At 41.2% G+C, this 143,307-nt stretch overlaps 7 protein-coding genes across 17 annotated transcripts in view; 2 read left to right on the plus strand and 5 right to left on the minus strand.

The window, feature by feature from the left end:
* Window positions 1–2,377, minus strand: part of LOC127600289 (microtubule-actin cross-linking factor 1, isoforms 6/7-like) — an 8,657-nt gene extending 6,280 nt beyond the window's left edge. For 3 of the 4 annotated variants that reach the window (XM_052064756.1, XM_052064758.1, XM_052064759.1), the window contains exon 1: window positions 2,080–2,376. In XM_052064756.1, the coding sequence (XP_051920716.1) occupies window positions 2,080–2,326 (247 nt within the window). In that variant the 5' untranslated portion in view covers window positions 2,327–2,376. Of the gene's footprint in view, window positions 1–2,079 lie in introns of all 4 variants that reach the window. The other variant, XM_052064757.1, reaches the window with a different exon arrangement.
* A 759-nt stretch (window positions 2,378–3,136) lies between these two features.
* LOC127600348 (lysosomal-associated transmembrane protein 4B-like) lies at window positions 3,137–10,570 on the minus strand. Its single transcript, XM_052064859.1, has 7 exons — window positions 10,324–10,570; window positions 9,225–9,336; window positions 7,570–7,643; window positions 7,156–7,278; window positions 6,962–7,060; window positions 5,892–5,987; window positions 3,137–4,141 (listed from the first exon to the last, which is right to left on the minus strand). The coding sequence occupies exons 1-7, from the start codon at window positions 10,420–10,422 to the stop codon at window positions 4,058–4,060; spliced, it is 687 nt and encodes a 228-aa protein (XP_051920819.1). The 5' UTR covers window positions 10,423–10,570; the 3' UTR covers window positions 3,137–4,057.
* A 1,860-nt stretch (window positions 10,571–12,430) lies between these two features.
* Window positions 12,431–24,815, minus strand: LOC127600283 (protein LYRIC-like). 3 transcript variants are annotated; one of them, XM_052064744.1, is made up of 13 exons: window positions 24,087–24,814; window positions 23,790–23,912; window positions 22,265–22,340; window positions 20,861–21,061; window positions 20,131–20,181; window positions 19,846–19,995; window positions 17,567–17,638; window positions 17,421–17,489; window positions 17,160–17,302; window positions 15,192–15,308; window positions 14,260–14,379; window positions 13,969–14,092; window positions 12,431–13,192 (listed from the first exon to the last, which is right to left on the minus strand). In XM_052064744.1, the coding sequence occupies exons 1-13, from the start codon at window positions 24,414–24,416 to the stop codon at window positions 13,128–13,130; spliced, it is 1,641 nt and encodes a 546-aa protein (XP_051920704.1). In that variant the 5' UTR covers window positions 24,417–24,814; the 3' UTR covers window positions 12,431–13,127. The 3 variants fall into 3 exon arrangements, with proteins under 3 accessions (XP_051920704.1, XP_051920705.1, XP_051920706.1); XM_052064745.1 differs by having other exon boundaries at window positions 14,266–14,379; window positions 24,087–24,813; XM_052064746.1 differs by lacking the exon at window positions 17,421–17,489 and having other exon boundaries at window positions 24,087–24,815.
* A 4,366-nt stretch (window positions 24,816–29,181) lies between these two features.
* Window positions 29,182–95,275, minus strand: ubr5 (ubiquitin protein ligase E3 component n-recognin 5). Its single transcript, XM_052064577.1, has 58 exons — window positions 95,023–95,275; window positions 85,223–85,267; window positions 85,046–85,127; window positions 84,255–84,331; window positions 81,641–81,760; window positions 80,906–81,188; window positions 72,798–72,957; window positions 71,916–72,068; window positions 70,650–70,861; window positions 69,221–69,337; window positions 67,876–67,986; window positions 67,595–67,749; window positions 67,019–67,136; window positions 65,085–65,269; window positions 64,868–64,977; window positions 64,084–64,196; window positions 62,640–62,786; window positions 62,418–62,529; window positions 62,153–62,307; window positions 61,868–62,065; window positions 61,561–61,771; window positions 59,646–59,772; window positions 56,904–57,055; window positions 54,187–54,282; window positions 53,048–53,171; window positions 52,810–52,907; window positions 51,758–51,915; window positions 51,565–51,656; window positions 51,300–51,446; window positions 51,094–51,212; window positions 50,885–51,011; window positions 48,037–48,166; window positions 47,549–47,709; window positions 46,524–46,763; window positions 46,248–46,371; window positions 45,011–45,122; window positions 44,782–44,913; window positions 42,263–42,520; window positions 41,886–42,154; window positions 41,092–41,303; window positions 40,756–40,986; window positions 40,302–40,375; window positions 40,063–40,226; window positions 39,151–39,336; window positions 35,482–35,699; window positions 35,122–35,242; window positions 34,598–34,970; window positions 34,391–34,478; window positions 34,158–34,302; window positions 33,797–33,927; window positions 33,528–33,588; window positions 33,183–33,364; window positions 32,435–32,519; window positions 32,195–32,350; window positions 30,521–30,634; window positions 30,217–30,361; window positions 30,023–30,108; window positions 29,182–29,903 (listed from the first exon to the last, which is right to left on the minus strand). Exons 1-58 carry the CDS (start codon window positions 95,082–95,084, stop codon window positions 29,691–29,693), a joined length of 8,577 nt encoding a protein of 2,858 aa, XP_051920537.1. The 5' UTR covers window positions 95,085–95,275; the 3' UTR covers window positions 29,182–29,690.
* A 2,825-nt stretch (window positions 95,276–98,100) lies between these two features.
* LOC127600295 (antizyme inhibitor 1-like) lies at window positions 98,101–108,437 on the minus strand. 3 transcript variants are annotated; one of them, XM_052064768.1, is made up of 12 exons: window positions 108,216–108,437; window positions 106,338–106,456; window positions 105,662–105,879; window positions 105,340–105,513; window positions 104,774–104,946; window positions 103,330–103,464; window positions 103,092–103,173; window positions 102,811–102,885; window positions 102,479–102,644; window positions 102,253–102,368; window positions 98,999–99,213; window positions 98,101–98,933 (listed from the first exon to the last, which is right to left on the minus strand). In XM_052064768.1, the coding sequence occupies exons 3-12, from the start codon at window positions 105,761–105,763 to the stop codon at window positions 98,819–98,821; spliced, it is 1,353 nt and encodes a 450-aa protein (XP_051920728.1). In that variant the 5' UTR covers window positions 105,764–105,879; window positions 106,338–106,456; window positions 108,216–108,437; the 3' UTR covers window positions 98,101–98,818. The 3 variants fall into 3 exon arrangements, with proteins under 3 accessions (XP_051920728.1, XP_051920727.1, XP_051920731.1); XM_052064767.1 differs by lacking the exon at window positions 108,216–108,437 and adding an exon at window positions 107,089–107,315; XM_052064771.1 differs by lacking the exon at window positions 108,216–108,437 and adding an exon at window positions 106,525–106,654.
* A 3,787-nt stretch (window positions 108,438–112,224) lies between these two features.
* Window positions 112,225–118,739, plus strand: LOC127600312 (V-type proton ATPase subunit C 1-A-like). Its single transcript, XM_052064801.1, has 13 exons — window positions 112,225–112,388; window positions 112,689–112,841; window positions 114,024–114,091; window positions 115,286–115,371; window positions 115,538–115,632; window positions 115,853–115,944; window positions 116,424–116,522; window positions 116,598–116,666; window positions 116,833–116,925; window positions 117,138–117,231; window positions 117,513–117,610; window positions 117,745–117,871; window positions 118,190–118,739. Exons 2-13 carry the CDS (start codon window positions 112,710–112,712, stop codon window positions 118,286–118,288), a joined length of 1,152 nt encoding a protein of 383 aa, XP_051920761.1. The 5' UTR covers window positions 112,225–112,388; window positions 112,689–112,709; the 3' UTR covers window positions 118,289–118,739.
* A 2,020-nt stretch (window positions 118,740–120,759) lies between these two features.
* Window positions 120,760–143,307, plus strand: part of spire1b (spire-type actin nucleation factor 1b) — a 29,250-nt gene continuing 6,702 nt past the window's right edge. Inside the window, exons 1-13 of one of the 4 annotated variants that reach the window (XM_052064695.1) lie at window positions 120,760–121,336; window positions 123,122–123,150; window positions 127,613–127,849; window positions 127,944–128,069; window positions 134,363–134,434; window positions 134,677–134,841; window positions 135,905–135,991; window positions 136,386–136,515; window positions 137,254–137,295; window positions 141,001–141,051; window positions 141,982–142,145; window positions 142,266–142,359; window positions 142,510–142,652. In XM_052064695.1, coding sequence (XP_051920655.1) covers window positions 121,009–121,336; window positions 123,122–123,150; window positions 127,613–127,849; window positions 127,944–128,069; window positions 134,363–134,434; window positions 134,677–134,841; window positions 135,905–135,991; window positions 136,386–136,515; window positions 137,254–137,295; window positions 141,001–141,051; window positions 141,982–142,145; window positions 142,266–142,359; window positions 142,510–142,652 — 1,668 coding nt within the window. In that variant the 5' untranslated portion in view covers window positions 120,760–121,008. The remainder of the gene's footprint in view (window positions 121,337–123,121; window positions 123,151–127,612; window positions 127,850–127,943; window positions 128,070–134,362; window positions 134,435–134,676; window positions 134,842–135,904; window positions 135,992–136,385; window positions 136,516–137,253; window positions 137,296–141,000; window positions 141,052–141,981; window positions 142,146–142,265; window positions 142,360–142,509; window positions 142,653–143,307) is intronic. The other 3 variants (XM_052064693.1, XM_052064692.1, XM_052064694.1) reach the window with 3 other exon arrangements.

The raw sequence follows: 143,307 nt of genomic DNA on the forward strand, positions 1-143,307 counted from the left end.
CATCTTTTCCACAACTTTTATTTTTTTTCTACAGTATACGCTTTGTTTTAGGATGGTTTTATCAAGCTTTGCCAGGTGATTTCTCTCTCTCTCTCTCTTTCTGTATGTATGTATGTATGTGTGTATGTGTGTGTATAATATATATACTGTATATATACTGTATACATTTACAATCTTAATGTACATTACTGGGTACCATGAGAGGCTGAAAGTCTGAACAGAACACATGCACACATGGATGACTCACGTGTCAACATGATTTGTCTGCCAGTGATGACTGAGGTGGTATTCAAAACAGTGACATGGTTGGGAGGGGGCAGACTGGGATTCCTGACATTGGATGGGACCACTGGTGACTGAGATAGCACTCAAAGTGTTTGCACAAGTCACACAAAACAAGCTCAACTGGGGAAAAGAGTCTGCCTACTGCTTTCATTTGAATTGTCCGAGCCTACGAAGAAGCAAGCTACAGGTTAAAAAAAAGGATGAATAAATCACACCAACATCACAAACTGACCCTTCAGTTATTCTTTGTGACATCTGTGCCTGTTTAGTTGATCACCAATCTACTTTCTATTCCGTTGTACGAATTGCATTCTACGGAAGCGCACTGCCTGCTGGCGGGTATATACAAATAAAGATGTATTTCATATTAATAAAGGATCATTTTCAGACAAACCGAGTAAAGTTCAATATTTCTAGCAGCACCCCCGGATATCTTTCACTCAACACTTCTGGTTGGGAGTCACGACACTACAGTCCTGACAAAAAGTTGGGGATAATCGCATTTTGAGTGAAACTTCACGATGAACCTAAAAATGATCGTAAGCATATCAGGAAAACCTGTTCTGACCTTCTCTATACTTGGTTGCACTTGTCCAATTGTTAAGCGTTTCCATAATGTTTTCACAATTTGCTGCTCTCTAACAAGGATTCGTATGGAAAAAAATACACAGCAGGTGTTTCATTAATGAATGGACTGATATAGTTTGAATTTACGTACATTACATTTAAGTATTGAAATAGTCCTCTGCATTAATCGTTTCACATGTTGACATCAGGAAAACACAATGCTACCAAACAATTGATCAACAGTCCCATACCACTGTGAGGATTGAAACAGAATGCTTGCTGAGGGAAGTTACCACTGAGCTGAGAATCTCGATAGTAGGTTGAAAAAGAGACATAGAGAGACTGGAAGAGTCACAGCAAGGCATAGAAATTGATTACATTTTTTGGGTCACACACCTGTTGCATAGCATAGGATTAGCACATGATCCTTTTTTTTAAGGATGGGTCACTTAAATCTACAGACGTATAAATCCAGCTTTTGCACAGTGCTTAATTGACTTCTGTGTTATAAACAAAGAGGGAACATTGACTAACAATAGCTGCGACTGTCATGCATGTATGTGTGAATGTTTTGTGAGTGCAAAGCTGTGCCTAGCATGACATAGCTACGCGTCTGAAGGCTTGACACATGAATGGATAATTGTAGTTTGTGTCGAGCCCCATGATGGGCACGTGCACAGCCCTGCACATGTGGGGAAATAAAACCTGAGGCAGTGAGAGCACGATTCCAGTAAAGCACATACTGTATCTAAATATTAAGATACAACATTGAAAGTTATTCCAATCCAAGGAAGTGCACTTTGATCAGGTATACTGTACCATCATTGCTTTCCAGAAGTCAAACAGAAACTCATCTCTTTTTTTTCTTGTTGCATTGCTATTGTAAACCATAAGATTTTGTTGAATTAATGTATACTACATTGATGGATTGTGAATATTTTGGTCAACAAAGGCTCAGTTTCTGTTACCGGTAGTACCAGTACAAACAATAACATAGTGGTTGAAATTTCACGAGAATGCCATTTATGAGCCACAAAGTTACCTAGAATTTGTTTACTGCACCACTGAGTCAAGCAAGCAAGCAAGCACACGGCGTACCAGAGCAGCGGGGAGCAGACACACCCCCTTCAGCAAAGCTTCACTGAATGAAAGTCACTTTCTAACACATTAGATAGGCTTGCCATACATTACTGTTGATGTGAAATTGAAAAGTAACAGACAACTTACCCAATGGGCCTCCATTGCTCTCTTCGGGCTTCGTACCTGGTTTCTTTTCTTGATCTACATTCTGCGCACTGGATGATGAGCAACCCATGATGCGGGGAGAGGGGGGGGAACTTTTAACTAAAAGTACTGTAGTAAATACCAATTCCACTTGACAAAGATTGAAGCTGTGATTACATGCGCAGCTCGGCTCCTTGTGTGCTTGTGTGATCATGCGTGGCCTGATGTCCCCCAAACATCTGTTATTCATTCTTCCCTGTCTACCTCATGCGCACCCTCGCATTGTTCGCACAGGAGGAGGAGGAGGAAGAGGAGGCCAGGAGGCAAACATGTATGAAATGTGTCTCCTCTCCTTCCTCACCTCAAGGGCGTTTCCTCCCCTTCCGACAGAACGGAACCACCTTGTGGTAATATGTATGGTAGCATGTGAGCAAAGAATGTCGCTATAAAAAGACTTTTAAATATTACACGCGTTTTTAGCAATTACAGCAGTATATATATCGCCATTAAATATGTGGAGAGTTTATTGTCACTTAACTGTACAAAGACTTATTTTTCTATTAAACAACAACAAGCTCTATTTAAAATATACATGCAATATTTTCAATAGTTTTGCCTTTAAATGCTGTTTGTGTTTATTCATGCGGCGCACTGAGTTACCTTGTGTATGAAATGCACTATATTGATAAAGCTGCTGTGCCTTTCTGTTCCACAGACGCTGTACTTGTATATGGAACTGTTGATTTATGTGGTCCGAAAGACCAAAGAGAAAAGTCAGTGAACATTATGAACACTATTTTGGAGGAATATTCTATCCCCAGTTGAATAATAGTTGATGGAAAAATGAGGTCATCATCATAGTTCCAAACACTCTGATGATTAACAATTAGCCCTTTGGGGAAATTTTCATATCTTACAAACTGTTTCTAAGGGAACTTGTCATTTAAGAATACAGAGAAAGTCCCATCAACAATAACAACTAAACATCCAAATGATGTGACAAATAAATGTTAGTATAGTGTGATTCTTATCGTGCACAAAACTATGAAACACAAGCATGTGAAATCTCAAATTGAGTTTAATGCATGAGAAAACATCTTTTTTTTTAACTTTGATTGGCCTTCTGGAAAACATTGATCCCAAAAGCACTTCTGCGTTTTTTTTTTCACATAACAGAACCCTTTCTTCTTTGAAAAAACACAAATGGATTAATTTAGCCCACGTAACATACAAGTCCGATGACGTCGTCACATTATTCCCAAATGTAACTTTATAATAAGACTCTGTGAACCAATTTCCACTCACTCAACGCTACAATTTATACAATTTATAAACTACAATAAACTACAATTAAACAATTTAGACAAAGATCGTATTTGTTTTCTTTCTCATCAGCAAAAAGACAAAACAAAACACACGGCATTATATTAGGACACTCTCAAAACACCTTTTTGTCAATGTTCTATTCTGAGGTGGAGTCCATCGAAGAGAACACCAGTGCAGTATAAATACAGTCAAAGCATTCCAGCCTGGTCATGAGCAGAGATGCAACGGACAGGAATCATGTCAACTCGTCACTCATCCGCTCTGGGCATTGATTGCTTGAGCATGAAAGTCACACTTACATGTACACAAAGAGAAAGCACAGCATTAATAAAAATATATATAATCTCTCATCTATCAAACCATTTGTTCATTCTTAATGGTATTACCACCAAACTTGAATGCATACAATATTCCAGGAATTCCTCAAATGGACGGAATTAGAGTGTGTATGGGACTAATGCGATACATAAGTAAGGGTTAGGTCACGCCGGTGTTATGGTGTGTGCATTTTACAGTATGCGTGTGTGATTACTTTGTTCATAAAAAAATGTGTGCAGAAAACAGCAGGAGTTTGAGGGACATCGGAGAGGCAGTGTGGTGCACATATGGATTGAATTTACATCAGGCCCCACTCAGAGGGATCCGGGCGATGTTCTCATGCTGTCATTGTGGACAAGGACAGATGGGCACCCTGTTTACTAGGAACACTGACGCAGTCATCATATGGAGGAAGCAGGACCTGTAAAAAAAAGGGGTAAGAACACACACTATTCAAAATGAGGATTTACCATATCTTCCACACTAGAGTGCGCAGCTAAAAGCATTCAATTTTCTCAAAAGCTGACAATGCGCCTTATAATCCGATGCACCTCCTAGATGGATCAATATTCTGATTACCTGGACGCAGTATTTTAAATGTTTTGTAAAGAGCTTTATTACAGCTACAGCGGTTGTGAAAGCTCTATAAAAATAAAGCTGTATTGTTTTGTTGTATTCCCTTGGCGTAGCTCCATCGAGTGGATGCATAACAAACCGCAGCCACGACTGTAGTTTCTATTCTATCCGCCTTACAATGCGGTGCATCCTATATATGAAAATAGGCCATTCACTGAAGGTGCGCCTTATACTGCGGAAAATACGGTACTCTAGCGCTTCCGCTACATTCCCACTCTCATGTAACTACACTCGCAACATCAACCAACTCAAAATGAGCCAACAAATGATGCAAGATATATCGTCAAGGTTGTTCCATGCCACGTGACTCTGTGGGTGTGACCAAGCAGATTTTCATTTTAAGGAAACTCTGTGAACTTGTTAATAGTAATGGCACAGCACTAAATCTCTTCATGAAATGAGACATTCTGGCCCTTTTTAGATATTGACGCAATTCCCATGTGGTATTGTGCTGGCTATGGGATCATCATAATACAGTGCATCTTCTGGACAAGAAGCGAATAGAAGCTTCTCTTCTTTGTGACTCAACATGCATTTAAAGCTCAACCTTGGAAGGCAACAGCAGCATTATGTCTGACCTGCAGATGCCACATTTTAAACAATGAGTCACTCAGGTTTCACTCGGGGCAGTCTTATATTGCCAAGCTAAACCGTTCTAATCTCATAAGGAATAAACACACGTTCAATAATCAATATCAATAATATATAGCCTGTAACTGTGCTTAGTTCTGCCTTAAACAATCAACGTCTGGCTCAGCTTTATTCCCAATTGGCTGACTTGACAAACGGACAAATCCACAGAAACGCCAAACTGTCGAGAGCACACCATTTCAAAGACTGGTGCCTCCTGGAAAATGAAGACCCACCTCACACAAAGAATTTGTGAAAATGTGGTCTTTTACAGATCACTCACAGACAAATGAAACACCTGACTGTACATGTGTGATGGTAGTATGTCTGGAAGCGACATCAAATCTGTGCAAACTGTATGAGGCCATCACATATGAGCAATAGAAATAAAGATTCACACAGGTGGCCTGACCAGCATATTCGTTTGACTTTTTTTTCCATGTGTTTTAAAGTGAAATAGTAAAACAGAGAATAAGATGAGCCCATAAATTCTTTGTTTTAACTGTTTTCATACACTGTATTCCGTAAAGATATTTTTTCCGATGCTCATGGATGGAATAAATCGCCCATTGGCCTCAACTCCATGTCACTGGCACAATCTGATGAGAATCAGGATAAGAGCTGTGTCGATTCTGGAAAACTGTGATGATCAGTTTCAATTCGTAGGCATTCGTTTGACAATCTGTTTATTATTGCGCTTGTACTTTGAAGTGATGTAAAACTATACTGCATCATTCATTCATTCATCTTCCTAACCGCTTGATCCTCACTAGGGTCGCGGGGGGTGGTGGAGCCTATCCCAGCTGTCTCCGGGCAGTAGTCGGGGGACACCCTGAATCGGTTGCCAGCCAATCGCAGGGCTTTACTGCATCATCCTGAGAACTATTTGCCATTCTGTGACTTACCGTCGTGTCATTGGTTGTGACATAAAGCAGGATTTCAGCAGTGCCGCGGCTGCACACGTATCTGTAGCAGTTCCACACGCAGGCGATCAAGTAAGCCTGGTGGAAGACAAAAAGAAAGTATGACAACAGTGAAACATATAAAACCAATACTTTGGAGTTTATTCATGATACAGGAGTGAATGATGTCAATTCCATTCCATACACAGAGTATAATCATAGCACGGAGAATGTACGTGATCTACTTTTCCACGAAATGTCAATTCTAGTGTTCCAAAATATAATTAGGTCATGATGTGATGCAGCTTTGTGCAACAATGGGCACATCAAAATGACCTCGTGCACTGCACAGCATAAAGTGGTGGTGAATGAACATGATCGAGGTCCTATGGAAATCCATTTATTTGATATGCTACTCGGGCGTTGAATTGTCCAAGTACATTACTAGAAAACTCTTTGTCCCCTCTCGGAAGACAATTCAAATTCAGCACATTACGAGGTCTCTAACGAGCAAAGGTTTTCCCACTTCTGTAGAACATGTCCAGAAAAAACTCATAGAATGACTAAGGCACACTGCTAGAATAGCTCCTAGTAACTGTTGTACGTGTTACGAGAGCAGCACTACTGTGCATGAGTTTACATTTGTCCACTAAATTCTACTGATCACTTGGTTAGTAGGACACGTACCCATTCCCTTACTTCATGGATTTAAATTGCCGTTCTAGAGCTGCCAACCTACGACACTTCCATAGCAATTGTCCGAATTTCCATATTTTTTACTGTTTGTCAAAAAGAACAGTACCGCGCAACATCTATTGCAGCGTAGTATGCAAAAGGATAAAAAGAATGATGCAATTGTTACTCTAAAACCTTAGCTGTTTAAATATTCTGGCTTCGGTATTTATTGTAATGTACATATTGCGATAACAGTGGAATGGTGCAGACAGGTGGAGTCTGAGTCATAATGACATTTCAGTGTTCTATAATCAAAAGTATGTGGATGAATTAGCTTTTATCGATTCCGTTTTCAACTGTGGCGAAAAAAAGAATGCACTTCAATGAGTGGAACGTACCTTAAAGCCCAGGATGCAGCTCATGAATATCAGCACAATGAGAACCAAGCACACATTACTCAGTGCAGCAATCTCCTCTTTGTAAGGGAAATTGTCAGGCTAAAGAGGAAAGAGCAAAGTGTGTATCTCAGGAGCATATACAGATGACATGCTTTCATGTTGTCACTGAGCCTACTATAGATGAGGATTCTTACCAGTTGCTGCAGGTAATCCTGTATCGTGTTTGGATAAACCACAATGCTCACAGCAACTAAGGTGTTGAGTGCAAAGTCAAAGATCTGGTAGCAAAAAAATGGGATGATCCAGGCAGCACGCAACTGAAAAAGAGATTTGGTTGGAGACTGAAGATGAGTTTGCATGAGCACGAATTAACCTCTGTTCCAGGGAGAATATAAATATGTGTACAATAATTTAGATTTCTTCTTTAGAGGCTACGATGTGGGTACCATCTCAAATAAACCCAACTACTGCGAATTGTCTCTTGGGACAGAACAAAGCATTGCGAGGATGCATACTCCTATAGCACTGTCACATACGGGGCTTTAACCAAGGATCGAGATGTCGAGGGAAATAAATGGAAACATATCAAATCAAATGTAAAATTTTACCTTGAATGCACCATATGTTGCCATCCCGCATATGAGTATCATCAGCAGTGAGATGGCCGAGGCAATGCACATGTCTGAAGCAGAAAGACAAGGCAAACATTTGGTGTCTACGAGACAATATACAAAGACGCAAAAGGTGCACTGGTAAAAGGGCATGTTTTTATTTACACTATCATTCATCGAAAATTGACTCTGCTTTTGTAGCACCATCACACAAATTACCGGTAAGTGCCCATGCAGTCACCAAGATCCCCCACAGGTACAATGCCACTGCGATCATATCAAAGTCAAAAAGTAAGCAGAGCTGCACCGAGTTTGTTAGACCCACAGGTTAGCATTAGCACATTAGTTCTTGAAAAGCATACACGTGATTTCTTGATGAGGTTGTCGGCAGGGTCTATTAATGTTTTGTGTTGTGTCCAGTGTTGCCTTAGTGATGAGTATGAAGTGCTGTTGTCACCAGTTCAAATGCTTTTATCGTCTTTCGGGGTTCTCACTTTTTGGACAGTTGCTCTCGCAAGTCAAATACCTGCTCAATTGTTCTATTTTTCACCTGTTCTTCATCGTTGTTATTGTTATAACAAAATCTTTCTCTCCATTGGCCCAGAGGCAAATGGCAGCGGGATGCCCAGTTATTCACTTGCATGACATAAGGCCACCCTTTCAAATGCACTCATTTCAACGAGACAAGACACATGGTGCGTAATAACCTTTAAACATTGGAGTATTTCAAAGATGGCATGTCACAGTTATAGCCTGGAAACCGATGTGAACAATGCATCATATGTTTCATTTAATAGTAATAATTACGAATTCTAGCACCACGGGGCGGGAAAGGGGCAGTGATCGGGACCTAACACTGCTGCAAATAGCAAAAACTGTGACTAATTAATCCAATGGCGGCCTATAATTGCCACATGATGCTCTCTGGAATCGGCAAGCCTCCTCGCTGCCCATCTTTAAAGCCCTCCTCAAAACTCACTTGTATTCTTTGGCGTTCGACTCAGCATGATTTTACTGCTTGGTGCTTTATACCGCCTTTATTACCATTTCGTCTTACCGTTTATTGTGTATGTTAAATGTTGACTTTTTCTATCTTGCCTGTAACATTCAAGCGGACCTGCAATGGCATAGCATCTTTGGACAGAAGAAGGACCTTCATTTCTTTTGCCCTACTTCATCAAACATTTACAGTTCCTGCCATGATCATAGAAGGGTCAGGTTGTACAATTTATAATAGATGCCCCTGTTCATTCCTTCAAGGGTTTCATTCTAATTTATCGCAGCATCAAATTGTGCTGTCCTGATTGAAGCGAAACGGTCCCAAAGCACTCACATGGCAGAAAAGTATCAGCAGGCAGCTTAATCCCTCAAAAGTAGGACACTGGAGTCCAAAGGCTAACGGTGGCTCTCACAGCGTCCCGCCCATCAAGTTGTTGAGTGCACACCTGTGCCAACAGTTAAGGAGGCTTTTCCAGTGATTGGAACCTTGGACATTAAACTTGTATGCCGTGCACTGTGCTTGGTATTTAAAAAACAACAACAACAACAATAACAACAAAAAACTTGCTCTGTACATCTGTTGACATGTACACACATTTGGACTCTCTGTGACACTCATGGGATAAAGGAACAAAGTTCTCTGAGCAACTTACTGGCATCATCCATGACATCCAAGTCATTAGCCAACTCAGCGCTGGTCAGGTGGTACTGCTCAGGATCACTGAGCGCGGTGAGCAGGATGAGTAACACCACAGCGTTGATGAGCTTAGGGACACACAACATATGGGCAGATAAGACCGACAATGTGGACAAGGTTGGTTAGATGACGAAAACCCAAACTTACCCTCTCAAGAAATCAGAGTGCAGCATTGAATATAGAAATTAGGCAGGAACTGACCTTCTGGAAAAGTATTTCCCTCTGTGCTCAATGAATCTGAGAGTTTTACTTCTTGAACTGAACTACGGAAGCAAATATCAACTAATCTCCAAAACGTCAGAACAGTAATAAAGATACTGTACTGGATAACCAGTCCAGATTGTTTTTCCCGCCTCTTACCCAAAGTCAGTTAGGGTGGTGGTTGAGCTGTAGCCTAACAAGGACAAGTGATCAAGAAAACGGATTGATGGATGGATGATTAACTAACGCTAATAGTCAATTCCGAATTTGAAAGAGCTCCTTTACAGCAAGTCAATGTGCAGGTGCATCTCATGAGATGTCCAATGCGTGCATAATATTGATGTAAAGGTATTTAAATGAAGTGAATAAGGTTGATGGTTTTGCTCTGGCCAAGCACAGCTTTCCAGCAAATGACTCATGCACGGAAAATTCAATAGGCAGCCTGTAACAAATGCAGGCCGCTAACTGAGGAGGCCCACAGTTAATTTATTTATTGGCAGAGTCACATTTTTCCACGTGTACTACTGTTTCCCCTCTCCTTTACAATCACACCATGTAAAGTTATCTAAATAAGAAACAGCACATAATCACTACTTGTAATTTAGTTCAAAGACAAAACATTCTCATGTCTTAATTCTCACATTTGATCTGCCTTGAACACCAGCAATATCCAGCATATTATACATAGGCATTTACATTATGTATTCAACATGAAATGTAACATCGAGCACGTTTATGCAGAGGCATTTACATCATCTATTCAAAATGAAATACACGGCTAAAATGAAATACATGTGCTCTCGTCGATTGTAGATACTACAGCTACTGGATGATTGCTGATAAACGGTGCTCACCATGTACCAAACCCCCAGGATGATGGTTCCTGTGCGGACATGACAGCATAGACAGCAGTTTGCGGAGTACCACCGGTCCCACGGGGAAGTCGTCATCATGTCAAGCTTTTCAAACAATGTCGTCGCTCCCTCGCAGCGTGCCTCCACAACAAGCAACGACAAAACACCCCTGGCCCCTGCTTCTTATTTATCTCAGTGAGCAGATTAACGGTGCAGAGCGCCACCGTCAAAATTCCGGAACATATTAACACAACTTCCGGCCTTCAAAATAAAAAAAATATTTCGCTCAAACTTGATAAATTATTTGAACTCCTACGCCATCCTAAAGGGCCACATTTGATTTTTTTAACCCTAGAAAACCCAATAACCTTTTTCTTCTTTGGAAAATGATGAATTTTACATTAAATGACTGCTATATGTTCACTGAACACCAAAATATATGTTGTTTCAAATATTTAATGCTTTAATCCTAATTTAGGATTAGAGCCAAAATCTGACCCTTTAGGAATTAAGGGCAGCATTTGAGTAGAATTTATAGGGGCCAAATTTTACCCCGTGGGTTCTCCGGGGTTAAACCGGAGAAAATGGGGCCAGGTCCGCAGAGAGAGAGAGAGAAAGAGAGAGAGAGAGAGAGAGAGAGAGAGAGAGAGAGAGAGACAGAGAGAGAGAGAGAGAGAGAGAGAGAGACAGAGAGACAGAGAGACAGAGAGAGAGAGAGAGAGAGAGAGAGAGAGAGAGAGAGAGAGAGAGACAGAGAGAGAGAGAGAGAGAGAGAGAGAGACAGAGAGAGAGAGAGAGAGCTATCTTGGTAATGATTGACGGACCACATTAATGAAAGCACTGAACCATGTGTACATTCATTAACCTATACTCCTGATGTACCGTCATCCCTCGTTTATCGAGGGGACGATATTCCAAAAAGAAAATCGTGGTAAGTGAAATCATCTTTATTTTTTACAATTATTACGTCTACAATAATGAATGACACCAAAGATTAACCTTTTTTTCAGGCCCAAGCATAAAAAGAAAAAGTGTTTTTAGAAATACTGTACAGAATGTTTCGTCCATGTGGGTTTTGTTCAGGAGAAAATTTGGCTAGCTGAAAAGTGATGAAATTGTTGACATTAGTCTACAGCAGGGGTGCCCATTAGGTAGATCCTGATCTACCGGTAGATCTAAGACAGGTCCCAAGTAGATCCGAGGAGTGTCGAGAAGAAAAAAACAACCATTTGTGTGTCTTTGTACATGTAATATATTTTTTGTGTTAATATACACTGCACACTAATCAGTCTCATTTTCACAAAAAAAAATATTTAAAAAATAAAATAAAGCAGGTAAATCTTTAATTTGTGTGTGTGTGTATGCGTGCGCGCGCCGGTAAAGGTAGATCCCGTGAGGTTAGTTGATCAAAAAGTAGATCTTCGATCCAAAAGGTTTGGGCACCCCTGGTCTACAGGCTCTTAGCCAGTCAGGATGCAGAACAATACACTGGGAAAAATGCACACATTTTTTTTAAACTTGTGTAACTTATAATTAAAATAAATAACTTGTTTTCAAGTGAAAATGCAGGATTGAAATGAGTGGTCCGAAATCACAATGATCAAAGACTCCAATTGATTTGATTTGATTTTTATTTTGTCTCCCATAGGAGAAACTTGTCTCGGAGGACAATTGATTTCCATTACTGTCGCACAACCAGTTATGCGCTTCGAGAGCAATTGCTCTTTCACATAGGACCGGTTAGGTTTGAATCTTTTACTTTTAATAAAATTGTTTAGAAACTGTATTTTGTATTACTTGACTTGTCTTTACATATTACAGTGTGTATTCGAATAGTCCCCAACATATGATATCTTTAAAAAAAAATAATAAAGTGTCCAACATCACAACGTCTGGCCTGCTATATACAGTACAACCTGTTACAGATTAAGTGTGTCTAAGATGTCAGCCCAGAATGTAATTAGGAGCTATAGTACCTTTAAAAGTGTCAACAGCACGGATTTGTCTGACTCCAAGTTATAGCCCTAAAATGGCAGTCGCAGGTACTAAAGTTTCCCTCGTAAAGCCAGCTGAACAATAAATTGGTGGGGGGAACAGTTCACAGTAATTATGGTCTTTAACATATGGCTTCAGCTTTACTTTTATTACAAACATTTTCATTTTTTTTACAAAAGAATATTTAGACTTGATAATCAACTAAAGCTGGAAAATCAAGGAGCCGAAGAGGGTCCAACGTGACTCCGGCAACAGATCGTATACAGTAGGTTGTAAAAATCGGAAGGGATCGGAAGCCTCAGTACAACAGCTAAGTTAATAAACAGGATGGACAGAGTCTGCTGAAATCTGACAGACCATGAAAAATACACTCGACATATTCAAGCACTGCTGAGTCAAAATGTCCAAATTAACACCTGACCTTTATCACTTGATGCTCACTGTACAGCTGACAAAACGAAAGGCCAGTTCAGCAAAATGTTGACATGCTGAGAAACCTCATAGTCACCACAACATTTTCTTTACATCTATATTTCTAATGACTAGCTCCTTCACTTAGGTTAATCAATGGAATTACAAGACAGTATCAAAAGCATGTTTAAAAATTAATTCACAAAGCATGACATTAGATTAAGCTGCTTGGAGGGGTCACGTTTCCATGACCTCTGTGTAAAATGTTCTCGTTTTTTGTTTTTTCTTCAGTCAGGATTTAAGGTAAGTCAATTCGCTTGACGGTAGGTCCGTGTTCTTTGAAAGTAGTTGCATAATCAGGATGACAAGTCTTGCATATGGTTGAATGCAAAGCGGACTCATGTCTCCCTTCTTGCCTTCTTCTTCTTTGACAGTTTGACGACCTGGATTTCCTCAGGTTTTTCTATTTAAAAAAAAAAGGGTTATGGGATTCAGTCTTTCTCCATTCATTTTAGCTCATCTTAAAGAGGCCCTCCATCATGTTTTATGCATATGTCAAACTGAGTCCGTGACGTGATGCAAGTCTGACATCTACAGTGCATCTGGAAAGTATTCGCAGCGCTATTCTCCATAAAATGTGCCGAACAATGCAGTTCTGGCGCACAAAATGCCAACAGTCAACACAATGCTGTGTTGCCTGTTGTGTTTGCTGCTGTGAATCTGGAATTTCTCCATTGCGAGACTAATAAAGGTTTTCTTCTTCTTTTCTTCTTCAATAAAGAGACTGTGACTACAAAATGCCCACATATTGGGAAATAACCAATCAGACAAAAACTGTTAGCCATAATAAATTAAGGAGAAACAAAGACCTAATCGGAGAAAAGCTTACTTACATATTTAATATTTTTGAATGACAAAATGGACTCTTCAAAATTAGTTATTTCTGACCAACAGAAATAGCTTGAAAAAATGGCGTTTAGCTAATTTTAAACCCAATTTATCTTGCAAATGAGCTCAAACGAAATCAAAGACATATAAAAATAAAAAGGGCACCTTGTTATTGTTACCATCGTTTTCCCCTCAATCATCATAAATTTAAGTTAATCTATTTAAAAAAATATAATAATAATAAAAACAACCTCCATAGCACTCTACCATGCAGTTAAATCTGATGAAGATTAAAAACTCAACAATGACAATGTTAGTTAGTAACAACGTCATTGTTGAGTCAGTACTCACGATGTTGTGTTGGAGCCGGAAGATTAATGTGAGCAGTGCTATGTCCCTCGGGTTGCTTCAGTGGCACTTGAGCGGCGAGAGGTTTCTGAGATGTGCTGTCTTTCACTGGGCGCTCCAACTGCACCTACAGCCCAAGTGAGACTAAATATCAGCTTGGAAAAGCACACCGTAATTACAAAGTTGAGTTTTAAAGATGAATAAGGACTGTTTATTCTTTAACTCGGCAAAACATGGAAGTTGTGTGTACACTACACATCAAGTGGCACAATCTAATATCTCAGTACCACCAACCTCGACAGGAGCAGCAGGGTGCTCCTGAGCAGATGGCTGCTGCTTGGGTTTTTTCTTCTTCTTTTCCTTCTCATCCTTTAATAGGGATGCAGGTTCTAACTTCTTCTCTGGCACTTCAACCTAAGCAGGATATTGTGCCGGCAGAGTTAGAATGAAGATGTTTTGTGATCTGGTGATGAAAATGTGATCAACTGAAATCTATCCCTGAAAATGACAAAGTTCAAAGTCGAACGTTCCCACAATTAAAAATGACAAACGAAAGCATCAAACTGCCACGTTCTTGAAAACCTTCAAAGCTACAGGCAATATTCTACAACTAACATTTTAACACAGCACATCAATAAATGAAAAATAAAGCAAACAGGCTTAAGATGTCAATCATATAGCATGTAGCGTAAACATTGTTCAACAAATGACCCATTCCTTGATTTATTCCAGTGAGAGACAAAACTACGAAAGGAAAACTGCACAATTTAAGATGGATTTTGAAGCAATTGATGGAATTAAAATGTGTAGTTGAGTATACAATACATACAAAGATCTTCTTGCTAAGAATGTGTGCATATATTTATGTGATCGTTGAATTGCTCAAAATGCATAAAGAAGCAAATCAATTTCCTAAAAAAAAAAAAAAAAGAAGAAGCAGCAAAATACATTTGTGAAGGTAATCTGAAAATGTGTTGACAGTTTGCCAAGTTTTGCTTGACATTTAACCGATATTATTCCAGAATATTTTGGTTCAACTGCTCATTGTAGCTCGTGTGAAAATTGGATTGGAGAAAAGTTTGTCAAATGTACTGTATGTGTAACATGTAACATGCAGCACAGATTAAATTTCTTCCCTCTCAACATAAAACAGTTGCCATTGATATCCACTCACATCGATCAATTTTCATATGCATAAGGGTGGAGACATTTTTACTGGCGGTTACCTGGCCTGTTTCTTCCTCCTGAGCCACCTTTTTCTTTTTCTTCCTCTTCTTTTTATTTTTGGCCCCTCCATCAGCAGCGGTCTCTCCATTGTCCTTTTCATCTTCATCATCTTCCTCCTGACAAAAACATGCACATATGAAGTGGTTTAAATTCTAACCATCAGACATGCAAATCTACCCATGTGTACATTGACTACACTAAAAAGAAACTGGAGGTAGTATGCCTTGCTTTGGAGGATTTTTTTGTTATGACGCTATGGTAGTAAACATGATTATCATAAGTGGTCTAACCTTGTCCATTCGGCTGTTGACTGACATACACTAAAGAAAAGCAAGGACAGATTGTCACTTGATATATAAACTATTTAAAAAGTTATCAACGAAGTAATATATTTGCAAACTTTTCTGAGAAGTCTCAGAATTGAACTGCAGAAAAAGAAAACTCCCTCAAGCATAACGTGATGATGACGTTACCCCAGAGGAGCAAAAACTGCGCAATGGGTCCAAAAGAGCACAAAAAAAAAGATTGTGCCATCTGCTGGTGGTCAAGTTAAAGACAACGTTAGCAAGTAAGAATTGCAATGACACCAATTTATAAATACATTCAGGTAATCAATTTGTAAGGTCAAGGGTTATGCCACCAAATATCAAATGTTCTTCAATTGAAATTAATTTAACGTGTGTTCCAATAATTTTGCTCACTTGAAAAGTGGGTGGTTTTAAACAAAACGTGCTCCGACATGAGTTGAACACGTATACATATAAATATCATGAAATAAATTTGGACTACTGAAGTTTTGTCTTATATTCATCTTTTGATCATAAACCGAAATGTCTTTAGTACACAACAAAAATAGAAGGATTGACCTTGCGTTTCAATACTTTTGGAGGTGACTCTCTCTTAAGCCTCATCTGCATTTTAGAGCCAGCATCCACTAAAATTGGGGTTTACATGGTTCCCACTCTTGAAATAATTTTATGGGACCATCTGCTATAGTAAGAGACAAGTTATCACAAGAGACTAATAAAATCCACCCCCAAGCTTTCGAGAAGTGTTATGTTCTATAATTGTCTGTTAAATTGTGTACATGTTTGAAGGCTATATGCAATTTGCTTGGTTGGTAGCGTCACACAGGGCGCTGTACTGGCAAGAAGCTGGAAGCTACAGCTCAATATTGCCCATTGAAAAGAGCTGAAAACAAACACCGTAAATGTCCGTTTAAACCATTTGCATTCACCCACAAGGCAGAAAGAAGCAGAGGGAGGAACATTTTTCAACTCAAGTTTTACAGGAGATTTGACTTTTTTTTCTCATTTTGACTGGAAAATTGAACATTTTCCTGGACATGGGGAAACCTTGCGAACATGTTAACTTTTGATTGACAGAGACTATGGTTACATTATCATGGTTGTAGGTTAAAGTGGTGTTACACCCAACTGCATTTATACTACAGTAAGAAAGGTGCATCACGTGCAGGCATGTCCAGCCCCAGGCCGGGAGGGCCGCCGTCCTGCCTATTTTCCATCTCTCCCGTCTGCAACACACCTGATTCAAATGATCAGATCATCAGCCAGCTCTGAAGCAGCATTAGAACAATCCAGATTATTTGGATCAGGTGCGTTGCTCCTGGGAGAACTGGAAAACAGGCAGGACAGCAGCCCTTGAGGACCGACTTTGGACACCCCTGATCTAGTGTTTTGCACATCCAATGTAGTTGTAGTGTGACTAAAATTTCGTCATGTGAAAGCCTTGTTAAATTCATACCTGTCGGCAACAATCAAAAGCATGCGTTATCTTTAAACAGGCTGACATTTTGATTGAGTCCTTAAATTTGATTATTTGTATTATGTATTGAGACATTAGGCGCTTTCAGCCAGAAAAGGAGGGCAGCTACCAGGAGTCCAAAGCCCTCAGAGCCATCTATCATTGTTTTAAATGGTAACAGGGCTCTCATAGGTCTTACTTACAGGAGCTCCACTCAGATTTTGTCTAGCAGGCTCTCTTCGAGGCTGCTCGTGAACAGGAGTGGGGCAGGGTGTGGGTTCCTCATAGTTGCCCCAAAGTTCAGAAGGGGCATTCCAATCAGAGCTGGGATCTGCTGAACCACCATCTGAATTGGAGTGAAAAAACAATTGGGGTAAATATGAGACAGAGAGAGTACATTATTGTTAGTACGTGTGCATGTGTGCGTGCATTGGGGGGGGTAATGTTTGGAAGAAAATTCTTACTGAATCCGGACCACTCATCATCTACTTTTGGCTGACTGAGCCATGATGCGTTATCCACCAGCTGCGGATCTAAACACAACACACCATGAATCCTATGCTACCCCCCTCAAATGGTGAGGGAAATAATACTAATGTATTGCACTTACCAGCTGTGCCAACACCCATTTTCGTAAAGGGAACTAGATCAGATGGAATCCTATCAATCACAGTCCATGAATCTAGGGTGGAGAAAAACATGTACTTTTCACATGAATGCTATTATCCAAATAAAAAAGAGTGCAGATGAGGATTCCCTTATTTGTATTGCTTCCACTAATATGAGACTGACTTTATTTTAAACCATGGAAAGGACCATATGATTATTTTATGTCTAGATATATCGAGCTGTATGAGAACAATACCGTGCTTTTCACAAGTGGGCAAACTGTGCATTTTATGCTGAAGTTCAACACCAATTTTACCGAATGGAGCGAGCATTTAAGCCCAATTCTGGATGTTCACCGCTTTAATGACAGATGACAAGTGAGCAACAAGTTGCCATTTCAGTCAGTGAAATGCCAGCAAGCTCTCAGCCGGCGAGGGCTCAGCTCACTTGTGAAGTGCAACAGAAACCCCCTGCGACAATAGCTGAACTGCAGTCCCAGTATTAGGTCTCTGCTGTGTATTCACATTTTTTAATATGATACAGTGAGGCTTTTATCATGGTTTGCCTCTAATAAGCATCATTCACACCTGTGGCAGTTACTTGTGACATAAGCTAAGTTTGTACTGCAGACAAATGCGACCCCAATTGGATTTTTTTTTTGCCCTTTTGTGACCTGAATGTGATTTTTTTACGGCAATCTGAACAGTTCAATTTCGATTTTTGTTGTTGTGTGTATCCGAATTTATGTAGTTGAAAAGTAACAGATGTCACCATTCTCTGTGGCAGGCACAAAAAAGAAAGAAAAAAAGTCATGGGGGATGGAGAGTGCAAAGGAAGCACGGTTTTCCCACCTTACTACCATTGAGCAGAAGGTGGTGGTTAATGCAACAAGGTATTTAACAACCACCAAAAGGAAGAAGAGGAAGAAGGGTTATAATATTCATCTTCCAAGCCGCTTGATCCTCACTAGGGTCGCGGGGGGTGCCTGAGCCTATCCCAGCTGTCTTCGGGCAGTAGGCGGGGGACACCCTGAATCGGTTGCCAGCCAATCGCAGGGCACGCAGAAACGAACAACCATCCGCACTCACACTCACACCTAGGGACAATTTAGAGCGCCCAATCAGCCTGCCATGCATGTTTTTGGAATGTGGGAGGAAACCGGAGCACCCGGAGAAAACCCACGCTGGCCCAGGGAGAACATGCAAACTCCACACAGGGAGGCCGGAGCTGGAATCGAACCCGGTACCTCTGCACTGTGAAGCCGACGTGCTCACCACTGGACTACCGGGCCGCCCTTGGGGTTATAATAGTGGAGTATTAGTCATGCATTACCGTGGGTGGCCACTTTTATTGCATGCTTAAGAAGGTGGCGGTCATGCAAATGTATTTGCCAATCACCAAACAAAAGCAGAAGTGAAAATGGAAGCAGAAAAAGCAGTAGTTAGAGCAATGGATGTGTGACATATTGCTATTTTAGCATGAGTTTTTTTTAAACACCGCAACAAGGATTTACAGCACCAAAAGACACAACAGACCGTGATTCTATTGTCGATCACAACACGGGATTCTGGTTTAGGAAAGCCATTTTAAACGAAGAAGAAAAACTTCTCTATCATTAGAAACAGAAGTTGCGTCCTCGTTTGTACCCGCGAGTATGAGTTGCATTTGGAAGTTCACTCTGGGCTCCAGCACTCTGAATAACCCAATGGCGCATTTGAGCAATGATGCCGAGTTTGCCAATGCTCGAAGTGAAGCAGGAATGTCAGCAGTCACCCAGAAAGGATACATTTTTCAACTTTGGCATTGGCACAAATATGTCCACAGTACAATCGATCCTTACAATTTGTCTGCTATCTGGGGAACCCTTTGTTCAATGAGCTGACATAATTCAGCTAAAAATATCCACAAATCAGGTCAAAAAAAGGCCCAAATTCCACGGTGTTCTAAAAGTGGAATACCTAAGATTACCGTGAAGTTTCAAACGGTGTCAATTGTCAGACGCCTCCCCTCCATCCCCCGCAAAAAACAAAAAACTCTCAACTTAGAAAAGCACAAATTGAACATTATTCATTTGGGCAAGTCATGTATTGAGTCATTTTTTTCATTAATGGATTTGTTATGGAGGATTTTAGAAGCGTTTGAAGCACTCATGCCATTAAAAAATTACAGAAAGATGGTCTTTTGTCACGCTAATTGCACCAGGGGTGGATTGATACAATTCTATTTCCTTTAGTAAACAAACAAACAAATAAATAAATACATCTTGTTTCTCCATTTTACCATCAATGTCAGTCTTCCACAATGGCGCTGGTTCTCTTGTGGGAGTCCACAGCCCTTGAGTCTTTGGAACAGCAGTGTGAGGTATCTTAACCTTGACCGCTTGAATATCAGCCACACCTGCTGCTCCTAATGGTGCCTCACTGGTGTTAACTGATACCAACAAAGAAGTATGATAGTCAGCCAGAATAAACACGCCATGTTCATGATGTAACACAGAGAATAGCTGATAAAAGCTTGAACCTTGAATAAGATACCAGTGTTAAGTTGCATTCCACTGATCATTACCATGAGATACAGAAGCATTCATCTTGTCTGCTGTCACTTTTGATGAGTCTCCTGGGAGGAAAGAATTGAGGGTGGTCAAAAGAAATGTAAGAAACACTTCCATAAAGGTATGTCTGTTAAAAGGGAACTTGCAGGCAAATGTGTCAACCCTACATTATGGAGAAACTGCAATATATTTCCCAATGCAAAGATTTATGGTGCATTCTAGAAACTGTTAGAAAAAATGAGACAAGGGTTGGAAATTGAGTCGCAAGAATCGATTAAAATCAGGAGGCAAGTTCTGATTTTTTTTTGGACTCATCATTCTCAAATTCCAGTTTTGGTGTTTGGTCAGCTGCTGATCCAAAGAAGAGCTTCATGGCGAAGAAGAATTGGTGACGATTGAAAGTGCCATTGAACTTAAATTAACAACTCAACTCAGCGCAACACTCACAATACGCGCAAAGGAGGTCATACGATATATAGAACGGAAACCAAATAGTTGTTGTGTTTCTGTTGTTGCGTATAGGCTACACCAGATTAAAATAATTGAAATAAGGGTCTGGGATGGGAACTGAATCGTTCAGATTCAAACAATACTCACCCCAAAGGGGGGCAGACATTTCCAAATGCCATAGATATAACAAAAAGACTAGCAAGGTATGGAAGGTTTGCCCGTTGACCAACGTCACGTTCAAACCGAAGACTATGAACTTTGTGAGAGAAGCGCAGCTTTAATGACAATCCAAACCTTTTTTCTTCTTCTGGTTGGCAGGTGAAGCTGATGCCTTACGCTGCTCTGGAGTAGCACTCATAGGAGTGCCGCCGCCACCGCCCCCGCCCCCGCCCCCGCCAGCACCACCACCAGGACTGGCAGAGCCATCACTGGAACTCTTGTCCTTCTTGCGTTGTTCACGTTTTTCTTTGTTGCTGACCTTAGTCTCCCATGTACCTGAATGTAGAATCAAATGCAAAATAATAAATGAATGTACAATAGAGTTGCACGTAAACATCCATTACACCATGAGTATGAAAAAGGTGAGTGCCAAACAGGTTAACCAAACGACATATGATCATGTATGCAGTCAATATTTCTTTTATGAATTGACTTTGAAAAGCAACGCCATATAGTACCCTTCTTCCAAACAATTCTGCCTTCACAAAGTATTTGGTTGTGCATCTCTACATCAAACAAAAATCATAATAACAAATACAATGGTAACTTGACTGATGAGTGGTCCAACTTCTGAGGTTTTTCAGAGCCACAAATTGTCTAAAGGCCATATCTCACTGAGCGGCGAAAGGTTTGCAAGTGTGTGTGCACTGAGTGAAAGTTTTTTAGTCAGGGTTCCTTCAAGGTTGCAAACAGTCACAAAGACAATCGCCAACAATTTTAATGGCACCAAACAGTTATTCTTGTCGCAAAGACATTCTTAACATGTTCAAAATTTGATGGCGACAAGAAAATGTTTGTGGATGTCTGGCGCACATCTTTGCTACACTGAACAACTTTGGGAGAAAAAAATAAACAAAACAAACAACAAAAGTGATACCTGTGTTTGCACCTTTGTCCCCTAGTGAGATATGGGTTTAAGGAGCAAGCTTGAGATATGGTGCTGCTTGAGCAAAGTGGGGGGAGCCTCACAGCCATTTTCAGCCATTTATTGAATGGTACATAGTAGAAGTGTCATAAGTAATTGATTAATTGAGTATGTGTATATATCAAGATAAATCTATTTTATAAAATATATAAATATGAGGCGGCCCGGTAGTCCAGTGGTAAGCACATCGGCTTCACAGTGCAGAGGTACCGGGTTCGACTCCAGCTCCGGCCTCCCTGTGTGGAGTTTGCATGTTCTCCCCGGGCCTGCGTGGGTTTTCTCCGGGTGCTCCGGTTTCCTCCCACATTCCAAAAACATGCGTAGCAGGCTGATTGAACACTCTAAATTGTCCCTAGGTGTGAGTGTGGGCGTGGATGGTTGTTCGTCTCTGTGTGCCCTGCGATTGGCTGGCAACCGATTCAGGGTGTCCCCCGCCTACTGCCCGGAGACAGCTGGGATCGGCTCCAGCACCCCCCGCGACCCTAGTGAGGATCAAGCGGTTTGGAAGATGAATGAATGAATGAATGAATGAATATAAATATGACATATTTTACCTTCCTCTGGCTCCTTTCCGACAGCTGTCACGGTTTCCTTCACTACCTGTGTGGCTTTCTTCTTTGACTTTTTTGTCTAGAAGATGTTAAATAAAGTAATTATTAAAAGAAAGTAGAGCAATTTTGTAGGAAAGTGATCCACAACACTTTGTTGGCCACCTCGCTATTGATGAAGTTAAAAAGGGAGTGGTGTGGTAAATATTTCCATTGGCAAGCAACCAAATTGTCGGTCAAAATTGCACTCTATTTCACTCTTTCGGTTCTCATGTAAGTTTGGCAGGGTGTTGCTAAAATAGAGACGAGCTGATGCAACCACGGAATCGCATGACTCGCCATTCCCAACTACACAAGTGCCCTCATTTTATATGTGGCGATGCGGCGCAAGAGTCACTTCCTTACTGATAATAACTTGAACCATTTCTACTACAACTTGCAGTTAGCCATCAAGCTGTGCTCACAACTCGAAAAAAATACAGATTCCTTAAGTGTTGTCTTCTTCGGGCTACGTCATCTCTGCCGTGTGCAATGAGCGCTGTACATAACGGCGAAACAGGGAGCACTAGCGCCACATAAACACAAGATGTCGTGGCTAACTACACTCAAATATGAAAGAAGATATTTATCTTGTTTAGCCACATTGGCTAAAAGATTTCATGACCCAGTGCCAACGGTGATCGGGCAGCAAGCACAAAGGATTTCATCAGCTAGCAGTCAATCAAATAAGAATACTCAAGTTAAGGTACCGGTAATTTATGAGCTAAACTAAATATACAGGAAATCTTCAATTTTAAGAATTCTCAAAATGTAAATCTATCCACACCATCTGCATAGCGACATGCAATTCTTACCACCTACAGTATTTGACAGTTTGTTATGTCACTGTTCTGGAGGTAGTACGGAATGAACTACTTTGACTTTAGACGGACGTCACTCCCCTATGGTTTTGCTGCATCTGCAGGTTAAAGTTAACATTGTAACTCAACACGGGCAGCTGCTATGGCTACGTCAGTGAAGGGTGACACTGACAGATTAGTCACCCGAAATGCTTTTGCTTTCACAGAATAAATAAAATGCTCTCAACTGCCACATACAGGTATATGCACAATCTGAAGACATTGAATACGCTAGCTCAAACAAACACTTTTGTTTTACAGCTCTGATAATTATCAATTGTGATGCTTATGTGACTGATCTGCGATTGGTTTGACTTTGAGTGGAACAACTTCTAGAACACTAATTTAAGCAATAGTTAGAAAGGTTGTGGAACGCTGGAACCTATGAGATGCAGTTTGATGATACATAGAGAAAAATAAGTGTAATTTTACCCTTCTCATGTAATAATGAAAATAGTAGAAAAGCTTCTCAGTATGGTAATTAGTATGAAAATGTAGATATCGACTGTATCGCTCTCACAGTGTCTATTTTAGATTCTGATTTTTGAGTGTGATGTGGATCACAACTACATTGAAATAGGGATCAAACTAGCAGATTTAGGCAATTTATAATGCTTGGATCCGTATATTACCTCAACCGGTTTTTCACTCTTAGATTGTGGAGGCGGTTGTTGATGTGGCACTCTGTCCTCATTAACTATGGCGTCTTCTTCCAGTATCTCCTCAGTGACAGCTCTCCCGTTTGGCTGGGATTTCTGAATGTATAATAAAGAACGACACAATACGTTTCGCCAAATGTATAATAAAATGAAAACAGTGTGTTGGGTGGGTCCGGTCGAATTCTAGTCAGGAGCTTTAGCTTAGCACCTAATTTGGATGAGGGTACAACAATTGTGATTTAAATGGGAAGAGTGGTTCTATTTACGTGCCTTTTCCGCCCGTTTCTTCCTCTTCTTTGGCTCTTCTGATTTGACGGGTTTACCGGCACTTCGTTTCATCTCGACGGTGTCCTCCACAACGTTAGTCGCAGGCCGTTTCTTAAAGAGAGCCTGGCACATCGAGGCCCATATTACGAGCACCAGAACTAAGCCGGTGCATGCCGCAACTAGGATCACCCATGGCGGAATGAGCTCGGGCTTGATCGCCAGATCCACGCCGAAGTGGGCTCGCAAAAACTCCTGGCTTTTGTACAACAATTCATTCACACGAGATGCAAGCAGCTCGGCCTGCTGAGACGCCGCGTCCTTCCACTGTTCCATTGGGTATTGCTAATAGAGCTTCCCAACGATTCACAATTAAAGCCGTTTCTATTAGCCGACCTAGCCCAGAGTGCTAGCTAAAAATAGCGGGGGGACGACATGATGGAAAACCATAAATGCCTCACCTCCTTTCACTAACTACATCGGCCTCAGTAGACAGGTAGCAAAACTCGCTAGCTAACTAGCTAGCCTAGCTGAATCGAGAGATATTTTCAAAACCTAAATAAACTTCGTAAGCCGTAAAAAATCGGATAGCATTGTATTGCTCTGGTCTCAGTATGTCTAGTTCTAATATGACCACATTCACCTCAGACGACTTGAGCTGGAGGGGGAGGAACGATGCCCTCGCAAAATTTTTGCAGCGTTCAAGTGTCACCGGAAGTTACACAATCCTAACGTCGTACATATTACACGATAAACGTCATACCGCACGACACGTTTCCAAGGTGTGACGTAAACGGAAAAAATGCGATGAAAACAGAGGCTTTCTTACAGAGAGAATGTTAATTAACTGTAATTAAATGTGAAATGGTTTACGTTCAAAATCTTTTGCACGATTTTGTTGCAAATTCGGTGTACAGTATTTGAGGAAAATATAGGGCCCATCTTTATACATTTTTTTCAGAAAACGTGACTTTACCAAGTTAAATCACACGTGACCTTGTGACTTGTATCAATCATTCTTTATAAATTTTATGTTTGTATCTGATATTTTGTAATGAAGCTCTGCAACTTACTTTGTACGTCCTGGAGATCAAAGAGTTGTAACAGCTTCATTCTACAGACATACTTTAAAGTTTAAAGTATTGATCCGATTTGTATCAAACTTCCTCAGTGGCATCTGTGACAGGGGTGCCCAAACTTTTTTGACAGAAGATCTACTTTTCGATCAACCAACTTCTCGGGATTGACCCGTTACCGCGCACGCGCGTATAAGCACTAGTACACACGCATGCCACGAGCAACAGCCTGACTCCGAGGTATACAACACACTTTTGCAGCCTGTTAACGATTGTAGCTCACGCGTACCGTTTTAAAATGCTTTTCTCGCCCCTCCAGATTCCCATTCTTTGCCCGTACCCTCGGTGAATTGTACAAAACAAACTCTGTATGACAATAATGATAACGATAAAAGATTAGCGCAACAACTCTGAGCACAAGCTGCACTTGCAGACTGCTGAGCGCTAACAACTTCCGGTGACGCAACACATGCCACCGTCGGTTAAAAATGACCCGCTTTATTTTAGTTTATTTTTGTGAAAGTGAGACTGATAGAATGATTAGGTTGCAGTGTGCATTAACACAAAAAATATTACGAACATGCACAGAGACACAAGTTGTTTTTTCCCCTCTAGACACCTCAAATCATTTGGGACCAGTCCGTGATCTACTGGTCGATCACGATCGACGTAACGGGCACCCCTGGTCAAGGAACAGTCAGGAGTGAGTCAAGTCACATTTATTTATATAGCCCTTAATTACAAATGGGCTTCACATGCCCACGGTTGACAAATATTAATGACATTCCCTGACCTTAACCCTCAGGAGGGCAAGGAAAAACAAAAACAAAACAAAAAATCTTTAAGAAAAAAAAACACCTGAGGAAAACTGAGAAACCTGGAGAAGTCATAAGACCATAAATTACAAGATGCGTCCTCTGAGCGGTAAGAACTAAAACAGGAAAGAGCTAAGCCTGACATAACGCACATTCTGTGGCGTTCTATTAGTATGGTATGATAGACAGTTTCAAAGGCAGCGCTAAGATCGTGTAATAATATTGATGAGGCGTCGGAGTCCATAGTTAGGAAAAGATCATTAGTCACTTTGGCAAGGGCCGTTTCAGCAGAATGGTGGGCCTTAAACCCTGACTAAAACGGTTCAAATCGGTTGTCAGCGGCCATGGACACATTAAGCTGTTGTGCGACGACTTTCTCAATATTTGCAATAAATGGCCTATGCTTACAGAAACCCTCGACCTAGAGAAGGCTGCCTTCTGAGATGGATAAAAACAGGATGATTTTTTTGCGTCATTCATATTGCACAAATGCAGTATTAATCAGAATGCCTTGTTCAGACTAGACGGGGTGCATTGAAGATATTATTGTTGGGATTTTTTAAAAGTTGATTTACCCTTTAATAGGAAGCTGGTATGTACAGGGAATATAAAATGTCCACAAACAGTTGCTCAATGGCTAGTTCTTTGTTGTTGTTTTTTTTACATGAATATGGCCTACAAGCTGTATAACTCAGTTGGGATGCTGGGGTGGGGGCTTAGTTATACAGTAAATGTGATAGCACTTGTGTAAACACATTATCTTAGGTGATCATTTTTACTTCAATTATTAAATTCCTCTCCACCTCCAATTGAGTAATTGAAGTTAGAGGTAACAGGGTGGAAGAAGTGAAGTGGAAGTTTCATGAGGGTCTGACTGGAGGCATGCACCGTCAGACACTACCGTTGTGATAGATTTGAAAAATAAAATAGAATGTCAGGCGGATAGTGTGTAGGGGGGGGCGTTTGAAAATTAAAGCAAATGCACTCTCAGACCAAATTGTAATATTTTATCGACATCTGGACATTGTGCAACTGCACATCAACGGCACTTTTTCCCTCCGTGACCATGAGGCAGCATAACCTCATTTCACCTTGTGTATTCTGTAAAACAGTGAGTTGAACAGGAGATTAATATGATTGTTTAAAATCATACCCTTCCACATCTCACCGTCATTACCCACATGAGCAATTTTAGTTCCCCAGCAGAACAATGCGGTCCTATTCAGGGCCTCGCGTTGTAGTACGGTAATTTCATCAGTAGATGGTGCTGTCGAACTGTGCTACTTCTGCTTTTGTTTTTGAGACTGTACGATTGTGTAGTAAGGGTGTGGAAAATAATCGATATTAATCGATACATCGATGCGCGCGTGCGCGATGCGAGTGCAACGGCTCATTCACTGGGTACGACGCGATTCACGGGTGAAATCAAGATTCACACGATGCATTGGTGGGTATCGGTAAAATCCGATTCAAGCGCCGTTTTATTCATGTTAAACGTCACCTAGCTGCCCTTTCCTAGGCGCAATGAATGCACCATCATTGTTTTGCGTTGTGTGTTGAATACGGACGGTAGCCGCGCGTCACATACAGTCCAGTACACAACTAGCGAAACACTATGGAAGTTCGCGCAAGCAGCAGCGAGGAAACTACTGTATTTAATGCTTCCGCAACATTCAGATCTTATGTTTGGAAATACTAAGGCTTCGAAAAGAAAGATGGAAAGATTGATAAAAGCTCCGTAATTTGCAAAGAATGTCGCACGACGAAGCCATACAACGGCAGCACCACAAATATGCAGACCACTTAAAACGATGGCACCACATCTCCGACAAGTTTCCCGCCCCCTCCCCGCCTCCCCGTCCAGTTCCTCGTTGGACACCGGAGAAACTCTTGGCAAACCAGGTCAGGATCAGAAAAAAAACGCCTCTTATTTTGGGGGTCCCCTTGCAGCTCATTGTGACCACGCAAGGAAAAACTATATATGGATGACTCTTTTGGACATTTCATTTTGACACTCAGTGAGAGTGGTCTGTGTACGCTACAATACACACAGCAGCTTTGAGGCTGTGACTGCCACATTGTTTCAATTGTATTTTTTTCTGTCCTATGGAGATGGATATTTCATATAAGACACTCAGTGAGTAGTCCGTTTGTGTTTACACTACAGCAATAGCTGTGAGTCTCAGATGCCAAATTGTTTACATTTTCTTTGTACAAAACCCAATTGTGAAAGGGCTTAAATAAGTTGTTTTACACGTTCTACTGTTTATAAGGAATAAAGTGGTCTACTCTTTGCAATACCATACTGAATTCCATATTTTTTAACTTTTTTTCTTTGTGTATTTGCATCATGTTTAATTGCACAATATCACAACAAATTGCACTGTATCGTATCGCAGATTTGAACTAAATGTGTATTGCGTCGTATCACATCGTGAAGACGGTGAAACGTATCGCATCATGTCGCCAGAAAATTCCATGTATCGTTTAAGTATCGCATCGCTGGTAGTGCATCGAGATGTGTATCGAATCGTCCTCAGTGCTGAGATTCACATCCCTATTGTGTAGGCTGCTTGCTCTTTGCGCACTTCTCTCCATGTATTTGAGCAGGAAATTAGCACGCTCAGCAATTTTAATAATAAAATCATGGACTTTGGATTGTAATTGAAATTCAATATCAAACGCAGACCAGGCGGCCCGGTAGCGCAGTGGTTAGCACGTCGGCTTCACAGTGCAGAGGTACCGGGTTCGATTCCAGCTCCGGCCTCCCTGTGTGGAGTTTGCATGTTCTGCCGGGCCAGCGTGGGTTTTCTCCCGGGTGCTCCGGTTTCCTCCCACATTCCAAAAACATGCGTGGCAGGCTGATTGAACACTCTAAATTGTCCCTAGGTGTGAGTGTGAGTGCGAATGGTTGTTTGTTTCTGTGTGCCCTGCGATTGGCTGGCAACCGATTCAGGGTGTCCCCCGCCTACTGCCCGGAGACGGCTGGGATGGGCTCCAGCACCCCCCGCGACCCTAGTGAGGATCAAGCGGTACGGAAGATGAATGAATGAAACCCAGACCAGATAACTCGAATGAAAAATAATTTTACGTCTGCTGCATTGTCATTTTATGATTAGTGTTCTGTAAAACGCTTTGGTACAGCACATGCAGGTGAGGCTCAGCTACCCGAGTTATCGAAATTGCTTGGTATGGAGAGAAAGAATGTACAACTTTTTGCATCCAAGTTTATTTTGAAACTCCCTACTCCCTCTGTACAAGAAAAACAAAAAATATTTTTCCAGAAAGGCAGCAGTGAACTATCAGCGATAGTACTTTTCTTGTGAAGGAAACCTATAATCACAGTGTCTTCTTTTAAATGCCTCTACTGCCGTCATCTTTGGCTGGGCTTCGGCAGACAGATTTCTGTCAGACCAAATTCCTGGGAAACAAACCTTTCAAGCTGAATGGGGTAGAACTGCGGGCTTAACATTTTACAGTGCCAATGCAGGAATGTTCTGGACTGTATACATCTTTTTCATTTAATTTCAACACAACGAAAACAAAAATTGAAATAAAAATAAGTTTGTGTTCACAACACAAACATTGTCTGGGGAGATAGCGACAGTATGTCGAATTTTAATAAAATTGTATAGACAAAAAAATAAATCTACAAAATGGAGCTAAGTAAATATTACACAACAAGTAAGCATGTTTTTTTTAACTTTTCTGTTGAACCTCTACACAAAACCAAAGTTCTTGGTCTTAATAGCTAACAGGAGCTTCTGTTTGAGTATCTGTTTTGAAGAATAGAGTGGCACATAGAGGCGCGAGATGCACGTATTGGCTGTGGGGAGGTGCTGGTCGTCTGGAGGCCGGATAGTAATGGAGGGCATTGGCTGAAAGCCCTCTTCGCTGGCTGGCAGGGATGGACTGGAAGTCCAGAAATATACCTGTTGATGAGAAAATGAATTAGTCTAACTATTCAGAAAAAAACTAATACCCGTCCATTAAGCATGAATTATTCCAAATGATCAGGTCATGCGCGCAGAATTAATAGATCAGACCTTACCAGATCTTGCCTCTCAGTCATGCTCATCTTCTCGACTATCGACCAAAACCAGCGCTTAAACTGCAGTAGTTTGTCTGCATTCTCTCCTGTTGAACAAATAAGTCTGTTTGGTATCATCAGTGTACACATGCAAGAATTGTGTTATAAGTTAGCAAAGATAACTGACAGATGCTAGATCCACAGAGCAGACATACCAGACTCGTCATTGAAGGAGGTGAAGCTAATGAGCATCTGCACGTTGACCTCTCCGCAACCATTGACAAGCAACCGAAAATCCTCAGCAGTCAGATCTTCCAGGGCGTTCTTTGGAAGTACATCCAGCAAACCCTTCCTCATCGCCTTGAATGGACATACATTTTGTGTAAATATGCAACAATTAACATAATAGCCTTTCCAATAGTCTTTCTATAATCACAATGAAACTTGCTTCATTCTTTGACAGCGAGTTTGATAAACTTAGTGATATTAGCACATTAACAACCAAGGAGAAGGACTCACATGGAGTGGTTGTTCAGCCACGACTAGCATTCTGTGCTCTGCGTACTTCCGCACATACTCGTACACATTGAGGGGAGTTACTGGCATGTTGACACCACCAGAGAGAAGCTCCACCTACACCAGAAGGAACATAGTCAATTTTAATAAGGTCTAATTAATATTAAGATTTAGTGTGCGTCTGCTATCCACACAGCTAGCTGGAATCATTTGTGGAGTTCTATTAACGTGTGCTGGCTGTGTAATGGTGTTAATTCCAAGTATATAGCAATCTCAGCATATTGCAACACAACCGTAAGAGATGTCATGCAGCTGAAGGAGTCTTATGTCTTTTTGGCCTGTAGGACTCCTTAGGGAGCTGATAGGCATGGGCTGTTGAAGCGAAACGTAGGTTTCGCGGTCGATGAGACAAAAACTCGGGCATGGGAGGAGTTTAATGAGGCCATGGAAAACTATTTTCAGATGGCTTCCAGGAAATTCTGGTTCACCATCGGGCATTTCAAGAGGGAAACACAGTGCACCATTAACACTGTTTATGAGAAGGGGCGCTGCTGACTTTGACTCAGGACTTTTTGAGTTGGTGCAGAATACTTTGAAAACCTCTTCAATTCCACAGACAGAACTTCCTGAGGACTTTGGGGGTGAGCTCTCCTATCTTTAAAGTCACCGAGGTGGTTCAAAAGGTCCTCGGTAGCAAGACCCCAGGAGTGGATGAGATCTGCCCTGAGTTCTAGAGCAGGCATGTCCAAAGTCCGGCCCGCGGTCGAATTTCATCCGGCCCTCGGCCCCTGTCATAAAATCAGTGCCGTCTGGCCCGCAGGTTGGGCGCAATGGAACAATGTGTTGCACTGACTGAGGTCTCGTAGACTGGTGAGTGATGTTTCATAGAGTACTGCTTCCCTCTAGTGGCTAAATGAGTAATAGCATTCACTAAATGAGTAATAGCATTTAGACACTAGAGGGCATCACTCACGAGTTAACAAGACATCACTCCGTGTTTATATTGACTGATTTGTCATATTTCAAATGATCCTTGCAGTTGTGGATATGTGTATTGCTTGTTCATTTCCCTGTTGTTCGAGTCAAAGGTTTTGTGACTATTGAAAAGTCATGGTGATACATTTTATGTTTCAAATCAATCAATTTGCACTCAGGAGACTTCTGTTTAAGAAAAAGTCAAGTGAATAAGCAGTTGCATGTGATATACCTGTTTCAAATGAACCAAAAGAAATTCTTAAGATTGTTGAAATTAAAATAAAAACGGAAATGTGAAACAGACTGGCTTACTAAAATTTGTTGTAATAATATTGTTGTTCAATGTAAAGAATGTCAGCCAAGGTCGGCCCCCCGACATTTTACCACATAAAATCTGGCCCCCTTGGCAAAAAGTTTGGACACCCCTGTTCTAGAGGCTCTGGATGTTGTGAGGCTATCTTGGTTGATAAACAGCCTGGCGGGATTGTCAGACCAGGGTGGTGTTACCCATTTTAAGAAGAGGGACCGGAGGACATGTTCCAACTGCAGGTTGATCACACACCCACTCCTCAGCCTCCCTAGTAAGGTCTATTCAGGAATGCTTCAGAGGGTTTGTCAGGAAGTTGAACCTCAGATATAAAACTCAAACACATGGAACCCTGTTCTTTGTGCCTTGGTGAGAGAATACTTATGACATTTTACCTGTCCTGCCCCTTCCTCTTTGCAAAGGTCAATGGCGAAGGCCAAATCCATTGCAGCAAATACAGCTTCCGCTTCACCGGCCAGTGAATGGCGAATAAGCTGTCTCAAACTCTCGTACATGACCGGGTCAAAGAATGCAAAATCATGCCAGTTGACCTGCAGTGGATGACAGAATAGCCATTTAAGTACAAATTAACTTCATGTCACAAATCGTATTTGAAAAGAAGGAGTTTTGCCTACCTTTCTTCCGAGCAAGACCTTGATCACATGTCTATTCATCGTTATTGGACAGAGTTCATTCTGAAGGAGACACAACCCCAATATCCTATAATGTAAACAACATGTTAAAAGTCAACCGAGAGGATTTTACTCAAGTAAGGGAAAAAGACAAACATCTTTGATTAACAGGAATTCAGAAAAGAGCAAACACGGTCACAATGAGTACATTAATAGTTTAAACCATAAATATACCACAACTTATGATTCATGCCTGTGCTTTTTGTTGTTGATAAGTATGGCGCAGTATGGCAACAATTTTGATCAAGAATCACAATAGGGGTGCAGTCCAGTGCCAAACAACTTTTGACTGCACAGCAAATTGCACAAGTTACTAAGATGGAGCCCATGCTGGTGAGAAACGGTGCTGCTTCATAGGCTGAGGTTGCGTAAAAGGTTTACTAGAACTGTGTACGAATCAGCGGTGATTCGAATTAGGATATGAGTGGGCGTGTTTTCTTACGCTTTCTACCTTCTGCCACAAAAGTTTGGTTGAGCGGACACCAAGTTTGATATTGTTTTGGGGCAACAGTAACCCTTTATGGTCTCAGTTAAAAAGCCACAACACGACAATGAATATGCACAAAGTAAACTGTATGTTGCCACAAAATAAATAAATAAAATTCCTCGCGGAAAATGGAGGACAGACAACACCTCAAAATATGCAAATAGACGAATTCACAAATGCCAAACCACGACTCTCGTTCATTACCTGCCGATGTTACGGAAACAGTTGAGTCTGGCCTCTGTGTTCTTTCCAGGCCGAGGTGAGTAGAAGCCTCGTTTGCCAGGCTGGTAAAAGAGCGGCGCATTGTCATCCCCATCATCTGGGTCATCAAGTTCCATGTCCACCACACTACGTGTTGAACCATGGCGCTTTCGGTTCTCCTGTTGCTATGCAATAACCAACAAAAGAACAAGTTAATGGCACAGCCCTGCCTGCATTTAAGGAAACAAAATAGGGTCATTTTAAGTCCAAAGCACAAAAACAACAGAATAAGGGTATTGCTGTTTGATTAATATTAAGTCATGGAACAGAAAGGATAAGACATTTTACTTGAGCTTTTTCTGGAGCCTCCAAAAGACCCAGGTCCAGTATACTGTCAGCACCATTTTCCCTGGGTAAGACAGTTTATAGTGAGTCCCACTGTATAGTGTTTTGTTCTAAGATTGCGGTTCAGTTGAACCTGAAAATGAGTCGTTATGGGATATTGATGTTTTTTTGGGGGGGTGCGGGGTGGGGGGATATGGCCCACTAGAGTAAAAACAGCCTTGGTTGCTAGGTTCATCATAAATGTGTACTGGAAGAGTTGAATTTATGCTAACCTTCCATGTGCAATAAGCAGCTCCATAGCCTCTTCTACTCTGGCTCTGAGAGAATCCTCACTCGCCAGCAGCAGCAGAAGTTGCGCAGGGGATAATTCCAGCAACATGCCTGTGATTTTACTGGCAAACGCCTGCAGATAATCAAACAAGTCTTAGGGTGTACTCGAAAGAATGGTGTACAAGATAAAAGCATGTACAAACCCGATTCCAATGAAAGACGGACATTAAACAAATGCAAACAAAAAATGATTTACAAATCCCATGTTAAACTGAATACACTACAAAGACAATATTTTTAATGTTTAAACTCTGGAAAAAAAATTCTGTTAACTGTTAATGGACAAGGTTGCTTGTTACCTACCGGTTGCATTGCATGAACACGTGGGTAAAGTCTTTCCCCTAAAGCTTGTCGGTGGGCAGGTAAGGGGTCAGGCTCATCATTGGGGTTGCCCTCCGATGACGGCCTAAATGGCCTGGTGTCTATGGATAGTTGTCTCCTAGAGTCTCTGTAAAATCATACACAGATATGCAACATGTCTTTCACAACACAGCTGTGGCCTGTTCTAAAAAGAGGCATGTGTAGCGAGAGTTCACCTGTCCCGGTCTCTCCTGGATCCCGCTCGTAGACCTCCACTTCTCCTCTCTCTTTCCCGATCTCTGTTTCTCAAACGCTGCATTAGATCTGAACAAACAAGAAACAAAGTTCACCTTAAATTCATTTTAAATCTCAAGTTAATTTCTCTGTATGCAAGAATGAACGCAAGTTCCAAAATACAGTATAGTTTCTTTGTAATTTCATACTTGAATTGTAATCGTGATGACACGTACTGCTGGCCTGCATGCCCTTGCTGACATTTTGGACACAGTCCAAATTGGGCAGTTTGTCATTGGAGAGGAGTGCCAGTGCAATAGCTGTGTAGAAGCTTCGGGCTACACCACTGCCTTCGCCCGGCTCATCTTTGAAGGTGACCTTTACTCGGTGTACAGCCATTGGTGTGGTTGTGCACCTCCTGCCAAAGTGAGTGTTCAGCTGACGCATGGTCTGCTGTATTAGCTGGTCTCTATCCCGATCAACTTCTAGGGCCAAGTCCCGGGATTGTAGGTTCCTTAGCTTCTCCATTTCTCTGCGGAACTTTGACTCCTTTACCTCAAAGCCACCAAGCTCAGTGAGAATCTTGAAATGAAATGAAAAGTCAAACTTTGATTAAACTTTTACATAAATTATAAACACCCTTTCTTTCTTTAAAAAATTATTTTAAGGCATCACAAAAAGTTGACAGGTCATAAAATTTGACAATTGCAGTTAATAAAATGAAAAGAAGTACCGATCCAGGCTCAGCCCCAACATCCTCCATGAAGACACGACCAAAGAGTTCCAGTGACAGACGCCAGCGTCCAAGCAGCATGTCATGTGAAATCATCATCCCCATGAAGCTACAATGAGGTCTGCCCAAAATAAGGCACCAAGGAATGTCAATGCATAGTCTGTTACCTTATTCTGACTGGGTGACATGATACCAAATTGAAGAGGTGCAGCTATGTTCATCAACAGGGTTGGCAGTTATGAGAGAATTAGTTTTTTTGTTTTGTTTTTAACTGTGGCATGTCATGGATTGGTACAAGTGCAAATTTGGGTATTCTGCATCTACTGGATTAAATCAGCATGAAAATGTGCTGAATTTTACCTGAAAGATGGAAGAGGAGGTCCATCACTTTCGGTGAGGCCAATCTCAGCAAGCAGACTGCTCTTCAGCTGAGCAGCAAGGTCGTGGGGTGAAGGGCCAGCTTTGGAGGCTTCCAGCTCCTGGTCTGGCACGGACTGGTTCTCAGAGGTCCGCTGGGCAGTCTCCATACTCATCACATTCTTCAGGTTGGCTGAGTAAGACATCTTAGTGGGCAGGATCTGTGGGTTAGCGGAATTCAAAGAAGTCTTGTGTGGTGAGATGTCAGTGTGGTGGTGAAAAAATGGTAATATGAACTTGACAAAACATAAATACAGTACATAAGAAAGCAAAAGCTCGTGTTCTAATATCAATTTGAATGACTGAGTAACAAAACAAGATAGGCATTACAGGGTTTTGCCTGGCTCAAATTGAGGCAGAGATAATAATAATAATACAAGATGGTACCATCCTGATCAGCATTTTTTTCTCCATGGACGCCGGTTTCCTTCCACATTCCAAAAACATGCATGGCAGGTTGATTGAACACTCTAAATTGTCCCTAGGTGTGAGTGTGAGCGTGTATGGTTGTTCGTCTCTGTGTGCCCTGCGACTGGCTGGCAACCGGTTCAGGGTGTGTCCCCCGCCTACAACCCAAACACAGCTGGGATAGTCTCCAGCACCCCTGTGAAACTTGTGAGGATAAAGCGCATCGGAAAATGGATGGATGAATATTTGCCCAATTTATGGTTAATATTAAAGCCATATACACTATGGCGGATGGGTTGACATATCGCTTTGACCCGGTTCAACAATTCTCTGCTACAGAAATCACAAGAAAAAGGAAAGAATGCTCCTCATTTTGGATTTCCAAAAGGTTCGTGGTTAACATGATGAATCTTGTACAAACGGGTCGAATGGCTCTTTAGTTGCCGACTCAAGTGTTCCTCCTTACTTGGCGTACAATGACGCACCATGACAGTATAAAACCATATTGTACGAATCGAAATGTCGCCTAATGTGTGAAAACTGCAATCAATGGTCACCCAAATGTATGATGACATCTTTACTTATGGTCACATCAACCTCTGAAGATTAGAGAATGATCGCCCAAGTCTGAGGGATTATAGGGTTTTTTTTCCTCATCGTCGAGGCACTCATTACAAAGCTTATGTCACTTCACGAGAAAAACGCGTCATCCATTAAATCCAAAATACATGACGTCTTGCCACGTTACACAATGCCACACATTGAGAAATGTGCAGAACTGTCACATTCAAACATTGATATATTTATGGCGTATAATATACGCCATAAATATATGAGGCCTCATGAGGCGTGTCGACACAATGACACACTGTGTTGATACTGTACTGATACTGTGTCGCTGACCACTGCCACCTGCTGGACCTTCAAAATCCCTGCAGCCAACCCACTTGACAGACTGAACAAACTGATTTGATGATGACGTGTATACAATGCACTACCTCACTCTACCCAATGACTGGTACTGAATGAGTTAAAAGCTCAGTGTAGCCACAAGCGCCATTGTTTATGTTGTTGTTTATGCTGTTTATATTGTCTATACTGTTCAGATTACATGTCTTTTTTTATACAGTGTAGCTGCTATCCTTTCTTAGCTGTGTGTGTGTAATGCACAACATGTTTGCATGCATGTATGCACTGAGGATTGAGAGGAAGAAATTTCATCTATGCTGCATGTCATACAAAGCATATTTGACAATAAAGATGACATTGACCCGTGACAATGTCATTCACATCCATGCATTCATATTGTATCATTCAATGTGTTTCAATAATGTGAAAATCATGTGAATGAGGATGCTTGTGGGCTTTGTCTTCACAAATGTTTATTTAGAAAAATAAGATGCTCCAGTGTTTTAAATTTCAGTCTGTTGCATTTAATGCATGCTATTTCCACTGTGGAGAAGACACACACATAATGGAATAAGACCCTAACCCTTACCCTAAGACAAAAATCCAAGCGGCACTTGGTGAGACAATGAGATTTTAATGAATACCTTATTCTACAAAAGGAGATCAAAATGGCTCTACGCGGCGGACAATTTGTATTTGTCCGGAAGCTGCTCCGTAATATGCACGTACTGTAGCAACGTCACTCGAGTGAAGCGCGTCTCAGCAGTCGATAGTCTGCTGCTCTCAGCTGTGCGCGCAAGCACGTACTTGCGGCGCCGACCCAACCCACGCCACATATTAAGCTTTGAACTACGACAACAGCTAAACTAGCCTAGCCGATGTAATGATGGTCAGCAGACAAGGTTTACGTTTTATGTGACTTTTAATAGCAACGTGGCAGAGTCAAACATGCGGTGTGCTCACTCGCAGTCACTTTCTGGAACTCCCCCTTATAGGTGGGACCTCTCAATCAACTGGAGTATGACGTACAATACAAACGTTCATAAAGCACTTCTCATATAATTATAGACTATTATATGACAGCCGACATGACGCTATAAGTCAGACAGACACATTTTTTCTGATAATCAGTGTGTTTTCCGTATTGCCCAAACGTATATTTTTATTCGAGCGAGGGTGAGGTCTAGCTTGTTTCGGCAATCGGCATCGAGTCGCCAGACGCACTTCCTTAGGATACACTGTGCGGGCTTTTGCTGCGTCGACGCCCCCTGGACTAAGTGGCGCAGCTTGGACTGTGCCAAGCAGCCGATGCAGTCTAAACTGCATCGGTGCAGTTCACGTGTCAATTAGCAGCCTGGACTGTGTCAACGCAGCCGATGTGTCAATTAGCAGCCTGGACTGTGTCAACCCAGCCGAAACAGTCTAAACTGCACCGGTGCAGTTCATGTGTCAATCACGTGACGTAATGAAGCGGCACATGCACCGACACGTGGTTTGCTCTGTGAGCCCGGCGCTTGCATCAACGCATCGGTGTCGCTGGACCCATCACTAGCGTATACACCTGCGTAACGAAGGTGCTGTTGCAGGAAAGACTGGCCATCAATCAAACAAAAATTAAGTGCATGTTTCTTAGTGATGAGCAACTCAACATTAGTATTTCACAGCACAAAAATGGCTACGATGATAAAATAAAAACAAGTTCACTTTTAGAAATGTGTGCCTCAAATGGCATCTTGGTGGGCGGGCACGCCCCTCTATGACCCGCCTTCGGAGACGGGTCCGACATATGGGGTGGGATGGGACCGAGAGGCACACAACAAACACAGCCACCTTTCTTAACCGGCTGGATTGAATTGTTTACAGCTGATCAAGTATTCACCAAGATAGCATTTAGCTGCCAACACCACCACCATGAAGCACCAGACTGATGATGTGAATACTTTTTTGGATGGAGGATGAGTGCTCCGCCTCTTGTCCATTTGAAGCAAAGCAAAGTCACTCCCTCCCGCATACTAACACAGTGAACACGCACGAGACATGTGGCAGTTCGTGATATTTCACATTCGGCCGAGCGATATCAATTGATCTGGCTGAGGGCGAAAAACTTCGCTGGAGGCGGCCGCCACACAAATTTGAACTCATGAAAAACCCTGCATTAGACTGAGCCACTGGACATTACTTCAAATGCGTAAGCAGTGGTATATAAGGAATCAAAATAGCCTTTTCCGAACTCGACATACTAATGTACGGTAACCAAGAATCACAATCTTTAGATATTAGAACACAGCTGCCCACCTGTTTTTCATGTGAAGAGGGGTGGTATACCTGAGAAGGGGAGGGTAGAGAAGGGCCCAAATTTAACTCCAGGCAGTTTCTGTCCACACTTGCCTCAGCCAGGCCTTTGGTTGCCATGGAAGAGGAGTATAAGCCTTGTGAGGGTCGCCCAAACAGATCCTCCTTCCTTGCATTTGGCTGAAAAGGGTTGTCGAATGATTAATCTTGCTACAAATTAAAAAACACCAGATATGGTACTTGGCACTGTCACCCAAATCCACCAATACACATACATTATATGCAGCAGTACAGTGATTATGATGCCGCATGCTAAACTAGTGCTGTGTTACACGTTAGTTGCCATGACTACTACTGCTTCTTATTCCATTTCTTCTCTCTCTTGACGGTTGGGAAATACTTGTGCATTATCGCCACCTTCTATAGCATGCAGCATTTACCAGAACAAAGATGTACTATTTACAGCACCAAAAGGCACCCAAAGGATCCAAAAAGCAACGTGTGATTTTAGTTAAGCCATTTTAAACAACAACAAATATGTTTCCATAGTTAGAAGCGGATCTAATCCAGCCAGAACTTGTTCAGTGCTGTCAACTTGATTACGCAATGGGATTTTAGGTGAGTCCGAGCTCTACTCTTCTCGTGGTTTTTTTTTTTGGTAAAATAAATGTCTCCCCCAAAATGACAGTTATATTCAGCAGCGACATGATTTTTATTTTCTTCATGATGCAGTTTTTGCCTAGTGTGACATACTGAGGAGCGACTTATAATCCGAAAAATACGGTAATACAAAACATTTAAATTGTTCAGATGTACATCACCTACTTAAAAAGGGGAATGATCATTTTGAATGGAGACGGGTTTATAAACGTCTGCCCTGCAGATTGACCAAGCAACAATTCTTGCCTGCAAGAGGTGAGGCTGATCTGCCAATGGGATGGCCTCAGCCAAGGGAACATCAAATGGATTTGGTGGGATACATCCCAAGAAGGTCATTGAATCCGAGCGACGGAAGAAAGGATGATTCTGACCCGTTTCGGCAGAAACAGCATCTTCTTCCTTGTCCTGTAAATTTGAACCTAGAGTAAGATAGTCATTGTTATGCCACAAATACCTCCAGGTTTTTTGAAAATGTGAGCATTTATTTGTCTTACTTTGATTGGTGTCTTCATCATTCTCGTGTTCAGAGTCCTCATTGTCCAAACCCAATTCCAAAATCTCTCGATTCCTACATCAAGACATGTATATAAACAGCAAACGTGTTAAACTGTGAAAGCATTTTAAAAGACAAGAGGCAAAACACTAGACCTGTATGGTGCCAATTGTTCTTTCAGATTAATTTGTATTTTTTGTTGCAGAAGGTTTAAAGAAATAGATTGCCCCCCCACTCCCCTTTTTGGTCAGGTGCACATTTTGCCCCATGTGCTCCCAAAGCTTCCGCCGCCCCCATTTCCATCACAGAATTACACACTCCATAAACTAGCACAACATGGCTATGGCTAGAGACATTTGTTGCCCAGAAATGAGTTGTGTCGTCAGCCGTTATGAAATGGTTTGGGTTTGCAGACACTAAAAAGCAGCTTTTATAAGAAAGGGGGACCCAGTTACCTCTTTCTGTCAATCTGTGGGGTCTCTAGCGTGGTCTGCTGGTTCATGGCCTTAATCCAGTAGATCAGCGCTTGGAAAACATATGCCACGTGTTTCAGTGAGCACACATCAAGCACAGGAAGCACATCTGAGTGCTCATCATTGTGGGAGCGCATGAGTGACAAGGCATAATTCAAGAAGTCGCCACGTGCAGACATGCCCTGGCGAGCTGTCAGTAGAGTGGCTGCTCTCCTGAAACAAAATGAGGAAGAACATCCTTACTAAACTACAATCAATTGCGCAAAAGAATAGTAAGGATAACTATGACCAAAAAAATGTATATTAATGTACGCTTACCTCCGGCCTTCGAGGGTGCGGAGGTTTGCCTCTTCCCGAGCAGTCATGCGTTCCCGTCGAGCTGAATGCTGAGAGGCATGCAAAGGGTGACTTGGGTGACCTGGGTCTCCAGCAGATGACAAAGCTGAGCCATATCTCAACTGTGCCTCAGTGGAATCCATGATGGACACCATCCAGTTCCAGGTGGGAATCAACTTTTCCTCAACATAGTTCTAATTCAAGAGTGGAGAACATTTGTCTTATTTAATACAGACCAAAACAAAACTAATATATATTAAACAACACATTCAGAGTGTTGATGATGATATCAAATACAGGAGCAGACATCAAATATTCTGCCAAAACCAAGAGCCGTATTAAATATTCTGCTTTTACAAATAGCATGTGCAGTTTTAATCGACAGTGTCAGAGGCGGCAGTAGTCTGCTCTTAATGTTAATAATTGTAGTTGTGACATGCAGTAGAACAGAAATGTACTGCATGAGAAAGATGACAGTATGACTAATATGTTGATTATCTGTTCATCTGTTTTACATGAGAACCAACATTTTTTAAGTGAAGCTCTGTGTGATTTTGTACAGTTCCTTAAGTTGTGTGTGTGTAGATAGATAGAGATAGATACACACACATATATTCATATGCACACATAGATATATACATAAAAACATACATACATGTGCACACACTCACACACTTATTTTCAGTCAACATCAAAAACATTAATTACCAATTACAAATACATTTAGAAGAGAGTGTAAATAAGTTTCCACCATTGATGGGGTTGCTATAGAGCACCTGCAGGTTGACAGCATCTTGATAGGTGAGCTTCACAGAGGCAGGATACTGCGAGTAGACAAGGTGGTTGTACTTTGGAATCAAACTCATGAGATCCGAGATCTGTCTTATGACAATGCTGTACGCCCGAGCTAGGCTACTGGCAGATGTTAGATAGCTGCTGGTGTTGCTGGCCTCCAAAGCAGCTGCCGCTGCAGCAGCGCTGGAGCTGATTGCACTTGAGCGACGCAAGTTGGTTGGGTCGATATATATGAGTCCAGTGGAGCTCGCTGTCAATAATAAGAGGAGTCCGTATGAACATACAGTATGTGTCTGTTACTCACACTTAATTTAGTCTCTGAGAAATGTATTCATGCAAAAAAACAACATTCACTAACCAGCTGATGTTGAGGAATTAGGGGGGGCACTCCCGGTAGCTCTTTGGCTGGGGGTATTTCGTACAGCCCACTGCATGGATCGAGGAGCCTGAGCTGCACTGTTGGCATGGGATGCATTAGTTGTCCTCTCCAGAGGCTCGTCAAACAGAAATGTCTCTTGGTCCACATCATCACTCTGACTGCTGCTGCTGTCTGAGTCACTGGAGTCATTGGACTGGGAGTCATCCTCTGAAAAGAAGGCAGGGACACTGCTCGCACCTTTAAAAAATAAGAAAATATACAGAAAGGAAATTGGTGGTTTGTGTATTCATTTGCACTGTATTGCATGTTAGTCGCACCACATGGCCCAACTCTGATATGACACGAATAAAGTCAAAACAGTATACTCTTCATCAGTCTAAAAAAAAAAAGTGCACAGATTCTCTGACTGAATTTGCTGACAGACAGCCACGAAAAAAAAAAAACTGTACGGCACCATTTGGGAAGGCAAGAAGGTGATTAGAGCAGTGTTTCCCTGTGACGCATTTTTTTTTTGAATGGTAACGGGTGGGTACGAAGATTTATTTGACATTTTTGCCATATAATGGAGTATTTAATTGTTCTGCTAGTTAGTACAGGTAGCTGGCAATGACAGATGAACAACTTAATTTCCTTAATTAATCTGATTTACTACCAACAATGCAGACGAAACTCTGACATCGGTCGTACATGGAATGAACAGCCCGCATCAGTGATGTGGACTCTGTGTCTGTCTGTGCATTGAGCCAAGGAGCATTTTATGTGCTGTATCAGTCGCTCACCAGAATATCTTATAACCCTAAATACTGACAAAAGCACTTGTGACTTGGTGAGGAGTACACTAGTCTGCAATTATAGGATCAAATTAGGCTTGCAAAATCCGGGAATGTTCAAAGTTGTAAACTTCCCATGGAATTTAATGGGAATAAAAAATATATTTAAAAATTGACGGTTGGCCCTCAACAGTGATCTTAAATGTAGTTGGGTAAAATATATTATAGCATTATTTGGGCTGAAAAAAAAAACAGATTTAATGTAAGTACACCCCTCAATCGCATACTCACAAAGCTTCCAATTTAGAGTATTGCCAAAACTCCCCATCTTCACTTACATGTATAGTCAGGGTTAACGACAAAGTGAACAATTCACCAATCACTTACAATTGTACACCTTTAATGACATGAATCCACTTCCATCAGGTCCTCCAGGGCCGGTATGCTGGATGTTTTATTTGGCTCCCTGCTCCAACACACCTGATTTAAATGATCGGTTATCCAGCTCCTGCAGAGCTTGCTGATGGGCTGAGCATGTGAATTAGGTGTGTTGGGGAAGGGAGGCATACAGTAAAACATTCAGGGTGCTGGCCCTCAATGACCGAAATTGCCCATTTGCCAACAATGAAAATTACATGACCAATTCATAATTTCATGTTATGCAATCAAAATTTCACTTGCACCACCTCAGGGCTTGACTCTGAAAATTTATTCCAATCCCATAACATTCTCAGAGATTGTAAATGTTATTCAGTGCTTCAGCAAACAGAATTTCTAGTTTGACACTCTTAAATAATCACACATTTTGACACGTATATTCAGTCTATTTATATGTGATGGCTGATGGAAGCTCTCAGATAGCAATACTGTTTTGTCTTTACCAGACAGTGGCATTAAAATATAGCAGGGTATTAATTCAAAATGTCAACGGTGAAGTGTTCAGTTCGTATTTTTCTGTTTTTTTTTGTCAGGAAGTGTCTCTGCGTTTTAATCACCTATTTTGTGGATTTCTTTGTGTTGAAAACATGCTTCTAATGTGTGAATTGATTCAAATTTTATGGATAACTCTTTCTGCCACTTCTGTCTCTTCATTTCTCCCTCAATTCCTCAGCGGCATCTCAGGTTACAAAGGTGTTGTAATGATTAAGTGAATGATGAAATTGCTCAATACTATTTTGAATGTCGAGATTTTTGTCCTCAGACTGTTTCACATTTAATTTTTAGGAAAAAAAATGACAGGATGCTGTTTTATTGACGTTCAACATGTATATAGTTTTCTGAGCCAATCAGAATCGCATATTCACCAAGACGATGTGCTCTAACATACTGTATGCATTATCGATGCGCTTACAAGCGTCTTAACAAAAACACCTATTGATCTACATAGAATTTTTTCAGATATTGAATTTTAAAAAAGAAAATGTAGCTGTTGTAACAGCCTTGGAAACTTTTTTCTGTTTAAGGGTTTCAATTTTTCATACTGTTTAAGGGTTTCAATTTTTCATACTGTTCCGGACCTGAAATTATAATAAATCAAATTTCATACTCCATACTTTCCATACTTGCGCAGGAACCTGGATTTTTATATTTAGTAAAGGGCGTGAGTCTTTCAAGATGGGTGGACCACCTCTTTACAAAAATAAATAAATAAATAAATAAATACATTTGGGCCATGTGTCAAGAAAACCGCCTATTTAGAAGGTCTTGTAAAGGTAAATAAAACCCAACCTGCTTCAGAGCCAGCTGTGGCTGCTGTGACAACACTCCTACGGCCACTAGCATTATCCTGATTGCTATGGTTACTTTCACTGTCACTCTCCGTTTCAGCCGCTGCGAGAAGATCAAGCTCCATGTCACTACCTAAAAACGATAACCACAGAGAAGAAAATATTTAATCTCTGTTTAGGACAGTGTTTTAGCCTCAAATGTCCCACCCCAAAAACCCTCCGTTTCGCACCATCTTCATCATGCTCATCATGCTGCCCTTCTGCCTCAGCATTTTCCTCTCCCTGCTCTTCTTGATCATCATGATGGTCTTCCTCACCTGCTACCCCTTCAACAACTTCAACCTGAAAGACAAGCACAACATAATTACACTGCATTCCAAATTGTTATGTATTTACTGTTGGATTATGTCAAATTAACATTTTAGGGGTTTCTTTGTTTTTGTTGCTCAGGGCATTTTTTTGTTTAGTTTTTTTTGAATTTTTAGTATCTCAAACTAGTTGACCGATATCGGTGTAAAACAGTTTTAATAATAAATATCCCGTATACTGTAAGTAAAATTAAAAGAAAATTATTTAAGGGAGGGTGGTGTTCTACATTTGTAAAAAAGTGATTGTTTTATGCATACTTTGGAGAAAAGGAAGATCTTTCAACTGATACAATGCATGGAATAGTCCAATGCCTTGAAAAATGAAAGAAGACAATGTTCGATGGAACATTTGGTTTTATGTTTTCAAATGATCTCTCAGCAATTACAGGACTGAAAGGTGATGTTCTGTACCTCACAACCAATTTGTTTTATCTTAAACTGTTGTACATAATTGACATCCCCATAATTACAGTAATTGTTTACCAGGAGCAATCATTACCTCAGTTTTTTTTTACTTTGTTCAATGTAATTTTTGTTCACACAGTTAATTTGTTTTAGACAGTGGCCCAGCACTTTAATTGGGCAGCCCTGGATCAAGAGGCAGAGTGGATCCTGAAGGGTTAGTTGTTCTGAGTCTTGTGTCGTCATGTCCTTGGGCAAGACATTTCACCCACCACGCCTCCAATGTCATTCATGCAAGTGTATGGCTGGGTGCGAATGTTGGGTGGTGGTCGGAGGGGCCCTGGCACATACTGGCAGCCATACTTAATATAAAAAATGTCAGCCTGCCCCAGGGCAGCTGTGACTACAGAACGCAGTTCACCACCACCAGAGATGAAAGTGAGTGCATGCATGATGTATCCATTGTAGAGTACTATGAGTGTGTCCAGAAAAGCGTTATTTAGAACTCATCATCTTGATCATTATTATTATTGTTATTAATTGAACTGGTTGTTCCATGGGGACGTTGATAGGTACAGCTGTGTGTCATCTGCACAACCATGATAGCCAACATTGGCATTTTGAAGAATTTGACCCAAAGGTAGCATGTACAAGTTGAGCGAGAGTCAATGTGGACTTCATTATTTAAAGCTCCCACCTCTTCCACATCTGCTGAAACGATGTCATCCTGTTCCTCATCTCTGCCTCTGACGGGCTGAGACTGGCTGCTATGGCGGGGTTGGGGGTTCCTAATGATATAAGAAGCAGCAGTCTGGCTGGAACTGGAACAATGGGGAACAAATCTATGTAAAAATATATTTTATGGATTTATATTATCTTTAGTTACGTCACAGATAAAATAAAGAATTTATCTCACTTTGCTAACAAATTCATGAAAGATATACAGTACATTGGGGTAAACAAATCAACACACTTGCTAGATTGATCAGGTGAAGGTCTCGGAGGAAGTGGTTCAACAGAAAACAGCTCCTCACTGCCCTGGACGGCATCAATACTTGTACTAGCCAAAGTAAATGGGGCTGTAGGTCTTGCGATACCCATTCGCACTGGAACAATTAGCGACTCTGCCACATTACAGAGCTCCTCTACAGCATAGGGTAGAAGAGCTTGGAAAACACGACGGCATTTACCAATGGGTTGGGGGATGAAGTTGCTGCAAGGGAGAAAAATTCAGAGGGACATTTCATTGTTAAGACCCTTGACTAAACCTATATACAGTAAATCCCTCTCCATCGTGGGGATTACCGTCCAGAAGACAAAAGTTAAATCTGTGATAATAGAAATAGACCCATGGCATGTCATTATAACATTTATGGCACTTTAAATTTTAAGTATTTGGACACAATTTTGAAACAGTACATAAGCATTAAACATGTATAATATATGAAAAGAGAACCATGTTATGAACATGGTTATGGATTGGCTGCAGTTCTTTTTCTGTATCCCCGAGAGGCTCCATCTACACCGTTTTTGCATAACTCCTTTGATGGGGGTGCAGACACCCGTAGCGGTTCCTCTTGTTTCTTGTTTTATGTTGAGAGGGAAGAAATTTCATCTGTGCTGTATGTGCAGCACATTTGACAATAAAGTTGTATCCAATCCAATAATTTATGTCCGTATCCTACGCTCAGATTACATTCCGAACAGGATGGGAAAATGCGGACATTAGCAAAGCGAGCAGCACGTTTTGCGTCTACTGACAGAACACAACCACCAGTCAGCAGCTGACAAAACGAAAGTAATGCTCTGATTGGCTTAATCGGTAGATACTGGTATTTTTTCATGGAGAATATAGAGACATAACACAAAATGACTAATAAAAAGCAAACTACTGGGACCGCAAACCCGGAACCCACAATGGAGAGGCTTTTACTATATTTACCTGTAGGTAAATAAATGTTTCCCCTAACCCCCTTCGCTTGTACATGGAAGGCTTACTTTTTCTTTTTGGATGAGGCCATCTCCACACTGAGGATTACAAAAACTCTAGATACAGAGCGTAGAAATCTCCTCGTGACGTTGACTGCCTCCTCTCTTCGGCCAGGAGTGTACTTGTTCTGCAGCTCCTTCACCAATGTACCAAGTAAAGTGTCTATGAACTGACACGGGGAAAAGACAATGAAAAACCACTCAGTACAAGACTTGTTTGAGATGTAAAACTAGATGTGGTTTCACAATATGCCAAGAACAGGGATGCCGGTAACACGTTACTCCAAAATGTGCAGGTTTTCCAAGTGGCAACTGGCAAAACAGGATGTTATTTTTGTAAAGGATGATTATCAGTAGCTGCTGAAAGTCAATATTAATGTAACTTAGTTACTTTTAAAATCCAGTACAGTACTCAGTTACAGGTTACTATTTCAAGGTAACCATGGCAACATAGGCCAGGAGCAATGTGAATGAAGCATGGCACTGAGTGGACTTACAGTGATGTCAGGAGCACACTTGACAATGAGGCAGTGGGTAAAACAGTCAAGGCGAATGGTGCCACTCTGCTGATTCAAATAGACTTGCTCTTCAGGAAGGAGATGGGCAATCCTGCTGCTTGCACTAAGTCTAACAACAACAAAAACAGGAAAGTATCAAAAGAGAATTAAATAATTAGTAAACATCATGTGACCAAACCCTACAATTGGCTGGTGACCATTTCAGGGTGGACCCTGCTGACCGACCAATGACAGGTGGGATAAGCTCCAGCACACCCGCAATCCTAGTGAAGATTAGCGGTTCGGGAAATGGATGAAAGTGACCAGAGGCCCAAAACAGGTGAGTGATGATGTGTGAATGCTGAACCCGGAGGCATTGTGACATTAATTTCACTTGTTAGGATGTGTTGGCACAGGACAAAATGGCAGCCCTGTGAGATTTCTTTTCCATCTTAATTCACGTTCCACAAATGTCATGCTAATCAGAATACTGTGTTCAGACGTGTTCGAGCGTGTGGAAATCATTGGTGGACAGATAACTTTTGCGTTCAGCTTTAACTTGTTCACTTATGGCAAAAGACATACTATATAGTTTTACTTCCCTGACTGTGACTCCGATGCGATGCTAAAACTAACACCACACCATTATTAACAGGGAACTCCTCCTGCTTTACACCTTTTATCCAGCATTTTAATTGTGGAACAAATCTAATGCCACACTCTAGAGCAGCCATGTCCAAAGTCCGGCCCGGGGGCCAAATCCGGCCCGCGGTCGAATTTCATCCGGCCCTTGGCCCCTGTCATAAAATCAGTGCCGTCTGGCCCGCAGGCTGGGCGCAATGGAACACGTGTTCCATTGACTGAGGTCTCGTAGACTGGTGAGTGATGTTTCATAGAGTACTGCTTCCCTCTAAATGAGTACCGTATTTTCACGACTATAAGGCGCCATTAAAAGTCTTAAATTTTCTCCAAAATGGACAGGACGCCTTATGGTGCGGAGCGTCCTTTATATGCGCTGAGTTCCAAAATCTGACTGACAGCCGACACGCTGTTTATATAGAGAAAAGGCGGAAGTGACTGTGAAAGAAGTCGGCCAATCAGGGATGGGTGGGCGTGTATATATACATATATGGAGAGGGAGAGAGAGAGAGAGAGGGAGAGAGAGGACAGACAAGCTAGTCCGCCAATGGTGAAGGGTGGGCGTGTAAGTGGACGCCTCAAGCCAGTACCAACACTTGTATAGCGTGTGGCAATGTGCATTGTTGCAAAACAACTCCGGTTTTGGTTTCTAAGAACCCCTGAAAATAAATTCGACAAAGAGACATGCCTACGAAGCTCAGTTAAAACTTAAAGCCACCGGTTATGCTTTTGGCATGCGTGACCATCTCACAGCAGCGGTGAAAAATCAAGTCAAGCAAATGAACTCTGAGCTTGCCGTTATTCCCGGAGGCTTGACTAAAGAACTCCAACCGCTGGACATTGGCATCAACCGGCCGTTCAAAGTAAAGTTGCGAACAGCATGGGAACAATGATCGATGGCAAACACAACTTTACAAAGAGTGAGAGGCAGCGCTGGGCGAGTTACGCCACAATACGCAACAACGAGAGGGAACGCGGCGTTTTTGATGGATTACGGTACTTGCACAATTGTTCAATTCTTTCTACACACACACGCGCTGCCACCATGTTTCGCTGTTCTTTACTTTCAAATGTGGGAAAGCTTCACACGAGAGAAATGTTGACTTTGCTGTTGCTACTCCTTCTTTCCACTCGGCAATGCGTAGCAACTCACACTAGCATGTGATGCATTCAATGACAACTGAGATGTGCAGTCCTCTGCTTCTGATACAGAGGATGAGGGCTTTGATGGATTTCTGGGTGATGATTGATCGATAAACGTGAGAACATTGTACGATGGCTAAATAAAATACACCCGAACTCAGTTCTGCTTTCGTTGCCTTTTTAAAACGTGTTTTTATCTTATCTGTATGTCTTGGCATGCTACCGTATGCTTCAAGCTAACGTGTTAGAGTGCGCGCATGCATGCCGTATGTTTAAGCTGGCGTATGTTTTACCACTGTAAAACTGCGGCTATTCGTACGATGCGTCCTGTGTATGTGTAAAATACAGAAATGTCACGCATTAATGAGACTGCGGCCATTAGTACGATGCGTCGAATAGTCGTGAAAATACGGTAATAGCATTTAGACACTAGAGGGCATCACTCACTAGAGGGCATCACTCACGAGTTAACAAGACATCACTCCGTGTTTATATTGACTGATATGTCATATTTCAAATGATCCTTGCAGTTGTGGATGTGTATTGCTTGTTCATTTCCCTGTTGTTCGCGTCAAAGGTTTTGTGACTATTGAAAAGTCATGGTGATACATTTTATGTTTCAAATCAATCAATTTGCACTCAGGAGACTTCTGTTTAAGAAAAAGTCAAGTGAATAAGCAGTTGCATGTGATATACCTGTTTCAAATGAACCAAAAGAAATTCTTAAGATTGTTGAAATTAAAATAAAAATAAAAATGGAAATGTGAAACAGACTGGCTTACTAAAATTTGTTGAACAATGTTGTTGTTCAATGTAAAGAATGTCAGCCAAGGTCGGCCCCCCGACATTTTACCACATAAAATCTGGCCCCCTTGGCAAAAAGTTTGGACACCCCTGCTCTAGAGCTTTGTCCTCCATCCCGCAGAATGCCTTGCAGTTCGTGATCTGGATTTTCTCCAGATTTTTTTTTTTCACAATAAATATTGATATTGATTTATCGCCGAGCCCCAAGTTAAACACATTTTATGTCTATATACTGCTAGAAGTGGATAGGCTTGTTACTTACGGGTCTTTATTCTCTTGAGAACCAAACATGATCATCGACTTGAGGGCATTCCAGTCCTGCAGAACCCTCTCAAGAGCCAATTGAGCAAAGCGGGGAGGCTCCAGGTCATGATCTGGCATATCAGAATCTCAAATAGGGAAAAGGAGACACTTTCATACTGCATAGATATGAGGAGATTCAGGTAAAACAGGAGCATATGTCAAGCCTACCATCTGCACTTGCTGCCTTGCGATTCCTGTCCTCTCTGATGCGTGGTGGCCTGTACTGACAGTGCTCAACACTCTGCCTGGCAACAGTTTGCACTAAGAACAGTAGTATATGCTCACCCCTAGAGATGGAAATAATCTGTAATCAGGAACATGGCTCTTTGACATATTACAAAGCAATTCAAGTTTATTAGGGATGTATAACATACCTGCTGTTTGGTGCTGTAACCAAGTTAGTGGTAGTGAGCAACCTGTAGAGCAAATCCAGGCGAGCAGCCTTTTGTCCAGCAATTAGTGTTTTGCACTTGCATTTCTCCCAGCAGTCACAGTATGCTGTGGGGGAGGTCCTCTTGAGCCTGTCATAGCAATACAATATTATTATCCAACATGTGGTGTGAATTATAATGTGAATAATTTAGAGCAAGTAACATCGAATAAATCTCCAGACTAAAAATAGCCATACTCAATACTAACTTGCAGTCATGTCCTTTGTGACACACTCTGGCGCACTCAGTGCAGCAGCAAAGAGACTCTAGTAATCCGCATGTCCGACACTCAAAGATGTCCTGAATAAAATGTATGAGTCACAGACAGCTTCTATTCAACATTCACAAGCCATTCTATTATTTGCAGAGATCCTGTCCCTCGGTTTAATGTGAGGGCTGACCTGATTAATGTGCTCAGCTCCAGTCCAAGTGAAACTGCATGTGTCATTACAGCAGAGGACATAAAGGGGCGAATCGTCAGGATTAGTTCCCAGAGGGCAGATCATTTCCATGAAAACAGAGTCTGAATCCTCCTTCTCTGCAATGCCTGGGTCGCCTACTGTGCAATTCAGACATCCGAGCATAAAAAAAAGGAAATGTATGGGAATTGAAACGTTATGGCATTCAGTGTGCTGGAAAAACTGTCAGGATTTGGAGTTTACAGACAACCCGTCATTACTCATATGCTATAACAACAGATAAATTGATTAAAAGTTGATTGCTCTTGCAGGAAATTGAAGCACTACTGCGTGGGGGAAGCAGTGGTTGGGAACTAGGTAGCCTCAATGGGAAACAGTAATGCAAATAAATTTCCTGAAGCAAAATGAGCAGGCGCAGAACATTTAATTGCACATAGAGGGGTTAATCAGTGAAAAGATGTAATAATTAAAATCTAAGTCAGCAAGCATTGATGAAATCCATTCAAATTACAGCCAAATTGAGAGAGAAATTCAACACAGGGCTCGACACAAATATTGGTTGCACGAGCACTGGTACTAACAACTTTTTCCAACCAGTTGAAAAAGTTGCTCGCACCAGGGTATGATTTGGTCGCACCCTTTTTTGGAGAGGTACAGCACAACCACACATGCTGATGAATAGTCTTAATTGGCATACCATAGTTTCCGATGAATAATGAGTTACAGTGACTCGAGATACAGTATTTGTAAAATCAGGACAATGGTCTACAACAAATAATGATTGACAGAATAGATCAATATTTTTATGTCCATATTGGGCCAAAAGTAGGCTGAGCATGACCGGTTTAGAATTACCTAACACAAAAATGAACGCGCTCGACTTATTCACTAACAAACCTCCGAGTTACAAAACATATTTGGTGTCTATAGCTTAAACAAAATGCACAGATCTAAATTTAGAAGACAAATGATTTTTCCAGGGAATGCATTTTCAAGACATTGTTTTTAGTCCCTTTACAGTGTCTTTTACTCACCCTTGGCCATTTTCTGTGCTGCCTCCAAAACAGTAATGGCTGCCGGGTAGGCTCTCCCACTGACTGCCAGCATGAAGGGGGTCATTCCACGTGCATCCCTTTAAAAGAAAAGTAATACCATTGAACAAAATAATTTTAAAAAGGGGGGTTCAAACGAACTTAAAATCTCTTACAGACAACATTAAACAAGAAAAGTATAGCATTATGATTATGTTCATAAAGAGGTAAAGAACCGTACTTAGCAGACAGTAGTTCACGCAAATGTGGCCTCAGAACAACACTGTCACACATCAGCTTCAATATGAGGTGGGCATTGGCCTTCCTGTCTTTCGATTCAACAACAGACGGCTCTGTGGATGGGCCTGCAAATATTGAGGGAAGAATCAACATTAAGAGAAGCAGCAACGCAGAAGAGGAGTCCTACCCTCCTCTGTGTAGAATGTACTTTGACAATAAGCCTGTTACACCATTTCAGTGCATTAGACTGGTTTGTAGAAAGGTCTCATCCAGGACTGCTGAAAAAAAATGTCATGACACCAGTCAATCATATGTTTGGTCAAACTTATCCATAAACTCTTTGCCTGCATTTTCAACTATATTGGTGACGGGTCAGGGCCATTGAGCCCCTATCACATCTATCACATGAACACTTTGAGACAGTAATTCATGCCTTTGTCACATCCCGGCTCGATTACTGCAATGCCCTTTACTTTGGAGTCAGCCAGTTCTCCATTAAGCGCCTTCAGCTGGTCCAGAATGCCGCTGCTCGCCTCTTGACTGGTACTCGTAAGAGGGAGCACATAACTCCTAGTCTGGCATCCCTTCACTGGCTCCCCATTCATTTTAGAGTTATTTTCAAGATCCTCCTCTTTGTTTTCAAATCTCTGAATAATCTCGCGCCACCTTACCTCTCTGAGCTCATCCGCCCCTACACACCTGCCCAGCGCCTCAGGTCTGTGGACCAGATATTATTAGAAGTACCAAGAACTAAACTGAGGCTCAGAGGGGATCGACCCTTTTCTGTTGCTGGTCCCTCTCTCTGGAATGACCTTCCACTGAACATTCGGCAAGCCTCCTCGCTGCCCATCTTCAAATCCCTCCTCAAAACTCACTCGTATTCTTCGGCATTCGACTCAGCATGACTTAAGTTTTGTTCTTGTTTTTACTATTTGGTGCTTTCTACCGCCTTTATTACCGATTTGTCTTACTGTTTATTGTGCATGTTAAATTGCTCCATGTACAGCACTTTGTATGCAGCGATGGCTGTTTGAAAGTGCTCTATAAATACTGTTGACTTGACTATCGAAGACCGAGGCAAAAACAATGAAACAATCACTTCCACTGGATTTCTATTACATCATGAAGCAACTCAATGACCTGGTATGGTTGAAGTGCTCGGGGTCTGGCTGGTCCCAGTGGAGGCTGTTGTTAGTGAACCCATAGGTGGTGCTAGAATGAAGTCAATGTCACCCTCTGTTGAGACAAGATGGTTTACATAGTAACCAAAATAATACATTTCACATCATTCAGAATGGATTTGATTGATTCTCTTGATGTCCAAGAGCAGAATAATATGGAACTGCATGCTCTTGTACACTGTAAAGTCATGCTATGTTCAGAGTAAATATTATACCAGAATAGTGCTGGAATGATCATAAGGAGAAAACAGATTGGATGAGGAGTACAGTGCACTCCGCTTAATAGAACACCGGTTAATAGAGTAATCCGCTTAATAGAGCAAAAGGCTCTGGAACCGATTTGCCTAATGCAATTTCCTATAAAGATACTCCGCTTAGTAGAACAGATCTCCGCTTAATAGAACATGCCGTAAGCAATGAACATTGTAAACTAGTGGTTTTCGAAGTGTAGCTATCGCGAGAAGTGGAGCTATCGCGATACTGTACCACTATCGCGAGAAAACGCGGTAGTTCTAGCCGTATACAGTAACAGGTAGCACGCTCACTCCACACATAGACACACGCACGTCACAATCGCTTCAACTTCATTCAAGAGACGAGGGCTATCACCTGCGGATAAGAAGGACATACTCAGACGATACGATGCTTTGCCGGATTCTCAGAAGGTACGCCCGCGGTTTCCAGGACTTCCCTCTTTTCCAGCGCATTGAGAGGGAAGTCAACCGCAAAATTACGGACTCCTGTTTCCAGACAAAAGTAACGAATTTTTTCTCGTGATTTGAGATGTTAGACTGAAGTTGATTAAAGTTGTTGTTTTGTTGTTTGATTAAAGATATGGACGTCCACAGTCGAAATATCTCTTGTAACTCGTCAGCAGGGGGGTTTCTGCGTGCATAACTTGGTCGTCGACGTGTCTGAAGGTGTACCTAATAAAGTGTCTCCGGTTAATAGAAACCCCGCTTAGTAGAACAGAAGCACTTCGGCCCAATGGTGTTCTATTAAGCGGAGTGCACTGTATTTACTTCTTACTGTACCTATTGTACCTCTTATCGTATGTATGATTCTTATTGGTTTCTGAATTTCAAGTACAAACCCAATTCAAATGAAGTTGGGACAATATATTCAAGAAAAATAAATAGAATGATTTGCAAATCATGTTCATCATATGTTTGATTTAATACACTACAAAGACAAGATATTTAATATTCAAAGTGATAAACTAGATTTTGTTTATTTTGAGGGGGGGGGTGCAAATAACCAATAACAGACTTAGGCTGCAGCACGGTTCAAAAAAGCCAAACAGGTAGCAAAAAAGACTGAGAAAGGAATATTCACCAGACATCTGTTTGGAACATCCCACAGCCGAACTGGCTAACTGGGAACAGGTGGGTGCCATGATTTGGTATTTAAAAAAAAAAGGCTTCCCAAGCTTCCCTGAATTATTCACACGCAAAGATGAGGCATGGTTCACTTCTTTGTGAACTACTGCTTGACAAAATAGCCAAACAGTTGAAGGACAATGTTCCCCAACATAAAATTGCAAGGAATTTTGGGACAGTCCATAATATCATCAAAAGCAGGGGTCGGCAACCCAAAATGTTGAAAGAGCCATATAGGACAAAATAAATAAATAAAAACCAATTATGTCTGGAGCCGCAAAAAAAATAAAAGCCTTCTATAAAACTTACAATGAATGAAACACATGCTGTACGTATGTAGGAGACTGGACCGTCTCAGAATTGTGTTATTCATTCCTTTGTTGTGCGTTCACAAACGCCCCATAGAATTTATTTTGTAATTTCCTCGCTTGATTTTTTTTGTTTTGGTGCATTATTTTCAGAGCTGCAACATGTATCTATATCTATTTGAGCTATATTAGCCTACTATCAAAATCTTTTCCATTTTCAAACATTTTTTATAAAGCTATGGGGAGCCACTCCGCATATGGCTCTGGAGCCGCGTGTTGCCGACCCCCGATCTAAAGGTCAGGATATGTGGAAATAATCACTGAATATAAGCGGGAAACCAACACTGAATGCCCGTGACCTTCAATCCCTCAGGCGGCAGTGCATCAAAAAGAGACATCAATGTGTAAAACAGGGGTGCCAAACAAGTCGATCTCCGGGGGTGTAGGAAGAAATGGGGGTGGGGGAAGAAACATATGTATGTCTGTTATTGATATATATTTTTATATATGTAAATGTACACTGCACCCTAAGCGTCAGTTTCACCTTCACAAAAAAGCATCTAAAAAATACAATTAGATATAAAAAGCAGGTCACCTTGAACGGTGGCATGTAACCATCACCAGCGGTTGTTAGCGGTCAGCAGTCTGCAATTGCTGTTTGCGATCAGATCCGTTGCAAAATATTTTTTCGAAATTATCATTCTCATTCAGTTTGTTTCATTTGCAATTCACCAATGGCACTGGCAAAGAATGGGAATATGCAGCGCCTGATCGAAATAGACAGTGATTTTCCCTTGACAAACGCTTGTACCTACTTTATTTTTCATTCATGTTTGGGGCGGATACGCATGATGGCTTGCGCGTGTATGTGTACATGTGGGCGCATGCAAATGGGTTGGTGCGCGCACGCATGTGTGCATATGCGTTGGACACCCATGGTGTAAAAGATCACTACATGAAAACAAAACCATGTTTTAAGACACACTCACCAGGGTCTATGGGCGGAGGATCAGGGACCCAACTTGGTGGGGCAATGGGTGGTGAGACAGGGTCCTGATGGTCACTGGAGGATGGGCCTGACTCATGACGGCCAAGGCCGGCTGCTCTGAGAGAGCGTCGCATCATTTCTCTCAATCGAAGCCTGAAGCCAAAACAGGAAATAAATTGACATCACCCAAGTTTCAAACAGTCATTACAAATACAGTGCCACAAAAAAGCATTTCCTAATTTGATAAATTCTTACTTTTTTTCTTTTTTTTTGCAATTTGCCCACTTTAATATTTATTATCATCAAACAAATCAGATAAAAATAAAAACTATACAATGGTGTCTTTTTTGCTCAGAATGAAAATACTCACCACATTAAAAACAAATGGGAGAAGGATGCAGCGTTTACTTTATCAAAGGAATTGTGGGGAGAAATCTGGACTTTCCAATGGTCTTTAACCAATTCAACAATTTGGAAGGAATATTGCTGGAAATACCTACAATATTTTAGGAATCTGCACCAAGTAAGATACAGAAATACAAACGTGTCTTGCTGGAGACAATGTGGACAGAAGGATGCAATCAATTTTATGCATTTTGGAGATAGCCAAATGTCTCACTGGAATGAAATACAAAAAACATTGAATCCGGTGTTTGAAATCCATCTACGTTTGGACTTTGAAATAATATACTTTGATCAAACTCAGTTACTGAATCACAAGAAGGATTTCTGATTTTTCTTGTGGCCAGTAAAGCGACTATTACAAGAAATCACGCTAAAAAACCATCAAATATTGCTACATTGAAGTAAACAGCCAGAGACTGTTACACCCGCGCCGCAAGAAGGCGAGATACCGCCGCTCATTCCTATCGACTGCTGTCAGGCTGCTAAATAAAAAATAAAATACGTGAAAAACCAGTAACAATTGTAAATAGCAGACCCACCTTATACCAGTTGCATAAATGTTATATAATATACCGTATTTTCACGACTATTCGACGCATCGTACTAATGGCCGCAGTCTCATTAATGGGTGACATTTCTGTATTTTACACATACACAGGACGCATCGTACTATTGGCCGCAGTTTTACAGTGGTAAAACATACGCCAGCTTAAACATACGGCATGCATGCGCGCACTCTAACACGTTAGCTTGAAGCATACGGTAGCATGCCAAGACATACAGATAAGATAAAAACACGTTTTTAAAAAGGCAACGAAAGCAGAACTGAGTTCGGGTGTATTTTATTTAGCCATCGTACAATGTTCTCACGTTTATCGATCAATCATCACCCAGAAATCCATCAAAGTCCTCATCCTCTGTATCAGAAGCAGAGGACTGCACATTTCAGTTGTCATTGAATGCATCACATGCTAGTGTAAGTTGCTATGCATTGCCGAGCGGAAAGAAGGAGTAGCAACAGCAAAGTCAACATTTCTCTCGTGTGAAGCTTTCCCACATTTGAAAGTAAAGAACAGAGCGAAACATGGTGGCAGCGCGTGTGTGTGTAGAAAGAATTTAACAATTGTGCAAGTACCGTAATCCATCAAAAACGCCGCGTTCCCTCTCGTTGTTGCATATTGTGCCGTACCTCGCCAAGGGCTGCCTCTCACTCTTTGTAAAGTTGTGTTTGCCACCGATCATCTATTGTTCCCATGCCGTTTGCAACTTTACTTTGAACGCCCGGTTGATGCCAATGTCCAGCGGTTGGAGTTCTTTAGTCAACCCTCCGGGAATAACGGCAAGCTCAGAGTTCATTTGCTTGACTTGTTTTTTTCACCGCTGCTGTGAGATGGGCACGCATGCCAAAAGCATAACCGGTGGCTTTACGTTTGAACTGAGCTCCGTAGGCGTGTCTTTTTGTCAAATTTATTTTCAGGGGTTCTTAGAAACCAAAGCCGGAGTTGTTTTGCAACAATGCACATTGCCACACTCTATACAAGTGTTGGTACTGGCTTGAGGCGTCCACTTACACGCCCACCCTTCACCATTGGCGGACTAGCTTGCCTGTCCTCTCTCTCCCTCTCCATATATGTATATATACACGCCCACCCTTCCCTGATTGGCCGACTTCTTTCCTGCATGCCTGGCCACAGTCACTTCCGCCTTTTCTCTATATAAACAGCGTATCGGCTGTCAGTCAGATTTTGGAACTCAGCGCATATAAAGGACGCTCCGCACCATAAGGCGTCCTGTCCATTTTGGAGAAAATTTAAGACTTTTAATGGCGCCTTATAGTCGTGAAAATACGGTATATCTATATTTATATTGCACTTATATTGAAATGTGTACAGCTCTCTTTATCTGCATTTATTTTTGTGCTTGCAAACACTGTTTTTCTTCTTTCTACCCTCCAAATACGCTGCTGTAGGCTGTAAATTTCCCCAGTGTGGAACAAATAAAGGATATCTTAATATTAAATCTCAAAGGAAAAAAGAGCCAAAATACTCATTGACAGTTATAGGAAACCCGTGATTTCAGTTGCTGCTGTTGAGAGTTGCCCCAGCAGGAATGTTTAGCGGGGAATTATTTTTCCCCCCGACACAGGGAAGGTAGTTTTGAATTTTCTCTCTACCCCTTATTAAATGAAATAGTCATTTAAAAAATGCATTTTATGTTTACATTTGTTTGATTAATCTTTATTTTTATTTTTTTGCACAATGTTAAACATAAGAGGGCAAACCCTCATGGCACTGTAAGCATTCTTTCCTTTTCTTCCTTAAACCGATGTAGCACTTACCCTCTGCTACTGGAGGAGCCGGTCCTATTTCCTGAGCTGTTGCTGGAGACCACAGAGATGGCATTTGCAATAGCCTCTACAGCAGATAAGCGCTCGGCAAATGTGTTCCGCTCTGACCTTTCAGCCTCTGAAAAATGACAATGGCTATTCAACATTAGTATGCGAGGCAGAAGAAAGTAGGCCATTCAAATAGTGGTATGCTGACTCAGCGGGCGAAGAAAAATCCTTGGAAAATGTTCTGATCATGAATGCTTCCAAATGCCACAACAGGCTACTTGCTTCAAACACACACATCCAATAAGATAGTTTGAAAATCACTTTAAACCGCCATGTCTTTTGTAGTGAACCTGTGTTAAAGGAAGCATTCAAACATGCACTTGGCAAGTGTGAGCAGATTAAAATATAAAGTATATATATATCAATCAAAGAACACGAGCGGCAGCATGAAGCGAAATTCCATCTTTGTCACCAAAATGCCGAATCTAATCCACACACACACACACACACACACACTTAATGACCTGCATGTCATACTGCTGGATATCGCAGAAAGCTTACTGAAAATTAAGCATTAGTCTGAATGACTCAGTGCAGCTAAGTCATCAAACTCATTGTCTACTGGCTGCAGACAATAAGAAGCTGAACCAAGGAAGAAGTGTGCACGCACGCGTACATGTGGCGTACGCACGCAGTAAGGCAAATTCCTTTCTAACAATCGACTCAGTACAACTCTTTGTATAAGATTATATTGTGCATACTGATACACCCGCTCTGCGAGGAGAGGTACCGCTGCTTGTTCCTGTCCACTGCTGTCAGGCTATTGAATACACGCACCTGAAAACCTGGACTCACCACCACTCACCCAATTTTAAATAGCACAGCCACCTTTTGCAGCATACAGGAATATGTAGTTGCATATATGATTACTTTATATTATACACATATGATATACTTTATATTGCATTCTGTACCGTGTACAGTTCATGTTTTAAATGCCTCAAATTTACTGACTTTGAAGACGCAAGGAGTCTAGCAAACAGTGATATGTAGTTTGTTGTGGTTACTACAGTAAATAAAGTTAGGTAAGCCAGAAATATCTTACATGACACTCTCACGATTGATGACCAAAATGGTGATCTCCATAAGCAAAAGATGCAATGTTTCCTTTTTTTTAAAAGAGTAAACCCTTTTTGGATTTAAGAAGTTGCTGATAACGACTACATGCTCATTTCAAATAAAAGAATGATTTGACATCATGGGTTTAATTCCCATTTAGGATGAAGTGCGAGAGGAATAGCTAACGCAAACTAACCGCAATTCTCATCCACCACCAGCTTATATCCATCCTCTCGGATGCACATGAACGTGTATAGATGACTAGCTGGTTCGCCGCCCTCCGGGCGGCTCATCAGCTAGTTCCTGCGGAAGGCTGGTAAGGTGGGCCTTCGGCCCACAAAAGTGTTGTTGCTCGGTTCAATTTTTTGTTCATCTTCATTGCTTATCGCGAAAATAAAGAGATGTTTAGCTCTACTAAATAACTAACAATTTCATTGCAATGCTTGTGGGTAGACAACATTTTATCGCTAAGATGCCCGCGCGATCGTAGTGAGCCACTGCCTGAGCGGCGCAGTGGCGGCGCGGTGAAGTAGGTACGTTTTGAAAAGGGACAGACGGAAGGACAGACCGCGTGCGGGACGACGCGCAATATATATATAGATTGATTTGTTGGTCGGACATTTTGCTGCTCCACAGAGAATTGGAGTATGGCAACAGAACCAGATGGGTGGGTCAAAATCTGTAAATTGGCTGATTGGAAGACGCAATGCCAAAAATGTGAATAGCAATGAGTCAAATTCAAGTGGAAACATTGATGCAGGGTATAAAAGTCGATGCATGCATAACACACCAGACTTACCCTCCTCCTCTTTGGTTTCCTTGTTACTAACAGGGAAGCATACAGATACAGCAGCATGCAGAATGTTGCGGTTTCCATCACAACGGTGGCCAAGAAGTGCACCGAGGGCATGATTTCCCTGATCCAATAGTAAGGCTTGTTCAAGGTTCACCAGATACTGTCGACACGCTTCATAGTCACAACGCAAAACATGCTGCATCAGCGTCTGTTTCTAAATAAGATAGGGAGAAGTGTATCACATGATGGCAGAATTCTTAAATGAGATCAAAAGTACAGTTAGCTGCTAAGAAAACTTAATACAATTTACCTCAACAGCCATAATGATAATAGCAGCTTTCTTTTTAATGGTGGAGTTAGAGGGGAGATTGGCAAGAGAGTGTACCCCCATTCCCAGACTATTTATTGGTGGCAGATCTAGCCAATCAGGATCTCGAATTCCACCCATGCAGTCTTTTGCCATTGGGTAAATTGTGCCATTTCCATCTCGAAGAATGATGGGAGATTCCTGCAGGAAGAATGATTTTAAATTCTCAAAATATGCCATATGCTCAATTTTAAAAAGGCATGTCATCGATTCAGTACACCATCTCACCTGTCCTGCAGTAAATATGGCCACGTTTCGCTCATTCTGTCCAAGAAAAGCCATGTTGCTTGTTGGGAAGTTATTCTCCTGCTCAGCTTTGCCAGTGGCCAAATCAAAGATACAGTACCTAACCCAGTTACCAGTTTTCAGTACTGCATGGACTCCTGGAAGATGGCGATATGTTTTATTGCAAGGCGATTTCTCTGTTGCATTTAACAAGCATATTGTACAAACAAATTGAATTACATGGTAAAAACAGGTACAACTGGCAAACCTTTGGAATCAACATTAACAGCCAGGATCTCTGCCTTTTCTGGAATACAGAGCTTTTTGGGTGTGCGCTGAAAGCAGTCGGGAACCTTTGGAGTTCCCCCAGTTTTGACCACCTGCCAAGACAAAACAAATAAACATGTACTTGTATTGATTTTGAATGAGATACATGAGTAAACATCAGGAGAATGAAGAATCTGATTCTTTTCATTGTTGTTGTTCTGACCTGCAGTTCATCTATTCTCAGAAGCCTACAGTCCTGAAGCAGTGAAGATGGGTCAGAGTCTGGGGGGGCAGTGGTGCTCTGGTTGCTCACGCTGCTCGCTGCCCCTGGAAACTTAACTGCAACATAAGCACCATCCACTTTCAGCACCTAGGCACCAGGTGAAAATGAGAATTTGTTAAAATGAGCTTTCATTGTATACAAACATGGATAACCCACAGACAAGTATCTCATAAGGTGCTTGACTTTACAGTGCATTATGAAGAGTATTCAAACTACACTTGTGTAATTCTTCCACATTATGTTACAGACATTTACAAAATGGAATAGAGACAGCGAGATAGAGAGACAGAGAGACAGAGACAGAGAGACAGAGACAGAGAGAAACAGAGAGACAGAGAGAAACAGAGAGACAGAGACAGAGACAGAGACAGAGAGACAGAGAGACAGAGAGACAACAACAAAGCATTGTCGAGCTAGTTGCAATTCTAACTAGTGGTCTCTCCTCCAGTTGCTGTACAACCGGTCTCTGTTAAAGCACGTGGCGTAATGTACCAAAAGTATTTGCCAACCACAAAAAAAAAGTAGAACAAATGAAAGAAGAGGAATAACTAGTAATAGCCATGGCAACCAATGTGCAATGTATCGCAGGTTTGGCAAGCGGCGTCCACCACCACAACAAGGATTTAATGTTTACAGCATGAAAACTGCACCATATACGATCAGGATTCTACCTTTGGTCACAATGCAACACGGGATTCTCGTTAACGTAATCTATTTCAAACTTTAAAAAAAAATGTCCGCAGTTAGAACAGAAAGTTTCAAAACCAGACTCGTTCACAGCCATCAACACAATTAGGGAATGGTGATTTGAAATAATCCAAATAATACAGTGTATTGTATCTTTTAAAATAATTTTCTATTGGTTTCAGTGTGCTTAAAACCCTTAAAAATAAGTACTATACATGCTACGAGCATGTTTTGGGAAAGTTTCAATTGAGTAATTTAAAATTGTGGATTTTATTTAAAATGGTTGTAGTCTGTATCACAACCCCGCGATGGGGCGGTGTAGTTAACTATACTGCTTGTGTCGGGCAGAATCATCATAGTGTACTTTGAAAATCATCACTTTTTTAGAAGACCCCAAAAAGGACCTGAGCTCAATTTTAAGCTTCGTGACAAGGGTGTGAATACTTACTGTATGCACATGATTTCTTGCATTTTTTCATATATTTTATATACTGTATGTTTGCAAAAATATTTCAAAATACCTCCACATTTACATTATGAGGTACTTCTGTGTAGAATTTAGAGACAAAAATGTGTTTTATCCATTTTGGAATAATGCTCTAAGATAAAATGTGGAAAGTGTGAAGTGGTGTGGAGAACTTGCAGATGCACACTGCATGTCCAAACATTCACAACATCATAACATGAAGTTACTGACCTTTCCCACAGGGACATTTTTAACATCCTCCACAAACACCACCTCTCGAAGAGGCCATTGCTCCTCATTAACTTTTTCCTCCTCCTTGGGGGCTGGAGTGGAGCGCCTTCGCTCTGCAAGGTTTAAACCATACTAAAGGTTAGCAAATTTCAACAAAACGTAATTAATTGAGGGAATTTTTTCACTGACATTTGTAATTATGCAATGACTGACTGGTAATGTTGATTAGATACAATGTAGATATTCCAGTGTGGAGGAAAAAAAAGGATCGTTAGTTTCCCATGAAGAAAACTATTTTATGGCACAAAACCTGTGTTCCCCTTCATCTTTTATATTATTGAATCATTTCGCGCTACCGCCAGACATTTATTGTGCTGTACTTTTCAAAGAAGGGCAACGTTTGATGATGTTTGTAAGTGTATGAAATGTCAAAGTGTTTTGGAAGCAATGTTGGTTCTATATTTATGGTGTAACGATTAATATAGGCACTAATAATTACTTATCGGTATAGTGTCAGTCATTAGCAAAAAAAATAAAAAAAGAAATGCGGGTTCCACTATTTGCAATGGTATTTGTAAATGGTTCATGCACAATTTAAAACAAAAACACTAAGTGCATTTGGAAAACACGATGCTGAAGAAAGCCTGTGTACCATCTGTTTCAAAGTCATCCAGCTAATGAAAGCACAGTGAGTGTGAGACTGATGATGAGGCGGGAAGCCAGGGAGAAAATTCAAAACATGACCCCGCTCGAGAAAAGTGTAGGTCAAGAGGAAGAGACGTACTGTATGGCAGTGAAGCACTGCTAGCAATTGAGGACGTGTCACTGCATGTAGAAGCTGGGGAAGGTGGAGGGCCCATCTCCGTCTTCACCAACTCTGGCTTGCTTTCCGTCCTAATGGGAAAAATAAGAGTTGGATTCATTCAATCCAGCTGATTTATTTTATAAAGGCATAGACTGGTAAAAACAAATTAGGTTGTTGAATGAAAAATGGAACTGACTTGGTTTCTTGGGTTTTAGTGGTCTTCTCCATATTCTTCAGGCTCTCTGGCGAGCGCAGCTGAAACCTGCAGCTGTCATTCATGTTCCAAACAGACTCCAATAAGACACCAACTTTGGGAATGCCTGCATTAACCGAAAAGGCCACTGCCCCAGCGTGGTACAGGGGGTTATTCCTCAGGCATACCTAATGATGATACAAGAAAACCACATTCAACAATCATCCTGAATCCGTTTTCCAAAGAAAGCACTCACTTCAGTTTCAGGTCAGTGGTTTGCGCAATTTTTTGCACATCCACCATTGCGAACAAAATTATCGATAAAATTAAATCGAATTAAATTTAAATAAAAAACTCTTTTATAGTATGATGGTTGCATAACTGGGGGTGTTCTGATCAAGGTTTTAAGCTGCTGATACCGATCATCCATGAGTGGTGATTGGCTGATACTTGTTGTGTGGATTCTGTGTAAAATGTAAAATTTTAGAGCTACAGCTATGGATTTGTCTTTAATAGCTGATTAATGAGTTGTTTTAATTTAATTGAGGAACAAATTTGAATTTTAAAAAACATTTGTTAAATTTCTATCCCTTTATTATTCAACAACAGCTTCAAATAGACATGGCAGAAAATGCACTTACAAATTGTGAAAAATTCAATTACTGTCAGAAAATAGGGTGAAATGTTATTTTCTCCAAGTAAAAGTAGCTGTTTGCAAATGTCCTATATTGATTAAGATAATCACTACTCACATTTACATAGCACCTTGTATTCAGTTTGAATTAAACCAAATTACCACATGGAATGAAATTTCATTTGAGCTTTTGAGGGGTTCGCATATTCTCATTGTCAATCCCACTGGAGTACGAGTATAAAAAGAATCATTAAATCATTAACTTAATTAAGTACAATAAAACACTGTAGAAAGAAAATAAGAGTGCTTTGACTAACGTTTAGCTTTTCAACTGTAGGCGCGATATCTGGAGACTAGGTGGCACCTACGTAACCTTGAAGAAATCTGACACATATGGTGATGTCATATGGTGCTCTGCTACACTGTAAATATGTGAATAAATAAATATAAAACTGACCATTGATATTACTTGAACGTAAACAAGTCCGGATTGCAACTGCCATTCATTCGGAAACTCTTTGTAGTCATCGAAGGTTTCCAACAGCTGAACGCAACAAAGCGAGATGGTAATGCTAATGTTCACCCTAAGCTGTCTGACGTTCATTCCCATAGAAGACGAAAACAATGCGCGTCCATTGCAAATAAGCAACAGCTAGTTCAACTTTCAATCTCTCATAAATTCCTTTTTTTCTGTTGAACTATAACTTTTGTTGTGTGTGAAATCGACATGTTTAATTCATTCAGTACCAGCCAATTCTGGACCAAGTCTGAAAAGACGTTTAAAAACGTCATTGGAAGTGAATGAGTTAATGAAATTTAGAGACAGTAATATGTCCATACTTATTTGCTCAAGGTAGATAACATTGACTTTTTATCGTGGAGAAATATTTTGGGGGAAAATATGTCCCTTACCAAAGCAATACATAAGGTGATCAATCTCGGCCTTTAGAGGCTTTGAGCAGATTCACTGGCGTTACCAATGACTCACGTTTTCACGAATATCGACTGATGATTATCAGCAATTGATGATCAATCGGAGAGTTCCAAGTAATAACCTCAGGTACACGGCTGAAGATAATTAAGGATGCGATGTGATCGTGAATTGTGACAATAATAGAAAACAAACATGTTCTCAAACTACGCAAGTGGGTCTTGCCTTCTGAACTGGGTTTCATGGTTTACTGTACCGAAAAAAGTACACCTCAATGCAGTGATGGCTAATAATTTTCTGGCATAAGGAAAAAGCATTTAATATGATTCTATTCCGGCTGCAGCCGAGTCAACAAAAATACAAAAATCTTACTTGGGTTCCCACTATGATGTTGGGTATTGAGGAAATGCCAGCACTCGACTTTGGCTTTTTATTCTTGGCTCTGGCCTTTTCAAGCATTTTCTTACGTTGACTAAAAGGCACCACACCCCTGCAAATAGATGACAGACCACCAATATTTATGCATCTTTTATTCCATTATAATCAGAAAAATCACAGGGCAGTTTTGAAATAAGGTCAGCTATGGGTGTCACATTAGACTCTAAATGTGCTTATCCCCAAATAATTAGCACCATAATGATCGACTATTCGTAGAACTATGGACTGATTGGATCTAGGGTTGCAGCTGTCGAACATTTTGGTATTCTCAATATGATACTGAAAATTGTTATTTTCAGTCGAGAGTAGGGTACGTTGCTACATAAAATGTCAGACTCCTTGAATGGTTGAAAATGGGTCAATTAGTCTTAATTTGTATTCCACAAGCATATTAACCTGAATAGTGTTTGGACTAGTTAGATCATAGAGAACATTCTTGTAAATAAAATGTTTTGGGCTGACTTGTTCTTTAATGTGATTGTATATTAAACTTAAAGCCATTCTTCGTACCACCAGTAGAGGCCATTTTCTAACTGTGCACAAGTGTAGAGTGCACAGCAGTAGAGGGACACCATTCGCTCCCCCTGAAGTTCAGGGAAAGCTTGGGCACTGTGCTCAAGCTTAGCGGCTACTGTGCTTAGTGTGTCGTCAACCCAAGTTGCCACCTATACAACACACAAAAAATAATAAGGATTTATGAAATACATACTCCATGTGCAACTGTGATAAGGATGTAATTGAAGACCGTAAACCACGCATTATGTCCATATGGTAAATGGTTATACGTGTACCTTATTTGTTTCTGTTGCTACAGTGGCTCTGATACTATTTGCTGACAATAAGGTGATCCTCTCGTTGGCCAGCCCCAGGAAAGAAACACGTGGATGATGAATAGAAGGATTCTGATGGGACAAATGACCACAGTGAGACAATAGCTCTTTATGATGCTTAAAAAGTCACATTGTGTAGAATTTTAATATGCTTTAATTTCTTTTAATACCTGAATTTGTGAAAAACAATTTAACAACCGAATATGACAGTTCTCAGTCTTGGCATGTGTTCAGCAATTACCTTCAAACAAGTACTGTACAATGCATTATTCAGAAAAAAAACCAATCTTTTTCAAGGGCATTAAGGCTGCAGATTTTCATCATATGGGGTTTGGTTAAGCATTTTGGTGTTTAGATATACAATGTTTAATTTTCTCCTTTTGTGCCAAGTTTACAATAAGTGTGACAAGCAGATTGAAGAAAACTTGGGATAGTATTTGGAGAACTGTTCAACTTTACCTTAAAGCGAAGCTATATGATATTTGTGTGTTTTAAGTTTAGATGTGTTCAAAGCATTTCAGTAATTTATCCCCTGTGATCAAATCGGTAACTGTAATCATTGAATCAAGAATGTTGTTGTATTAAAAAAAAGGAAAAGGTAAGAACTGTCAAATTTACTTATTTACTTAATTTACATTTTTGGTCGTATAGTGGCGGTTGAGATCAGGGTTAATAGTTTTTGACACACATGAATGCATACACCTTTTTAAAAGAACAATCAAATTGAAGAAAATTAATATCCAGTAATCCATCGTTTATCGCAGGTGAAGGGGACCAAAACCACCTGTGATAAACGAAAATCCTCAAAGTAGCAACCAATTAACAATTACGTCGATCCTGATCTACCGGTAGATATAAAAGAGGTCCGAAGTAGACCCGAAGCGTGTCAAGGAGAAAAAAAAAAACAACCATTTGTGTCTTTGTACATGTTAGTAATATTTTTTTGTGTTACTGTACGCTGCACCATAGGTATCCTATCAGTCTCCTTTTCACAACATAAATATTTAAAAAATAAAATAAAGCAGGTAAATCTTGAATTTATGGTGGCGCGTGATGACGTCACCGGAAGTTGTTTGCGCTCAGTAGTCTGCAATTGCAGCTTTTATCGACATTATTCTCATTCATAGTTTGCTTCGTGTACAATTCACCAAGGGCACGGGCAAAGAATAGGAACCTAGGAGGGCCCAGGGAAGCACTTTAAAACGGTACGCGTGAGTTACGATAGTTAACAGGCTGCAAAAGTGCATCACATGCCTCAGTTTAGACTATAGCTCAGACTATAGCTCCATTATGTTCAATTGCCGACCTGGGTATTCCTGTAGGGCTCCGGTTCACTCCATTTCCACTGATAAAGTTCTCCTTTGGAGCTGACCGCCACCAACTCTGAGAACATGGCCCCAATGCTGACAAACTTCACGCCATCCTGAAGGAAACATTTGAGATCGCAATGTGCAGAAAAACTCTTACAGTAATAATGTTAGCACAAACATGTACACAGAAATGTTATTGTTACCATTTCAAATAGAAGTGGCATTTTATGACCTTGAATTTGGCAACCCTACCTGGAAATATTTGCGAATGTATTGGAACATTCAGCCACCTATCTGCTGATTAAATTTAAATGTTAAGCAATCAGTCAATAAATCCCATCTAGGCATTCATCTTTGTTGTTACTTCACTGTTGGGCCTCTGATGGCAGAGGATGAAGGGAGTTTGCAAATTTGGACCTTTAATTGAAGGTGACAGCTTATCTTAGTACTAACTAGCTAGCTAGGATGAAAGAACACCAATGGATTTAAACCGCTCAAAAATGGGGGAAAAAACACCCTGTATTCTACAGTTTACCACAGTACGTGATGGATCTTGGACGTTAAAGTTACTTCAAAGTAAAAATGCAAACCTTTTCATAAATTGCCGTAGCTGCGTTAGCACAGATGATACATACAATCTTGTTACACTCCTACTTGTTTCCCAAAAAGTGAATAATGAGGCTTGGCAAAGAGCTATGGTGTTTTTTTAGCAAAAATAAAGTACAATTAGTAAGCAGTTTGAGTTGATTCAAGATTTTCTGCTTAAACCTAACAGTTAATAAAACATTTCTAAAAACCTTAGTCCCTCCTCGTTTCTCTGTTGTTCTCCTCGACTCCTCAGTTTGATCTAATGTGAGGCTAACAGAGGAGCAAGTGTCAAGTACCGAGGAGGAATTAGATTTATAGATTATTATAGATATACTAGCTGGTTCGCCGCCCTCCGGGCGGCTCATCAGCTAGTTCCTGCGGAAGGCTGGTAAGGTGGTGGTTCGCCGCCCTCCGGGCGGCTCATCAGCTAGTTCCTGCGGAAGGCTGGTAAAGTGGGCCTTCGGCCCACAAAAGTGTTGTTGCTTGGTTCAACTTTGTGTTCATCTTCATTGCTTATCGCGAAAATAAAGAGATGTTTAGCTCTACTAAATAACTAACAATTTCATTTCGGACGGACTCCACATACATGCTTTGCATATGTACTTCACCCACATGGGAGTTCTTTCCGTTTTATCGTATATTTCCTGAATTACTTCATTTTATTAGATTTTTAAAATGATTGGATGGATGGATGGATGGATGGATGGATGGATGGATGGATGGATGGATGGATGGATGGATGGATAGACAGATAGATGTTTCTGTGAAGAAGTTTCTGTGAGGTCAGAACCTTGCTCTATTGCATGTTAAAGACAACCCTGCGTGTGATCCTCTTACCTTGTCAGGCCACCATTGAAGCTCCTCTCCAAGGGACACAGGGCTCTGAACTGGGATATTTTTCTTGTCCAAGCAGGGTTCTCCATCACGGCTAGTGGATCCTCTCTCTGTATCGAACGACGCCCCGTCCAGCCACCGGCGCTCACGTAATCTCAACACAGACTCGCGCTCACGCAACAGCTCAGAGTCGCGCTCTAAGGGAAGAAGGAGAACTGGTATGCAATAAGGTCACACCAGTGGGATAGAAGTAAGCCACTCTCTGGGAAAGACCCGTCAACATATTTTAAGTATAGAGAACTATGTAAGATTCTTTATAATCACTATTGGAAATACAAATTACAGTGCTGAGGATTGGGTGGAAGTCTATAGTGACAGGTCAGTCATTTTATATGCTCTTCAATGTTAAAATGCTTGTAGAGAAGGAAGGGGATTGTGAGAGAAACCATGCAATAGAGCGAGTGGACTAGACACCTTTTTTAAGGATAAACTTGATAACCTTAAGATTTATTTTAAAGACAGGTGGGCATAGCGGGCCTTTCTCAGAGAGCTCATATTTTGTACTCCAGCCATGCACCATGTAACAGCAACCACGTGTAGCTTTTAAAACCAAACATTCATATTACAAACAAAAATGAATGGCGAAAGGAAAGATAATTAGGCACAGGCCATTTAAAAATAAACAATTCATCTGAAGACATTTCATTACTTTTGCATTAGGGGATGCGCAATATGGACTCACGATTACTGTATATCACAGTATTTTTAGGAAATATTCTAATTGTTATGACTCCATTTGAAATTTTGATTCCAGCTTGCAGGCAGCATCATTCATTACTTGTTCTATAATAGAAAAACATGTTTCAGTATTTATTCTGTAACAATATATAGTATTAGATCAGTTGACTGTATAACGCATGCTCAGATGTGGAGGGAAAAAAACAAAAAGAGGGGGCCAGGAGATAGAACAGACTTCAGTTTGCCCAGTATTATAGCCAGCAGTACCTGTAAAAATTGTGGTGTGGTCCTCAAATGAGCACCAGAGATTGCCATTTGGTGCTCTTTTTTCCCCCCAGCCCACCAAACTCACGGATGGACATATGTGACTTTTAAGGCACATTTGGGCAAGGTTTATCGCTAATATATGGAGATATGTCATTTTAATATAAACTGAACTTTGTGGGGGAGGTTTTGGGGGGGTGGGGGTTCTCATTGTTGATTTTCCAACACCGATCCTGTGTTAAGATGATGCAAATGCATGAGAGTTACCTCTGGATGATCCTAGGCGGGACAGAGAGGATCGCCGGAAAGAGGGGTATCCGTAGTAACTTATGTCCTCAGAGAACATAGCATCTGCATCAATAATCACACTGGGATGGGCTGAGTGAATGTCTGCATCCAACAAGGACATCAAGTCCTCTGCTTGGAGAAAGGCAGAAAGGTAAAATCATTTTCACAAACACCGTCACCATTCTCAGAATGTCACTGACACAGCAATGCAATTATCAAGACTTCATCCCCGATTTCTCTACATGTAATATTCAGGGTCAGAAAATAGTTGGGGAAAACATACTCGCCTACGGGAAGGGTGGAGGTCTTTCCAACTTGGATGCTAATGTGCCTATCTAATACACCAAACAGATATAAGGTGCACTAACTGAGATAAACAGGCACGAATGACAATATACACTTGGCCAATTTTGTGCCAACTAATGCTAATATTCGCACACATCCATTGGGAGCAGCAGCAGAATTTAACTGAACCAATAAATGAACACTACACATTTAATGGCAATACCTCTCATGGGCACACTTGGAAAAGCACAAAAAAAAACAAACACCAACACCTTCTACTGGTTGTAAATCTCTTCCCACTCTAATCGCTTGTGGAAAGCGTGGGGGTGGGGATCTCTCAACACCAAGAGCCATGCCACCCTCCTCCCCAAAAATAAATCTCAACGAATTTACGCTTAACTCAAGAATAGTTGATTTGATCCGAAAAAGTCAAATCCGGTGAAATACTGTACATAAAATTCACATTTCTGAAAGCATGGGTGAAATAAGTTGTTTCCAAGGGACAAAAAGCAGACACAAGCAGAAATAAAACAATTTTTTGTGCCCATCTGAAAGGTTTCTGGTTAAATGACATACCTCCTGGGAGGTAGGACTCGCTGGCTGTGTCATCTCCATCATCTCCATCTTCATCATCTCTGCTAAGCAGGTTGTTCACGGCCAGGTTGACATCCAGGTTGGTTCTCTGGAGTTCCCGAATGATCACACTCCTCGATTTCCCCTGAAGGACGACTTGGGCCTGGGAATAAATCATATGAAATCATTTGCAGAAGATTGTCATCTGTCAATATGAACGCACATTTGGTGACAACAGTATGCTCCAAATTATTATGCATATACGATTAAAGTACTTCTGATTGTTTGGAGAGGTTTCTGCCTATGTTGTTTCACCTGTCCGTATAGATCATTGATTGCAATCTCAGACAGACTTAATCATTTGTTTCCTAGGTGAGTCTCATTGAATATATATATATATGTACTATTCATTCATGGACTGAACCACAACTAGAGTATGAAGGTACACTGGAAGCTACACATGAAATGCCCCTTGTGTGATAAAGTTGTCGGATTCTGGTGAAAAGCATGGAATTAAGAATCCAATGCTGTGCAACTTTGGATGGACCACAGGGATGAAGTTTTGGATGGTTCTTAGATGACCACCATTTCCCAAATATTCTATAGCATCAGCAAGAGGGTTGCAGAGTAATGCTTTGTTCTGTAATTATGGGGAGCGACAGTAGAGTGCCTGAAGATGTCAAAGTGACATTTGCAAAATGAAGGCATTTTTTAATTGACCTTTTCCTGCAATCGTACAACAACAAATGAAATGGAGTGCAACCTCAACTTTTTGCGAGTATAGAGTATGCGCCATGCACTCGTCAAAGACAACATCAGAAGTTGCATTCATTTGTCTTGGTGCTGATGCACATCATACATAATCCCACCCTTGTAAACTACCCTTCCATCCGTCCCTGCAAATGTTTTTTTAGTCTGCTGTTGCACTCCAGTGTATAGGCCTAGCTCTTAAAAGTTGTTCTCACCAGTGTTGGAGGTTGTCGTATACAGTTTATACGGATTACAGTTATCTTTTAGTTGTGACGTAATTTTCTGGTTTCTTCCTTGAAAAAGTGAACCAAAACACCAGCACAGTGTTGAGTTTAGTAGAACTTCTTCATACATCAACGGTCTCACTATTACACCTCTTTCTCTTCTACCTCGTGAGCATAACAAATGTGCTATACCAAAGCAATTAAAACAGGAACAAATACATTTGCACGATAGAAAATATATATGTACTCAAATATTAAAGCATATTGCAGGCATGTTAAAATAAAATACTGTATTTTCATCCCCAAATTAATAAACGAACATGCATGTAAATAAATGAAAATACTGATTGCAAGCTAAATCATATGCGACACACTGAACCAGGGGTGCACGCTCCTGGATGTCCATGACCCAGTTGGTTCTTTTCTTTTTGTCCCAGCTGCTCAACGACCTGTTCCGTCGGAGCTTGGTCATGGCGGAAGCATGCCATGATCGGGGCAGTGTCTGGTCAGTGTCCAACACACACAACAAATTTACACCCCACCCCCCCCAAAAAAAAGGTTTGTGTGAGCTGGGCATTAGTGGAACGTTGGTTCACCAACAAAGTGGGTCACAAGCATTTTTCAGTTTCTGCTTGGGTTCACAAACAAGCCTTCTTCGTGAGCTTTCCGAATGCTTACTTGTGCTTTCTCACACAGAGCGTACACATCATAACACAGCACATATTTAAGATGGACTCACTGTGGCTCCCAAGGAAGTGAAAAGTGCAAGTGATTGTGCTGTTAAGAAGCAGATATTTTTGGAACGTTAGTAACCTCAGCTCAAGAAAGAGACAGCCACTTGCTGTGGTAGCTGCTGTCCACAGTGAGAAGAGGAGTGTGAGCTTCATGGTTTAAAATCACAACACAAAATTGCAGTATAATGTGTGTAGGACTTCTGACTTAATTTCACTCCATAAAATATACACATGTATATCTTCGCATGCATTTTTATTATGTTTTTATATTTTAATATACTAAGACATTGGTTTTGTTTTGATCAACGGCTTTCCTCTTCATTTCAATGGGGGAATTGATTTGAGAAACTAGTGATGACTTAATAGCAGGGTCATGGAACAGATGCATTCATTCACCATTTGTTCAGTCTGGGACAGGAAGTGGGTTGATGGCATACAAAACGACATCCATTTTTTTAAAACTTCAAACTAATGCCAAAAAGTTGGAATCATGCATTGAAAACCCTTCTTTCAGGGATGAGAGTGGGTTGTGATGAAAAAAGCGGAAGGGGCGTGGCCGGGACCACTTACAAAAGTGGCACTAAACATGCTGAAGATGAAGTGTAATCAATTTACACACTATTTGAAATTTTAACATCAAAAAAATCCCAAGATTGTTCACTATTCTTTCAAGTGAAAATTTGTGCAATTTTGCTTATGCATTGTTGTTGTTGTTGTTGTTGTTGTTGTCGACCCCACCCGTGCCCCGACATTGGGGGACCGGGCCCTCACTCCGTCTCCCGGATCCCCAGACCCCCCTCCTCCGCCCAGCGGGCGAGCAGGGCCGCCACTCTGCTTGGGTTTCGCCAGAGGTCCTCCGGAGTCAGTGTGGTGGGTATGTTTGTGCAGGTGAACAGGTGTTGTGTGTCGTGCACTTGCGTGCCGCATAGCGCACAGAGTGGTGTTGGGTGTGTGTCCGGTGTAATGTTGTGTAGGTAGGAGTGGAGGGCTGGTGATTTGTTGGTTCGGAGTTGTGCTAGGAGTTGTCTGGTTCTGTGTGGTAGGTCTTGCTCTGATGGGTCTATTTCTGGTGCTGGTGCATGTATTACTTTGTTGTGTTGTCTGGTGTCCAAGTGTGTTTGTACAAAGTGGGTGTGTATGTCTTTCATCTTCTATTTTATGGTGTCGTTGTTGGTGTCCTGTGGTGCTGTGTCTTTGTTGTGTGTGTAGTTGTTGTTGTGGAAGATTGTTTGTTTCTTTTGTCTGGGTGGTGGTGGTTGTTGAGTGAGTGGGTGTAGTGGGTGGGTTGGGTGTTGGGCTTTTTGTCTGATTTGCGATGCGTGTAGTTTTAGATGGGTGTTCAGTGGGAGAGTTTTTGTTTCCTCATGCAAGTGTTGTATGTCTTGTGTGCATCCTGTTGCTATTCTGAGTGCCGTGTTCTGTGTGGTCTGGAGTTTTGTCTTGTTTGTGTCCGATAGTGTTGGTGACCATATAGTGTTTGCGTATTCGAGGCGTGTGAGTGTGGTTGCTTTGTATGTGGTGAGTATAGTTTCTTTGGATTTTCCCCAGTGAGTGGTTGTTAAGGCTTTAAGTATTTTGTTTGATTGCTTGGCGCGGGTTAGAGTGTGTTGTGTGTGTTTTGAGAAGGTGAGTTTGGGGTCCCATGTTAATCCCAGTATTTTGGGTTCGCGGACTGTGGGTAGGGTGGTGTTATCTATTTGTAAAGTGAGCCTGTTGCTGTATTCTGCCGGATCCGGTGTGAACAGAGTGGTGGTGGTTTTGTCTGCGTTGAGTGTGAGTTGGTTCCGTTTTGTCCAGTTGTATATGTCGTGGAGATATTTTTGTACTTGTTGTTGTGCCTGTTGTGGTTTGACATGTGTGGATAGAATGGTGATGTCGTCTGCATATGTAACTGTGTGTACATTTGGAGGTGGTTGTGGTAAGTCTGCCATGTATATGTTGAATAGTGTTGGTGAAAGTACTCCCCCCTGTGGTACCCCCGTTTTCGTGTTTCTATGTTCTGATGTTTCCCCCCGGTATTGAGTGTATTGTCTGCGTCCCCTTATGTAGTTGAAGATGTATTTGATGATGATGTTTGGGGTGTTAGTGTTGTTGAGTTTGTTTGTGAGTGTGTGTAGGTTTACCGTGTCAAAGGCTTTGGACATGTCTAGGGCTACGGCAACTGTTCGTTGTGGTGGTTTTTGTTGATTGAAACCTGTGGCTATGATGTTGTGTATGTGGTGTAGTGCTGTGGTTGTGGAGTGTTGTTTTCGGAAGCCGTGTTGGTGAGAGGGTAGTTGAGTGTTGTTGGTAATGAAGGGTAGTATTACCTTTTCCATTGTTTTGGCTATTGGGCTGAGTAGTGCTATTGGTCTGTAGGATGGGCCGAGTGCGTGGTTTTTGTTGGGTTTTGGTATTGGGATTATTTTTGCAGTCTTCCATATTGCGGGGATGGTGTTGGTGTTGAGTGATGTGTTGTAAGTGTGTGTGAGTAGTGTTATTGCTTTGGGGCCTAGGTGTTTCAGATGTCTGATGTTTATGTTGTCTGGGCCTGTGGAGTTGTTGTTTTTGGAGCGTTGTAGTGCTTGTTTGACTTGTTGTTCTGTGATGGTTATGGGCGTGGTGTTGAGTTTTCGTATTTTGCGTTGTAGTTGTCTGTATGTTCTGTTGGTTTTGTGTTGTATTATGTTGGTGAATTGTTTGTTGAATGCTCGTGCTTTCTGTTTGTTGGATATTGCCGTGTGTTGTCCGAACTGTATTGTGGTGTTTTCTGGTGCTTTTTGTTCTTTGTTTGATAGTCTTGTTACTGTGTTCCAGAGTATGTATTGTTTGTGTCTGTGGTTCCATGCATCCGTTAAGTGTTCTTTCCATAGCTCTTGTTTGTGTTTTTGGATTTGTGTGTCTATTTCTTTGTTTAGGTCTGTGATGCGTGGGTCTTGGTGGTTTTGTTGTCTGATGTCGTTTCTTTGGCTGATGAGTGTTCTGATGTGTTGTGGTAGGAGAAGTGATTTGCTTTTTATTTTTCCGTGGGGTATGTGGTGTTTGTCTGCTGTAAGTATGAGGTTTGTGAGCATGGTGTTGGCTGTGTGGATGTTGTCAGGTATGGTTATGTTCTCCAGTGCTGATTCTATTTCAGAGGTGTATCCTTCCCAGTCTGCTTTCCTGTAATTTGTGTAAGTTTGAAGGTGTTGTTGTAGGCGGAAAGGAGCACGCGTGTTGTGTGTGATTTTGATAGGAAGGTGGTCTGAACTGAGTGCATGTATTGTGGTCCATGTTGTTCTGTTTGTGATGCTGTTGCTGGCTGTTGTGATGTCCGGTGATGTTGGTTGTTGGTTGATGTTTGTAGGTTTTCTGGTGGGTGTGTTTGTGTTTAGAGTGATTTGTTGGGAGTTCTGTAGTATGTCTGCAATGTGGGTGCCTCTGTGGTCGTCGTAGGGAGAGTGCCATTGTGTTGAGTGAGCGTTGATGTCTGCGGTTAGAATGGTGTTGTTCAGCGAGTTTATGTATTGGAAGGTGTTGGTGATGTCTGTGTCTTCTGTGGCGTGGTCTGGTCGGGTGGTATCTCTGGGGGGTATATACATGTTGCATATGTGTAGTCTTTTGTGGTTGGTTATGTGAATCTTTACGGTTTGAATTTCTGTAGTGTTGGTGTTGATGTTGTTGGGGATGTTCATGGGGGTGAATGTGACTGATTTGTGAATGTATGTGAGCAGTCCTCCTCCTCCCTTGTGTTCTCTGTCTTTCCTGATGCTGGTGTAGTTGGTGAGACGAGGTGTGTTGTGTTGTTTTTCTAGTTTGGTTTCTTGTATGGTGATGATGTCTGCGTGCTGTTGTAAGGCGAGTTCTTCTAGTTGTGTTTTCTTGTTTTGGATGCCGTTGATGTTTATTTGTAGTATGGTCAGTGTGTGTTTGTTGTTTTTGTTGGTGGGTGTTGTTCTTTGTGGGTTGTTCGGGGGTTGTGGTGTTGGGGTGTTTGTTGTTCGCGTGTGTGTTCTGCATGTCCACGTGTTCGTGTATTGGCGGGTGGTGATGCCGGAGCAATGTCTGTGTATCCAGTGTGGGTGTGTTGAGTTGCATCTGAGTGAGGTTTGTCTGCGTGTGATGATTCTATTGCAGCTATTGCAGGTCCAGGTTTGGGGGGGTGGTCTTGTGTTTGTTGTATCTCTGTTGGAGTTGTCTGTCCGTGTTGCGTTTGAGGGTAGTGTTGGTGAGGCGAGTGTGTTGTTTTGGTCCGTTTGTGCTCTGCTGCCTGTTGGTGTCCTACGAGGTGTTGTTGTTCGTGGTGGTGTTTTGGGATGTAGTCTGCATTTCCATGTTATGTTGTATTGTCTAGTGTTTATGTTTGTGCAATGTTTGTGTACCCAGTGTGGTGTGTGGTGTGTGGTGGTTGCATCTGAAGGATGTCTGTCTTCTTGTAATCTGTTGTGTGCAAATGTCGCATGTCCAGGTAGTTTGTTGTGTTTGTGTTTGTTGCGCGCGTGAGAGTGTCTGTGTGGGCCCCGGATTTGTCTCTATGTCCCCCGCCTGGAGCAAAAGGTCCGCCCGCCACCCTGCCAGGTTCAGGGGGCGGTTAGCCGAAAAAAAAACGTCCGTAAGGGCACCCCGTTCGGGGTGCAGGGATTGGTTCCTTGATTTGTCCCCCCATTCGGGGGGAACCCTCCAACTGCGAGTAAGCCAAGGAGTTTGGAGGTTGCTTATGCATTCCTGGTGAGCACCAACATGTAACTTCCAATTTGCTGCTCAAAATCAAAACTAAAAAAGGAAACACATTCCCTGCCATATTTAAGATTTGTTCATTACTTGGATTCATAAGGTGTTGTGGAAATGTGATCAAAAGCTGTTGATTCTTACTTCATACAGTGATAGTGAAGTCCCACACTCTTTACTATATATGGGTTATGAATGTATTTTATTGTATAAAGCGGATGTCTATTTACAGTATATACAATATAGTTTCATGAGGTAGAATACTTTATTTTCTCTTCATTTTAAGCTTTTTAGCAAGCGCTAAAAGCTTATTGGTCCTCTCCGTCTTTTTCCACTCTCTTTTTAGCCAACTCTTCGTTTTTACACATGCCCCAGGCTGTCGAAAAGCGCTTGAGATCGAGTAGTTACTTGTCAGTCGAAATGTCTGTTTTTGGTGTTTCACCGAGGTTGTGTGACTCTGTAAAGCTTTCCATCCTCTCAATCCATATAGAATGACATCGTCATACACACAGAGCTTTACCGGCGACATCGAGCTTTTTCACGAAATCCGACTCAAGCACAATGGTTCCTCTCTACTGTTTCCTACTGGGGACACAGTCAGCTTTCTATCCAACCAGTCCCATCGAAACGTGTTTTTCAGATCCGCATCTATCTAACGCACTTTAGCATCGTCGTGAGTCTCCAACATTCGGCATTTGCGAGAAAGGGGTTTAGGAGGGCAAACACGGATTGGTTGCGATTTGCATTTGCCGATATAGCGACCAATCACAACAAGTAAGACATTGGTTTTAGCCCATATAGGAAGTAACGTCAAAATAATGCTTCGCGATAGGAACAATACAAAATAGGTCAATTTTGACTGAAAAAAGCGGAAAAATCTCATCCCTGCATCCAGGCTCTCGCAACCCTCTTTTCACCATCGACCCTTGTAAGGAGTGCACACCTCCAAATGCAGTGCAGGCCAGTTGGTGGCATACTAAATAAAATCTACTATGCTATGGTCTCACAGATGTCTAAAAATAACTGAATATGACATGTCATGCAGCATCCTCACAGCAGCAGAACTGAAGTCACCAGAAATGCACCGGAAGCCGCCTTGCATTGCCGCTGATGTACAGGTGCTCAACTTAAATACAGACCGATTTCCCCACACATTTGCTTTTCACATGTTTTTGTGGCAGAAATGCCTCGTTGTGTGGCATACACCTGTATCAATAAGTCAGGGAGAAGCTCTACAAGCACATTCAATCGATAGGAATGAGATTATAAATTTCCTTGCATGAGGTCTATCTCCTAGTGCTTCATAAAAACGTTTCAGATACTGTACAAACATTTAGGTACATACAGTATCCATTCCCTCAGTTGTGCAATGAATATTCACCTTTCAAGAAATATTTAATGAATATTAAAAGGGAATTCAAGGAATAGTTGAGGTATACTGTATATACTTGGACTTATTGCTGCTTAAGAAAAATTAAATCTCTGGAAGTGATGTATTTTAGAAAAGATTTGAGAAAGTCACATAATCCACAAGGTTGATTTCAAGGTCTAAAAAGTAAAGTTATGCACCAATCTTCTACATGATTGCAGATATGGATTTCGTGTTTTAATTGTTGGATACCACTGACCAAGTATAAGGTTTATTACAGTATGAAGGCAAATATTAATAATATTCTCAACGCCCATTTTACATTCCGTAATGAATGATCAACTGTACCTGGGATATAAGTTCTTCAGGGATAACTGAGGCTGGTATGACTGGTTGAGGCTGGCTCCCGAGAAGACCTGAGCCCCGATCTCTTCCTGTGCGGATCACCCTGGTCTGCCGACGGGAATCACGAGCTGCTGTTGATGACCTGCCTGAAGTGTTGCCACTTCCGCCTCCTCCGCCACTCCCTCCACTCCCACTGGTGGCCCCTGCTGCTCCACCCCCTCCAGCTGTACCTCCTCCACTTCCGCCTGCACCACTACCCCCATTTACACCAGAGCTCCAGCGGCTCCTGTACAACAAACGAGAAAGACAAGGTCAGATGTGCCTGAGATAGGAAAGGCTCAGAACACATTGTAACACCAGGCTGAAAAGTGATTTGTCTCCATGACAGCAGAGATACAGCAGATTGGAATACACCAGTGATTGTTTTACAGGACTGATAATCCAAGAACAACATATGAATTTTCTACACCCCCCCACCAACCCCCACCCCCACATTTCTTTGAAAGGCCATGTTGGCTCATTTTAGTATCTGAAAATACTGGAGTTTGTAAGGCAAGTAACCACACATTAATTAAAACAATGTCGCAAGAGAAAAAAGCTATTTGGTGAACAGCTCCCCTACATCTATCCTGGAGCGGTCTATAATGATTTTGTGGCACCAAATTTGACAAGGGAATACACCATCATCCAGCTGTAACAACTGGGCCATTTGTCACTGTCAACCCTGCCAAAACTTACCCAAGGGTGTTGCCTGCCAGTCTGCCCAGTGTGTCAGAGCCAGACAGGAACCAGGGAGGATCACTAGTCCTGCCTGGCCTGGAGCTCCTTCCTGTCCCTGAACCAGTGCTCAACTTTGAACTGGAAACAAAAGATGGGAGATCAGTTACAAACCTATCAGTGTCCTATTCATTTCTTTATTACCTGGGTGAAAAGAAAGTAAAATTATCCCAGGTATGTGGCAAATGATCAGGATCAGGATCCATTTCTTCCAATATTACATTATTCAAATAAATGGGTTATGTTGGAGACTAGCATGGCAACACCCTTGGGAATCAGAATTGGCTGCAACTCGATCCTCCTTCAAGACTTTTTCAAAGTACTTGGCATTTTAGGGCTGCGACTGCTTTCTCCCGTTTCAAGATATGTGATGCTCGTTTGTATGTTTGCCGGTTTGTTCAAAATAATTTATTTTTGGAACGTAAACCCCATGATAAACGAGGGTTCCCTGTAGACAATATTAAACTAAAACTCTGATCTGCAATGAGTAACTTCACACATGCTCACGTGCTGGGAAAGTAAGATTATACTTGCTTATAAAACTATGTTTTTCAGATTGGAAATACTGGCGAGCATGCATGACAAGCGGTGGCAAAACCTCTTCCATTAAATGATGAGTAATGATGTGCAATAATCATTTTGTGCGTCTTCATTTTTTTGGATGATTCAACATGGCCACATAGACATATTTACATGTCCTCAAAATATGACAACCAGGCCACAGAGACACGTCAATCAAATTCAACACTTCCATTTCATTTTCCATGTGCGGAACAAATCAGACTGTTGTGGTAGCTCACACATGACAGGGTCTCTACTAGCACAGACACTCGTACGTATCAGACATACGTGCACACATGACAGTTCTGCACCCAAAATGCACATCACACACATACAACTGACACATTGAGGTTTGTTTGTTTGTTTTTTACCTCGCGATGCGAAAAATAACAGGTTTGATAATCATCTCATAGTCTCATGAGACGGAAAACTCACAGAAAGTGACTTGAATCGCTCTGGATCCTTCGGTTTAAAAGTTGAAGGAAGTGTGTTGTGTTACTGCCTTTTGTTGCAATGTGCTTTAAGCAAACTTGGTGGCGTGCAGTCACTTGTTCCACGTCTGTCAGTGCAAATCCAAAACAATGACACCTTTCTTGGAACAAACGTTTCGCTCTCTTTTGCCGTAGCTATGTTGCGTGAGTCAATGGAGTGTGGAAACAAAAGGAAGGGCGGAAGCTATGGAAGCCCATGGGGGGCCAAACGCATGCCAGAGCAAAAGGGAGGAGCCGGGGGGTGGAGGAATATATTTTTTCGTCTGCAACAAAAACATTCTAATTAATGTCAAAACAAAAAAAAAATCACCCAGACCGAATGTTTGTCTCGGCAAGCGGCATCCATGTCAATCTTCCCACATGCCCGAATAAGGTTTATGTTAATGTTAAGTAGGAATTTACTTCCTGCTTAGATGTCTTTATTGTACGGGCAACCTAAAGTCACGGTTGTTTTTTTTTTTTTTAATAAGATTAAAAACTGTGCCACATACAGTATATAATCAAGCAAACGTGACCGTTAAACACGACACACATTCAACTACTAGAGAGACAAATACATGACAAGAGTTAACGTCCTTATAACATTATTAAATTTATTGCGCCACGCACTGCAGTCTGGGAACTTACGGCTTTAGGCGTCATTATCATAATCTATGGCAACATTAGAACTTGTGCTGGCAAAATGTTGCCGTTTTTCCATGTTTTTGGACATTACTTGGTTAAGAAATTAGCAAATTATGTAGCCGTTATCATACCCGTGGCCACTCAAGAGTTGAACGCCTGTACTGGTATCAGTCTGGAAATAAAATGTATCGAACATTCCTATTTATGGGCACAACTAATGTTATTAAATTCTAATGTTCCCTCATTTACTTAAGAAGGGAGGGATTCATTTCAAAATAGGAGCATGTAAATGAACACTGAAAAATAGCAGAGATATTCCTTTTGCCAAGATGAACAAAAGTAAATTCAATCGCAATAGCCAGGCAGCATCTAGTCTCCACATTTTATGTCTTGACATAGATGAGGAATGACATCATTTCCGTACTTGAAAACAGCAGCAGCATCGTATAAAGCTCATCTATGACGGGAGAACTTGTTTTTACCACTTTTAACTTGTTTTTCTTCAAGATGATGCTTTCATAAGTGTGAAAACAATCACATTCACTGTGCTGCTAAATAGATGAATGAACTTTATCTTGATAAAACATACAGGACTCTAGACTGCACCCAATTTGCGCAAGCAGACGTAACTTAACAATGGGGCAACTGGAAAAAAAATGATTGTCCTCAACTGCAAAAACTCCATTCACATTTTCATATTGTTTGGAGTAATGGATGGAATATTGAAGAAGTGGGTAAAAAATAGAGTCTCAGCCCGGACACTCAGGGTCACCTGGCCCGATAGTTGGAGTTGGGGCGGGGGGCTTCGGGTGGCCGCAAATTCAAAACAAGATGTCTTTTCAAGCAATCTTTGTTGAGCATGCAACTAAAGGTGAAAGAAGGCAATATAAAGACCTCACCCATCACTGCCATCTGGTTTGCTAAGCTCCAGGCGATCAGGCTGGACAGCAAAGCTGATTCTACACACACGTCCATCCTAAAATAGATGTAGTTTGACAATTAGAGGCTGGGAAGTGCAACTCTTCAAATTGGATAATGAAGTCCATGGTTTGCCGACAAAAAGTAATCATACGACAACTTGAGTTATGTTAAAGTAAGAACTCAACAACTGAAATAATACACCAAAGAACTGTACTCTAGCGGTAAGACAGATAAACAAATATGCCGGTATTCGCTAAAGTCAAATAATTTGCTAAGACAAATAAAAATGACACATTTAATATATTTTAGTAGCTCTTTCGCCGCCCTCCGGGCGGCTCATCAGCTAGTTCCTGCGGAAGGCTGGTAAGGTGGTGGTTCGCCGCCCTCCGGACGGCTCATCAGCTAGTTCCTGCGGAAGGCTGGTAAGGTGGGCCTTCGGCCCACAAAAGTGTTGTTGCTTGGTTCAACTTTGTGTTCATCTTCATTGCTTATCGCGAAAATAAAGAGATGTTTAGCTCTACTAAATAACTAACAATTTTATTGCAATGCTTGTGGGTAGACAACATTTTTTCGCTAAGATGCCCGCGCGATCGTAGTGAGCCACTGCCTGAGCGGCGCAGTGGCGGCGCGGTGAAGTAGGTACGTTTTGAAAAGGGACAGACGGAAGGACAGACCGCGTGCGGGACGACGCGCAATATATATATATAGATGTTGTAACTGGGCAACTAATAATTGTATTTATTAATATCTCAATGCTAAACAGCATTACCTCAAGAAGAAACCCAGCATGGTTTGGCCCAACAACACACTGCTTCAACGTGGCCTGCTCCAACAGGCTAAGATGTGGATGACTGTATTGGTAAACAAAAACAAATAAGAGAAATTATGGCTTGACAATATTTTAAAAAGAATTAATATGGTCACGTTACAATATTAACAAACTCACCTAATGAAACTGTATTTGTTGAGTTTCTCTGAAACCTCACGGAGCCTATGAAGACAAGAGAGAAAAATACTTGAGAAATAAAGAAATATCAATCAACACACATTTACAGTATCTGGTATTTCAGAAGCGTGCAATACTTTTCTCACAATTGCTGCGCTGTAACACTGTGTGTGTGCATGTGAGTTGACTTGTTGAATAAGATCGTTTTTCTAAATGCAGTATTAGTTTGAAGCACTTGTATTACATGTACAGATGTAAAAATAACGATATCATGACATTGCGATGTTAAAGTTGCTACCTTATTGTCAATGTTAAAATAAAATGTTTTTTTAATACTGTTTTACATCTTTCAGTCCCACAGACCTTGACGTGTCCCATATTGTTTTTATTTCACCCAGTTGGTCGCACCATCACAGATTTGGTGCCAGCCATCGTTTGGGGATGGTATAGCATGACCATATTCGCTGATGCATTGTTATCACAGAGGGGTGATGGTAGGCGAAGGGTTAGCACATTTGTCAATAGTACAAGTACAATAGTAGAGTGGTCCAGGGTTCCAATGCGGGCTCTGGCCTTCCTGTCTCTGCATGTTCTCTACATGCCTGCGTGGGTTTTGTCTGGGTACTCCAGTTTCCTCCCACATTCCAAAAACATGCATGGTAGGTTAATTAGGCACTCGATATTGTCCTTTGTTTGTCTATGTGTGCCTTGCGATTAGCTGGCAACCAGTTCAGGGTTTACACCGCCTACTCCCTGAAGACAGCTGGCATAGGCTCCAGCATGCCTGTGCCCCTCGTGAGGCTAAGTGTCTCGGATAATGAATGGATGGATGGATAGATCGTCATCTCAATTTGCATAACATAGTTTTGTATGATGTAAAGACTGATGGTGACTGAAGATATATTTGCAAAATATTTCACTGCAACAACAACTTTGTTTGGCGACAAAACAGGTCCTGTTACTTCATATAACTTTCGGCAAAAAGAGGAAACAATACAATGATAGAAACTTAAAACCTCAGTAAAAAGCAGTGAAATAACAGCTGACAGCTAGACAACTTCAAATTTGTCTTATTTGCTTTAGTTCAAAAACGTGTAAAAATACTAATACGAAAATACATAGATTTTGAACTTTTTTTAACTTTAGAACAATTTAACCTGAAAAAACCCAAACTATGTTGAATAAAGCATGAAAAAATAGTCCATGTTGTAAATTCTACAAAGTAATCATTTTTCCCCAAGTGAGATCATGACGAGGAAAAACCTGGACGTGTCACATCACTTCAAGAACAAAAAGAGCAGGGCTCACTATGGAAACTATACAAAGTCAGTCAGAAATCAATTCGGAAAGCAACGTTTCAATGTTGTCTGAGAGGATCCAGGTGTTTGAAGAGTTGGAGGAAGAGGAGGATGTTGGCAGATTTTTGACGAACCATAAATGTACGAGACAGATGTTTAGGATGCGGAAAATGTTGCACGGCCAGACAAGGAGTGAAAGAGGAGATCCATCGGGATTGAAGAAATGGTAAGCTATATAAACTACGATTATTAGCCGAGCATCGTTTGCAATTTGATGCTGTGCCGTGCTGTAAATTGCGCACGATGGGATTACTACTTGGTCCATGTACTCCCGCTAGCAGTGAGAGCACATGTCATAGTGCAGGGGTAGGGAACACTGGTTCCTCCAGAGCCATATATGGTCCGTTTTAGATACCTCCCTCCACCAACACACCTAATTCAAACAATCAGGTCATCAGCAAGCTCTGTAGAAGCCTGAAACGCTCCCGATCATTTGACTTAGGTGTGTTGGAGTAGCGAGAGATTTAAAACAGGCAGGATATGGCTCACAAGGAACCGGAGTTCCCTATTCAAGTCAGAGTGGGTTGGTGTCTGACAATGTCATTGCTAAGTTAGTTCTGTTGCGTTGTAGGCCACTCCACACATGATATCGGCAGCAATATTAGTTGTAAACCATTACAGAGGATTCCATCGATGCACTCCTATAGTTTTGAATGTTTTCGTGCAGGATTCCATCCAGATACACAGATAACAACTACCCAGAGTTATTCTTTGATTATCACGCCTACCTTTTTTGCGAATCCTTTATCATAAGCAAAACGGTTGAGGACACGGACGTCTTCGAAGTGCTTAAAACAAAGAACTCGCGCTCTCAGCGGCATACAATTCATTCACTTTGCGAGAACGAAATTATTGTTCCCATTTTCTGGTCCAATTACGTGACCTATTCTTTTTGGCCACCAAAATAACTGCTCGCTTGAATGTGAACAGTGCATCGCCAAACAGCGGCAAGGCATTTCGCAGAATAACTCAATAACAATGGTAAAGAGCAGTTAATGGGACAATCAACAATGCAGTACAACAGCTGATTGGTGACTCGACATTCTGTAAATGACATCACTCACTGGAGATTGCCGAACAAAGTATTTTCGTTGTTAGCCGTGTTGCCCTGGGTCTAACCATCAACCGTGGGGTGAGGTAGCGTTAAAAAAATAATAAGGAAAGTATGCTTGAAATAATTATAGCCCCAAGTCAAGTCAACAGTATTTATAGAGCACTTTCCAAGAACAAAACTAAGTCATGTTGAGTCGAATGCCAAAGAATACAAGTGAGTTTTGAGGAGGGCTTTAAAGATGGGCAGCGAGGAGGCTTGCCGAATGTTCAGTGGGAGGTCATTCCAGAGAGAGGGACCAGCAACAGAAAAGGGTCGATCCCCTCTGAGCCTCAGTTTAGTTCTTGGTACTTCTAATAATGTCTGGTCCACAGACCTGAGGCGCCGGGCAGGTGTGTAGGGGCGGACGAGCTCAGAGAGGTAAGGTGGCGCGAGATTATTCAGAGTTTTGAAAACAAAGAGGAGGATCTTGAAAATAACTCTAAAATGAATGGGGAGCCAGTGAAGGGATGCCAGAGTAGGAGTTATGTGCTCCCTCTTACGAGTACCAGTCAAGAGGCGAGCAGCGGCATTCTGGACCAGCTGAAGGCGCTTAATGAAGGACTGGCTGACTCCAAAGTAAAGGGCATTGCAGTAATCGAGCCAGGATGTGACAAAGGCATGAATTACTGTCTCAAAGTGTTCATGTGAAAGGAGAGGTTTTATTTTGGCCAGCTGTCTAAGGTGAAAGAAGCTGGATTTAACAATGGCACCAATTTGCCGAGCGAGTTTAAAATCACTGTCCAGTTTAAGGCCCAAGTTTGAGACTGTTGACTTAAGATAAGGAGACAGGGGGCCCAGGTCTACAGGATGGAATGTACAAGGGCCACTGGGACCAAACAATATCACCTCCGTCTTCTTTTCATTGAATTTCAAGAAATTTTGTGCCATCCAGGTTTTGATTTCTTCCAGACAGGATAGGAGTGGCCTTAATGAGAAGGCATCTTTCTTGCTCAGTGGGACATAGATCTGTCCTCTGCATAGCAGCGGATGGGAATACCGTGTTTCCTTAAGATGGAACCCAATGGGAGCAGATACAGCGAGAACAGCAGAGGCCCCGGAATTGAGCCCTGTGGAACACCACATGACAGGGGAGCAGTGTGTGACTCAGCGCAGCCAAGGCTGACACAAAAGGTTCTGTCAGCTAGATAGGACCTAAACCACTCAAGAGCACTGCCGCCAATGCCCACCAAGTGCTGCAAACGAGTCAGCAGAATACTGTGATCCGCTGTATCAAATGCTGCAGTTAAGTCCAATAAAACTAGACACACATGGTCTCCAGAGTCATTTGCCAGGATGATGTCATTAGAAACATAACAGGGCTGACTCCGTGCTATGCATCGTCTTGAAACCTGACTGGAAGACCTCCAAGATGTTATGTTCATCCAAGAAAAGTTTCAACTGCATGTGCACCACTTTTTCCAGAATTTTGGAAATGAAAGGCAGTTTGGAAATGGGCCTGAAACTTGACAGCACATCTGGATCAAGACCAAGTTTCTTGATCAAGGGTTGTACCACAGCATATTTAAACTGTTGGGGAACTACACCAGAAGAGAGGCTGCTGTTGATGATATCTAAGACCGATGCGCCAACACTCAGGAGAACCTCCTGAAAGAAGTGCGGGGGAAGAGAGTCGCAAGGGGAGCCAGATGGCTTCGTCTTGCAAACTACATCCTCCAAAAGCGCCACGGACACAGTTTCAAAAGAATTTAGCACAGCTCAACATTGAACATGGACAGAGTGGTCAGATGCGGTATTTGAGACCGGAGTCCTAGCTGTAGAGACCTTATCAATGAAAAACTGAAGGAATCTGTTGCACATCTCAGGTGAAGAATCCGAGCAAGTAGGCATAGGGGGTTTGAGTACAGAATCTATCGTTTTAAATAGTGCGCGTGGGTTGTGACGGTTAGCTTGAATAAGGTCCGACAGATATTCTCTTTTGGCCTCTTTTACTGTGAGCTGGTAGTTACGCCAGCAGTCTTTCCAAATTTGATAAGAGACATGCAATTTGTCTTTCTTCCACTTGCGTTCAGCTTTGCGACACCCCTGCCTAACTGCGCGGGTAATGTCGTTAAACCATGGCTCAGGTTTAGGTTTTGGGAGTACAGTTTTTGAAGGAGCCACCAAATCCAGGATGGCACGGCATGACGAGTTGAACCAAGAGGTGAGTTCCTGTGTTGGACGAGGGTACGCAAAGGTTATTAAAGGCATCAGAGAAACGACTAGCAGTGAGAGGGTTAAAAATTTGGCGCTTACAACTAGGAGCGGCAGATTTCACAGCAGCATGCGATAAGACTACGTCAAATAAAACTGCCATGTGATCAGAAATTTTCAAGGACTTCCAGATTTGACACCGGTAGACCATGAGCAAGGACAAGGTCTAAAATATGTCCTTGTTTATCTGTCGGGCTGGTCACATACTGCACGAAATTAAAAGAGTCGATAAGTTTTAAGAAGTCTTTCGCTAGCGGTTTTTCCGGAAAGCACACATGGATATTAAAATCCCCCATTAGGAGGATATGATCATATCTCAGCCTGATTTCCGCAAGAAAGGTTGAAAAGTCGCTTAAAAAGTCTTTGTTGTATTTAGGAGGACGGTAAATGGCCGCACAAAGCACCAGGAAAACACGACACAGAGCCCGGGGGAATTCCCTCAAAAGCTTTCGCTGGATTCCTCCCCGAGAAAGGCGTGGAGGGTAGAAATGCCGTGGCGCGTTGGGAGAGCCAACGACTGTTAGCAAGCACGAGGCGACGGGGTCAAGGGCACACCACGCCGGAGCGATCGAAGTGTGCCTCAGATCCCGTTTTAGCTTCACGAGCTGACCGCTACGTTTGCGCTTCTGTGAAGGAAGTGAGCGAACGCGGAAGAGATCAGCCGGCAGGTTAGCCAAGAACGGAGGTAGCGTCTTTTCACCACTGTCTTGCCAAAACGCGGCCAAATCTCTGACGTGTTGTTGAATCAATAACAACGATCGGCGATCATAAACCAACCTAGACGCTGTTAGGGAGGTAAGAAGCATTGTGAAAAGTAAAAAAAAACGAAATGGCAGGAGCGTCGCCAAACACACTGGCGCACAAGCGGCCATCTTGGTCATCAAGCCTAGTATCACTCAAAAGATGGTTGGCCAAGTTTATTTCACACTTGACCTGTAAGGGCACGAAAACATTTACTTATGTTACTATTTAAGACTTTGGGGAACATCAAATGTCATTGAATAACACTTGACATCCCAACCACTGGCCTGAAGGATGGATGCATTACATGACAACCGTGCCACCCTGGATCACATTTTGAGGCTTCCAATACAAAATGCTGCGTCGACCCTAGTGAGGATCAAGCGGTTAGGAAGATGAATGAATGAATGAATGAATGTATATTTTTTTTAATTAAAAAAAAAAGACAATTTCCGTCATCAAAGACGCACGCACGTTGCTCTCTCTACTCCTATCCGTAGTGCAGTATAAAGTTTCATCCTCAGAGCTGACAGTGTGGATGATTTTACACTCCAACTCCATCACTGCAGCCCATAATAACATGAGACTCCTGTGTGATATCAGAGAAATCATTCACACATTTCATCCCATCATCCAACTAAATAGCAGAAAATACTCCACAACCCACTTATGTTATAATTCCTACATATGCCTGAATCTACTTTGACTCTTTGATTATACACACAAGTTAATGAATTGACGTTAGCTCAAGCAAAAAAAAAAAAGAAAAACCCCAACAAAAAAAAGCGCCAGGAATTACATGACAGCCCTCACACTTTCCACACAATTTCCAGTCGCCTCAATAAAAACTTGCATACGTCACGTCATATTTTAGTCATCAAAGAGCCACGTTTCGCTCATCACCATCTCATTATCGTCATGAAAAAAAGGTGTGTTAACTGAATAATTTTGTCATCATCGCCAACATAAACAACACTCAAAGAAGTGGACTTCTGTCCAGTAGCATCACCTTATGTCTCCCTGACTTTAGCTGTTGATCAACGGCAACTTGAAAGGAGGCATAATGTTGTTGGACTGCGCTTAGCATGCAACACAAGCGTGGCAAGGTCATGTGATTGATATTGTCACAATTTCAAAATTAATATTTTGAATGTTCATATGCCAATCATAATATAATAATATCTTTGTGCCCCAACCAGCACCAATGCTAAAGTCAATGGAGGAACCCATTATCAAGCTAATGGGAAATTAGCATTGACTTCAGGAGTAAGACAACACTACTCAAAAGCTTTTTTTTAACAAATCTGTAAAAACGAGTTGTATTAATAGAGCTTAATTGCAAGTTTCCTCTCTCTCATAACGTGTATTCTATGCATGCAAGGGACTACAGTCCCTCGAAGAGGCCATTTGAATTACTTTATGTGTAGTGATATTTTATTTTCTTAATAATTTTATTGTAGTCCTTTCAAGTTGTATTTAAAATTTACTTTCCTCAATTTTCCAAGTATACAAATATCTAAAGCCTTTTTTGTCACACCAACAGATATCTCTGAACGACATGGTGCAAGATCCCAGGTTGGTCTAGTAAGTCCCACCGGTAGTGAAAATAACATAAGATAAAATAAATATATTCGATTGGCTTGCAACCAGTTCAGGGTGTACCCCTGTCTACCCGCCGAAGTCAGCTGGGATATGCTCCAGCACGCTCCATGACCCGGAGCGTATAAGCGGATCAGAAAATGGATGGATGGATAAAATAAACTGATACGGGTAACACTTAATGATGGAAATAAAAAAATGAAAATGCAAGAGGCTTGAATTTCACATGGTATTTACAAGGTCATTCTGTATTTTACAAAAATAATGAAATTTTCAAGAATGAAGTGTTCAATCTGTAGGGGTGAATGAACGTGAGGCTACGATGTTAGTTGTGAGTATTTGAATTTTAGGAGTTGAGTAAATACTAAGTTTTGAAATTAATGAATATTTTAAGAATCGTGATTCAATCTCAATCTAAATAATATCCAGCCTTACCGTATGGTGTGAATAAGGCACTATATAATTACACTGCATTTAACTTTCAGTCAATTTTCAGGTTAAGGTCAAAATTCAGGTTTCTCAAAAACATTCACTATAACCGATTTACATGTGTGAGTAGACAGAGTTACTCCTGCAGTTGACGGTCTCAACTTAAACGACGGACCACGCCTTCATGCAAATAGATGCCATTTCTGCTTGTTACTTTCTACTGTAAATAAAACACATTATATCCATGTGACCCACCACAGGAATAAAGCAGTTAGTTCCCTCATCGCTCCAAAAATATGCTGCGTCCCTGAGTTTACCTCTGCTTGTGTATTTTCAGCCAATTTCGTGCCAGACATACAGACTTACACACACACGTCTGTCTATATATTACATGGTGTGTCATTTTTGCCGTAGAGAAAATAATGACAAAAATCCACAGAGAATTCAATGTATTCAAGTTAGACTTGCTTACCAAGTGTCTGTCACACGGTGCTTCTAAGTATTTCCTGTACTAAAAAGACCAATATTCCTTGCGAAATAGAGTATGTGTAGGACACAAACCAATGCCCTGTTCAAAGATGGTAACCCGATAGTGCTTAAATGACCAATATTCAAGTTCGAAAAGAGGTAGCTCAGGGGTCTTACTCATGTTTATAAAAACCCAAATAAGGTTTTAATAAGGTTTTGTTTCATTCAGCTATTGTAACCATTATCTATTACAAACTCACTAACACCAACTGACAGACAAAAATGTGTCTCCCATTATTGTTTTTATTTGCGTAAAGCTGGTCTGAAAACCTTGTAACTTCTTAATCTTTTTGTCTCCAGAGTCAAAAAAATAATCAATACCTCACTGGATTTGATAAATCAATGTAGAAGCAACTAAAATTTCCATTTGCTACAAGGCAAGTACAAATTATATGGAAAACGTCCATAAGTACTATCCAGTGGTTATTTTGCCGTGACTGGCAACTCACCACCGAGTGTGTTATTTAGCGTGATTCGTGCTACATTTACAAATTCTGCAGTGGATCCGAGACTATTGGGTAAAGCAAGCTGTCTACTCGCATTTGAATAAAGAGCCCACTTTATTTGGGGGGGATTACGGGTTTAAATACCAATCTGTACCTTTTTATTTTATGTACTTTTTATTTAGGATTTATGTTTTAACTATGTAGATTTTTTTTGCAGCCAGTCGGGTTTTGTAAACGAGCTGTATGGTTTCATATATTTAATGAAGAATTGAAAAGTGATTAGAGCTCCACAAAAACAAAAAATTATGGTTAGGGTAAGGATAAGTAGGAAGTTCATACTAAAATAGGTTAACTCAATGTTAAAAAAAGAATGTTGGGGCTACAATTAAGATAAGTTCAAGACTTGAACCTAATAAAGGGTAAAGTTAAGATTAGGAAAGACAAAACCGCCGCAGCTGGAATCGGGAGCTAGTGAATGCGGAAGCTGTAGAACCGTAACACGGTCGCCTACAAAATAACCTATTTACGGCTAACCTACCGTAATCACGGTAAAATAGCCGATTCACGGTCCAGCGATTGACCAATCAGAGACGTTCACGGTTAAATATCACGAGCAGTTCAGTTGCCGGTCAGGCAAAATAACCACTGCCAATATAATACAAAATATTCTCTCTTCGGTCTTAGGCGATTGCCATGCAATCACTTGGCTAACATGCAATAAGCTCATGAGATTGTTTGAAACAAAGGTCAGTCACAGACAAAATATAAAATATATATGTGTATGGACACTAAGGATGCAGGCTAATGGTGTCCCCAATCCGTCAGGAAACCCCCTGGCGTTGACAAAAGCATGGGACCTTATTAGCATTAGCCTTGAGCCGAGTAGCCTAACGTTAGCTTCTTCATTGATGTGGATTCTCGACAAGTCACGCACAATACAAATGTCGTAGCGCGTCAAAATTGATCTAGTGTAAACATAAAAGAAAGGCTAGTGTATTCTGGATAGCGATGTATTTTGCGAACTATATTTCCCTCTTTTTACCCCATCCCCCAACCCGCATTGTCCATCTCTCAACTTTGACTGTGAGCCAATCCTCCTAGAGATGCAGGCAGCTAGTTAGCATTAGCCCTTCCCGTAAAAGCGAACGTAAGGTAAGCGGGTTAGCAGCTGGTGGCGGACAGGCCGCCTGCACAGATAGCAAAAAGCTAGAGGATTGTTCAACATCCCAGGCCGAGTCTCACCGCTACAGTCGTGGGGCATTTTACTTGTTCCAGGAATAACTGACGCATATGACAGCATCTGCGTCGTTCACAAACTGTACCTCCAACACAATTTAACACAAGCCGCTGAAAAAGACGCCATACAATTATTTTCCACGGCCCACGACAAAATACCTGTCATTGAGCTGATCCTCAGTCCCGGGCAACGGGTGAACCACAAAGTGTATAGATGTCATGAGGGCAATCCCGAATCACACCCAGGCGTGCGAAAGATGTGGAAGTTGTTCTTCTCTTGATTACCGTATATTTTCGGATGCATAGGAATCGTTTTATGATGAGAAAACTCGAGTTTAGAACCCAGGCTGCTCACCCACATGCCGCCATCTTAACTCTAGCAAGCTTCTTGTGTGTGTTGATTAGAAACATGCACGCGCTCTGCTGGTTGGAGCGCGAGCACAAAACAGGAAACGTGTTCCAGTACTATCAATGGGGTTGGTTTTGGCACTAAAAGCTTTTCTCAATTTCATTTGCAAAAATAAATCTGACTCTCTATGCCTTTACTTTAGAACCCATTCTACTAATCCATTTTCCATACAGCTTGTCTGTATTAGGCTCTTTGGGTGAGAAAAAGGGTGCACCTTGTTGTGCTCAAGATCACTTCACACACACTTATTGCTGACTGTATCTGTCATCCTTTCATTCCCTGAAATTTACCGACTTCTCTTAAAGTTTTCCGGCAAACGTTACAATTCACTGCCAGCCATTTTCAGACGCTTCCTTACTTTCTCTCTCTCTCTCTCTCTCTTTCTCTCTCTCTCTCTCTCTCTCTCTCTCTCTCCCCCTCAGCCTGTCTGTCTGTCTACTTGCCTGTCTGTCTGTCTGTCTGTCTGTCTGTCTGCCTGCAAACATGTTAATTGCACCAGCAGATGGCAGATGTTTACGGAGCCCCTAAGGCAGGGGTCCCCAAACTTTTTCCTGTGAGGGCCACATAACTTTTCCCTTCTCTGATGGGGGGCCGGTGTCAGTTTGTAACATCAACGATCGTAGGCGAGCTTAACATTTTTATTGTTTCCCAGAAAGCCACACATAACCAAATAACCCTTTCCAGGTTCTCTACAGAAAAAAAGTCAGGAAACAAATAATAACACTATTAATGAAATAAATAATAACTAAATAACCCTCTCTGAGTTCTTCACAGAAAAAACAGGAAATAAATAATAACTAAACAACTCTCTCTCTTTATAGCCCCTTGAAATCCACAAAAAAATAGTTCTGCCATCTACGAGAACGCCACCTATCTTGTCTTGTTTATGTCTGCTACCTTCTTGTTCACGTGTTCTACTAATTGATCTAAGACACAACTAAAACACTGAAACATTCTATGGTGTGTAAATAACTTTGTGACATTGATTTCAACCCTATTTGCGTCATGGGTCATTTTCCCCTGAAGACCACCTTTGTACTTTTTTTTTTGTATAGCTTCCATTTCAATTTTTCTGCAGTTGGGGACAATCTAGGAAAAGTCATAACATTTCAAGTTAAAAAATTAGCATTTAGGGGGGGGTTGGGGCGTTTTTAACACAGTGACGTGTCATTTTGACCCGAGGACAACAGGAGGGTTAGATGTCGTGGTCAAATGTGCCCACGGGCCGTAGTTTGGGGACCCCTGCCCTAAGGGGACATGCAAGGGGAAAAAAACTTTGCGAGATATCCCAAAGAAAGAATGCGAGACTTTGGAAGACTTTGCGAGATATCGCAAAGTTTTTTTTCCTTCCATGTCCCCTTAGGGGCTCCGTAGATGTTACCTTCAAGAGAGGAGGAAGAGCAAAAACACCTCTTCAGGCGTCACCTACTGAAAAAGATCGAATTAGTGTAATACACTCATGTCTGAAATCAGGGATGTGGAATAAATGCTCAAATGGCTTGCCATAGTCACCTCTTTACTACCATCCTCAAGGACACCCACCGATTTTTGAGGGCCCCGAGGCAGTGCGATTACTTACCGGTACTCTTTAGTACACTTTAACGTTTTGACCGCAAGCTGTTAGAGACGCCTGCATTTTGTTAGTTCACTGTTAATATTTTTTTCAGTCGCTTTATCAGGATCGAAATTCTTGTTCAGTCTTCACGTCGTGTCACTTGTGTAATGCGTACCGGTACATAAAATATCAGTTTTTCATACTGATTAAGTTGCACAAGCTTTGGCACAACGTTGCAAATGAGAATTCATTGTTGTTTACAACATTGTCATCAATTGCTGATGATCAAAATATATTATTTTATTATTATGTGACGGTTGCATTGTCTTACACCCCATATATGCCAAATGCGCGAACAAGTTATCATTAATATGTCAAGCATTTTATATTATATTTAAGCACTTCGATTAAATGTTTTTCGATTAAGTGGACTTTCTCCAACGATGGGAAATGTGTGAAGCATGAGATCACCCACTGAGCAACCAATTAATAAAAAAAGGAGACATTCATTGTGATATGCGTGAGAATTTAATTGTAAAAGCAACACTATATCCATAATAGTAATATTGAATTTAAAATGTACTTAATTTGTGATTTTATCTTGTTTGTGTGTACTAGTGGGTAATATGGAAGAAACAGACAATTATGAACCATATGCTTTTGAGGAACACCTTCAGTGCCAGACTGCAAGTCTCTGTGTGTATTTCTCCATTGTGCCTCCACAGCCGTACTGTTTATCTTGGTCTTTGTGTTTTGCTGGAGGGTCTAGACAGCTGATACTTACCTAATCCTTGGGCCTGCACCGAGGCCATCTGACCCAAACAATAACTTTGGGTACGTCTAGTTTAATTTTTCAAAACTGAATAAAATATTTGCTTTTAAAGCTGGCACATGATTGAGAATTTTGAAGGAAGTTATGAACTTACAAACTAATGTCAAATGATTCCAAAGGATTTCATTAGTATGTGTTCAGAATACATAATGCCGGTACATTGTTACTCTACAAGCATCTATATAATTGACAAGATCGATATATATATCACGCTGGGCAGTATTTAATTTTGAATTAGCAATCCAGTCTTGCTATTGAAAGTTTATAAGGATCCAAATCTCCAAGTTCAATGAACAGAGCAGGCTCACTCGGTGTACTTCTCGATCACTACAGAGGTCCACTACAAATCTCTAGTCACATAAAATCTATTTACTTACTAATGTACCATTGCTGTAATTTGTCCATGTGATGTGCTGTAATTGAGTTATTTTGTCAAGCGGATGGTTTTTGATCATTTTATTCATTTTGACAAGCTTAATACAACTACTAACAGGCTTCAAACAAGGAGACAATATGCGCTGCAACTCGACATGAAATAATCTTAAATATTTAACAATTCGGAAAAAAACTGAAAACAAAGTGAGGTTTCTGGCATTATAAATAACCTATATCATATCAGGCACACACTTACTCTGCTCCATCTGTAGTACATGCTTTTCTACTAAACTTGCTTTCTGTGACATGACATGCCAAAACATCAGTAGTCAGTGAGGCAGCAAAGAGCAGACTTAATACTGCACCATTCACTGCCTTTTCATTCAGGCCAGCACAAGTGAAAATCGCGTACTAAAACTGATTACACTCTTCACTTCATCAAACACATGGAAATCCACTGTCATGTACAAAATCTCAACACCAAAACACTGCATTTAAATGCAATGTGAGCAAGTTCTCTTTACACAAAATATACTCTACAACCAATTAAATACAAGATCTTTAAAACTGGTTTCAACGATTTAAATACATTGCTCAAGAGGTACACATTCTACATGACTGGCAATAAAGACAATGACTTTATATTTTAAAATTACTATTCATGTAAACAGTATTCTATGGTCAAGGAGTTATCCATTTCATTTCTTAATGAGCTACTGCAGTTCTAACAAATACAGCCTGGAACACTGATGAGTTACAGAAAACAGTAGTAGTCTGGTGACTGCTAGGCTGGGATGGAAAGTGCAGCATCTGTGAGGCAAGTGTTGAAGAAATAGGGGACCAATGAGAAATTTTTCAGTGGTGCCGCTTGGATGACGCCCAAAACTTGCATCTCATACCTGATGAAGGATGAACATAAATCACACATGCTAAGGATTTGTTGACACACCAGTGAAGTCCTTACCAGTCACGAGAGGAGACAATGTAGAATACAGGTGGTGTGGATGAATTAGAGGCGCAAAGAGGCTGGCCGACAGAGTAGGCTCCAGCGTGGCTGAACATGAGCCAATCTCCATTGTTGAGCTCAGGCAGCAAACAGTGTTCCATCACCTGGTCCAGGTCATCACCAGAGGGGCCCCACAGGCTGCTGCTGAACACTGGACCTTTGGGATAAGTGTTCTGACAGCATACAAAGACAAACTTTTGTAATTTGCAATTAGTTTAATACTGAACTTTCTTCACAGAGGCTGGTGTCAGACAAGGTGGGAAGTTGCTTCTGCAACCAAAGTGGAAAATGTTACATTTGAGCAGCAACAGAGATGATGGCTGAGCGATTTAAGAGTGAAAACTGCGGGATTTAACACTGAAGCATATGGAGAATATAGAGAAATCAGTTCTGTCCCAAGCTCTCAAATATAAAGCAGATGACATAGTGTGAGGTGATTTAAAAATAAATAAGTAAAGGACGGAAGCTGCTCCCTGCTTACAGCGGTCTTTATGGAGCTCAAGCTCAAAGATGAGCCTAAATTCCATCAGATACTACTGTATCTTTAGAATCGGATGAACCTCAGCCTGAAAGGACATGGATCCCTCATCCCATGCGCTCACCACCTGTGAGAGGGGCTAAGTGGGTCAGGTGCAGTGTGAAAGTTGGGCGGTGGCCAAAGAAGGGACATTGGCAGTCCAATTCCCGGCTACAGAAGCTGGCTCGAGGGATGGTTGGACATCAGAGAGACGGCGGAATCCCACGTCTTCCACCAGAGAATGCCTGGTCATTGAGTCCGATTAAGTTTATTGTTCTGGTTATTTGCTTTGCCTTCTGGCTGTCCCGCTGATATACGCTCGAGTTGGTCAGCTCAGGCTGAGTCAGTTGCCATTTCATTGATGCTGCTGCTGCGTCCGCTTTTGATTTATTCAATGAAGTGAGCCTCGCAAAATCCCCATATCCTCCAAATGCTTGTTATTCAAATGCCAGGTTAAGATGGTTCAGGTTGAAACTTTTGGCCATGCTTCCTCAGCGACGAACCTTTTCATGGCATTGATTACAAGACGCAAACATGACATAACTTTCAACAATAACAAAACAAACTCTACAGTCAGACATGTTCTGTCTCCCTTAGGTGACGGGCGCCTGCGCAGCGTGGAGGCGGAGGGAAGGAGGACAGTGACTGAGTACTGTACACACACTGGTTTCATAGCTGTAGACTGCAAAGCATGAGCTGCGGGTGAACTGATTTTTTTGATCGGCAAAAAAAAGGCTTTGATCAAACATTCAAACCAACAATTGGCACATCCCTACTGTTGTTTGTGCCTCGGGACCAAAAAACAGTTCATAGTACCCACCCTTTTAAAGTCCTTGAAAGGGATGCCAGGGACATGCTCCCGCTGGGGACTCCTTGGTTTCGCTGCGGGACTTCAATGCTCATGTGGGGAATGACAGTGAGACCTGGAAGGGCGTGATTGGGAGGAAGGTACCCCGATCGGAACGCGAGTGGTGTCCTGTTATTGGACTTCTGTGCTCATCACAGATTGTTGATACCAAACACTATGTTCAAGCCTAAGGGTGTCCATATGTGCACTTGGCAGGGGGACACCCAAAGCTGCAGCTAAATGATCGACTGTGGCAGTGTCATCAAACTTACATCTCTTGAAAGAGAGGAGCGGAGTGATCAAGTGATCAGCATCTGGTGGTGTGATGGCTTTGATGGGTGAAGGGTGAAGATGCAGATCCAATTTTGCAGACCAAAATGTATTGTGAGGGTCCGCCTAGCAAGCCTGTCAGAATCTCTTGTGACGAGGAGATTCAACTCCCACATTCGGAAGAACTTTACCTATGTTTCGGGAGAGTCTGAGTGGGTCTTGTTCCACTGACACGCCTTCCCATGAGGTAGCAGGATCTGGGATCTCTGAGGCGGGCTCCCTATCTCAGGGGTTGAGGTCACCGAGGTGGTAAAAAAGCTCATTGATGCCAGACGCCCAGGATTGGATGAAATCTACCCGGTGTTCTTAAAGGCTCTGAATCTTGTGAGGATGTCCTGGTTGACACGCCTCTGCAACACTGCATGGACATCGGGGTTGTGGCCTCTGGATTGGCGCACTGGAGTGGCAGTCCACCTTTTTAAGAAGGTTGTGGTCCAACTATAGGAGGATCACATTCCTCATCCTCCCTAGTAAAATAGGTTCTGCGGAGGATGGTTCGTGGGGAAATCCAATCTGGTATTCAGGGGGGTCAGTGTTGTTTTTTTGTCCTGACCAGCACAACACCGATCTACATGTTTTGTGGACTTGAAGGCGTTCGACTGTGTCATTTGGGGAGTTCTCTGGGGAGTGATTCAGGAGTATTGAGTATCAAACTCCTTTATAGAGGCTGTTTGGTCCCTGTACGACTGATGTCAGAGTTTGGGCCGCATAGCCGACAGTAAGTCAGATTTGTTTCCAGTCAGAGTTGGGACTCCACTAAGGGTGCCCTTTGTCACCAATGCCGTTCATAAACTTTATGGACAGAATTTCGAGGCACAGCCAAGAGGTTGAGAGAATTCGATTTGGAGGCCACAGTATTGCATCTCTGCATTTTGCAAATGATGTTGTACTGTTGGCTTCATCAAACCGTAATCTCAAACCCACACTGGAGTGGTTCATAGCAGAGTCAGCACTTCCAAATCTGAGACCATGGTCCTCAGTCAAGAGTGCCCCTTGCGGGTCGTGAATGAGGTCCTGCCACAAGTGGAGAAGTTCAAGTATCTTAGGGTCTGGGGACCCGAGCCCGGAACAGCATAAGTAAATGGATGGAGTGTTATTACGAGGAGGCTTCAAAATACTTCAATTATTTAGAGTTGATGACTTGAAAATTATGCAGAGTGCCATTTGCATAGACTATTTATAAAAATCTAGGGGAAAAAATTCCACCATCATTTGGAACACTGTCTGGATACAGTATAGCAGAGGCGTGGCCCACTTTATGTCGAAACCAGCACGAAAAGGCATCAAGCTTCTTCCTGTTTGGTTGTTTTGCAACCAATGACAAACACGGGAAAGCTTGGACCATCCCTGCAACCAATCCCTTTCAAAACAAGTGCAACCAACTCAAATAAAATCAATCGGCAAGAAACCCGTTCTTACTTTGCCTGTCCTTAATAACATTTTGCATATTGAAGCATAGCGACAGAGCTGAATGATTTATGTGGCTGTATGGTGACATTGACAGTTAAAAAGGCTCACCGTTCGAACAGTGGGAGCAGTGATCGCCATTTCAGTGAGTTTGCAGGCAAAGGATCCATAGACTCCTTCATTCATGTAGTACTGGAACTCCGGCTCATCACTGGGAGATGGATCATCTGCCCAGTGGGGAGATTACACAAAATGCTATGGATACTTTCATATTGCAGTTGTGCATGTAACATTCAGTTTAAATTTCTCCATTTCCTGCCAGTACAATGCCACTGACCGTGTGCTTGATCTTGGCAGTCACGCAGCACAACCTCTTTACAGATTATGTTGACGGCCAGGGTTAAAGCGGCGGACACAAAGTAGCTGCCTGGCTCTGCAATGATGCTAACTCCATGAAAAGAGGGGAAGTATTGGTCAACCGTAGACCTGACTGCATTATTGATCTGCAAGAGACATTGGCAATAAATTACTTCATGCTGTTCTACAATTGCATTAAGTCGTGGTCAAGATAACTAGTTTTTATTAAGGTTAATGTCTATTGCATTTTTAGTTAGCTTAAGTCATTTTCTCCATTTATTGTACAAAAAGGGACTCATGAATTGTACTAACCATTTCCAACTTGGTGTCTGAGCCACCAAAGCCACCTCCAATGTCCAAGATTCTCATTTTGAAACCAATTTCCTCCTAGAAAAGACATTCATTCATAAATGTTGAACACAATCAGTGTAAAAATATACCGTATATATACAGATTCATCAAGGCATAGTCACAGTACACCATTTTTGTAGGGTAAATTTGGGGATTTTTGAAAAGGTGGATTTTGGCAGCCTCTTTTCTCTTTTTTGGGGGGCACCCTTGAATGTAAAACTATTATTGTGATTTTTACTCACCGCCATGTCAAAAACACAACGAGCATCAGAGATAGTATTGGTGTACACACAGTCATCCTCGCAGTCGTGTGAAACTAGGAATCTGAAAGAGTAAAAAAGGTGGTTCATGATTAAAGCATCAAATTATGTGATTAACATGGACATAAATTGTTGAATGAAAAAAGCTATCGGACTGACAAACTCCTTTGTTGTACATAAAGCAATACATGTAACCAATACAATTCTGACAAGAATTCACCTGACTCCCACAAACTGGACACCGAGCTCCTTGGCACTCTCCAGTAGATGTCGACAGTCTTTGAGGGAGCAGCCAAATGACATGCTCAATTTATTGTCCTGCCTTGATGCTTCTGTTGATACCTGAAGGAGCAGCCTAAACAAAGGAAAAAAACTTTGTTAATGATGTGTTTTGTTCACATCAACCAAAAGCAGAATGGTGCATAAATATTCAGTTTTCTCTTTTTTGATTTCTACAAACATGTACAGTTGTGTCAAAAGTTAAATTAATCAGTTAATGCATTTTTACATGTGGTTGTACTTGAAAATTCCTCTCTGTTGTAACATTAAAGAAATGCTCACGGACAAGGTATCATAAAGCAGTCAAAGCATGTCTTTGTCATTGTAAGCATTCGGAGACCAAAATGTTTGTTTTTTTACAAAAGAAATGTGCTTCCATTAGATATTTTGAAATTAATTGGTTGATTGATCGGTTATTGGAAATTTTCCCCCATTCTGGTTTTACAAAACTGCGATTGCCTGCCCGAAGAAAACTGGGTTAGGCTCCAGCTCCCCCCGCGACACTTGTGAGGATAAAGCGGATCAGAAAATGGATGGCTTTATAAAATCCCTGTAGATTTCATTGATTAACTTTAATTTAGCGTTCAGGGATAGTTTAAAACAAAAACTAAACAAAAAAACACAACAATGACAAAACTATGCAATGCTTACACTTAGAACATTCCATCAAATAGGGGAGCTAATTTACAAAAGCATTCAGTGTTGCAAAGTTACCAGCTTTTCAGACCGATCAAGTTTAATTACAGCAAAGAAACTGAAACATGAGTGGAATCATTTTCATTGTTTTCTTTACAGCAAGAAGGGAGCTGAGTTTGAATAAATCATGGAGTCAAGTGCACTGAACATTGCCATAGACTGGGGTGCCCATTTATACCTTGCAAGAGCAACGGTTTATTCACGCTATAAACCTTTCATAAAAGAAATGTGCTTTCAAGCTGCAAATATTTTTAACACTACAAGAGGAAAAAGAGTGTGAGATGGAAGGTGTGCAGTGTTGCTCTTTGACAAGACAACAATGTGTAGCCCTTCATTGCAAGAACTTTGTTACTGCGGGTTAGCTTTACCAATTGACGCCATTACAGCACCGCGTTTCTCGATTTCATCCCAAAGGTGGATCAATTCACAGCTGAAGAGTCTGTGTATCGGTACATATAGTATTTGTTAATCTCCCTCTCCCTAGTCTAGGATTAGGCAAGAAAATGTTGTATGGAGAATCAGGAATTCCCTTGAATACATCTTTGCAATTGTTTTTCTTTCACCATTTAACACAACAGTAAATAATATCCTGTCATCCTGTCCTCTCAGATCATTTTGGTTATTCTTGGGCATTTGGAGAAGTACCACATGACTAACTATATCACAATCATTCTTTGCAGAGTACCGACCTGGCATTCGGGTGGTAGCGTGAAATCTTGCGCAGCTCTGCTTCATTATCACACACCAGGAGGTCAATGCCATTCCTCGCAGCATATTTAATTTGGGAAACCTGTTTACAAACTCCACTGTAGATGATGTCTTCTGAGGGAATTCCATGGCTCAGCACCAGCTCAAGTTCAAACTGAAATGCAAACAGACAGGGTGATGTTTCTTGAATATTTAATCCATCTAAAATCAGCCAGAATCCATGTACTTCCAAAGTCTTCATTTTTCAGGAGAAGCACGCCCCCACCCAAAAAAAACAACTCTGTTCAACTGTTGACTCTACCATTAAAGGGCACACCAATATTAATATATAAGACTAGTTCAATAATTTGTAAGAAAATAACACATATACAGAAAGACTGATTCATAGCATAGATGTGAGAAAACATGGAATTTACCATTTCGTCATATAGGTTTTGGCCCAATGGCAGTGAAAAAGACTGCACGTTACTGTGTCACGTGTATTTATGGAACACAACAGTGACAATGATTTAACATGATGTTGTGTACTTGTTTTGGTGCCAACTACCTTGTTGCTACATACGAATCCAGTGCCAAGAGCAGCCAGTACTTCAATAACGCCTTGACTGCTGTTGCACCTAACAGGATAGAAGGGGCGAATTTGGGCCATCTGTGTTCGCCAGCGAACATGCTGTCTCATTATAACTCCGAGGTCTGCAACAAAGAATGCTTTCTTCTCAGACTGCGGAAGAAAAAAGCACAACTTAAGAGTTAGAAAAAAGGTATTTTTATCTATTTCATTCAGAATAAAGAATACTTTAGCAAAATGAGTGTCATGAACTCAGAGGCACATGCAATTTGTATATGTTTTGTCAAGTGAGATCATTTACCAAAGTTTGTTCATAAATGTGATTGTTAATCACATCAGAGAGAGATGTGCCGCCTTCCAGAAGGCCAACTGAAAAATGTGGTTCATCTGAGATTCCTTTCATCCTCTCAACCGTGTTCTGTGTCCAACAGGCATAAAAAATACGGCTAGTCCGAAGTGATGTTGCTGGCTCGCTCTCTTTCTCTCTCGAGCCCCTGGATCCTAGGCTTATGCAACAAACTGGAAGACAATCAGAAAAGGCGTGATGAGACATTTCTACTTTGGGCCTTCAGTGATGGTTTCTCACAGATTGAGTTTTCTCCCAAAATTCAAGTTAAGTGGAGTTGAGTTGAGTAGGATGCATATTGTTCTGAAAAGCTTAGTTATGGCCACATGGTTCACACACGTTGCAATATTAATCCAAAATATGGCAGGTGGATCTGCAAGACTGACATTCAGAACTGGTTAGTAACAACTGCAGCATTTACAAGACACGTTGATATTTGTCTTACAAATATCAACAAAATGATCGATTTTTGCAGAAGAAATGCTCAAAATAGAACTAATTTGCAGATTCTAAAATAATGAAAATCCTGGAAAACAATGAAAGTCTGTTTTAAATGCACACATTAGACACACGAGCTGTTTCCCAACAACAATAATACAAATTGAAATTGGTTCAGCTGGATAAAACTTACATGGATGAGTCCTTCGGCAAACTCTTCCACTATCAGCTAGGATCCCAAGGTGGCTCGGCGTTGAAGTCAAGCTGCTCCCGGTACAGAGCCGCCCCTAGACCCTCTGGATAGTTATAAACCTGCAGTTATCCAAAAGAGGAAGGATCAATCACTGCCAGGGCAACATTCCGGGCCAGAAATAATTTACCTGATGACACATAATCCATTTTGTTTCTCAGATTCATGAAACCGCAATTAATTTCCGATTCAAAGTTCCAAGCTACATTTTAGAGTGCGGTTGTTTCAAACGGCAAGAGTGAAACGGAAACGTGTACTGTTTTGTGTTGTGTTTTTTTTGGGGGGGGGCGAGAAGTAAGGCGGGGACAGCAATAAGTATTTTGTTTATCGTGCTATTTACAGACGTCAAGACTAACGTTATTAGCTTTGAATGAGCTGTAATATATAGTTACAACAGTAATGGTCACGATGACGCAACACCAACCCAACAGAACTAAATATAACCATTTGATTACCAGTATTGCCATTCAAACAGTATCGATGTTAGCACAAGGAGAATAACATTATCAATTTGGCAATCTGGGTGCGTAGTGTGTAGCAAAATTACTTCAGTCAAATTGGAACTCAAGTTTGTGCCATTATGTCACATTTTGTTTTATGCTTTGAAGTAACAAGCAAACCACGCTGACGCTAATCACCAGGTTCATTCAAACACATGCTAACAAGCTAGCTGTCGACACGCGTAGCTACTTACGTTCGTTGGAAACCCAAAAGAGGGGACAGAACGCTTTTTCCTTTTGAGCGGAATTTTTAACAAGTGGCGGGATTACTAAAAGAGAAAATAAATAATGCCATGGGCGTTGGGGGTGATTCAGATTATGATAATATAGACAGATTTTGTCGGTACATTTAACAACACATTAGTGGCGAACATTGAAACTCAGTCGTGACGGATGTGTGGTCGGCAGCCTCAAAGTACGTCAAAGCTTCACGTCCGGTTTAAAAAAACAACAACAACCACAACAGCCAATGATGCTCAATAGCCAACATATAACAATTACACAAAATACCAGTGTAAAATAATAATAATAATAATAATTACATTATTATTATTATTATTATTATTATTATTATTATTATTATTATTATTATTATTATTATTATTATTATTGTGGTGGTGGTAGTAGTTATGATGATGATGATTATTATTATTGTCATTGGTGTTGGGCAGTATGGTAGGCGACTGGTGAGCCACCTCAGAGTGCAGATATCCGCTTTCCTCCCACATTCCAAAAATATGAATGACAGGCTGATTGAACACTCAAAATTGTCCCTCGATATGAATGTGAATGCGGATGGTTGTTCGTCTCTGCGTGCTCTTGCGATTGACTGGCAACCGGTTCAGGGTGTCCCTCGCCACTGTCCGAAGACAGCTGGGATAGACTCCAGCACGCTCCTCGACCTTTGTGATGATAAAGCGGCTAAGAAAATGGATGGATGTGTGTGTGTGTGTGTGTATCTCTCTTTCTCTCTCTCTCTCTCTCTCTCTCTCTCTCTCTCTCTCTCTCTCTCTCTCTCTCCCTCTCTCTCTCTTTCTCTCATTCTCTCTCTCTCTCTCTCTCTCTCTCTTTATATAGATAGATAGATAGATAGATAGATAGATAGATAGATAGATAGATAGATAGATAGATAGATAGATAGATAGATAGATAGATAGATAGATAGATAGACAGATATGTGTGTGTGTGTGTGTGTGTGTGTGTGTGTGTGTGTGTGTGTGTGTGTGTCAAGAACTAAGAACTATCAAAGAACTATCAAAGCAATTCGAAATAATTACCATCTTGAAAAATGCAAATTCACCTTGTAAACTTTTCTAATTACCTGAGTTAAGTCTTCACTGTTGTTGCCATGCCTGATAGATGAAGATAAAGTCTTATCCAAAAGAAGTTTGTAGATGATGGACTATATGGGAGGAATCAAAATGGAGCGTTTTAAGAGACAAATCCACCAAGCGCAGAGCACATGCACCTATGCATGTTTTTTCTAATGTCTTTTCTTCATTTGTTGTATCTCAGTTGAGTTCCTGATCTCTGAATATGCAACGGTCTGAAGCCGTGTGTTTTTTTTAAGGGGCAGCATTTTGTATTTGCATATGTCCCTCCTCAAGAGGAGGATGCAGAGGAAAGCTTAACTACTTGCTGATCACGACAGAAATATCTTGGGCTGTTTGGACTCATTCTGACACACAAACACACATGCACAAACATTACACGCATGCCTATTCACTCAGTGTCTTCAAAATTTAAAGAGTACTTTTTACATATTTTCAATCTTAAAACTGTATATCTCATAGTCTATGAGATATACTGTTATAGGAACACAGTCAAGAAATATGAGTCATAGGAATTTTGAAATTCAGCATTTAAGGTATGTTACATGATCAGTTCAAATTGAAAGTCTGACATGTAATGGTATAGTGAAATCACTTAAGCTCACAAACTGCATGTGAGGGGCCTTTAGATGACTGACTTATTGACTATTTATCTGTCTGACTACATGCTCTACCACTACAACATCACCCCCTCCCCTACACACACACAACACACTCACAATTACAAGTGTAACACTTCAATTTCAGATTTCATGAAATTTCACTGTGAGACAACTATAGCACAGTCTTTTCAAGGAATTAAAAAAATCATTGATGTATTTTAGGGCGGCCCCGTAGTCGAGTAGTTAGCACATTGACTTCACAGTGCAGAGGTACCGGGTTCAATTCCAGCTCTGGCCTCCCTGTGTGGAATCTGCATGTTCTCCCCGGGCCTGCGTGGGTTTTCTCCGGGTACTCCGGTTTCCTCCCACATTCCAAAAACATGCACGGCGGGCTGATTGAACACTCAAAATTGTCCCCAAGTGTGAATGTTGGCACAAGAGGTTGTTTGTTTCTGTGTGCCCTGCGATTGGCTGGCAACCGGTTCAGGGTGTCCCCCGCCTACTGCCCAAAGACAGCTGGGATATGCTCCAGCACCCCCCGCGAGCCTAGTGAGGATCAAGCAGTTTGGAAAATGAATGAATGGATGTACGGGTATGTTAATGCAATGTTCATATTCCCTGCAATATTTCATACTGTATATCCCTCCAGGATGCTTTTTAAAGTTGAAGTCTTGGACTGCAGTACAAAAGCTATTTCGTGTTTTGTGTTTCTCTGACACTAAATACGTCTCTATATGATGGCCCAATCACACATTGCATCTAAAGCTGCTTCCAGTAACCCACAATGTTTAATTTCCATTGTTTGGATCATAATAGCCGTCCCAGCCCCTGGGTATGTAAGTCATGTGTACCACCCAATGAGGGGGAAAAAAACTCAGTGGCTGCACTGTGCAGCAGGAATTCAGGAATTGCAGACACTGTTTTCCAAATAGATTATCTCACCACTGGATAGACAAGCTGGAATGACTTAAAGACAATTGAAAATCAACGATTCAGTTATGAAATCTCTAAAATGAGTTAGCATAACATTCCAATTTATGACTAAAGTTATCTTGATTAATTCAGAGTTTGGACGTGACCAACAAGTTCAAACTGTTGTATTGTGGGGTCTTACGTAACCGAAAATAGTGTGCTAAAGTCACTTAGCAGAAGCGTTGCTAAATAAAAGAAACTCAAACAAAGATTCCTCTGACTTCTCAGAATATTAAGTAGGACTCTGTAAAGACACTCACTGCATATTCATGACAAATATTCCAAGGTCTATCCAAGTGCCTTGCCTCAGTTGCAAATCATTTGACATGAATGTTGAGTGACTTTTATTGTTTAAGTGGCTTACAAACTAATAGAGATAGAAGATAGAATAAACATACAAATTTTTTTAAAAATTGGGATGAAATCTGGCAGCATGGTGCTAGACAAGTTTGCATGTTCGCTTCACAGTGCATAGGTTGTGGGATAGATTCCAGGCTTCCTGTTTGGAGAGTGTATGTTCTCCCCATGCCTGCGTAGGTGTTCTCCGGGTACTCAAGAGTCTTGTTTTTGGAATGTCAGAGGAAGCCAGAGTACTCAGACTCAGATAAAACCCATAGGGAGAGTATGCTAACTCCACACAAAAATGCCTGAGCTGAGATTTGAGCTCATTCTCCACTGTGAGGCAGAACCACTTGTTCGCTATTGTGCTTGCAGCAGTTCTTTTATTTCCGCATAAAGACATCTAACTTGCTTTATCTGTGGGCTGTTCCCATAGACGACATTTTTTAACAATTGTATCAAAATTGTGGCAAGATATGCAAGGACTGACGGCTCAACAATGGCATGATCTAAATAATGAGAATGGTTCACCCTTATTTCCCCGGTGTCAAAATAATGACAGTGACCTGACTATTTTTATACTTCAAAACTCTCAGCATTAGATAACATTAACAGTTTATCTACATGCAAATGTTGCATGTTTATGCTGTTTATAAGAAAATTATATTTGACAGTCAGGAACAATTGTTTTACTGTGAGCATTTAAGGAACATGGAGTGCATGGACATGGACATTCTTACAGGTAGAATGCATGGATTTTACTGAACCTGCAATGTTAGGTTTCGTGTGTGTACACATCTGGAACAAGCAGTTCAAAGGTATGTACATGAGAAAAATCTCACTATATTTAAGTATAAACTTTGAGTCAGTATTTGCTGTATGCACACTAGATATGGGAGTGATTATTTATCAATAATAATAATAATAATAATAATAATAATAATAATAATAATAAACTTTATTATTGATTTAAATTGAGCAGTGTACTCCTTGGCAATTATCAGGCAGTGTCACTTTACAATCAACAACTCATGATGTACAGTTAGATGGTGTTGACGATGCATTTAGATTTCTACTATTGATTCACAACACAAATCAATTGAATACAGATTGCTTCTCAGCTGCAGTATAATAAGCAATCATGAAAATAAGTTGGGGAAGATTGAGCGTCATAGCAACTAACTAACCAACTAACTAACTAACTAACTAAATTATGTATTGCTCAAACAACAGTTGTATATGTTTTTGACAGAGAAGATTCAGACAATACTTTGAGCAGAAACCAGCATTTCTGCTACAGCTTTTGAGATTGTGTGAGTCCTGATAACCTCCCAGCAGACTGGAACGTAGCCAGCCATGGGCAAAGTCACCCTGCTGTTTGATGTCAAGGGTTGGCTCCAGTCAGACCAAGCATTGTGTCCCAAACAATGAACCCCAGACCCACTGAACTATAAACATGTCCCTTTGGGGGCGTTTTCCTTAGAATCTGTTCTGGAGACACCCAAAGTCAGGAAACCTGAGGCCACTTTTCTAAATTTAGTATCTCTATAAACTCAAATGCTGCTGACTTGGCATCCAAGAGCATTTGTGTACTTCTGATACATTATTAATGTACTTGGAATGTTGACTGGCTCTGAAATCTGGGGTGGAGGCCTCATTGTTTTTTGTATTATAAGGAATTTATTTTACATCTAATTGAAAAAGTAATTCCCATAGCTTTAAAATTGGTATCTTACTTTTTTATTGCCCCTTCCCAGTCACCCCTCATTTTTCCTTCACGACTTAATAACTTCTACTTCAAATTAAACAAAAGCTGAAAGGGGGGTGTCAACATGCATGCAAGTAATGATACCAAGAGGTTGTCCTGTAGACTTTGGATCTCTTAAATAAATACCCTATTTGCACGTAGGATTTGTTGTATTCTAATGCAAAATCATTTATTTACCGGTGTATTTTACTCTGCTTAACACGTAGTCTACAAAGATGAAAGAACCCCAATGATTTCTGTTCATATTTTGCAATTGGACTTCTGCAGTAACCGCAACCAACCAGCTACTGGCGCTTCTGAGTTTTATTTCGGTGTTGGCGAGAACTTCCGCTTCCTGTGGCTAGTCACCTGACTGATGCCACTGTCAAGAAACCACATCAACAGTGGTTCAATGGCAAGCAGCAATGATAGTTAACTTAACATTCGAAAATACGACACAAAACGTTGCATTTGTCTCTTAACGACTCCATTTAAATATACGGGTGAGTAGAGGACTTCAAATATTTTTGTCTACCCGTACTAACCAGGACCTCTTCCATCATAAACCCTAGAACGCTAATAAATCTACCGGTGGCTAATCCCTTTCAAATTTATTCTACCATTTTATACCTACCTTTTATAATTCGTGTTGCCGGTTGTTAGTTTTATATTCACAAACTGTAACGCGGTCCATTCGCGCGGGAGTTGTTTTTGAGATACAGTACAACAAAAATGCTGGAAATTGAAATTCCTCCCAAACTTAATATTGCTCTGAAAATCTTACATACACCTTGTATCTCAAGATTTCTCTGGCTGACAGGATAATGACTGAGTTTTGGTTAATCTCTGCTCCGGGAGAGAAGACATGCCAGCAAACATGGGACAAAATGATGACGGCCACCACACGCAATAACAGCCTTTCAAGCAACCACAAGTTCAGCATCCCCGACTTGAAGGTTTGTATGGCCTTATCTGCCTCACTGGATATTTTTTTAATTGGTTGACATCTTTGAATTGATTGATTTGCAACGATAAGGGGTGAATAGACACAGCAGATACACTGTCTGGCCAAAACATTAGGTACGTGCTTATAGTGACTGCCACACGAAGAGTTATATTGCATGAAATATAGTAAAACACAAATATTATTGAGACTGACAGAATTTGATTAAACTGAGGCATGTCATTTTTGTTGTTGCAAAAGTCTTGATACAGCTCGTCTTGGATTTCAGTACTGTATTTTAATTTGAAAAGAAACCTTGGCTCCCCATGACTTAATCACTTTAACACATCTCTGAAATCATCACAAAGTTAAAGTTGTCCATGTTTATTCTCAAGTAGTCATCAAAATTTGAGAGATTATTATTTTAAGTTAAAGCAAAAATATATCTAATGTAACTTCTAAAATGTAAGATCACATAAATCAGATATACCATCAAAATAGATAAAACAAATTGTATTTGATTTTGGATAAGACCTCATAGTCCTTTTAACAGATGTGCATTTAAAGTAATTAATGGTTTAGTCTCAATTGGTAATTATTGGTATTAATTTATTCTTACAACTGCAACTGTGTATTGTATTTTTTTATTGAACCAAATTAAAGTCTGTATTTTATATGCACTGTTTTTTCGTGACATGAGCACAATGCCTAAATACTTCCGTCTTAACAAAACATTGTTTTAAATGTGTATTGTTTGCATTTAAGAATAAATAATCCCAAACCAAAATACACTCACCTAATGAATCCACTGTCAAGAGTAAGCCACTTCTGTGTAAGGGAAGCAGCCTTTAAAACGATCTTTTGTTTGCATGATGAAGTGTTGATTTGGTGAAGTTTTCATCCAGAGCAGCTAAGCTCGTCTGGTTTGGTTCTGTCTGTGCTTAAGGTAAGTAACCCCATTGACCTTGATGCCACACAGCGCTGCGACGCGCTCCTGGAACTTTTAGTGATGCACGAGTGGCTCTGGACAACAAGGCGCCATCCTAAGTACACAGGGCCCCCTAGTTGTCACTGTAGGCTGACTGGATCACAGAATTCACTGTTTAAACACAGCCTGCCTAACCTTTTCCTCAAACGCAACGCATTCTCATTCTCATTAATAATGCATTTTTGTTCTTTGCTTGTGTGTAATTAGGTGGGGACGCTCGATGTCTTAGTTGGGTTGTCTGATGAATTGGCCAAATTGGATTCCTTTGTTGAAAGGTAAGTTAAATTTGCAGTTTCGGTTTACAATCTGTTGACTGTATGGAGTGCTAAATGCGTTCTTGATGTTGGTGCACATAGTCCAGACAAGTTCTCTGATTATATGCAAACATTCCCAGGTTCCTAATAGGACTCGTTTAATCCCTTCTCTTCTCTTGTAGCAATGAGGAATTTCACACGATGCCGAGGCTAGCAAGACCAGCTGTCCAAACCTGGCAATTTGCAGTTTAGTGGCACACCAGCAGCTCTTTCATTAGTCATATTTATAGCAAGGGGCTTAAGTTTTTTTTAGTATGTTTGAAGGTCCTCTGTAGTTCTGTGTAAAATTTGGCATCAAAATCTTCCACGCAGCGTTTACCGTTTTAGCTTCACTGTGCTTCCTCTGCGGATATTGCCATGAATGTGGAAGGGAAAACTAACATCTTGGTTTGGCTTTAGCCTGCCTTTAATCCAGTTCCTTATTGAAGTTCCCCAATGGTCGATGGAAAAATGAATACTGCTATTATTATTGTCACAACCAGAACAAGATGGACATGGACTTGGATAGTAAACATAAATGTGGTGATGTGATTTCATTTGAATTTTTGTTCTTAGCTTCCTGAACTGTGTGGCGAAAAAGCTTAAACTATGAATGGCTGCCAATTTTGTCATGTCTCTAACTCAACAAGATTATATGATACCTTTTGATGTGCTTTTGTATGTTTATGTTAGATTTTTAGGATGATGTAGTGGTTGTGTTTGCAGAATGATTTAAGGCTGAATATGGGGTTTACATTGGCTTTGTGCATGCAACTAGTATTAGCACAATTGGGCTGCACATGATATCGAAATAATATTGTCATGGCGTTATTGGCCCATGCAATATGCATATGTCAAAGACATCCAACAAATGCCATATTGAATTAGAAGCTTTTATCCTACTTTGGTCAGTCAGATGCAACCTTAAACAAAAATCGTCATCCAATAGGTGAACAGTATCAAGGGGCATTACAATTAATACTGTATAAGAAAATGTTGAGCCATCTTATTTTGCTGCCTGAGAAAAAAATAATTTCTTTCATTAGATAATAGAAATGTCATTTTCTTTTTACGAGAATACAGATATCACTGTAGTCATCACCCATATCGCATATTTTTCTAATAGCATGCAGCCCTGCGGCACGACATGTTTTGATGACTCTCAACTGTTCACAGCGTCGTGAAGAAGGTGGCCCAATACATGGCAGACGTGTTGGAAGACAGTCGAGACAAAGTGCAGGAGAACCTGCTGGCCAATGGAGGTACACCAATCATTATAATTCAGATCGGAAAATAAATAAATAAACATGATTGTCACATGCTTGATTGTTCTACATCATGCCGATAAATGTTTAGGCTGCCTATTGTACTCTCATTTGACTCAAATTCTACCTGTCTTTTTCATTCTTTAATTATTTTTTTCCATAGTTGATCTTGTCACCTACATCACAAGGTTTCAATGGGACATGGCCAAGTACCCTATCAAGCAATCACTTAAAAACATCTCTGAAATCATCTCAAAGGTATGCCACTTGCACTGAAATATGACATGTGATTACCAATACAAATATGCAACAGATTTTTGTTTTTTTATTTTTATTTCAGAGCCTTTTGTTTTGTGGTACTTTTGTTACTTTAGTCAGTTCATGGTGACATAACCTGCACCAGTGTACTGCTTTGAAGTCTGTTGTTCCAAATAGGGTGTGTAATTTTTTTTATGTGTGTGTAATTCTTATTTTACAGCAAATCACCCAGATTGACAACGACTTGAAGACCCGAGCATCAGCTTATAACAACCTGAAAGGAAACCTACAGAACCTTGAAAGGAAAAATGCGTTAGTTAGCCTTCCACAACCTGCAATTAATCATGCTGGGATAGATACAGTTTAATTGCAAATGTGCGAACAAGTAGAGGTATATTCAGTATATTCTGCTAATTCTGGCGAGTGTCAGTGATTATTGAAATACTTTCAAACTTAATACTTGTTTGTCTAAGGGAATTGAGCAAAAATGTTTAGCTTTAAAGTCCTCAAGCAGACCTAATGTATTACATTGTAGCTTACTCAATTGAATATCCCACCCCTTGACATCTTACGTTACGTTAGAATATCCATTCTGACAAGGAAGCATCAGTGTGGTGTCATTTTGTGCTTGACAAATGCTTATTCATCAGTCAAGCTTCAGAAATCAATGGCTTTGCGTGGCCAAGTCAGTGTGATCTTAAAAGTCAGCACAATTCTGAAATGCTTTGTCAACACTGATTTCCCTCACTGGGTGAAAGCTGCGCTTTTGTAATACTATTGTCTGCCGGTAGAGGGAGCCTGCTTACGAGGAGCCTGGCTGACATTGTCAAGAAGGAAGACTTTGTTCTTGACTCTGAGTACCTCATCACCTTGCTGGCTGTTGTTCCAAAGTGAGTATGAATCTTTGATCTGTCACAAGACCTGTAAAGTATGGGGGAAAATGACCTGCTTGATTGCACTTCCAGAACATCTTATGCTGACTGGCAGAAAACCTATGAAACACTTGCTGAAATGGTGGTGCCACGATCCTCAAAGTAAGCAGTCGCATATGGTTTGAGAAGGCACAACTTCACAGAGTGTGTATTATTTCAATTCCTTGGGGTTTTGGCTTCTTTGATGTGTAGTACAGTATATAATTTCACAATTTATAGATGCAGCACACATTTCTTTAGAGCATGATAACGCTCTGTTTTCTTCCAGTCTTTTGTTTGAGGACAATGACAGTGGATTGTTCAGTGTGACTCTCTTTCGGAAAGCCATTGATGACTTCAAACACAAAGCCAGAGAAAACAAGTAAGGCGTTCAACCATGTTGAGATTACTCACACTGAACAGTCTTGAGTAGTTAATATGGAGAATCAGGTCAAGGTAATGGAAATGTCAGTGAAGAATTTCATCAAAAGCGTTATGTTGTTGTTGTTTAATGTGAAGCGTTCTGGAGAGCTAGACTTTCACTTAATGACAAATCTAAATACGGTACATTCATGCAACCTTCATGTCTTGCAGGTTCTCTGTGAGAGACTTTCAGTACAATGAAGTGGAGATGAAGGCAGATAAAGAGGAGATGACACGACTATCTACAGATAAAAAGAAGCAATTTGTAAGTGCAAAGAAAAAGCTAAGATTATAGGTCTAGCTACATGTCAATAACAGTCATGTTTAATGATAGTAGTTTTTGTGTTGGAAAATGTTTGCCCAGCTAAGAAAAAACACACAGTCTTGTGCTGGATATTAGTCGAAGAAGGTCCTGTAACGAGATTAAAATGTGAAGTTTCCTTCCTTAACAGGAAGGTGGACATGTTGTGGTATTGGCCACATATAAAACTTCCACATACAATTCGCAGTAGTCTTTCTGTACCTGAAATGTACTTAATGGTGCAGGGACCACTTGTTCGATGGCTGAAAGTGAACTTCAGTGAAGCCTTCATTGCTTGGATCCACATCAAAGCACTGAGGGTTTTTGTGGAATCTGTTCTGAGGTACTATGCCAAACAAAACTGGACTTCAGTGTCTTGGTAGCATTTGCATCACATTCGGTTATTCATACACTGTCCAGTCATGTGTTTTAATGTCATTTTGTGATATAATTGTTGGAAATTGGGTGTCCTTTCAGGTACGGGCTTCCAGTGAACTTCCAAGCCATGCTACTTCAGCCAAACAGGAAGACTACAAAGAAGCTGAGGGAGGTGCTCAATGAACTCTACAAACATCTGGACAGCAGTGCAGCAGCAATCATAGATGTAAGTGCTCTGGACATCCATCTTCAGGTTTTTATTGCTCATTCCAACCTCACTAGATCAAGAAATGCAAGCGTATTGATGCAACAGTGACTTTAAAAACTACATACAAAGGTTAGGAGCATCTTCAGCGATCCAGTCATCTAGGATTGTTTGGATATTCCAGATGTGTAATCAGACATTGCCAAACTCTGCTGAGAACTTTGAATAGGAAGAGCAAGATTAAAAATCCACCCAAAACTACATTGATTGCTTTAGGGTGCACCCTCCGACTTGTCAATTTTCCATTTTTGTGAACTTGTACTTTTTTTCCCCCCCTAGTCGGCCATGGATATTCCAGGATTGAATCTGAGCCAGCAAGAATATTATCCCTACGTTTATTACAAGATTGATTGCAACCTTCTGGAGTTCAAAGTGTAAAACTTGGCCCCACTCTATCTTCAAGGTGATCAGGAACAAATTTCTTCTCACTGTCTCCCATCTGGGCGTCACACTTGAATGTCACTGCGACATGCTCATTCCCTTTGGGTAAAAGTACACATACACAAGCTTCTATCACTTTTAAAAATGAACTTTTAAAGACTTGTTTACATTTGTTTTGAATCCACACCTTGTGAAAATCATGGTGGACATTCATTGTTACATTTCTATTCCGCACGTCCTTGTGAGTATTGATAACTGCTTCTTCTATGTTGATGTTTAATGCTTTGTGTTGACATAAATATAGGTGGGTGTGTGATTGTGTGTGTTCAAAACATAAGTGTTGTGTAGAATACTCAAAAGAGAAGTATTTCTGAATGTTATTGTTGACATTTATTGACAACCACCCCTTATAAATTGTGTGAAGTACAATAAAAAACAAAAAAATAAATATTGTTCATGACATTGTCTTCTGTTTAGGCTTGTGGGCACTGTTTGCATAGCAGACTATTTCAACACTAACTGTTCAAAAAAGTGTCAGGTCAACACAGAAAAGCCCAAGATGACATTTTTAGAAATGCACTCTGATTTTATTGACATTTTATTAAAATGTTTCAAATGAGGGCGGCCCGGTAGTCCAGTGGTTAGCACGTCGGCTTCATAGTGCAGAGGTACCGGGTTCGATTCCAGCTCCGGCCTCCCTGTGTGGAGTTTGCATGTTCTCCCCAGGCCTGCGTGGGTTTTCTCCGGGTGCTCCGGTTTCCTCCCACATTCCAAAAACATGCGTGGCAGGCTGATTGAACACTCTAAATTGTCCCTAGGTGTGAGTGTGAGTGCGAATGGTTGTTCGTTTCTGTGTGCCCTGCGATTGGCTGGCAACCGATTCAGGGTGTCCCCCGCCTACTGCCCGAAGACAGCTGGGATAGACTCCAGCACCCCCGCGGACCCTAGTGAGGATCAAGCGGCTCGGAAGATGAATGAATGAATGAATGAATGTTTCAAATGAACGTTTTCAACCTCATTCCAAAAGGATGTAATTTTTTGGAAAAACATGTACATGCAACCTTGCCATTGCACTCAATAGGCTATAAGTCTCATGTGTCTGAGTTGCTGACTGATGATTCACAGCGCTTCAGTATTTCCCTATTTTACTATGGTACGGCATCATCCCAAAATGAAATAAAGTATTCTTTCCCCTCAAATTTCTCCACACAACAATCCATAATGACGATATGATTTTTAAAAAATGTCTACAAATTTATCACAAATAAATGTATATTCTCCAGAAAAATAATCCAAGTTCACTTCATTCAGTCCATCATAACTGACTACAAATACATCTTTATAGTGGATGGTGGATGAATGGTTAGCGAATCCGCCTCAAATTTTATTTTATTTCTTTTTAAGATGTCCTGTTGGGCTGCTAGATCATGTGGAATGGAGGATCTGTGTCCCCTTTATTCCACATCAGGTTTTCTGTGTAACAATAGAATTTGATGTACTGCAACCAATACCATTTGCATTTTGAATTTGTGAAAATTGCAGTCGGAAAGAACTAAATTTACATGGGAGAGAAACAAAAAACAAACAAGACAGAAAAATATCCAGAAGAAAAACAAACAAAGCCATACATGAATACTACAATGTCATATTTGAGTCGAGTTTTAAATGAGACTTTGTGCCATGCTTTGTGATATCTGCCTCGGTTTAGAGGTTGAAATCAAGGTTACGGCATTTGCATGTGGCGTTTTAATTGCCTTCTCTACTGTCGTGGGTTTTCTGAGAAAGAAGCAGGGAAAAAAGAGAAAACTTCCCGCTTCTACTCAAAACATGCGAACCTGCATTTGTTTCATTGTCCACGGGTGTGAGTTTAAGTGTGAATGGTTGGTTTTCGCATGTGTCCTGTGATTGACTGACGACTTGTCCAGGGTGTGCCCATCCTTAAATGAGCTGTATTGGCTCCATCTCACACCATGACTGGTAAATTTAAGTGATATAGAAAATAGTTTAAACGCGTCTTTATTTATCCATCTATGCCAACGATGTGTAGTGCAAAACAATAAAATGCTCTTCCAATAGATCGCAAAAGATACAGTTAACCTGTTGCCATTTAGAAGAATAGCTTTATGTTGAACTAAATAAAATCTAAATTTACACGGATTAAATACATTAGTGAGCAAATGGAGACATGCTCATCCTTATTTCAGTATTGTACATACTGTATACTTTTTTTCTTTTACCTTTTTGGGGGGGATTTTGTGTGCCGTGAGATTTTTCTCATGTAAAATGTGTGCCTTGGCTCAATAATGGGGTAGGCAACAATACACTACAGCACTTTGAATGTGAGTGTTTTGCTGACTACGCTTGACAATGTAAGAAAAAAAAACAAGAAAGCTAGGCTGGGACAGGGAGGGGGAGGTCACGTGATAAGGAACTGAGCTTTCCAGGCAGTGATTTAAGTAACAACACACATGTATAGTTGCACGCAGTGAGCAAAGTGAGGTGGGTTGCTTCAGCCGCACGCCGTCTTGTGACTCTCTCCTTCAGAGCCTTGAGTGATCAAATCGAGAAAAGCTACTCAGCGCGTTCAGACTGCTGCCGCTGATCCACAAGGAGGATGTGAGTAAGCATCAATGCCTCCTCCAGGTTAACTCTCACCCATCGGCCTGGCTTCATCTCGCTACCGGGCCTCCTCCATCCATCGCTGAGAGAATGAAAGGATGGCCGAGCATGGAGGCGGGCTGCATGGAGGACTGACGGATGCTGCGAGGCAGCTCGATGGGCCTCAACACCACGCAGCAATGACTTCCACGGAGGACCCGCGGTCGGATGATCTGTCTTTAGAGGAGATACTCGGGCTTTACAGCCAGCCCATCAACGAAGAGCAGGCTTGGGCCGTATGTTACCAGTGCTGTGTGACGCTGTTGAAAGAACAGCCGAGGAGGAGATGCTCCGAGGCGGCGGCGGCCACGGCGAGGATATCAGGACCCGGAGATGTTCAGATTGGAAAGGACGGATCGGTCAGTTTGCACAAACAAAGCTGTGAAGGTACACATTTGATTTTAACTCAGTCGGCGTGCAGCTCGGGTCAATACTATAGCTATACTAGGGATGTAGTTATACCACCGTAAAAATACAACTTAGCCATATCGTAATTGATACCCCAATTGCACTGGCATAAGTAGCACGTATTTAACTTGTCAGCGTTAATACAGCCATACAATTAACTTGAAGTGTCATGGTTATACCAGCATGACCATTGACAAAGGAGCGCGCAACCCGTCGCCCCCTCCCCACCCTCAATCCCGTGGTTGTCTTTTTTAACTGACTACCAAGTGTGATTTGAATTACCATAGTTACTTTCTCCATTTTCTTTTGCGCTAATATCACGTGTGAAGGATCATGAGGATTTCTGATTCTCTCAGCCTGTTGTGCCGCTTCGTATCAGATCACAATGTTCATTGCTCAAGAGGCTTTTGACTGGGAAAAGCATGTGATTAGGCTAGATGTCTGGGAACTGATCAAATTCTGGGCAAAGTGCTTTCAAGGAGAACACGTTTCACACCCTCACCCAAGTACCTCTCTCAGGGTGAGATTTGGACAATGAGCAGTCACAACGAAGCCCCTGCTGTTCAGTCTGTAATTAATTAGCTGTTTTAAGAAACATGTATTATACTACTTTATGGCATATGATCAAAATGTCACAAAAAGTGCAGAAACCGATTAGACACATTACATGGTCGTGTCGAACTGCAAGTCTGACATTTAGTCTTATCACCTATTGTCACAAACTGCATGTACAGGGCCTGTAGATGACTGACTTATTGGCTATATACACAAATTTTCTGCATTCACTGACACTAAACACACAGTTGCACACACAGACACACCTACGGGGAATTCACACTTGTCATGTGCCTAAAGCAGTGTTTCCCAACCTATTAAACCAAGACCCGTACTTCATATTGGAAAATAAATTCACAGCACCACTAAGCAAAACAATTACAAATAAGGTTGTTTACCTTCTTTTGTCGAATGGAAGAGCATTTCATTGTTCTACCTATTACTATATGTGGTTGGCATGGATCAATTAAAACATTATTCATAGAGAGAACATAACTTTTCATCCAAATAAATTGACATTGGATAATCGACCATGGAGGGGTTGACATCACTTATCCTGAACAGGGTCGCTGGAAACTATCCCGATTAACTTCTGGCGGACTACTCCCTGAACGGTTCGCCGGCCAGTCGTAGGTCACATATCGAGACGTACAACCACTCACACCCTCATTTACACCGTTACTGAGTTGGAATCGGTCCCACACTGCCCACACACAAGTCAGGCCAGTGTATCATTACATCATCAGCGACTCAAGAACTTATTCTTGTCAAGAAATTTTGGAGGTTGACTGCCCCTTTAAGTGGACACTCATTTAAAGGATGAATTTGCAATGAATATGTTTTAATCATTTTTGAAACATTTTTGATTGCCTCGCTCACGCGATCACATTTGAGTGCTTTCTCATTTGTCTGTCAAGTAAAAATCACAACAACGCATACACTTTTCTAAACATACACAGAGCATATCTGTCAAAATGAAGTGAAATAGTTATGATGTAACAAACAGGACACAAATACTGGATCACACACTGTTGTTGGCTCTGTTGCTAAAAGGGCTAATTTTCCACTAAATAAGTTATGTAACAAGGGAGAACTATAACACTGTATTTTGGTTAAAATACAGTTTAAAGTTGGATTGAGTTTTCCATGGAAGATACGTTATTCAGTTATTGGCTGCTCATCAAGACATGTTTTCTTTTTACCCTCCAGGTAAATACCACCCAAGCACGCCAATAGAGGTGAGTAACTCACTTGTGTTTTAATTATTGCAAATGAGCATTACTTGCCGTTGTCTGAATTATTCTTTATTTTCTGGTTATTTTAAGCACAGTAGGTAGCTACAGGCAGGTCTTAGGCCCCTTTAAAACCTCAAACTTGGTCAAAATTGAAACTATAATATGACACAAAACAGTTTTCAATTTGAAAGCACTTCTTTATGGAGATACATGCCATAAACAAAATGAATGCATTTGAAAAATATCCACCATTTTATTTTGCCTGAGTTTAGATCATTCTTTTGAAGGCTGCATGCAAACTAATTTTACATAAGATAAGAAAACCTTTATTTGTCCCACAATGGAGAAATTTGCATGGATATGGAATTCATGAAAATACACATGGCGAGGTTAAGAGGTACTGATTTCGTTTTAATTTGTTGGTATTTTTGTGAGCATAATTACACCAAAAATATTTAACCGATTTAATTTTTGGGAGGTGTGGCACAATATTTTAATTCAAATTCAGATACAAAAGCAAACAGAAATGTAACTTTCTTAATTTGAGTCACATTAGACGCATTCTCCTCAGCCTCGAATGTAAGTGGGTTAGTCCCACCTCCTATGCATTCACGTTAAAGGTCATTTATTGCCCTTAACTGTCTTGTTCTTGTCAGTGTGATTGATGGCTATTGCTTGTAGAAATTGCTGCCTACGACCACGTGGTCAGCCCAGATTGGGTATAACTATTTTTTTTCAGTTAATGCTGAAATTGAGTTCTTTTCATTCATTCATTCATTCATTCATTCATTCATTCATTCATTCATTCATTCATTCATTCATTCATTCATTCATTCATTCATTCATTCATTCATTCATTCATTCAATCATTCAATCATTCATTCATCTTCCGAACCACTTGATCCTCAATAGGCCCGCGGGGGGTGCTGGAGCCTATCCCCGCTGTCTCCGGGCAGTAGGCGGGGGACACCCTGAATCGGTTGCCAGCCAATCGCAGGGCACACAGAGACGAACAACCATCCACGCTCACACTCACACCTAGGGACAATTTAGAGTGTTCAATCAGCCTGCCACGCATGATTTTGGAATGTGGGAGGAAACCGGAGCACCCGGAGAAAACCCACGCAGGCCCGGGGAGAACATGCAAACTCCACACAGGGAGGCCGGAGCTGGAACCGAACCCGGTACCTCTGCACTGTGAAGCCGACGTGCTAACCACTGGACTAGCGGGCCGCCTGAGTTCTTTTCGGTTTACTCTATTTGTAGAGCTGTTTTCCAAAACTATGTAAATAATTAGAGGAACTCTTCATAAAGTTGCACTACTTCTGACGCTTATTTGTGTGATCACCACCAAGAAAAGAAAAAAAAAAGAAAAAAGTATTTTAAATTCCAACAAAATGTCAAACATCCTTTAAATCTTGCTTAGTTGACTGCATGGATTCCAATTCGTTTTCAATCAACACATTTTCTCTTTTTTTAGGAAAGGCAACACATACCATACATCTTACTTAGTTGATTCACAGATTACAACTTCATGTATGTGTCAACAGAATATTCCAGATAGTCATACAATCATGTATGCAGAAATGAACAGTTGAGAGGAGGCCGTGGAGCCTATGCAGGACAGAAGCAGTAAGGCAAAAATAATTGCTGTGTTAAGCAGCCCGTATTTCAGCCTTTTTTGTTTACTTCATTTTAGAGACAAAACACGCTGTAATTTCAGTCAATCTCTTTCTTGTGATAATGACTGCAGCAGCAGCTGCTGCAAATTTCCTTTGGTGACCAAGTTTGCACTTTTTCCATCTCTTCTTCACCCTATTATTCTGCTTGGCTGCTTGGAAGCCTGGGAAGCACTCAGGGAGGTTTTTAAGTGGAGTGTGCTTGATTGGGTAGCCTTTAAATTACAGTCATAGTTTGCAGTTATTTGTCATCAATACAGGATGACTTCATTATGATCTATTAGAATATCCAGCCATCCATTATGTAATCCGCTTATCCTCAGAAGGGTCGCGGGTGTCCTGGCGCCTATCCTACTTCGGGCAGTAGGCGGGTGACACCCTGACCCGGTTTCCAGCCAATCAGAATCAGAATCAGAATCAGAATCATCTTTATTGGCCAAGTATGTAGAACACACAAGGAATTTGTCTCCGGTATAACACGCTGCACTAGTATCATCGTAAACAACAAAATCATTGAACCATTTTAGAGTAACCAGTAGTTTTGAAGTACCATTTTGTGGTGCAAGAAGAGTGACTATGTCAGTGACTGTTTAAGGAGTTAATGGCTAGAGGGAAGAAGCTGTTTAAGTGTCTACTGGATTTGGTCCGCATGGATCTGTAGCGTCTGCCTGAGGGGAGTGGCTGAAAAAGGTGGTGGGCAGGGTGCGGGGGATCCAGGAGGATTTTCCGTGCCCTTGTCTTGATTCTTGCAGTGTGCAAGTCCTCAAGAGTGGGTAGGGCGGTGCCAACGATTTTTTCTGCCGTCCTAACTGTCCGTTGAAGTCGGATTTTGTCCTTTTTTGTGGCGGCCCCAAACCAAACTGTGATGGAAGAACACAGGATTGATTCGATGACTGCCGTGTAGAACTGTCGTAGCACCTCCTGTGGCAGGCCATGCTTCCTCAGCAGCCTCAGGAAGTACATCCGCTGCCGGGCCCTTTTCAGGATGGAGATGGTGTTGACTTCCCACTTCATGTCCTGGGAGACTGTGATTCCCAGGAACTTGAAGGTCTCGACGGTTGACACAGGGCAGTTGGATAGTGTGAGGGGCAACTGAGGAGAAGAATGTTTCCTGAAGTCCACGATCATCTCTACAGTCTTGAGCGTGTTCAGCCCGAGGTTGTGTCGGCCGCACCACAGCTCCAGCTGCTCCACTTGTTGGCGGTACGCAGACTCGTCGCCGTCTTTGATGAGACCGATGACCGTGGTGTCGTCTGCGAACTTTATGAGTTTGACAGCTGGATCTGTTGAGGTGCAATCGTTTGTGTAGAGAGAGAAGAGCAGTGGCGAGAGGACACATCCCTGTGGGGCTCCAGTGCTGGTAGTGCGTATTGATGATGTTGTTGCTCCCAGTCTCACCTGTTGTGTCCGTCCCGTCAGGAAGCTGAGGATCCACTGGCAGATCGTAGGGGACACACCAAGGTGGAGTAGTTTGGGGGTGAGGAGTTCCGGGATGATGGTGTTGAACGCAGAGCTGAAATCCACAAACAGAATCCTTGCGTAGGTCCCTGTGCTGTCGAGGTGCTTGAGGATGTAGTGCAGACCTATGTTGACTGCGTCTTCCACAGACCTGTTTGCCCGGTAGGCAAACTGGAGAGGGTCCATCAGGGGTCCAGTGACGTTCTTTAGGTGGTTCAGCACAAGGCGTTCAAAGGACTTCATGACCACAGACGTCAGGGCGACAGGCCTATAGTCGTTCAGTTCCGATGTTGCCGGTTTCTTGGGAACTGGGATGATGGTAGACTGTTTGAAGCAGGATGGGACCTCACACAGCTCCAGGGATCTGTTGAAGATTTGTGTGAAGACCAGAGCCAGCTGGTCAGCGCAGACTTTCAGGCAGGAGGGGGACACTTTGTCGGGCCCCGGAGCTTTCTTGATCTTTTGCTGCTTGAAGAGCCGTCTCACGTCCTGTTCGTGGATCTGTAGTGGAGAAAAAGAGGGTGGGGGGGGGGGGGTAGGTAGAGTGGTTTCTGGTAGAGGTGGGTGTGTGTGGGAAATGGGGGTGTCCTTTTCAAATCGGCAGAAAAACATGTTTAGTTCATTAGCAAGACCCTTATTGTTCACTGTTTGGGGGGATGGCATTCTATAGTTAGTGATTGCTTTCAGGCCATTCCATACAGATGCAGAGTCGTTAGCAGAGAACTGGTTTTTCAGCCTCTCTGCATAGCTTCTCTTTGCAGAGCACCCAGAAACGAACAACCATCCGCGCTCATGCTCACACGAGTGTGAGCGCGACAATTTAGAGTGTTTCTGCCATACATGTTTTTGGAATGTGGGAGGAAAACTGAGTACCCAGAGAAAACCCACACAGGCACGAGGAGAACATGCAAACTCCACACAGGAAGGCCTCAGCTGGAATCGAAACCTGCACCTTTGCACTGTGAGGCTGGCATGCTAACCAGTCGACCACCGTGCCGCCATAAATGAATAAATAAATAATAATCCATCCAACATGTTATGATTCTGGAAATATTTTATCATAGCACAATAACGCATACAATGTTTGTCTTAGATAACTGTCTTTAATGTAACAAAGAAGTTCAGAGTCTGTACCCGTGGGGTAGCATGGCCTTTTGAACTGTTCATGCATGTGAAATGAATGACCGGTAGTAGAAATTGACAGATTTTGGGGGGGGGTTCTTCTACTTCTTCAAAAAATAAATCAATAAATAAATTACCGTAAGTGATTTTTCTGAAAATATACCCAAACTTAAAATTTTGAGGCTATGTTTTATGTGCACATGCAGGTGATAGAGTCTCTGGGCATCATGATCTACAAGGCTCTGGACTATGGACTGAAAGACAATGAAGAGAGGGAGCTCAGTCCTCCACTAGAGCAGCTCATTGACATGATGACCAACATAGCGGACGTCGAAAGGGACGTCTGCCCTGATGAAGGCTATGAAGCAACTGAGGAAGAAGATGAGGCAGATGATGACACTGACAGCATTTCTAGTGTTCATGGCTACAGAGGTATCCTCAAGGTACTGTACATAGATTTGGCTGCCATACTTATTATATTTGGGGTGTGAAAACCTATTTGAAAATCACTGTTTTTTTTAACCCATTTTCTTGTAGCTGTGCACGGATCGCCTACCCAGTCAGTCGGACGCTCCAAGTCACTACCAGGCAGTTTGCCGGGCTTTGTACACAGAGACCAGAGAATTACGGACTTTCTTGGACAAGATCAAAAGTGCCAAAGAGGTGAGTCGTCAATTTTATTTAGTATTATTCCCTTAATGGTTATGGGTGTGGAGAAGTCCAGACCCTTCACATGAATCTTTACAAAGGAATGGTAACTGACCTTTAATTTAGCTATGAATGACTGAGTGATGCTGGAGATTTAGTGGTGCAGGCTTTCAGTCCATGCCCCATGGGTGGTTGGGACAACAGTCACATTCTGAAGCCATTTGTGCACGTGGTGAAAGCTTTGTAACTAGGGGCTCTATGTTTGGAGGCAGAGCACGTGGAAATGCTGTCATATGTCTTATAACGTCACAGGATGTGTACTTGTTCAGCTAGCATGGAATCAATTCCCACTCTGTGATGGAAGGTGGCAATTTAGTTGAACTGGTACACTGTCTATACAACACTTGGGCTTGATTGGTAGAGTCCCAGTTGCACTCTACCTTTGGCTCAAAGTCAACAGGGATAGCTTCCTTGAACAGGACACACAGAGTCGAAAATGGATGCCTCGTCCTATTAATGACGGACTCACAACGGTTTTACAAATATCAATCTACAATTATGGTAATCAACATTGTTTGAATTATACGGGATACATTGGCTCTCCTCAGATTGTGTGGGTTTTCCCTGAATGAAATATCAATATGAGAGTAATATACAGGATTTTTTTTAACATCTCCTGTTTCAGTCAGAAACCATGACATAGAAGGCTCAAACAGTAGCATGAAATAGGCATGCAAATTCATAGAAATGTGGACAGAACATCAGCTGATACTTGAAGGCATCCCTGGAAATGCCCGTGGCTAAATAAATGAATGGGCTCATCACGGCACATGCTTTTATGGGTCATACTCTGATATAACACCGCATACTCTTGATTATACAGCGCATCTTTATCTAATTCACGAATGACCGTTCACTTGGTTTGGACCAAGAACCCTTCCTTACACTTCACCCCATACAAGTGTAAAAACAAGAACCTTCTTGCTTTGATTTTGAAAGTAGTTACAATATAATACTGTACAATACAGTGTATATTTCTACTCAAATTCACCCAATTAAAGTTGCCTGCAACCCCTTTTAAGTAAAATGCATGGAAAATGTCACCCAACAAACAATGCCAGGATAAAGTCTTCATATATTTGTAACTCTTTTTGATTAACTGTTTCTTAGAAATGTCAAAATGCTTCAAGTGTGGGTTCTGTTGACATAAAAAAATACAAATCACCAGTGATCAAAAGCAGTGTAACAAAAAGTGATTCCAACAGTCCGAACAGTCTGAGTGAGCAGTGCAGAGTGCGATGCTGCTGAGACACGCGCTTTAGCTGACAGGCTGAAATGGGCCACAATAAAGACAAAGTAACATGTCCTACATAGATGACAGTGGCTGACATGCTGACACTCAGACAAACCTGCCGACTCCCACTGACTTTCAAAACCAATGTTCAGACAAGCGCCATTACGAATAGCTTTGGTGCTCAGCGACGGAGTCACTCCCATAAAATCTTTATTCAACGTTTCACGGCAGTAATAAAATGTACGTTCTTCTTCATAAAATATTTACAACTTTTTCACACACAGATAGACAAAACATTGACGTAATTGTTATTTGTTCAATGTATTTCAAATTAGTCTACATAGGCAACTTACTTGGTGCTGGGAATTACATTTAGTTTACGTTTTTTTAAGTGATGTAATCATACGACTTTGCTGTTTTCTACTTGATGACATGACAACAGTAGTGGACAACCATAAATTGGTTGAACATAGGCTTATTTCATCAATGCATTTTATTTCTCCCCTCACTCACTGTTTTATGTTGTTGCGATGAACACGCAACATAATGTTTTTTCGACTGTTCATTCACCTTTTATTATCACGCGAAGGCTTCGCCTCTTGGGCAGCAGTGGTTTGGAATAAATGTTTCCTGTTGGTAGGTGCTTGTCGACAGTGTGTGTGTGTGCGTGTGTGTGTGCGTGTGTGTGTGTGTGTATGTGTGTGTGCGTGTGCGTGCGTGTGTGTGTGTGAATGAATAGAAGGAATTTGGTTGGTTACATAACTGTTCAAAAGAAAAGGGAGGTCGAAGGGGATTCTTCTTAATGGTGTGGGGGCAGGTGAGGCATGTAAAAAAAAAAAAAAGAAAACTGAATGAATGAACGTCACTCAGGGATGGCGTAAGCTATTTTTACCATAGCAATTTTCTGTACTTGTATGTAATTTAGATGCCAATAATCACTTTATTTATTCCAATGGCCTTATTCATTACATAATGTATAAATTAAACAGCATTAGTCATAACTGTTCAAAATAAAATCTATATATTTTCTTGTGTCACCACTCAACTAAGGTTGGGTGCAATCAGTTCCACTGGACCTTATTTACATTACAATCAATGTACCGGTACATCCATTCTGTATGTTCCTTTCATTTAGAAACACAAACTGCACATGACATAAAATATACAGTACTGAAAAAAATGTCATTGAACTTACTGAATTTTATTTCAAGCGGTTACATGGGGGGGGGGGGGGGAAATCATCTGGATCAAGATACCTTTTTAAGTAGATGACTACAAAATGTATCTTGATCCAGATGATTCTATTTTGTGCAATTTTATTTCCACTGTATGTCTTTGTAACAAAAAATAAGTCAAATAAAAAATCTATTTTACCTGGTTATTATGATTTTATTCCAACTGAACTACATGAGCATCTGCACATGAGGGCTACAAGATGAGTGGGAGTTTCACTTTACATTGGCACACTGAAAAGAGTGGTGTGTTGAATTTACTCAATTTTATTTTGTCAAGTGGCTGCACACAATAGAATCATCTGGATTTAGACCAATTTTAAGTAGATGTAAAGTCTACTAAAAATGTATCTGGATCCAGATGATTTTATTTTGTGCAATCACTTGATGAAATATAATTGATGACCATTTTTTCACGACAGTTATGGCAGCTTTTTTAAGCTATTCATGTTGCAAGAGCACCATAGTGTTCAAATTGCGCAAGAAGAAAAATGCCCTGGCAGGAATTATTTCACTTAAAGCTCCATGGAAGGAATCTATCTGCCTGTCTGTCTGTTGGAGGCCTAAAACATTTGCACTGTGCTGTTGTATTAATTTAGCACATCAAAGCGAAACATCCAATCTGCGCACTGGCGCATATAGTGATGATGAAGTCAAAGGTCTTGGTTGAGACATCAGTCCAAAAATGTTTACGCTGAGGAAATATGAAAGCTTATGCACAGATGGGAAACGTGTGTGTCAGTTCTGGGAGACTACGTTGAAAGAAAAAAAAAACGTACGCTTGTATCTGTATCAGAAGTCCTTATACCGAGAAAGTCCTTTTAAGGGCCGTTCACACGGCACACATTTGCTCCGGTGCTGCACTGAGATATTTTGTTGCGGGATATTTTGCACCGCAGCAAATTGTGTGGAGCGTTCACATGTACAAAGCCGGTACAGTGTCTGGGCTGCCCCACTTGCGTTCACACGGCAGTTTCTGCAGCGGAGCAAAACGACAGAAAACAAACGAGCTGTCGTGTTGGTTCTTTTTAAAACGTACTGTATATACACAACTCAAGCGACTACTGGACCGGCACGTCCTTCTCCTTGTCGGTTTCCGTGCCTTCTGCTCGAGAGTGACCGCCCAAGAAAACGTAAATGAACGATGACTTCAATGACACTCAGAAAAGCAAACACTAATGCGCCAAACAGAAAATCAAGAGAGGAAATCACAAAATAAATTCTATGGGCGGCAGGAGGTTGTGAACAAACAACAAAGGAACAAACAACTCCGAGACAGTCCAGTCTCCTACAAAAGGAAAGATGTTACCAGCCAAGTCTTGTGTCATTATGAATCAACACTTTACGGAAGTCCGACAGAGCACGAAAGCAACGCATTCTCGCCATACGTACTCTTCACAAGCATTTGCTCTGGAGCTAATTTAACCCAGTTGCGTTCACACGTGCAAATTTACACCGGTGCTGCTTCGCAAACGAGCATTTGCTGCGGAGCAAATTTGGTCCGGTATAAGCTCTTTTCCGGGGCTACGCCGGAGCTGATTTGCACGTGTGAACGCTCTACTGGGGCAGCTCCGGTGCAGCACCGGACCAAATCTTGCCGTGGGAACAGCCCTATAGTTTACTGAATGCCCTTCGAATATTCGCTGTTTCGCATACAACCTACTGTAACCTCTTACTGGTGGTTGAGTGATTACACGTGGATGCACATGATTGTGTGGACATGTCAGTTGAGAGAGAATGTGCATTACTTATTTGGTAATATAGTATATACATACATCCATATGAGGGAGATCAGCTGTGAGTCACCCTCCCCCACACAGCATTGCCTTATCTGAATGGCAGTCTTTATCCATTAACCTCTGTTGTCTCTTTAAATGTCTCCCACAGACATTTTCAGAAGACAAGCTGGTATGAAGTATAGATATACTGTATATGTATATATGTATGTACTGTATGTATAATTTGAAAACAACCCCATTTATATTAATAACAGTTGGTCAACATACCCCTAAGATCAAAAATTGTCTTATAATTAAAACACAGTTTTCTTCTCTTGTTGAGATCAGTTTTCAGGTCCGATTAAAAATGTCCCTTTTGAATTCTACACTCAGTAATCAATTGCTTTTCCAAGTTGGAGAAGATGAATACTCAGAATTTGACCATGAGTTTAATTAATCCGCACAATCATCAAAGCGTAATAGAAATTCTGCTTCTGCGCCTAACACTTTTACATAGTTGCCCCAGATGACCTGTAAACCCTTCAATATTACCACATAACAATGGATGACGGTTGTCATGCATGTATTAATGTAGCAAAATGCACGTGATTGTGCGAGTGATGTTACATAAGAAACACATGGCAGACCTTATATGCCTGTCACGACAGCTGGCCGTATGCAAGAAAAACAAAGTGAATCGGGATTTCTCTTTTCAATGGAGATCCTTTTGCTGTCTGCATGGTCTTGTGATTGTTCCGAATTTCGGTATGACCAGTCCAAGTATTAAATCGAGCAGAGTTGAGTTGAGTAGAGTAGTATTAAAACCAGCACTATTAAACAGGGGATTTTTTTTTCAAAATATAGGGTACGGTACAGTGTTTAGACAATAGGATCCCATAATTTCCAACCTGTACCTTCCTCCTTTTAAACACATTGCTGGGCCATCAGTTGCAGTAGTTCTCCTGGTATGATCATTATTAAGTGTGGAGCAAAACACAGAGGGCCCTATTTTTATGGCCAGCACTTGTCTAGCACAAAGCGCATGGGTGGATTTTTCTTTCTTTTGGAGTTTTTGCAGATGCGTGCAGTAAAAAAACGGGCATTTGCGCCATTGTGGGTATGAACACAGCCGACTTGATCCCAGACTCCCATTCATTTAAATTCAGTACATAGAGATGTACACGGTTTACATGGCGGAAGCACAAACTTTCTCGCTGGAGGCCATGCAGGAGATCGATGCATGCAAAGTACGATTATTAGGAACTCCGAGAACATCTCCACTTGGAAGAGATATAATGTTGGCAGGAGGCGATCAAAAATTACAGCTTTGAAGCGGGCACCCGGAGACCACTTACGCCCCAATCATTCGTGTCCGTTAGTGACGATGTTTTCACTTTCATTCCCAACTTACTCTATGTACTGTGGGAGTGTCAGAAGTCTGGATGGGAGAATCCGTGTAGATATAAAGTGCACAAGCATGTAAAAAGGTCTTACACACTAATGGGAGAGTGTGGCCCAATGTGAGCCTACTGCCCTTCCCCCCATTGTTTTGTGCCACTTCTCTTGTGTTGTTTATCCGCTGTCAAGTTACACACTGTGGCGTTGCTTTGATGTCATGCTACCTACAGTATGTAGCTGACGGCTAAAGTATCACCATCCATGCTAATCCAATGCTTTGAAATAGACATCATACTGATCATCGTTCAGTATTGTGACAATCTGAACAAAACTGAACCGCCAGTTTTGTTTTGTTATATCGACTGGTCCATTCGGCCACATTCCCAATATGCCACTTAACCGACAAAACTCTCTACTTCCACACTTTACCTATCATACCACTGTGTTTAGTCCCTTAATGTATTTTGTCAGAAAGCGGTACAATGGCGATCTGTTGTTCTCCCTTCCTTACAAAACAGAAGAGACGTCTTGTCAGTCAGTTGGGAATTTCAACTTACCTGTATATCAAATTTTCACTCTGTATCATACAAGTACTGTATAACAAGTTAGATTTAGAATCCACTAACTCTTTTTAGTTTAAGTCAGCCTTCTCTTTTCTCATAACAGAATCTTCGTAAGATGGAAGAGTCAACAGAAGATCCCAAAGGAGATCTGAATGACTTACAAAATGCTGACTGGGTAACATGCAAACTATCACTGATCTCAACTGATCAACTGTGCATACCTCAACTCCATTATTATTTTTAATGAAAATCAAAACTTTCTTAATCAATACATTTATAACTTCATTTATGGTCCACAACCTTATTTAACTGGGTGAAAGCATCACCCAGATTGTACACAAAAAAAATACATCTCTCAAAGGCCAGTAATGTGTGTGTTGTGCCTCCTTGCTTCCGATGCCCTTTACTTCCTGTCAGGCTCGATTCTGGGTTCAGGTGATGAGAGACCTTCGAGAAGGAGTCAAGCTGAAAAAGGTGCAAGAGCGTCAGTACAACCCACTGCCCACTGAGTACCAGCTTACTCCTTACGAAATGCTCATGGATGATATCAAGTCCAAACGCTACAAATTGCGCAAAGTCATGGTGAGTGTCTAATATGGACGACACAGTCATCTAATAATGTACTGGTCATCTTAATTTTTGTATGTATGTTGTTCTATTTTGTACTTGTTAGGATAATCTAGAGGAATTGTTTGAGCCTTGGACTATTTTCAGGTGTAAATCATTACCATTCTACTCACTAAATGTGGTGGAAGTAAGAATGTTTTATCTCTCCGGCAAGGATGGTCAGCTTAAAGGGTAACTCACTTCACTACCAGACTCTTGCTCCACCCCTCACTAATATTTAAATAAGGTGCTCAAAAAGGGGCATTGCCTGGAGGACCATTGGGCTTGCGATGGGGGAGAGATCATCAAATGTTATGCTAATACATCGCTAACCTGGAAATCTTTGTAAAGGTATTTGCAAATGCTACTATTCTAACTCCAACTCGCTACAAAGGCATGTACGAAACTCGACTCTTATATACCCCATAGTGGCAGAGTGACTACTGTATGTCAAGATTCCGGAAGTAACCTCAAGATTCTCTGCTAGTCCAATCAGAGGACAGAAAGCTAAATTTACAGGCAAAACAGCGTTTAACCTAAAGGTGCCTCTTCATAGTTCAATAATTCAACAAACATGCACTAAAATGTCAAAATAATGACCATAATGACATGTATACAGTATTAGTATATACGCATTTAGAAAAAAAGTTCATTTGGTGGTGAGTACCCATTTACCAAAATGTGAGCTGGAGATGTTTGTAAACAAAGTCGGTGTTGAAAAACTATTTTTGACCCGCTATCCTTCGGACTCAGCACCAAGCCCGGTTACAAAAATCTTTCAGGGTATATTGGCCCCCGCTGATAGTGGCTGAATCAATGCCCATGTTGAAGGAGAATCAGTTTGTTATCGCGGGGCATCGCCAACAGTAGATGGCATCTTGAATTTTCGTGTTGAAGTGGTGTAAGTTTGCAATGGATCAATTTGTGATTGGGAAACCTACGCGGCGCAACTGCAATACTGTCTATTGTTTCAACTCTTTTTCAGAATGAATTTAAGAGGTGGATCAGTGTTGTTTTTTACGTTTGTGTATCGTTTCAGGTGAATGGAGACATCCCGCCCAGGCTTAAGAAGAGTGCTCATGAAGTCATATTGGAGTTCATTCGTTCCAGACCACCCCTTAACCCCGTAAGTGGAACAAAATTCTTATGCCCTCTAATCACAATGAATCCCAGTGCAGCGAGCTTGTGATATTGTGTGTAAGATAAAGACCATTGGTAAAATTGGGAGATGTCTGGTTGGATACATTGTGGTCACATACATGATCAATAATTTCATCCATCCATCCGAGCCACTTTCCCTCACGAGGGTCAGGGGTATACTGGGGCCTATGCCAGTTATCATTTGGAAGGAGGTGGGGTACACCCTGAACTGGTTGCCAGCCAATCACAGGGCATACCAAAAATCTCTACTTCTAAAATACATTTTGCATACTTTGTGACTGAGGATAGACAATTCTGTGGTTCACCCTGAAGCATCCCATTGTATTTGTTTTTCTGTCAATCACCACATTTTTTGGAAGGTGTCTGCACGTAAACTGAAACCACCGACTCAGCCTCCTCCCACCCTGCATGAGAGGATCTTAGAGGAAATAAAATCTGAGCGGAAACTTCGACCCGTGACTCCAGATATGGTCCGCAGGGGACGGATGGGTAAGACCCTCAACACTTCCAAAAATCGACATCGCAATGTCGTGATTCATTGTCTCTTTTGACTCTCAGTATTAATACATCAGTACTTGTCTGACCTCAAGGAACATATATTTTTGGTTGTTCTTGTACTAGAAGTGTATTTGTGCATCCCCTACAGTAGGTGGCTGTACTTTTCACTGTCAGAGAGTGTGCGAGTACTGTATTAGCTACTCTGCAGAGGTGTACTTCCACCAATTTGTTAGACAAATGATTTATCGTTGGTGGGTGCAAATTATTTTCTTCATCCTGGGGTGGTGTAACAAAAACTTGACATACTAACTGTAAGAATGACCTCAATTTATTAGAAGTACTTATTAAGAGTTAGCTCTCAAATAACAAAACTGTTGTGTTACACACAAAGATTTCAATCTCTGCTCTTCTCTTTGCTAATGCCGTTTAAACTATAATATTTGTGCTGCAGCTATCACCTCTTATTGCGTTTCTATACAGCTTGCAATATAGCGACAGTCAAATTGTAATACTAAGTGCAATGTAATTTACAGTCCACTCTTTGCTGCTAATTGCTTGTGGGTTGTAAAGGTCCAAGTTTCTTCCCACACTTGAAACTGCGGAACAAGCATTCTAACTTTCAGAATGTCTTTCTACATGCACTATAAGTATATGACTTAAAATAACACTCTGCATCAAATAACCACCTAATCAATGTGACTGTCCCATACCATGCATTTCTCGTTGCAGTAATTCGGCCACTTAGCATGTCTTTCAGTTTTGATGCGTCAGGTAACTAACGTTCCTCCTGCTGCTTCGCCGTCTTTTATTTATTTAATTATCTCTTCTCTTCTCACTCGCTATGGCTGGTCATCCTTTTCATTGCGCACGCACGCACCCATGCATGCACACACACACACACTCACACACACGCACACACACACGCACACACACAATACATTCATTTTTCATTATTATTAAGGTTGGCTGATTTGTGTGGTTGTTAATGTGTTGATGTGGGACACTGTTCAGCAGGAGTGAGTATAGATGGGTTGTATAAAAAAAATGCCGTTGAACAATTACTGAAACATTTATTAAGTCAAAAGCAAAAATGTAATTATTTTAAGAAAAGTGACTTGGAAGGCACTTTTGCATTCAAATGAGCAATTCATTACCCAAAAAGTTTTTTTCTCCTTCAACTTGCATTCAACCTGATATTTGTTTGTTTGTTTATTGAACATAAAAACATACATTAATAAATTGACAGAAAGTAAGGTAAGTAAAATAGTCAAAGGAAAGAGAAATCAGTCATCATTTAACACAATTACTATGTGTTCTTTGGCTTGATATAGTAACATATTGTTTCAAACCAGAATCTTTATTCAAAACTGTAAGGTTAAACACAATTTGTTGTGTTAAGCTGTTTCCAAAAGAAGTACAGAAATGTTATAGTGTAAAAGTTGTAACTGTAAAATGTAAAATCATTCTCGCCATTAAAGTTAATGTCCGACTGTACAGTCAGCGCCTCACTACCTTTGAGTTACCATGAAAGCCAGTGGTTAATTTATAGACTTGTTTTAAATGCATTGGCTTAGCTCAGAGGTGTCCAAACTACAGCCCGGGGTCTATTTGCGGCCCGTCATCCATTTTTCAGCGGCCCCTGACATGACAAAAACAAACAAACAAAACAACTAAAGATGACATCTGACATAAGCCACAAGGTTAGTTAAAAAAAGCTGAAGGTGGGCAGAGTGACTCGGTAGGGTGTCAGAAAAATTGGTGCCATTACTAGTAATACATTTGTTTATATACTGTAGAACTTTTCTCTCTATATTCAAAGATACAAATAAACCATTTATGTTTAAAAGGATAACAGAAATTGTGTTATTCTATTGTCAAAACACTGTAGTGAATAAAAATATTTCAATTTTAGAGGCACATATAGTTTCTTCCACTTTGTGCTCTATGTAAATAATCCCCAAGTAATTGTCTGAAAAATGGTCGCTTTACGACTATTTGTTCTTTTCATTGTTCTGAATGTGGAGATGGGATTTGGTTGCCGTTTAGTGCAGAGCTGGATCCACTCTGTGAGATAGACAACTGTTGGCCACCCCAAAATCCTCAACTATTTGTCAAATTTAAGAGAAAGCTGATGAAATTAAATAGACAATACAAAAAATATAATGTATTATTGCTTTCTTGACTGACTTTAGCGTGTGGAAGTGGAATAATTTTAAAGTGGCCCTTTCACCCCATTTGCAGCCCTCAAATGAAAATGTTTGGACAGCTTCTTTTTAAATGTCCCCTTGTCTGACTGTGCCCGACTGCATAACGTTTGCCTTCCTGGTGCTTCTGTTTTTTTTTCTTTTCAAGGAATTGAGTGCTAGAGAAGGGGGAAAAAGCACCTCTGCCAACTTGGCATCTTTAGGAATCTTTATCGTTGTGCATTGTACAAAAGGGTCTTTCATGTTTCCTGGTAACCTTGAAGAATTTAATCCATGTGCCGATGGAGCACAATGTGCAGTAGGACACGTGAGCTTTTTGGTCACTTGATTCATTTTCTCACATGGGCTACTGGATAAACATTTACTTTAACCAGCCAATGAAATAAATATGATCGAGATGTGTGTCAATGAGGTATCAAATCTGAATAATCCTCAGCCCCAGGTTCCTCTTACTGAAGCCAGTGTCTCTCATCTCATCCCAGCATAAGCTTTATTATCATGCTGAATCATTCATGCTGTGGGATTATCCTGTATGTGTGCTCTTCCAGTTGCACTTGTGGCCCTATTTTGTTCTTTCGTGGTGTATAATTGGCAATAGCAAGGGCAAAGTTTTTTTTTTTTTTTGTACAGTGTTGAAATGAATCAGTCCAGGCATCAGATAATTGGAATTCAATGCTCAGGGGTAGAGTTACATGGTGGCCAGGGGTGGCCAAGTTGTCACTCTCTGACCATCCTCATGGCCACCTCACACCCAGGGGAACATTTTGAAATCTGTGCTTTTTCCTCCCATTTTCACCTGGATGCAGCATTTTTAGAGCACTTAAAACTTTGCCACAAGTTGTTTATAGTAACTGTTTATTTAATCACAAATAATTAAATATTAAATTTAAAAAAGGAACAAATAAATAACGATTTAAATACAGACTATAAAAGAATCTCATACCATTCAGTTTCATGAAATAACACACATACACCAATCTTGCCCAACACACTGAAAATACAAGCGGGAACAAACCTGTGCAAGGAAAAGCTAACATCTACAATCGTGGGGAGTTAAGAGAATGTTTTACCATTGTGCTTTTTTATGTGTAACCCTGATTGTAGATGTTATGCGAAAGAATGATCCATGCACTCTCACATTCTTTATCGGCTTAGCCTGCCAAGTCCCTCTGCGTTTCCTGTACAGTAGGTGGTGGCATGCACCAAAGAGACGTAATCCACCAGAAAATTAAAAGAAGATGAATCATGCACGGTTACCTACAGCCAATGGCCACCGTTCACTGAGGTGTTGTGTTACCCTGGCCACCGCACTGAAAACAATTCTTTGAATTTGATAAATGTATTAGTTTGGGCTTTGGAGAGCGTTGACATGTTTGTACATGTTAATATGACCAACGCTACAAATACAATTCTCAGATCTTTGATAAATCACTTTGAAGGGAAATGCCACATTTACAAAACTGACAAGTTCTATTAGAAAATGATGTGTTGTCCTTGATTCGTATCCCACCCCTAATATTGAAATACGTACCAAATTGTGTTTTATTGATGAGATGAATATCCTACTGGACAGTATATGCAGTAAATATACCTTAGTTTTATTATTATCAATCGTCTTACATCAGACTTAGCTCTATCATTTTCATTTAATTGACAACATGAAAAAGATATATCGATAAAGAGACACATGACTTTTTGCCCCGTGACCGATTGAACCAATCACAAGAAAAAGAAAATAATGCTCATAAAGTAGATGAGAATGGCTTCTTCATGATTGAGAAGCTGGAAAAGAAACACAACACTGAAACCATAATTACGCCCAATGAGCACAGAGACACCACCCAAGTGTGTTACAAAACACCACAACCTTCATTAGTCCATTTGCTACACTGCCAAAACCATTAATCCATCCATCCACTTTCTACCACTTCTCCTGTTCGGGCCCACAAGGTAGCCTGTCGAAGCTGACTTTGGGCGAGTGGCAGGGTGCATCCCGGACTGGTTCTGCTGCTAATACCGCCACTTGATGTTTCCAAACTAAAAAGAGCCAAAATGACTATACAGTTAAACTTTTTGGGCGATCATGCAGAGCCCTGTTGTACAGTCTAATAAAGTGGAATCTAGACTGTTGTCCTGTACAACACAATCACAGAGTAAATGTATGCATTAAAAAAAAAGACACTTCATTCCATTCTTGGATTGCTTTAATGAGAATAGGCGCGTGAAATAAGGCATGTGTAGCTTTCCTAATGAAGGAGGTATTCCCTTCTAGGTTTTGGCAAAACTCGCAGTATGCCACAGGACTTGTTCCGTACAGGAATAGGTAAAGTATGAGCCATGTTGGTTTGAAGATTTTTTTTTTCCCCTCAACCCTAACCCAATGGCCTTGTTTGTCCACCTGACTGGCTGTCAACTAATGGTATCTGATCAATTACTGTGTTAAAAGTGGAATTTAAGTGCACATTGATGTCTCAATATTCAATCTGATTTTGAATCCAGCAGCGCAAAAATACCCCCTTGAGATGATGGATGTCATTTTCCCTTTAAATAGGAGAAATATTATCATCTGCGGCTTTTCATTTTTCACTGACTTCCACATTCCTTCTCAATCCTCGTTGCAAATTGTTGTTGTTGCTCTTATTTTTTTGCAACAGTTTCCATCCGTCCACCCATTCATATGTTATCCAACTTGTTCTCATTAGTGTCACTGGAATGCTGGAGTCTGTCCCAGCAGACTCCAGGTGAGAGGCGAAGTTACACTTTGGACCTGTCACCCCCCAACTGCAAGCTCTGTCTCAACTTTAAGTTATATACAGTATGTACAGTTTTGCAGGGCCAAATAAGTATTTATTCATCAATGGCCTTGGACTTTTGGATTTCATCTCTTCTGAAATAGTGGAGGAAAGTCTGGAGCCCATAGTCTGAGTACTTCATGAAAGATGCCTCCGCTCTGTGTAATAACACCAGCTTCATCCAATCCCTTGCGCTTTGACCCACCTAATTCACCCATCCATCCCCTCTCTGACCTCACAAGGATCTCCAAATATTGTCTTCAATTCTCAGGATTCTTGCATGGTTTGACTTTACTGTCATTCAAATGAACTGTCATGAAATTATTGTTTAAAGCCAACCAGAATAGATCTGGAATCACAAAAAGAATGGATGCAAGAAATCCCAAGAGAAAATGTTTTGAGATCCAGTGCTTTTTGTCTGGTTATCTTAGTGACAGTCCTTTGTGTGTGACTCTATGCAGATGAATTTAGTCCGTACATGGGCAGGAGGACGTCCAGCACTCTGTCCTTGACTATTGAACCGGCATCTCCCAAAGCAGAACCCTACGGCTCTCAGTCTGTACCCCAGAGGAAGAAGCTTTTGAAGGCTCCCAGCCTTGCCGAACTCGACACATCTGATTCTGATGTCAGTGGGGGGCTTGTGATTTTTTTTTTTTGTGTGTGTGACAAATTTGATTCCAAAACTCATCAGTCTGTAGAGCAAATTGTTATAGTTTGTTTTTGTGAATTTCATATATTTATTCAGGATGAGCTTTTAGGGCACAGATCAGCCAGCACTTCGAGTGTTGCAACATCTCTCATGGATGACACATCTCCAGAGTCAGCACTGGGAAAAAAGAGTGAGTTCTGAATTAATACTCACCTCATAAATCATACTCCTGTGGCATGTTTATAATGCGGATTAGGTCTTTACAACGGCAAATAGAAAGCCTTTCAAATAACTAAATTCATGAACACCAAGTTATCAGTGTTTTTATGACGATCCCCAGCTCCACCACAGTTCCTGCCCATCTCATCTACACCACAGCCAGAGAGACGGCAGACCCCTCAGAGGAGACACTCAATCGAGAAAGAAACACCGACCAATGTACGAGCATTTCAGCCACCCTCCAAACAGAATTCTAAGTCTCTGGTGAGTCAGCTCTGAAAATATTTTAAAAGTTGAAAACAGTGGAACCACTGAGATTGAACACATACTGGCGCCTGTGTAGTCAGCAAAAAAACGTGTGTACCTTCATTTTCGTGCCAATGCAAGTCTAGTCTAGCATGTTTGGCGTTGAGTTGCGCCGTTGCAGCATATGGAGTTGGATCGTGCCTGACTCATCTGATAGAATGTTTGGTAACAGAAAGCAGTCTGCCCTCAGCATAAAAACAGCCATATCATTATTTTCGGGCCGGGTGCATCATCATTTCTGTGCCCGGGCAATGGTCAAATTCAGTTTATTTGTGAATTTGGGAAACAGGAGTGAGCAGTCTGCCTTGCCCCCCAATGCATCTGCAAATTTGGTTACAAATAGTATGCTAGATTTAAGACTTGGGAAACCAGCTCTAACACATCATCACAGTTGGTGTTTTGTGATTTTTATGTTTTTGCTCAAGCCGCAGGCAGACAAATTCGCCGCTCTGTGGACTTCTATGGTGGGCGTCATGGTATTTCACCATTGTGGTACAATCCATCTGAATCTTTGTAGAAATCTATTAATTGAATGCATTACGATCATCGATGCTCGCTGATGGTGTGCTGGTACACTCACCAGTCTTGTGTGTGGCAGCGTGGGTTCAATTCC

This window comes from Hippocampus zosterae, chromosome 5 (assembly GCF_025434085.1).
Source record: "Hippocampus zosterae strain Florida chromosome 5, ASM2543408v3, whole genome shotgun sequence".
In the NCBI taxonomy this organism is placed as follows: Eukaryota; Metazoa; Chordata; class Actinopteri; order Syngnathiformes; family Syngnathidae; genus Hippocampus; species Hippocampus zosterae.

What these genes read in the sequence shown, in the direction of transcription:
- LOC127600348 (XM_052064859.1), bottom strand. Translation starts at nt 10,422, where the DNA reads ATGATGACGACTTCCCCGTGGGACCGGTGGTACTCCGCAAACTGCTGT. An exon ending in TCCTGGGGGTTTGGTACATG is followed by an intron (nt 9,337 to 10,323) that starts GTGAGCACCGTT and finishes TGTGTCCCTAAG; the next exon opens with CTCATCAACGCTGTGGTGTT. An exon ending in GCTGCATCCTGGGCTTTAAG is followed by an intron (nt 5,988 to 6,961) that starts GTACGTTCCACT and finishes GTCTTCCACCAG; the next exon opens with GCTTACTTGATCGCCTGCGT.
- LOC127600295 (XM_052064768.1), bottom strand. Translation starts at nt 105,763, where the DNA reads ATGAAAGGAATCTCAGATGAACCACATTTTTCAGTTGGCCTTCTGGAA. An exon ending in CAGACACCAAGTTGGAAATG is followed by an intron (nt 102,645 to 102,810) that starts GTTAGTACAATT and finishes TGTCTCTTGCAG; the next exon opens with ATCAATAATGCAGTCAGGTC. An exon ending in CTGCTCCCACTGTTCGAACG is followed by an intron (nt 99,214 to 102,252) that starts GTGAGCCTTTTT and finishes GTATGCTGTCAG; the next exon opens with AACACTTATCCCAAAGGTCC.
- ubr5 (XM_052064577.1), bottom strand. Translation starts at nt 95,084, where the DNA reads ATGACATCTATACACTTTGTGGTTCACCCGTTGCCCGGGACTGAGGAT. An exon ending in CGAGTCCTACCTCCCAGGAG is followed by an intron (nt 72,069 to 72,797) that starts GTATGTCATTTA and finishes CCTTTCTCCAAG; the next exon opens with CAGAGGACTTGATGTCCTTG. An exon ending in TAATTCCTCAACATCAGCTG is followed by an intron (nt 42,155 to 42,262) that starts GTTAGTGAATGT and finishes TATTATTGACAG; the next exon opens with CGAGCTCCACTGGACTCATA.
- LOC127600312 (XM_052064801.1), top strand. Translation starts at nt 112,710, where the DNA reads ATGACTGAGTTTTGGTTAATCTCTGCTCCGGGAGAGAAGACATGCCAG. An exon ending in GTGGTGCCACGATCCTCAAA is followed by an intron (nt 116,667 to 116,832) that starts GTAAGCAGTCGC and finishes GTTTTCTTCCAG; the next exon opens with TCTTTTGTTTGAGGACAATG. An exon ending in CACAAAGCCAGAGAAAACAA is followed by an intron (nt 116,926 to 117,137) that starts GTAAGGCGTTCA and finishes CATGTCTTGCAG; the next exon opens with GTTCTCTGTGAGAGACTTTC.
- LOC127600283 (XM_052064744.1), bottom strand. Translation starts at nt 24,416, where the DNA reads ATGGAACAGTGGAAGGACGCGGCGTCTCAGCAGGCCGAGCTGCTTGCA. An exon ending in GGAAGAAACGGGCGGAAAAG is followed by an intron (nt 23,913 to 24,086) that starts GCACGTAAATAG and finishes TTATACATTCAG; the next exon opens with AAATCCCAGCCAAACGGGAG. An exon ending in AGGAGGAAGAAACAGGCCAG is followed by an intron (nt 14,380 to 15,191) that starts GTAACCGCCAGT and finishes TATCCTGCTTAG; the next exon opens with GTTGAAGTGCCAGAGAAGAA.